The sequence below is a fragment of the Staurois parvus genome, unplaced genomic scaffold (assembly GCF_062004578.1).
Source record: "Staurois parvus isolate SC_StPar_1 unplaced genomic scaffold, SC_StPar_1.0 ptg000155l, whole genome shotgun sequence".
Taxonomy (NCBI): domain Eukaryota; kingdom Metazoa; phylum Chordata; class Amphibia; order Anura; family Ranidae; genus Staurois; species Staurois parvus.
Genome location: NW_028317951.1, coordinates 1 through 113,034, shown reverse-complemented (window position 1 = coordinate 113,034; position 113,034 = coordinate 1). Strand labels below are relative to the sequence as shown.

The 113,034-nt window shown below is 42.0% G+C and overlaps 2 protein-coding genes across 2 annotated transcripts; both read right to left on the bottom strand.

Moving 5' to 3' along the window:
* Nucleotides 1-27,998: 27,998 nt before the first annotated feature.
* On the bottom strand, nt 27,999-67,159 carry LOC149463228 (extracellular calcium-sensing receptor-like). Its single transcript, XM_089675664.1, has 8 exons — nt 67,138-67,159; nt 53,027-53,156; nt 48,198-48,335; nt 41,884-42,184; nt 36,632-37,429; nt 33,697-33,915; nt 30,873-30,996; nt 27,999-29,084 (listed from the first exon to the last, which is right to left on the bottom strand). The coding sequence occupies exons 1-8, from the start codon at nt 67,157-67,159 to the stop codon at nt 28,174-28,176; spliced, it is 2,643 nt and encodes an 880-aa protein (XP_089531790.1). The 3' UTR covers nt 27,999-28,173.
* Nucleotides 67,160-67,885: 726 nt separating this feature from the next.
* Nucleotides 67,886-112,160, bottom strand: GMPS (guanosine monophosphate synthase). Its single transcript, XM_089675663.1, has 14 exons — nt 112,146-112,160; nt 109,187-109,284; nt 105,974-106,077; nt 101,372-101,565; nt 98,847-99,012; nt 96,805-96,956; nt 96,479-96,652; nt 92,522-92,627; nt 91,877-91,992; nt 83,669-83,794; nt 82,026-82,141; nt 80,194-80,324; nt 73,694-73,866; nt 67,886-68,472 (listed from the first exon to the last, which is right to left on the bottom strand). The coding sequence occupies exons 1-14, from the start codon at nt 112,158-112,160 to the stop codon at nt 68,371-68,373; spliced, it is 1,773 nt and encodes a 590-aa protein (XP_089531789.1). The 3' UTR covers nt 67,886-68,370.
* Nucleotides 112,161-113,034: the final 874 nt, after the last annotated feature.

The following is a 113,034-nucleotide window of genomic DNA, read 5'->3' as shown; positions in this document are numbered from 1 at the left end:
ACATGCAGTAATGCACTACTGTGCAATGTGGTGCCCCACACTAACCAAACTTGGTACATGTCTGACTTTGGGTCTGTTGCAGTGCTTTTCAGTCTTAACAAAATGCGATTGTGTTTTTCGGCCCTGAAGGTCTGGACTACCCTTCACATGCATTGTTAGTGAGTGGATTAATACCACTTCATCCCTTTCATTCCCAGCTCAATAGCTTCTATGGACCCCACACACAACTCTCCCTTCCCCAATGTTGCCCAGGCTCTGCTATATCACCTGTGGCCCTGGGACCAGCATGGGAGGTGTCACCAGGTAGAGGCAAGGAAGAACAGTGTTGATCTCTCCTAGCTAGTAAGAACTCAAAAGCAACATGGTTTTTGTCACTTCTGGTTTCTGCTGTCACTTTCCCCATGGCTGGGTGATAAAGGATTGTGCTAATATCATGTGAAAATTGAAATGCCACTATTTTCTTTTCAATGGTCACTGCTTTCAGAAAATATATAGTGTTTGGATGTTTTAACTAATCTTCAGGCCTAAAATTATTTTTTCAACACGTGTGCAATACATATGGTCAGTGGTAGTTGTGGTTTCCTCACTCCCCCCCATCTTCTAAAGTATTCAATGTCAGTGGTATTTTCTTTCCTCCGCTCTAAAGGCATTGTTAGTCAATGGACAGTAGCATTCCCTCCACCAAAAAGGTATTGATGGTCATTGCTACATCAGCACTTTTTTTTCTCAATTTCCCCATTGGTGGTAAGTGGTGTTTTCCCCCGCCCCACTACAGGCATTGGTGGTCAGTGGTGTTTTCTCCCTAATGGGATTGGTTGTTAGTGGGAAATAGCAGAGTACACTTGACTTAAATTATACTCATATGTACAGTGACAGGGTGCTCAGCCCAATAATCTAAATGTTACTGTAAGGCATGTATAGTGCAGCTCAAAGCAGCTTCATAGTAGTTAATGAGTATTGTTGATACCAAACTATTTAAAGAGTAGTCAGGCAATCACAGAGAAAAAGCCCTAAAGAGATACTCATAGTGTACTAGACTTTAGTAAAGGAGTGAAAAAATAAAATAAAAAGACAGCAGACTGGATGTGGCATTGGAGAAGGACCAGAAGTGACATGTGCATCTCAAACCTCAATGCATTTCTAGCGATGCACATCCTGCGCTTTCAGTATCGTTTTTGGGCTTTTTCTCTGAGATTTGTTTGGCAATGGAGGAGATGTAAGAGTGGTTTCATGAGTGGATGGGCTTCAATGATTCTGCATAACGAAGTGGACATCCTGCCTGATACAAACAAGATCTAATTTGTAATGTTTGCTGGCTGCTTTGTTAGCCGATGCAATTTGGTGAGTGCGCAGTTTATCTGAACATGTTGGTGGAACACTGTTGAGTTCTAAAGAAGATTTGGGCACTTTATTTCCACGGTCACAAGAATTTTGTGTTTGGGGACTTTTTATTACTCGCCATTTGGACATCTTAATATATTATCACATTATTGTATATATATGTATTGCTGTATTCTTCACTATATTTAGGTGAAGTCTGTACATGTTTTCTTGGTATTCATGGCCAGCTGCTACTTTCACTGATCTTTCACATATTTAAAGTGTTATTTTGCACTTAAAGGGGCAGCTGCCTTGGTTATTAGTTGCCTTTTATTGGACACATAATTATGGGATGGGGCTTTTTTATTTCTAGCACAGAAAAAGTTCAGGAAAGGATCCCTTAAACACGACTTGGAAAAAACACCAATCCTGTAAATTGCATGCTTGGGAGATGCATTTAAAAGAGAAGTATAAAAACCTTTTTTTGGCCTAAGTTCTCATCTGGGTCACAGGAGTGCAGAAATAAAGCTGATGCCCACTGTTGACTGACTTCACAGAGCCAGTCCAGGCTCTGGAACGATCCAGACTTTAACATAAGAATCCACCCAGATGCCTGACTGGCAATTGGCTCAGCTACTCAGCAAGCCACTGAGAGCTTGAGCTAGCTGTTTCCACCCCCTCTCCAGTCCAGCACTCCAGTGAGCGCTGGAGGGGCAAAACAGAGAGCAGTGACTTCTATGCTCAGAGCAGACTCAGAACTGAGTGATCAGCACTGATGCAATCACTCAGTTCTCTGTCTTAGAGCCAGCGGGGAACACTGCTTGGACCGGTTCTGCAGCCATATATGTGTATGTTTGTTTTTTTATTTTCCACACTTGCCCTTTAAGCTGTATGTGGTGTTATGGAACAGCACTATTTTCACAGACAGCATCACGAGCACCTGATATCATATCACATATTTTGATTGTGTAACTGTTTGTTTCAACTTTTACATTTATCTTGGCTTAAAGACAGCAGCAGTATCCAAATTATGATTAATTTAAATTAATCAGAAAAAAGTTTTTTAAGTAGTTTTGGTTGCAACACCTGATTTTCATTCAAATAACAATAGGCCTGACTAGGCCAGTGGAATTAGCATCCACACCAGGTCTAACAGTTATAGGCTAATTTTACTTTTTACAAAACTTACACAAAGTTTTCAAGAAAGAAAATGTAACCCTTAACTTCATACAAATTGGCCACCTTTGGTAAACTACCAGGACTTTTCTATAGTGAGGGGACTGGCACATAATAATGGCTCTTCTGAGCCAGCAAACCAAGACCAAAGGCCAGACAGTGCATTATGGTTGCAAAGTATTTGGTTTGGTGAATTTCCACATGAATTAGCCTGGACTGTAGATTTCAAACATATTAGAACCTCCATGAATCCTGCTACCTAGAGTTGCCCCCTCATACCTTTAAAACCGAACACATATTAATTACACAGGTTTTGAGGCTAATTTAATGCAGATAAGGCACTAAGTGGGTTTAATTACCACCTTAATCAGCAACAGAACCTGTGTAATTAATATGTGTTTAGTTTTAAAGGAATGATATGGCAGCCTTAGGTAGCAGGGAACCTGAATGTTGTCTCTACTTGTAACATGTCTTGCATGTTCCTAGTGAGGAACCATGCCTATAGCATGCTCATAGTTTCTGACCATCTACTGTCTCATGCCTGCTGATCCTCTACTACAGCAGGTCCAGTCTCAGTACCTGTAGTTAGATGCACACAGTTATGTTCACTCAATGACTGTCAGTTGAGAAAAATATCTCTAGGAGGTCAAATCATTATTTTCTAAATGACCACCATTGCAAATCTTTTACTAGATTTATTTTGGTAGATTATGTTTAACATTTTTGGATTTTTTTTTGTTTCAGTAGCATGTTTCTTTGTGTGACATTTTATTATGTCAGGGCCATTTATGATGATAGATGTACTTGTCACTACTTGTTTGTTTCTTTCCCTTCCAGCAACAGAAACACCTGAACCCACATCAGCAACCTTAATGTCTTGTTTGTCAGGGGACAGAGATAATAGCAGATAAATTATATGTTCCTGGGATTAACTCATACACATACTGAACATGATGCAGTATCTCTTGCATGTGTTCTAAGTGGTTTCCATAGAAATACTGTGACCCATTCATGCAGGTAAACAAACAGCCCTGAGCACAGGTGTCATATAGCTTACAGGTAAGGAGGAAGTACCACCCATACTTGCAAACATATTATGGAAGCAAACTAATGCTATTATCATGCCAAGGTAAATTATAAACAAGTTCAGCAATGTCTGAGTATAAGAATGTACGTATATGCAGGGTTTTCATCTTTAAAATCTATTTATCGCTAAAGCTGGCCATACATTGACTGAAATTTGGCCAGTTCAGCAGGGACCAGCTGAAATTCAATCCATGTATGGGCACCCTGGTTGTACTGAAGTCAATCTACCCATCAATTTCTGTACAAACATCCTGTCAGATGAATGGCGACAGCAGGAGTCCCCATCTAGATATGTGCAATTCATTTAGTTGCGAATCAAAATTAGAACAAAATTTTCGTAACTTGGAGATTCGGATGTATTTGAATCTCCTAATCACAATAGTAACAAATTACAACGAAATAAATTTTAACAAAAACAAATTCATTTGTATTCATTTGTTTCATTCAGATTAAATGATGTTATAGTTTGGGCCTTTTGTGAATGTTTAACCACTTGCCATCCGCCTGCTGTTTATAAACGGCTGGACGGTGGCACTCCAGGGGCGGGTTGCCGTTCATAAACAGCACCTGCCATTTCTAGCTGTGTGCGCTCCCTGAGAGTGCGCAGTACCGCGATCCGGTGCCCGCTGTGTCCCCCGGACACAGTGAAACACCGATCGTCAGACGGGACCTCTGTATGAGGTCCCGATCATGTGATCACTGATTGGCCAATCAGTGATCACATGCAAAGTAGTAAGCAAGATGTCACTTGTGACATCATTGCTTAGTACGTGTGAAATCTGTGAATGATCACAGAGGTCACATGGTACAAGGCTATTCACAACAGCCTTGTACCATGTGACAAGCTGTGACCAATCACAGCTCACTCAGTAGTTCTCAATGGCTGCAAGAATGCAGACAGAGAGAAAGAGAAATGATTGCTTTTACAACCTATATGGGTGTAAAAGCAATCACTGTAGAAAAAAAAAAAACCCCACAAGTAGTACAGTGTCACCATGGTGACACTATAATGCTAGGGTGACAGTATGTAAAAAAAAAAAAAACAAAACCCATAAATAATAACATAAAAAAAAATGGAAAAAAAGTTTAAAAATTATAATTTTTGGTTAAAAACTAATTTGGCTTATTTTTTTTTTTTTACTAAAAAGATAACGGAATACATTTTGGCCAAGATTTATGATGAAATATTATTTATTTGCAAAATTTTATAAGAAAAACACTTTTTTTCAAAATTTTTGGACTTTTTCATTTACATAGCAAAAAAATAAAAATCCCAGCGGTGAATAAATACCACCAAAATAAAGCTTTATCTGTCTCAAAAAAATGGTAAAAAATTCATATGGGTACAGTGTTACATGACCACGCAATTGTCAGTCAAAGTGTGATAGCGCTGAAAGCTGAAAATTGCCCTGGACAGGAAGGGGGTATAAGTGTCCGGACAGGAAGTGGTTAAAGCATCCAAAATAACTTAACAACATAACAAATGATCCAGATTGATTTGGATCCTTTCATTTTATTCAGATGAGTGTGGACTGGTAGTCTGACTACTGGATAATCAGCCAGTTCTTTTTATTTTAACATAAGTAATCTCCTGAAATAACGAATTAACATGTTAAAATGAATATAGGCAGTCTCCTGAAATAACTTCTTAAAACACAAATTGATTCAAAACATGTACAATGTACAAAACAAATCAGAACATACAAAACAAATTTCAAAACGAATCATTCTAACGTAACAAATATGACAAAATGAAATGATTTACTTAACAAATGAATACAAAATAAAACACATGTTTCCATTGTGCACATCTCTACCCCCATAAGCTTAAGACTTATACAGTAAAGACATTAAATGGTCATTTTCCAGTATTTGTGATTTCAGCTAAATTGGATGATAGTTGAGCTGTCTATGGATTAACTACAAATGCAGCAGACACCTTCTGGGGATCTCTGCTGCAAAAAAAATACTATGTACTTTTTTTAGCAAGCAGCCCATTGTTCTTACATAGGTAAATATAGAAGCTACAGGAGCTAGTTCACAAATTAAACTTGAATTTCCCCCTAAACACTGACAAAAAATGTGCTGTTCCAATAAGCCATTATGGCGTTATCTTTAAAAGGAATTTGCCACATTGCCTATTTAGTTCAGGTCATGTGTAAGCTCTGACACTGTCTGACATGGGGCTTCAACAGAGTCTAGATTCAAGGCTTCGATGGACCAGTGAGACTGTGAAGTGCAGGTGAACATCATCGGGTGGAGAGTGTGGGAAGTATCTTGTAGAGATGAGCGAATCGAAGTATCCGAAGTGGAATTCGAGTCGAATATCGGAAAAATTTCGATTCGTGCCGAATCCGAAAAATAGCCTAATTCGGACGCGCGAATCGAAATTTTTCAGAAAATGGCGGCTGACATGTGCGGAGACGGAGCGGGGATGTCTGGGAAGGCGCGCAGACAAGGCGCGCTGACCCATAATGCATTCCTCAACTACATGTGATCGCATCAGCCAATCAGCAGCCAGCCAGCCAGCACTGTGTAATGGTCGAGCTATAAATAGCGGCCATTTTGGAATTCTTCATTTGCCTGCAGTCATTGAACAGAGGCAGACCGCTCTGTACTAGGGACAGGGACAGAGTTAGGGCCACAGAAACGATAATTGGGGACAGAGAAAAGTTACTTAGGGACAGAGAACCATTACTCAGGGACACAGACTTGTTAATGAGGGCCACAGAATCGTTATTTAGGGACAAAGAAACGCTAGTTAGGGCCACAGAATTCATAATCAGGGACAGACAGAATTGTTACTCAGTGCCAGAGAATTGTTACTTAGGGCCACAGAAACGTTATTAGGGCCACAGAATTTTTACTCAGGGACAGACAGAATTGTTACTGAGTGCCAGAGAATTGTTACTCAGGGACAGACAGAATTGTTACTGAGTGCCAGAGAATTGTTACTTAGGGCCACAGAAACTTTAATTAGGGCCACAGAATTTTTACTCAGGGACAGACAGAATTGTTACTGAGTGCCAGAGAATTGTTACTCAGGGACAGACAGAATTGTTACTGAGTGCCAGAGAATTGTTACTTAGGGCCACAGAAACTTTACTTAGGGCCACAGAATTTTTACTCAGGGACAGACAGAATTGTTACTGAGTGCCAGAGAATTGTTACTCAGGGACAGACAGAATTGTTACTGAGTGCCAGATAATTGTTACTCAGGGCCCCAGAAACTTTACTTAGGGCCACAGAATTTTTACTCAGGGAAAGACAGAATTGTTACTGAGTGCCAGAGAATTGTTACTCAGGGACAGACAGAATTGTTACTGAGTGCCAGAGAATTGTTACTTAGGGCCACAGAAACTTTACTTAGGGCCACAGAATTGTTACTCGCACAGACACAGAATTGTTACTCGCACAGACACAGAATTGTTACTGAAGGCCACAGAACTGTTACTTAGGGCCACAGAATTGTTACTCGCACAGACACAGAATTGTTACTCGCACAGACACAGAACTGTTACTGAGGGCCACAGAACTGTTACTTAGGGCCACAGAATTGTTACTCGCACAGACACAGAATTGTTACTCAGGGCCACAGAACTGTTACTTAGGGACAAAGAAACGCTAGTTAGGGCCACAGAATTCATACTCAGGGACAGACAGAATTGTTACGGAGTGCCAGAGAATTGTTACTCTGGGCCACAGAAACTTTACTTAGGGCCACAGAATTTTTACTCAGGGACAGACAGAATTGTTACTGAGTGCCAGAGAATTGTTACTCAGGGACAGACAGAATTGTTACGGAGTGCCAGAGAATTGTTACTCAGGGCCACAGAAACTTTACTTAGGGCCACAGAATTTTTACTCAGGGACAGACAGAATTGTTACTGAGTGCCAGAGAATTGTTACTCAGGGACAGACAGAATTGTTACTGAGTGCCAGAGAATTGTTACTTAGGGCCACAGAAACTTTACTTAGGGCCACAGAATTGTTACTCGCACAGACACAGAATTGTTACTCGCACAGACACAGAACTGTTACTGAGGGCCACAGAAACTTTACTTAGGGCCACAGAATTGTTACTCGCACAGACACAGAATTGTTACTCGCACAGACACAGAACTGTTACTGAGGGCCACAGAACTGTTACTTAGGGCCACAGAATTGTTACTCGCACAGACACAGAATTGTTACTCAGGGCCACAGAACTGTTACTTAGGGACAAAGAAACGCTAGTTAGGGCCACAGAATTCATACTCAGGGACAGACAGAATTGTTACGGAGTGCCAGAGAATTGTTACTCAGGGCCACAGAAACTTTACTTAGGGCCACATAATTTTTACTCAGGGACAGACAGAATTGTTACTGAGTGCCAGAGAATTGTTACTCAGGGACAGACAGAATTGTTACGGAGTGCCAGAGAATTGTTACTCAGGGACAGACAGAATTGTTACTGAGTACCAGAGAATTGTTACTTAGGGCCACAGAAACTTTAATTAGGGCCACAGAATTTTTACTCAGGGACAGACAGAATTGTTACTGAGTGCCAGAGAATTGTTACTCAGGGACAGACAGAATTGTTACGGAGTGCCAGAGAATTGTTACTCAGGGCCACAGAAACTTTACTTAGGGCCACAGAATTTTTACTCAGGGACAGACAGAATTGTTACTGAGTGCCAGAGAATTGTTACTCAGGGACAGACAGAATTGTTACGGAGTGCCAGAGAATTGTTACTCAAGGCCACAGAAACTTTACTTAGGGCCACAGAATTTTTACTCAGGGACAGACAGAATTGTTACTGAGTGCCAGAGAATTGTTACTCAGGGACAGACAGAATTGTTACTGAGTGCCAGAGAATTGTTACTCAGGGCCCCAGAAACTTTACTTAGGGCCACAGAATTTTTACTCAGGGACAGACAGAATTGTTACTGAGTGCCAGAGAATTGTTACTCGGACAGACAGAATTGTTACTGAGTGCCAGAGAATTGTTACTTAGGGCCACAGAAACTTTACTTAGGGCCACAGAATTGTTACTCGCACAGACACAGAATTGTTACTCGCACAGACACAGAACTGTTACTGAGGGCCACAGAAACTTTACTTAGGGCCACAGAATTGTTACTCGCACAGACACAGAATTGTTACTCGCACAGACACAGAACTGTTACTGAGGGCCACAGAACTGTTACTTAGGGCCACAGAATTGTTACTCGCACAGACACAGAATTGTTACTCAGGGCCACAGAACTGTTACTTAGGGACAAAGAAACGCTAGTTAGGGCCACAGAATTCATACTCAGGGACAGACAGAATTGTTACGGAGTGCCAGAGAATTGTTACTCAGGGCCACAGAAACTTTACTTAGGGCCACATAATTTTTACTCAGGGACAGACAGAATTGTTACTGAGTGCCAGAGAATTGTTACTCAGGGACAGACAGAATTGTTACGGAGTGCCAGAGAATTGTTACTCAGGGACAGACAGAATTGTTACTGAGTGCCAGAGAATTGTTACTTAGGGCCACAGAAACTTTAATTAGGGCCACAGAATTTTTACTCAGGGACAGACAGAATTGTTACTGAGTGCCAGAGAATTGTTACTCAGGGACAGACAGAATTGTTACGGAGTGCCAGAGAATTGTTACTCAGGGCCACAGAAACTTTACTTAGGGCCACAGAATTTTTACTCAGGGACAGACAGAATTGTTACTGAGTGCCAGAGAATTGTTACTCAGGGACAGACAGAATTGTTACGGAGTGCCAGAGAATTGTTACTCAGGGCCACAGAAACTTTACTTAGGGCCACAGAATTTTTACTCAGGGACAGACAGAATTGTTACTGAGTGCCAGAGAATTGTTACTCAGGGACAGACAGAATTGTTACGGAGTGCCAGAGAATTGTTACTCACGGCCACAGAAACTTTACTTAGGGCCACAGAATTTTTACTCAGGGACAGACAGAATTGTTACTGAGTGCCAGAGAATTGTTACTCAGGGACAGACAGAATTGTTACTGAGTGCCAGAGAATTGTTACTTAGGGCCACAGAAACTTTAATTAGGGCCACAGAATTTTTACTCAGGGACAGACAGAATTGTTACTGAGTGCCAGAGAATTGTTACTCAGGGACAGACAGAATTGTTACGGAGTGCCAGAGAATTGTTACTCAGGGCCACAGAAACTTTACTTAGGGCCACAGAATTTTTACTCAGGGACAGACAGAATTGTTACTGAGTGCCAGAGAATTGTTACTCAGGGCCACAGAAACTTTACTTAGGGCCACAGAATTTTTACTCAGGGACAGACAGAATTGTTACTGAGTGCCAGAGAATTGTTACTCAGGGACAGACAGAATTGTTACGGAGTGCCAGAGAATTGTTACTCACGGCCACAGAAACTTTACTTAGGGCCACAGAATTTTTACTCAGGGACAGACAGAATTGTTACTGAGTGCCAGAGAATTGTTACTCAGGGACAGACAGAATTGTTACTGAGTGCCAGATAATTGTTACTTAGGGCCACAGAAACGTTATTAGGGCCACAGAATTGTTACTCAGGGACAGACAGAATTGTTACTGAGTGCCAGAGAATTGTTACTTAGGGCCACAGAAACTTTAGTTAGGGCCACAGAATTGTTACTCAGGGACAGACACAGAATTGTTACTGAGGGCCACAGAACTGTTACTTAGGGCCACAGAATTGTTACTCGCACAGACACAGAATTGTTACTCAGGGACACAGAATTGTTACTCAGGGACACATAATCGTTTAATTAAAGAGTATGTCAGACAACATGCAGAGGAGTGGCAGAGGAGGCAATGTTTTAGGAGCGAGCAGACGTGGCAGCAGAGGAAGGGGTCGAGGCAGCACTATTCGCAGCCAGAGGCCAGTGCTCCCGGTGTCATCCAGCGGTCGTGTCTCCACCGACAACCCTGCCGTCATCGATTGGTTGGCTCGGTCGTCTTCCTCTTCCCAGGTCACCTCTGACACCTACAGCCAACGGTCGGTGGGTACGTCAGACACAACCGTTAGTTGGCATGGCCCGGGACCTAGCCCACTGAAATCACGTGTCCTCTACCTGCCCCTGTCCTTTGGTGTTCCCTCACCAAGCGAAGTATCGCATGCTGTGGGCTCAGCCCCACTGTACAGTGAGGAAGAGCTAACAGAGGGCGGTCAGGAACGGGGGGAGACATCCGCCTTTTCAGCAGCTAGGCGAAGAAGTAGTGGCGAGGAGAGTGGCCCGGTAGCCGGTCTAGAGACAGGTCTGTCTCCTGACCCAGACGCAGCCGAGGGGGCTAGTAGTGAGGCGGAGACCCTACTTGATGATGAGGAGGTTGATCGCACTTGGCAGCCTCGTCGTCATCAGGCAATTTCTTCCGCATCATCAGGAGAAGAGGGTGGCAGCTTGGCAGTGAGCGAAACAGTCGGTGGGTTGCCCAGGAGACAGCAGCAGGGTCGCAGCAGTGTCAGTGGAAGCAGTGTCAGTGGAGCCAAACGGCCACGGAGTAGAGCACCAGCTCCACTGCAGCCTACCACCACGGCCAGTAGTGGTGCCGGTGTGCACGGAGGAAGCAGCAGTCAGCCAGTGAGGAGTATCGGGGGCAAAGTTTCCTACTCGGCGGTGTGGCAATTTTTCGTCAAGCCGCCCGAGGAAGTAAACGTAGCCGTATGTCGACTATGTGGCCAGAAAGTCAAGCGTGGCCAGGGGGCCCATGTTGGGACTATTTGGGCCATGTTGGGACAATGGGAGACCTCCCATTGCTGCTGTCTCCATCGCCACACTCTGCCATGTGCCACTTTCAGGTCTCCTCACACACTGCTAGTGTGTTCAGTTTTTTGACATAGGGTGCTGGCAGATTACGGGCCTCCCATAGCTGCTGCCAGGCCCCTAATCTGCCATAGGCCCCTATATACCGCCTCCTCATGCTGCTGCCAGGTCCAGAGTCTCTCATGGGTCCCTGTACGGCCTCCCATTGCTGCTGTCTCCATCGCCACACTCTGCCATGTGCCACTTTCAGGTCTCCTCACACACTGCTGGTGTGTAGAATTTTTTGACATAGGGTGCTGGCAGATTACGGGCCTCCCATAGCTGCTGCCAGGCCCCTAATCTGCCATGGGCCCCTATATACCGCCTCCTCATGCTGCTGCCAGGTCCACAGTGTCTCATGCCATGTGCCACTTTCAGGTCTCCTCACACACTGCTGGTGTGTTGAATTTTTTGACATAGGGTGCTGGCAGATTATGGGCCTCCTATAGCTGCTGCCAGGCCCCTAATCTGCCATAGGCCCCTATATACCGCCTCCTCATGCTGCTGCCAGGTCCAGAGTCTCTCATGGGTCCCTGTACGGCCTCCCATTGCTGCTGTCTCCATCGCCACACTCTGCCATGTGCCACTTTCAGGTCTCCTCACACACTGCTGGTGTGTTCAGTTTTTTGACATAGGGTGCTGGCAGATTACGGGCCTCCCATAGCTGCTGCCAGGCCCCTAATCTGCCATAGGCCCCTATATACCGCCTCCTCATGCTGCTGCCAAGTCCAGAGTCTGTCATGGGTCCCTGTACGGCCTCCCATTGCTGCTGTCTCCATCGCCACACTCTGCCATGTGCCACTTTCAGGTCTCCTCACACACTGCTGGTGTGTAGAATTTTTTGACATAGGGTGCTGGCAGATTACGGGCCTCCCATAGCTGCTGCCAGGCCCCTAATCTGCCATGGGCCCCTATATACCGCCTCCTCATGCTGCTGCCAGGTCCAGAGTCTCTCATGGGTCCCTGTACGGCCTCCCATTGCTGCTGTCTCCATCGCCACACTCTGCCATGTGCCACTTTCAGGTCTCCTCACACACTGCTGGTGTGTAGAATTTTTTGACATAGGGTGCTGGCAGATTATGGGCCTCCTATAGCTGCTGCCAGGCCCCTAATCTGCCATAGGCCCCTATATACCGCCTCCTCATGCTGCTGCCAGGTCCAGAGTCTGTCATGGGTCCCTGTACGGCCTCCCATTGCTGCTGTCTCCATCGCCACACTCTGCCATGTGCCACTTTCAGGTCTCCTCACACACTGCTGGTGTGTTCAGTTTTTTGACATAGGGTGCTGGCAGATTACGGGCCTCCCATAGCTGCTGCCAGGCCCCTAATCTGCCATAGGCCCCTATATACCGCCTCCTCATGCTGCTGCCAAGTCCAGAGTCTGTCATGGGTCCCTGTACGGCCTCCCATTGCTGCTGTCTCCATCGCCACACTCTGCCATGTGCCACTTTCAGGTCTCCTCACACACTGCTGGTGTGTTCAGTTTTTTGACATAGGGTGCTGGCAGATTACGGGCCTCCCATAGCTGCTGCCAGGCCCCTAATCTGCCATAGGCCCCTATATACCGCCTCCTCATGCTGCTGCCAGGTCCAGAGTCTCTCATGGGTCCCTGTACGGCCTCCCATTGCTGCTGTCTCCATCGCCACACTCTGCCATGTGCCACTTTCAGGTCTCCTCACACACTGCTGGTGTGTAGAATTTTTTGACATAGGGTGTTGGCAGATTACGGGCCTCCCATTGCTGCTGCCAGGCCCCTAATCTGCCATGGGCCCCTATATACCGCCTCCTCATGCTGCTGCCAGGTCCAGAGTCTCTCATGGGTCCCTGTACGGCCTCCCATTGCTGCTGTCTCCATCGCCACACTCTGCCATGTGCCACTTTCAGGTCTCCTCACACACTGCTGGTGTGTTGAATTTTTTGACATAGGGTGCTGACAGATTACGGGCCTCCCATAGCTGCTGCCAGGCCCCTAATCTGCCATGGGCCCCTATATACCGCCTCCTCATGCTGCTGCCAGGTCCACAGTGTCTCATGCCATGTGCCACTTTCAGGTCTCCTCACACTGCTGGTGTGTTGAATTTTTTGACATAGGGTGCTGGCAGATTATGGGCCTCCTATAGCTGCTGCCAGGCCCCTAATCTGCCATAGGCCCCTATATACCGCCTCCTCATGCTGCTGCCAGGTCCAGAGTCTGTCATGGGTCCCTGTACGGCCTCCCATTGCTGCTGTCTCCATCGCCACACTCTGCCATGTGCCACTTTCAGGTCTCCTCACACACTGCTGGTGTGTTCAGTTTTTTGACATAGGGTGCTGGCAAATTACGGGCCTCCCATAGCTGCTGCCAGGCCCCTAATCTGCCATAGGCCCCTATATACCGCCTCCTCATGCTGCTGCCAGGTCCAGAGTCTCTCATGGGTCCCTGTACGGCCTCCCATTGCTGCTGTCTCCATCGCCACACTCTGCCATGTGCCACTTTCAGGTCTCCTCACACACTGCTGGTGTGTTCAGTTTTTTGACATAGGGTGCTGGCAGATTACGGGCCTCCCATAGCTGCTGCCAGGCCCCTAATCTGCCATAGGCCCCTATATACCGCCTCCTCATGCTGCTGCCAAGTCCAGAGTCTGTCATGGGTCCCTGTACGGCCTCCCATTGCTGCTGTCTCCATCGCCACACTCTGCCATGTGCCACTTTCAGGTCTCCTCACACACTGCTGGTGTGTTCAGTTTTTTGACATAGGGTGCTGGCAGATTACGGGCCTCCCATAGCTGCTGCCAGGCCCCTAATCTGCCATAGGCCCCTATATACCGCCTCCTCATGCTGCTGCCAGGTCCAGAGTCTCTCATGGGTCCCTGTACGGCCTCCCATTGCTGCTGTCTCCATCGCCACACTCTGCCATGTGCCACTTTCAGGTCTCCTCACACACTGCTGGTGTGTAGAATTTTTTGACATAGGGTGTTGGCAGATTACGGGCCTCTCATTGCTGCTGCCAGGCCCCTAATCTGCCATGGGCCCCTATATACCGCCTCCTCATGCTGCTGCCAGGTCCAGAGTCTCTCATGGGTCCCTGTACGGCCTCCCATTGCTGCTGTCTCCATCGCCACACTCTGCCATGTGCCACTTTCAGGTCTCCTCACACACTGCTGGTGTGTTGAATTTTTTGACATAGGGTGCTGACAGATTACGGGCCTCCCATAGCTGCTGCCAGGCCCCTAATCTGCCATGGGCCCCTATATACCGCCTCCTCATGCTGCTGCCAGGTCCACAGTGTCTCATGCCATGTGCCACTTTCAGGTCTCCTCACACTGCTGGTGTGTTGAATTTTTTGACATAGGGTGCTGGCAGATTATGGGCCTCCTATAGCTGCTGCCAGGCCCCTAATCTGCCATAGGCCCCTATATACCGCCTCCTCATGCTGCTGCCAGGTCCAGAGTCTGTCATGGGTCCCTGTACGGCCTCCCATTGCTGCTGTCTCCATCGCCACACTCTGCCATGTGCCACTTTCAGGTCTCCTCACACACTGCTGGTGTGTTCAGTTTTTTGACATAGGGCGCTGGCAGATTACGGGCCTCCCATAGCTGCTGCCAGGCCCCTAATCTGCCATAGGCCCCTATATACCGCCTCCTCATGCTGCTGCCAAGTCCAGAGTCTGTCATGGGTCCCTGTACGGCCTCCCATTGCTGCTGTCTCCATCGCCACACTCTGCCATGTGCCACTTTCAGGTCTCCTCACACACTGCTGGTGTGTAGAATTTTTTGACATAGGGTGCTGGCAGATTACGGGCCTCCCATAGCTGCTGCCAGACCCCTAATCTGCCATGGGCCCCTATATACCGCCTCCTCATGCTGCTGCCAGGTTCAGAGTCTCTCATGGGTCCCTGTACGGCCTCCCATTGCTGCTGTCTCCATCGCCACACTCTGCCATGTGCCACTTTCAGGTCTCCTCACACACTGCTGGTGTGTAGAATTTTTTGACATAGGGTGCTGGCAGATTACGGGCCTCCCATAGCTGCTGCCAGGCCCCTAATCTGCCATGGGCCCCTATATACCGCCTCCTCATGCTGCTGCCAGGTCCAGAGTCTCTCATGGGTCCCTGTACGGCCTCCCATTGCTGCTGTCTCCATCGCCACACTCTGCCATGTGCCACTTTCAGGTCTCCTCACACACTGCTGGTGTGTAGAATTTTTTGACATAGGGTGCTGGCAGATTACGGGCCTCCCATAGCTGCTGCCAGGCCCCTAATCTGCCATAGGCCCCTATATACCGCCTCCTCATGCTGCTGCCAGGTCCAGAGTCTCTCATGGGTCCCTGTACGGCCTCCCATTGCTGCTGTCTCCATCGCCACACTCTGCCATGTGCCACTTTCAGGTCTCCTCACACACTGCTGGTGTGTAGAATTTTTTGACATAGGGTGCTGGCAGATTACGGGCCTCCCATAGCTGCTGCCAGGCCCCTAATCTGCCATGGGCCCCTATATACCGCCTCCTCATGCTGCTGCCAGGTCCAGAGTCTCTCATGGGTCCCTGTACGGCCTCCCATTGCTGCTGTCTCCATCGCCACACTCTGCCATGTGCCACTTTCAGGTCTCCTCACACACTGCTGGTGTGTAGAATTTTTTGACATAGGGTGTTGGCAGATTACGGGCCTCCCATTGCTGCTGCCAGGCCCCTAATCTGCCATGGGCCCCTATATACCGCCTCCTCATGCTGCTGCCAGGTCCAGAGTCTGTCATGGGTCCCTGTACGGCCTCCCATTGCTGCTGTCTCCATCGCCACACTCTGCCATGTGCCACTTTCAGGTCTCCTCACACACTGCTGGTGTGTTGAATTTTTTGACATAGGGTGCTGGCAGATTACGGGCCTCCCATAGCTGCTGCCAGGCCCCTAATCTGCCATGGGCCCCTATATACCGCCTCCTCATGCTGCTGCCAGGTCCACAGTGTCTCATGCCATGTGCCACTTTCAGGTCTCCTCACACTGCTGGTGTGTTGAATTTTTTGACATAGGGTGCTGGCAGATTATGGGCCTCCTATAGCTGCTGCCAGGCCCCTAATCTGCCATAGGCCCCTATATACCGCCTCCTCATGCTGCTGCCAGGTCCAGAGTCTCTCATGGGTCCCTGTACGGCCTCCCATTGCTGCTGTCTCCATCGCCACACTCTGCCATGTGCCACTTTCAGGTCTCCTCACACACTGCTGGTGTGTTCAGTTTTTTGACATAGGGTGCTGGCAGATTACGGGCCTCCCATAGCTGCTGCCAGGCCCCTAATCTGCCATAGGCCCCTATATACCGCCTCCTCATGCTGCTGCCAAGTCCAGAGTCTGTCATGGGTCCCTGTACGGCCTCCCATTGCTGCTGTCTCCATCGCCACACTCTGCCATGTGCCACTTTCAGGTCTCCTCACACACTGCTGGTGTGTTCAGTTTTTTGACATAGGGTGCTGGCAGATTACGGGCCTCCCATAGCTGCTGCCAGGCCCCTAATCTGCCATAGGCCCCTATATACCGCCTCCTCATGCTGCTGCCAGGTCCAGAGTCTCTCATGGGTCCCTGTACGGCCTCCCATTGCTGCTGTCTCCATCGCCACACTCTGCCATGTGCCACTTTCAGGTCTCCTCACACACTGCTGGTGTGTAGAATTTTTTGAAATAGGGTGTTGGCAGATTACGGGCCTCCCATTGCTGCTTCCAGGCCCCTAATCGCCATGGGCCCCTATATACCGCCTCCTCATGCTGCTGCCAGGTCCAGAGTCTCTCATGGGTCCCTGTACGGCCTCCCATTGCTGCTGTCTCCATCGCCACACTCTGCCATGTGCCACTTTCAGGTCTCCTCACACACTGCTGGTGTGTTGAATTTTTTGACATAGGGTGCTGACAGATTACGGGCCTCCCATAGCTGCTGCCAGGCCCCTAATCTGCCATGGGCCCCTATATACCGCCTCCTCATGCTGCTGCCAGGTCCACAGTGTCTCATGCCATGTGCCACTTTCAGGTCTCCTCACACTGCTGGTGTGTTGAATTTTTTGACATAGGGTGCTGGCAGATTATGGGCCTCCTATAGCTGCTGCCAGGCCCCTAATCTGCCATAGGCCCCTATATACCGCCTCCTCATGCTGCTGCCAGGTTCAGAGTCTGTCATGGGTCCCTGTACGGCCTCCCATTGCTGCTGTCTCCATCGCCACACTCTGCCATGTGCCACTTTCAGGTCTCCTCACACACTGCTGGTGTGTAGAATTTTTTGAAATAGGGTGTTGGCAGATTACGGGCCTCCCATTGCTGCTTCCAGGCCCCTAATCTGCCATGGGCCCCTATATACCGCCTCCTCATGCTGCTGCCAGGTCCAGAGTCTCTCATGGGTCCCTGTACGGCCTCCCATTGCTGCTGTCTCCATCGCCACACTCTGCCATGTGCCACTTTCAGGTCTCCTCACACACTGCTGGTGTGTTGAATTTTTTGACATAGGGTGCTGACAGATTACGGGCCTCCCATAGCTGCTGCCAGGCCCCTAATCTGCCATGGGCCCCTATATACCGCCTCCTCATGCTGCTGCCAGGTCCACAGTGTCTCATGCCATGTGCCACTTTCAGGTCTCCTCACACTGCTGGTGTGTTGAATTTTTTGACATAGGGTGCTGGCAGATTATGGGCCTCCTATAGCTGCTGCCAGGCCCCTAATCTGCCATAGGCCCCTATATACCGCCTCCTCATGCTGCTGCCAGGTTCAGAGTCTGTCATGGGTCCCTGTACGGCCTCCCATTGCTGCTGTCTCCATCGCCACACTCTGCCATGTGCCACTTTCAGGTCTCCTCACACACTGCTGGTGTGTTCCGTTTTTTGACATAGGGTGCTGGCAGATTACGGGCCTCCCATAGCTGCTGCCAGGCCCCTAATCTGCCATGGGCCCCTATATACCGCCTCCTCATGCTGCTGCCAAGTCCAGAGTCTCTCATGGGTCCCTGCACGGCCTCCCATTGCTGCTGTCTCCATCGCCACACTCTGCCATGTGCCACTTTCAGGTCTCCTCACACTGCTGGTGTATTCCATTTTTTGTCATAGGGTGCTGGCAGATTACGGGCCTCCCATAGCTGCTGCCAGGCCCCTAATCTGCCATGGGCCCCTATACCGCCTCCTCATGCTGCTGCCAGGTCCAGAGTCTGTCATGGGTCCCTGTACGGCCTCCCATTGCTGCTGTCTCCATCGCCACACTCTGCCATGTGCCACTTTCAGGTCTCCTCACACTGCTGGTGTGTTCCATTTTTTGTCATAGGGTGCTGGCAGATTACGGGCCTCCCATTGCTGCTGCCAGGCCTGTAATCTGCCATGGGCCCCCGTACCGCCTGGTCACGCTGCTGCTGGGTCCACAGTGTGACATGGGTCCTTGTACCGCCTCCCATTGCTCCCACTGCATGTGCCACTTTCAGGTCTCCTCACACTCCTGCTGGTTTCCATTTTGTCATAGGGTGCTGTATGGCCTCCCATTGCTGCTGCCTCCACCGCCACACTGTGGCTCCACACTCTGGTTTTGGCCCCGTGACTGCCCAAATGAGTGAAGTGTGCGGTGATTCTAAGATCGACGGCACTCATCTGCATGTCATACTGCCTGACAGTATTATTTCTCTTCCCCAGCAGACTCCAAGGGCATTTAAATTAAAGGTACAGTGTTCTGCACTAATATAAAGGCTCTCTGAAGCCTAGAAACACCCTTTTTTAAGTTAAATTCACAGCGAATATATTCGACTCGAATCGAAATTTTTCCACGAATTCGCCGAATCAGTCGAATCGAATTTTTGAATACTTCGCTCATCTCTAGTATCTTGCAAGAGAATTTGTGTCTTCGTTCTGAATGAACAAAGTGAGACTCCCTTAAACACTTCCTAAATGCATAAAATTTCACATTGATGCTTTATTTTGTGCCAAATGTAATGTGAGCGTAAAGGTGGTAAATAAGAGGAAGTGGTAATTATGGTTGTTTATCAGAGAAACATAGAAAGAATACAAAACTTAAAGTGACACTGGCAAAGTGTTTGTTTAAAGAAGCCCCAACACACTGATGTACCTGAGTTGATGGTCTTTTGTTTGCTTACACTGTAAAGGACCTGTTGTAAAGGGGAACTCTGTGAGCTCTGATGTAAGGGAGAACTTTGTGGACTATGATGTAAAGAGGAACTCTGGAGTCTGATGTAAGGGGGAACTCTGTAGACTGTGATGTAAAGGGAAGCTTTGTGGACTCTTGTGTTACCCTTTTACACCAGAATCTGCAGCATATCCCCTTACATCAGACTCCACAGATTTCTCCTTTATGTGAGAGTCCACAGTGTTCCCTTTAACATAAGGGTCTTCTGAGTTTTCCCTTGCACTGTAAAGGGGAACCCTGCAGACCCTGATGTAAGAGGGAACTCAGTGCTTGGTTATATTAACCTGACCTTCATGTAAAATGAGAAATATGTTTTTTGCCTTTTGTTACACCTTAAAAACATTGCTAATTGCTCTAGCTACAAAATAAAAAATTAAACTGCGCAAATTGCATTAAATTACACAAAGCAGCAAACACAAAAGGAGGATATCCTCTCTCATCAACATATACACTGCTCACAAAAATTAAAGGAATACTTTTTAATCAGAGTATAGCATCAAGTCAATTAAACTCCTGGGATAATGATGTGGTCAGTTAAGTAGCAAGAGGGGGTTGTTAATCAGTTTCAGCTGCTTTGGTGTTAATGAAATTAACAACAGGTGCACTAGATGGGCAACAACGAGACGAACCCCAAAACAGGAATGGTTTTACAGGTGGAGGCTACTGACATTTTTTTCCCTACTCATCTTTTCTGACTGTTTTTCACTAGTTTTGCATTTGGCTAGGGTCAGTGTCACTACTGGTAGTATGAGGCAATACCTGGACCTTACAGAGGTTGTACAGGCAGTCCAACTCCTCCAGGATGGCACATCAATATATGCCATTGCCAGAAGGCTTGCTGTGTCTCCCAGCACAGTCTCAAGAGCATGGCGGAGATTCCAGAAGACAGGTAGGTACTCTAGGAGAGCTGGACAGGGCTGTAGAAGGTCCTTAACCCATCAGTAAGACCGTTATTTGCTCCTTTGTGCAAGGAGGAACAGGATGAGCACTGCCAGAGCCCTATAAAATGACCTCCAGCAGGCCACTGGTGTGAATGTCTTTGATCATACAATCAGCAACAGAATTCATGAGGGTTGCCTGAGGGCCTGACATCCTCTAGTGGGCCCTATGCTCACTTACAAGCACCATAGAGCTCGACTGGCATTTGCCATTGAACTCTAGAATTGGCAGCTCCACCACTGGTTCCCTGTGCTTTTCACAGATGAGAGCAGGTTCACCCTGAGCACATGTGATAGACGTGAAAGGGTCTGGAGAAGCCTTAGAGAATGTTAAGCTGCTTGTAACATCGTTCAGCATGAGCGTTTTGGTGGTGGGTCAGTGATGGTCTGGGGAGGCATATCCATGGAAGGACACACAGACCTCTACAGGCTAGACATTGGCACCCTAATTGCCATTAGGTATCGGGATGAAATCCTTGAACCCATTGTCAGACCCTACACTGGTGCAGCAGATCCTGGGTTCCTCCTGATGCACGGCAATGTCCGACCTCATCTGGTAAGAGTATGCAGGGAGTTCCTGGAGAATGAAGGAATTAATACCATTGAATGGTCCCCACACTCGCCTGACCTAAATCCAATAGAACATCTCTGGGATATCATGTTTCAGTCCATCCGATGCTGCCAGGTTGCACCTCAGACTATCCAGGAGCTCAGCGATGCCCTGGTCCAGATCTGGAAGGAAATCCCCCAGGACACCATTCGTTGTCTCATTAGGAGCATGCCCCAGTATTGTCAGGCATGCATACAAGCACGTGGGGGCCATACAAACTACTGAGTACCATTTTGAGTTGCTGCAATGAAATTTCAGCAAAATAGACTAGCCTGCTGCATCAATTTTTCACTTTGATTTTTGGGCGTCTTTGAATTCACTCCTCTGTAGGTTGATAATTTTCATTTCCATCAAATGATGGGGCATCCTTACATTCCTAACACATTACCCAATCCATATCAGTATAGATATTTTTCCCCATTGAGATCTGATGTGTTTTCAAAGTGTTCCTTTAATTTTTTTGAGCAGTGTATGTAAATCTCTGTGAAGAGAGTACCAGAGTACCCTCTCTTAATTTTTGACGAGTTACGGTATATTTTTCATTGTGGGACCTATAAGAAGTACATGAATTTGCACTGATTATACATTATTGTATGTTACAGGGGTAGTATACTCTGTAGCAATTTTATTGTATACATAATTTTTACATCTATGTATGTATAAAAAAGTGATATTCTTTTATTAATCATTGTTGTAGTGCCTATAAAGTCCATAAGAGTGTTTTTTTTCCAATATAATTGCCAAGTTAACTAAACCCAGTGACAATTGATCTCAGTCTGTTGTCACTTAGATTGTGGTTCTGCGAGCTGCAAAATCTTTGTGCAGGGTGTACATGAGAGAGCCATTGTGGTGTAAGGTGGACCAGTTTTTTGCCACAGGTTGATGCAAAGGGCGGTAGTCTGGCACTGCGTTTCCTCACAGCCTGTGCTAGGCAAGAAATTGACTACCAGTAGGAGCATCTTCAAAGAAGTCTACTATGCGAAAGAATGTCCATGATAGCTTATGGGAAGCTGCTGCTGCTGAATGAACATTATATGGAGACCTCACTACTCAGCTTTCAAGGTGTTTGTGACTGGCTGACTGCAGAATCTAGTGTAGCACTACCCCCCTTACGAGTTGTAATAGATTTGGGTCCCCCTATAGTCCTGCACAGCCAGACAACCCACATTTTCCAATCAGACTTGCATCCAGGAGACAGTGACTAGTCCTTAAGCTTGTTTTTTATGTTTTATTAGGGGGATAATAAAACTTGGATGGGGTAAGGGGTATATGGGATGCTCAATGGAACTGGAACTGATGACAAACTTCCTGAAACTATTTACAAGTCTGCACAACAGAAGTTCCTCTTCTCCTGGTGGGACACCCCAGACCACAAACTCTCCTCTATCTGACTGTCTGGAGGAATCCCTGAGCAGGGGATCCAGTGCCTGTCAGTTTTAAAACAATGAGACAGTCCCGGATGGTGGCTAATCTGGTTTCCCACCAGAGTGCTCCTTTCGATTTCTGGCTCAGGGGTGCAGGTCTTCTCACGCAGTCCTTCTCTTGTGCTGCTGGTGGGTCAGTATCTGCTACCAGGCTTTCTAGCTAGGCCGCTCCTTCCCTGCCTCACAGGTGGTCCTCTCTCAGGGGACCAGTGAAGTCCTGAGTTTCTCTCCTTCCAAGGTCCTCTGCCTGCAGGTGAGCCCCTCTACATCTGGATAGGTGACTGCCTTCCAGCCTCACATCCTTCTCTATCTTCCACCCAGACCCTATTGCAGCTGAGCAGACTCAGTTACTCTTAAAGGTTGTTCTGGCCCCTTGCAAAGCCTCATGTTGGAGATTGGCCAGGGTCCTCTAAGAGTACAGACCAGCCACTCCTCAAATCCACCCAGTGCTTCTAGACCTTTCACCTAAGTTCTACAGCAGGGGGGGAAATTCCAGAGGGCTGGTCTGCAGAGCCTCTCAGCTCTGACTACAATTTGACTCTGCTACCTATTGTACCTATTGTACTCAGCCCTCCTGACTAACAATTTAGCTAGAGCTCCCACTAGCAAACTAGGAGGGCGCTACACAAGGGACACCAAGAGAGGAACTGAAATGATCCACTGGGGTTGATCTACTAAAGGCAAAAAGACATTGCACTTTGCAAGTACAGTTGCACTCTGCAAGGGCATTTGCTGGAGAGCTTAGTAAATGAGGGGAAGCTCTGCTGACCTCCATCATCCAATCACGTGCAACTTAAAATGCTGTGTTTTTGTTTTCCTTGCATATGGTTGGGTATTCTTTGCAAAGTGAAGCTTTACCTTATTTACTATGCTCTGTAGCATATTTACTGACACAGCAAATTTCCTGACAGAGCCAATTTTTTACTGCCACAACACAAAAAAATTGCTGAGAGAGCCACATTTTTACTGATAGTATAAAAAGTTAGTCAGTATGACAGTTTTAAGTGCAAATATCAATATTTAAGCTACAAACATGTAGTTAGTGCTATTATATAAATGTACTGGAGTACATTTACTCTCGTGCCATTTTTCTCAATGCCCTTGGACAAAGCTGAGGCTGCCATCCGGGAATACTTGACCTTAAGGCTGGCGCACGTCATGTACATTTGCACAACAACTGTTCTTCATTTAAATCTTGGGACCCCACATAAATGTACATCTTCCCATTGTAGCTTGCAATTAGGCGGACCGTGGCGAACACAGACCACAATCACCTGTCAGCATTTTCCCACTATGGGTCCCGGTAGCAGCATGGAACCCAGCTGTGCACATAACGTGGGCTTCAACATGCACTTGACTTTAACACTTGAATTTCTGTGACTCTGCACAGGATGAGGATCTCCGCAGTGCAGGTCCACTCTGATTGCTATAGGAGACAAAATTGTGGCTAGCGACTGACCGACCTACAACAGGCACAAGTTTCCAACAGGCTGCTTGCTGACAGCATCTCCATTTCTCATGGCAACCACATGTATAACTTGCACTAGAATGACTCTTCACATTCTGGGTCTTCATACCTTGTGTATTGTTGACCCAACCCTTAGACTCTAGGTTCCGGTTACTTGCATTAAACTCCTTTAAAGAACTTTAGACCAGGCATGAGGCAGAGTCTCAACACTTTACTGTATAAAAGGTGGAACAGTACAGAAAAGTCCAAAGATCAGACAAAACAGTCATTTTCCCTAAGTCCCTACTTCCCTACTCCTACTATGTGCTATGTGCTGCCCAGGTGTACCTGCAAAAGGCATAGTCCATGTGAAAAGGAGTCCTCCAGAATCTGGAGTCTTTGGGGGAGACCCCATGTGTGTGGCTCTCATATTCTCAAGGCTAATAAACCTGCAGTAGGACTCCTAGGCTCTTAGGTGATAATGTGACTTCAAAGGATTCTTTGAGATGCTCTTTCTCTTGATTGCTTATCCTTTCAATTAAAGTCTCTCCATTCTTAACCACAATATACAGAAAGTTTTGTATGTACTAGAGCAGTAGTCTCCAAACTGCAGCCTGTGGGTCGAATATGGTCCTTTGCCTTTATCCTGTCCTCAGGGCACTAATCCACCCACTGATACCAACAAAGAGGCACGATTCCTTCCACTGACACCAACAGTGGGAAACTATTCCTCTCACTGACACCAACAGTGGGGCATTTTTCTTTCCACTGACACCAATGATGGGGCATTATTCCTCTCACTGATATAAACAATTAGGCACTTTTCATCCAACGAATACCAATGATGGGGCACTATTCCTCCAAATAATACCAATGATGGGGCACAATTTCTCCAAATAATAGCAATACCAATATCTCTCTTTCTGGAGTCTATACCTCTTTTAATACAAGAGAGGATTTTGCTTTCTTTACAAAACTGCAGCTTGGCATTGCATGCCATTATTAAGCTTGTGATCTACCAGAACCCCCAGATCCTTCTCCACCATTGATTCCCCCAGTTGTACCCCCCCTAGTATGTATGATGCATGCATATTCTTAGCCCCCAAGTGTATAACCTTACATTTATCAACATTAAACCTCATTTGCTACATAGTTGCCCAATTAAACAGTGCATTGAGGTCGGCTTGTAAGTTGGAGACATCCTGTAAGGACGTTATTCCACTGCACAGCTTGGTGTCATCTGCAAAGACTGAAATGGTATTTTTAATACAAAACCCTATATCGTTTATAAATATATTAAAAAGTAAGGGTCCCAACACTGAACCTTGGGGTACACCACTAACAACCCTAGACCATTCAGAGTATGAATCATTAACCACTACTCTCTGAATACGATCTTTTAGCCAGTTTTCTTCCCATTTACATACAGATTTTTCCAAGCCTGTAGACTTTACCTTACACATTAGCCGTGTGTGGTGAACTGTGTCAAACGCTTTTGCAAAATCAAAGTATACCACGTCCACAGCCACCCCTCTGTCCAAGGTTTTGCTCACCTCCTCATAAAAAGAAATCAGATTTGTTTAACAACTTCAGTCTTTCATGGATCCATGCTGTCTGTTGCTTAAAATATTTTTTTCCAGCAAGAACTCATCTATGTGGTTTTTTATTAAACTCTCCAGTATCTTCACTACTATGGAAGTTAAACAAACAGGTCTATAATTACTTGGTAAAGTTTTTGACCCCTTTTTAAATATAGGCACCACATTGGCCTTACGCCAATCCAGTGGTACTATGCCAGTCATTAAAGAGTCCCTAAAAATTAGAAACAATGGCTTTGAAATGACAGAGCTCAATTCTTTAATGACCCGTGGGTGTATGCCATCCGGTCCAGGTGCTTTATTCACCTTTATTCTGTCTAAATATTTCTGGATCATATCAATTGTGACCCAATGCGGATCATCTGGAGCTGTGTCCATGCCATGCCCATTATGGACAATAGCTCTCCCATGTTCCTTTGTATACACAGAGCTGAAGAAGGTATTTGTCCCTAGTCACCCACTCTAGATTATTTTGTAAAGGGGTTTGTCCTGCTATCTTTTGCAATCTGTCGTTTGTTTTCAAATTTTGCAGCCTTTATTTCCTTTTTGCATATTCTGTTATATTCTTTGTAATGTTTAAATTATGATATCGTTCCTTCATTTTTAAACTTCATAAAAGCTCTTTTCTTATTATCTATAGCATTTTTAACTTTGGCCGTAAGCCACATAGGTTTGATTTTTAGCCTTTGAACTTGTTGCCCATGTTCACATGCAGTCTTTTTGAAGAACTCCCATTTCTGTGTTGTGTTCATTGATGCCAATATTCCCTCCCAGTCTAAGTCTTGGAGAGCAGCTCTCAGTCTTTGAAAATTAGCTCTCTAAAAGTTGAGCATTTAATTTTTCCTGTATGTGCTTGATGATTACAGCTAACAATAAATGAAATCATATTATGGTCACTGCTACCCAGATGTTCTTTTATATGGACATTCGTAATAAGCTCTGCATGGTTTGTGTCAGGAATGGACTCACCACTGGTGGTGCTGTGGCTCACTTGCTCTGTGGGCTGCAGTACCAGCTCCTACCAGAGGGTGTTTTCAGCAGCCAGGGTCTTACTCCTGCAATCAAGCCATCACCTGAGGCTGATTGCAGGAGGTCTATTTAAGCAGGATCAGGCCTGCAATCAGTGCCTTGGTGTTTGTTTCCCATGAGCCCCTGTACCTGGTATCCTGTGTTCCTGCATATCTGCCTATCTGATTTGTTGCTGACCCTGCTTTGATCCTGACCTCTGCTGACTTCTCCTGCCCATGATCCCTGGCCTGTCTGACTTCTCTTTTGATACCCTCATTGGATCTGATCTCCTGTTACTGACCCGGCGAGTGACCCGACTATTCTGTGCCTGCTGCCTTGTACCGCGCTGTCCCCACCGTTACCGACCTGGCCTATCTGACCACGCTTCTGCTCAGCCATCCATCCGTCCTGCACGGACCCATCCGCCTCTTCACGTCAGGCTCTCCTCCAGAATATATCTCTGGCGGATCCCTCTACCACGGGTGGGTGTACTCAGGGGCCGCGACCTGTTCTCTGTCTGCTCCAAGTCCATCCCCACCATCAGGGGTCCTGGTGAACAAGCAGACTGGGACTTAGACTCTGCACTCTGGGGAATCCTATTCCGTGGGTTGCTAGAGGTACCGCCAGGCGGTGCATTACAGACCCATACGGCCTGCCTGACCATTCCACCTTTCCAGCCCTGAATACGCCTGTGTTCCCACACATTTCTGTTCATACCCGGATCCCTGACAGTTTGAGATTACCACGTCCAGTAGAGCATCATTTCTAGTTGGGGCCTCTATGAACTGTACCATAATATTGTCCTGTAATAGGTTTATACATTTTTGCCCTTTGACTGTTCCTGCAGTACCATTACTCCAGTCAATTTCCGGGTAGTTAAAATCCCCCATTATTATCACTGTCACAGCCCTTGCAGCCCTTTTGATCTGTGCAAGGAGCTGAGTCTCCTCCTCCCTATTAACACTGGGAGGCTTATAACAAACTCCAATGATTACCTTTGTAGTACGCACCCCCATGTGCAGTTCCACCCATAATGGTTCAGCCTCATCATACTCTCCATTAACTAGGTCCTCTTTCACACTTGCTCTGAGATCACTTTTGACATAGAGACAGACACCACCACCTTTCCTTTTTACCCTGTCTCTCTGAAAGAGAACATAGCCAGGAATATTAATGGCCCAGTCATGTGAAGAATGAAGCCAAGATTCAGCTATACCAATTAAATCATAGTTCTCTTCATGCACCAAAGCTTCCAACTCACCTATTTTGCTTGACAGACTTCTGACATTGGTGAACAAACACTTTAATTCATTGACACCTTGTGCACACGTATTTTGCATAATTTTTATTTTCATACAAATGCTACCAATTCCAATGGTTGTTTGTAACATGGTTTTAGGATTATCTGTCTTTTAATTATTTTGATTTTCTTTTGACTATCCAAATCACTGGGTTGGCAATGTAATAGTAATTTATATAAACATAATCACAATATGCTTATACACTGAAGGCATGTGATAGTCTTTCAAAAATGTGAGTATTTGATGACACAGAAATATGTAAATATTTTATCTGCCACAGCTCTAACATCTATCTATGCTAAAACACGGTATACCAAGTTATGTCAATAAACATTTATCTTTTAATGTAGGAATGTTCAATAAGGTTTTTCTTAGAATTCCTAGATGGTTGTAGCAGTATGATGTAGCACTTAGGGAAGAAAATACACACAAGCAGTCCAGTAGCAGATGAGAGGATAGCAAATATCTCTACAGCAGTGACATATTTCCCGCTCGTACTTAAATAACCTGGTATAAAGCACACCCAAACCATGACAAAGACCAACAAGCTGAATGTAATAAATTTTGCTTCATTAAAATTGTCAGGCAGATTCCTAGCTAGAAAGGCCAGAGCAAAACATACCAGGGCCAGGAGCCCGATATATCCGATAGCCACAAGAAATGCCAGTTCAGATTCCCAGTTGCATTCTAGAATTATCTTTGTTATTACAGCGTCCCTGTTCTTCTTTATATTCAATGATGTAGATGATAAGAACCCAACACAAACTGCAATTTGAATGGAAGTGGTCAGGCCCACCAGTGCCCTCTGATGAGAGGGCTGGAAGAATTTCATCACACTCTGGTTAGGCTTTGCCATTGTGAAGGCAATAATGACAACTAATGTCTTAACTAATATACATGAGATATTCAGAACAAAGCTGATAGCAAATACCATTTGTCTAAGGACACATAAGGTGGTGGAGGGTTCACCAATAAAAGTAAAGGTACCAATAAAAGACAGTAACAGTGAGACAAGAAGAAGGAAGCTCATTTCTATGTTCTGGGCTCTCACTATTGGAGTATGCTTGTATTTGATGAACACCATTGTAACTACAACGGTTTGAAAGATCCCCAAAGAGGCTGCTGTGGAGAATGTGATTGCTAAAGGTTCTCCAAAAGATAGGTAATCCAATTCTTTAGGAATGCAAGCAGTCTTGTTGTTACTGGACCAGTGGTCTTGGTCACATTTTATACATTCAGTGAAATCTGAAAAAAATAAGATATGGGTGCACACAATACCCATGAATTTTGCAAAATCTGTGTATTTTGGATAAAGCATATGTATATTTTTGTAATACAAGTGCTGTTTAATATGATTAAAACAGAAAAGCTGTATGTGCAGAAAAGTAGGAAACTGTAATATAACAGAATATTGACTTAACTTCTATTAGGCAGAATGTAAGATAGATAGATAGATAGATAGATAGATAGATAGATAGATAGATAGATAGCAAGAGAGCCCAGTCTGGGATGACATGTACTTGCCTTTCAGGTTGGGGTAGTTTGTGTGGTTAATGGCTCTAGAAAAAGTTTGCTGTTGAGAAATGTCAGAATTCTAATGGAATGAGTCTAGTTGAATTCTCCGATCCCCACAATTCTCTAGCCCACTCCAGGTTTTATTTCCCTGGAGAAAGTCATTGGTTGTGAAAATAAAAAGAGAAAGGGTGTGTACATAGAGAGGGAACTTCAATGTGTGTACAGGTAAAGAGGTTATTTGCATAGGTAACAGTTGTAATGGATTAACCTGAAACCTAGAAGATCAATCTCTGTCAACCCGCTCCCTACACTAAACATGTTTGGATGGTTTGTTGTCTTCACCCACTTCAACAGAGTACACTCCACCAGAAAGGAACAACATTAAAGACAATGTAGAAATCAGATTTGTGGATAAACATAAATGAAACTCAGTTTGATGCAACTCATAAGCAGCTTGATGCAATCTGGAAGCTACTTGAAGCAACCTCGCAAGCAATTGAAAGGCAACTTAAAGCAGCTCAAATGTGTATCAAAATATCTCAGAAGCATTTGAAAACATACTACTGTTATTTGACCCCCTTCTTAAACCCATCTATACAAGTCCATAAAGTATATGTAAACCCAATAATTAAAGTCTTTTATAAGCGTGAAGGGAAATATTATTTATGGAATATAGACTGGAAAAGAACTGATAAGTTTTTTAAATTCTCTACTCTCCTCAAAAATGAAAAAAAAAAACGTTTTTGCTAGGGATACGCTTTAAAATTAAATGGTGCCAGGGGTTGCCTTTGCTTCTTAATAAAATCATTATACGATCAGACCTCCTCCTTCTAATCACCGTATAATGTTAGTTTAAGAATTATGGATTTTAGTTCATGTATTGTGAGATTTAATGAACATTTTATATTTTATTACTATATATTATCTGTTTTAACATAAATTGTATCTGGCTTTTATATATTTATTATGTTTTTTTCTACTAAATATAAAATGTTGCATATTTAAAATTGTATTCTCAAAATTTAAAAGACACAAAAAAGACCAAATAGTGGAAACAAGCTTACAACAAAAGACTTGCTTGCAGCATCTAACCAGTGCAATCAGAAAGAGTATAAACAGTACCTGTAGGATGCACATACAGGCAGACGTTAATTCAAATCAATTAAAGAAAACGTCATGAGAAGTGAGAGGAAATAAGGTGAACAGAAGAAGGTATAGGAAAAGTCTCCTAACTAATAAAATCTTATTCAGAGATTAGAACCAAGCTTCCAATTCTCTTCACTCAAACCTGTATCTCAAGGTAGAACACAGAGGGGGCATACATAGCCAGCACCCTTATACTTCAAAATGAATCTATAAAAGAGCAAAAATACAAACATTTTTGAAAAATTAGCTATTAGGTAAGTGTGCTGTGCAAACTTGCAAGAGCTTACTCCCACCCAGCAAACTTTAGTTCGGCTTTATGTAATAGTACATGTTTACAGATGTCATTTAAGTTACTGAAATAAAGCAAATTACCTGTTCCATTAGATATTTCTCCATCTGGACATGGGATACAAGAGAAGCAACAAGCTGACTGACCCTGTAAGATGCTCTTCCTGAATCCAGGCTTGCAGCTGGCACTGCACACTGAAACTGGAGGCTGACGGAGATTTAGTTAGTCATGTAAACTTTTTACACTCAGCACACCAAAATCAATACTTTTAGAGTTTAAACCTCAATTTTATCATGTCAAAACCTTACATTGTTAAGATAGTTTCTAATAAAGTGATAGTAAAGTATTTTTTTTTTCAAATAACAAACACGTCATACGTACCTTCTCTGTGTAATGGTTTTGCACAGAGCAGCCCAGATCTTCCTTTTCTCTGGTTCCCCACCGGTGCTCCTGGCCCCTTTCTCTTGTCGGGTGCTCCCACAGAAAGCAGCTTGCTATGGGGGCACCCAACCAGATGCGCTACCAAGCTGCGGCTCTGCATGTCCATTCACACACGGAGCTGCAGCTCGGTCCTGCCCCCTCCCTCTCCTGATTGGCTCACTTGCTGTGATTGACAACAGTGGGAGCTATTGGCTCCCACTGATGCCTCAGCCAATCAGGAGTGAGAGCCCCCGGAGAACTGAGGCTCTCATGGACATCACTGGATCATAAGGGGCCTCAGGTAATTATTGGGGGGGCTGCTACACACAAAGGGTTTTTCACCTTCATGCATAGAATGCATGAAGGTAGAAAAAACCTTAAGCCTTTAGAACCACTTTAAGTTCAGACTAGTGTGATTTTAATGTCGGTCATGCAATGGGAGATATTTTGTGGATAATGGGTTCCTCCTCACTGTATGGTACCAGCAATTTCAAAAGCACCAGGTGATAATCAGTCCCTATCTAGGACATTTCAGTCTGCCTTACATAAACCCAGAAGAAGTCAGTCGAGAGAAAAGTCATTTAGAGATGAATAGATTATTAATCTGTGTGTGAATGCAACATAAGTATATTGGGGTCACTGGTAACAAAATATTTTAGACAATGGTTTACGGACATCCAGGTGCTATGGAATAGACCAAACTAAATGGTACTGTGCAGGGGTGGACTGACAACTAATGGGGCCCCCCAGGCAATAGGGGATCATGGGGCCCCTGTGTCCTTGCCCAAACTCAAAAAAGCCTATGAAAAAGTTACCAGGGGCATCTCATGGGGCCCCCTACTGACCCCGGGCCCTCAGGCAGTGCCCGAGTTTCCAAATGGTCAGTCCACCCCTGGTACTATGTAGGTTCTATGAAAGACAGGTCATGTCTAGTAAACATGATTGACATTTATGAGGAAAAAGTCTGGATGTTGGAGAAACTGTTGATGTAGTATAGTATGTTGGATTCTGAAATAGAATTTGGCCATTGTTCCTAATAAATAGCTAGAACAAAAGTTGAGTTCTCAAGTACTATAGTAAAATGTATGTATACTGGTAAGAAACAGGTTAGAGGGTGGAAGATAAAGTGTGAGGGTCAACTGGACAAACATTCCAAATGGACTAACATTTGCAGTGGTGTTCCACAAAGGTCAGTATATTGCTTGGCTCTTTTCAGTCTATTATTAATTAAAAGATGAAGTAGACAATAAATTGTCCTGTTTTGCAGATGACACACAAATATGTAGCATTATTAAAACTTATCAGGATAGAAACATATTGCAGATGAACCAGTATGGTCTGATAAGTGGGTATAAGGCATGTGAAAATACAATCTTTAGATTTACCAAGACAAAGCTATAAGAGGACCTAAACTATCCAGTCATTTTGTATCCAGTCAGAAGGGCTCTTATACTACACAGTTGTTGGCAGATCCTAAGACGACTCCATAATCAGATTGTAATGTATGTGGTGATCATAACATTATGCATTTAGGCCATGTTAAGGGGATTCCCCCCTATACTTATACATTCAATAAAACTGGAGGACGCAGACTTGTGGAAGGACTTGAAAGTATTGGTCAACAGTAAGCTAAGCAGAAGCACGTAATGCCTGATGGTTAGTTGTTAGTAATACACATGTGCTAAGAAATAAACTTACAGTATGAAAACCTCCATTTTGACAAGTGTCATGTTAAAGTGGTATTAAACCCAAAACCAAAAATATAATATATTGCAGATAACCAAACATTAGATGTGGTGGCTGTGTTAGTTTTCTTTTTTATAGGCTTTTTCCCCTCTGTTTTAATCTGGTGATCTCGCCAATACACCTCCTGTATTAGAGTGCCTTCACTCTGGATGATGGAGCGCAGGGGGCACAGCAGACAGCAGCATTGTCAATCTGGGGGGAGGGGAGTGTTGGATTTACTAGCAGATTTAGACACTCTAACACATTGAAGCTTAACACCAGCTAAACCTTTATAATCAGTTACAGCAAACAGTTTTGTTCCTTTGGACTTAAAAGTTTTACATAAAAAAAATAACAGCTGATTATTATAAACACCCCTGTCAGTAGTAAATGGTTGGTCTCAACACTCTAACTGCTACATTTGCAGGACAGCTTGTTCTTTTGAAAAACAACAGACTTACTGGATGAATCACCAAGTGAAAATAGAAGAAAGCCTAAAAAATGAAACTATTGCAGCCATCACATCTAAGAACAAGTATACTGCAATATAATAAATGTTTGCTTTTGGGTTTAATACCACTTTATATGTCCTTAATAGCAAATGGCAAAAGAGCAAATAGAATATGTTGTAATTCTGCATCTGTTAGAAGGTTTCCATTCTTATTTAGTAAATAGTATAAATTTAATTTTTTATTTAAACTATTTTTAAACCATAATTAGCTAGGCTAGAGATGAATATCATTTGTATTATCTAGCACTAACCTGTGGCTTGCCTCCATTCCATAAGGTGATTTCATGTTCATCCATCAGTAGTTGGTGCCTGCCGCTATAGCTCCCCACCTTCTTATACTGGAGAAGGCCATTGTCTCCCATCTGCCAGTTTAACACGTCATAATTTGGCACTGGATCCCCATTCTGGTCAAAGTAATGCAGATTTCCACTGTGGTCTGTGAAATTCACTCTGTTTAATGCTCTTACTAACTGTAATTTGGAATCAAATTATGAGATCAATACTGCTGAAAATGGAATGCAAACTTTAAAATTGTTCACAATGCTAATCAATATATAAAATTATGCATGTGCTATGTATTTAAATATGAAATACAGTTCGTACAGTATGCAGACCAAATGAATGAAGAAAATTATATGGGTGGTTTTACTTATTGTCATATTTATACATCTCTTATCACAGTATTTTATTTCAATTGTAAAGGCACTTGCAAAGTAACAAAATTACTACAATGCATGGTCATGGTCTTTGCAGCTAAAGATCCATGGTCCTGAAGATGACTTTATAGCCTGGGATGTCTTAGTCTACTACAATATGAAGACCCTTAGCTACAAAGAAAAGTAAACCATTTCAGATACCATAAAAGACTAATTTATGAACACCAGGTACATACCACTATGGGGGAGATTTACTAAAACTGGTGCACTCAGAATCTGGGGCAACTCTGCATGGTAGCCAATCACGTTCTACCTCTGGAGGCACTCGGCAAGGGGGGAGGGGCCAGGAGCACTGGCAGGGGACCCCGGAAGAGGAGGATCAGGGCTGCTCTGTGTAAATCCATTGTACAGAGTAGATAAGTATAACATGTTTGGTATTTTAATAAAAAAAAAAACAAAAAAAAACAAAGCTTTACAAAGACTTTAAGCTTTGGAAATAAAACCTGGAAGCTGATTGATTTTTATGCAGAGTTGCACCAGATTGTGCACTCTCCAGTTTTAGTAAATAACCCCCAATGTCATACAAAGGTGTGCAGTATCCTACGCCAACCAGCCAGAAACTAGCATTCGTTAAACAGACTAAGAGTTGTTATATTGTTAACTATGGCACATTAACTGTTGGTACCATGTTCCAAAACTCCAGGAATTATATTTTGCACACTTACATTGTGCCTGTTTGCCTCAATATAATTATCCATATCTAATATCTGGATATAAATACAAGGCATTCTCTGCTTGAATGAGGTGAAAATTGTGAATTCACCTTCCCTCCTCTCAAAGGGATATTAAAGGCAATATAAACAAAACAACAAATGTTATACGTACCTATTCTGTGCAGTAGTTTTGCACAAAGCAGCCCTGATTCTCCTCTGTTAGGGTCCCCCGCTGGCGCTTCTGACCCCTCCCTCCTGCTAAGTGCCCCCACAGCAAGCAGCCCCCCCCCCCGCTCTCTCCTCATTGGCTGTGATTGTCTCAGCCAATGAGGAGGGAGAGTCCCTGGAGAGCAGAGGCTCTTGTGCACATTGCTGGATCACGATGTGGCTCACGTAAGTATTAGAGGGGCTGCTGCACACAGAAGGTTTTTTACTTTCATGCATAAAATGCATGAAGGTAAAAATCTTGGAGCCTTTACAATCACTTTGAACTTGTTAAATCAGAAAATGCTTTGTATTCATTTAAAAAAAATACAAGGCATTCCATGAATGGTGTAGACACCAAGAAAGCAACCCCTGTGGTTAGTGTGCAGAGGGGAAACCGCTCGCATAGTACCCATAAGATCATTGCTCTCACTGTATGTAGTGCTGAATACAGAGAATTACAATATCCCCAGCAGCCCTCCATGTATCAGATACAGATATGTACACTGAGCCAAGCTGGACCAATGTAAGCATGCAAAAATTATAATTCCTGGAGTTCAGTTTTGAAGCTAAAGTGTATGTAAACCCTCACATTGTAAAATAACCAAAAAAGTAATGAAAGGCAAAACATTTGTGCATAGATATAACAAAATTATAAAAAATGTTTCTCCTTTTTTTGTAAGTGATATAGAACAAGTCTGATGATTACAGGGAAGCAAACTGAGTTCCCAGCACAGCTAGAGAACTGACCAAAGTGTGTTCTCCTGCTTAGTGTGGTCAGATTTGAATAGGAAAGCAGAGGGACTACCAGGATCACCAGCGATTTCACACAAAGGAAGCAATACAAAAGGGATACTTTTTCATACAAGTGCATGGTACATCAGGCACATATCAAGAATATGAAATGCTGGGTTTACATATTCTTTAAAATTTAATTTTGGCTTATAGCCCTGCTTACTTGTCACTTTAATGAATGTTCACTTTGCAAAGTAAATCTTAATGAAAAATGTAAAGCTATGCTCAATTTAAATACCCAATCATGTGCGAGAAAAAAAAAAATCATGTGTTTTTTTTCACCTTGCTCTTGTTGAACTCCAGGCTCCCATTAAGGAGTACTAGTTTCATATCCCTAACAGCATGAATACAACTGTATAATTTCTACAATTATTGTCTTACTTTTGAGAATGTAATATTTTTACTCCTTGTGATGTAATTTCCTTCTTGTTAAAAATCTGCATTTCCCAGACACTAAAGAGAGGGTCTGTGCTAGTGCCACACATCACATTTGATGTGTTTTGCAGAGGGCACTACGTTTTCCATGTATCCGTGGGAATGCACAGATGTGGTGGGCATGTATAGGCAGAGCTCAGGTCTTTCTTTGCTGACTGCTAAATGCTGACATAGGCAGCCACACACCTCAGTTAATGTATGTGGGCTTGTTGTGACTAGGTGCTGTGCATTCATACCCAACCACAGAAGTAGACATGATATAAGTACATCACTGTTCTCCTTCTGTAAAGTACACAGAGGTAATATATGTGTGTGTATTACATGATAAAAGCACCTGTTGGTACTTAACCCAAGCTGGATTTGATCTTGGAAGCTGACATTACCTGCCAGGGCTGTATGTCACGTACTCCATTGCATGGTTCGTTTCTACAATAAATCAAGCTCTGGAGGGCATTAGCAATGGCGTATACAGCATGGTAAACATTACAAGTGATTCTTAATTGTGACACATCTGTATATGTGTTATTCACAGATGACAAGTCCTCATTGCCAGTACAGATATTTGTAATGTTTTGGGATCGAGAAATATCAGGCCAGGAACATCCAAATGTGTTCTCCCAGAACAACTTTATTATAGGATCTTCTGGTTCCCTTAGTGGATTCACTTGAAAAAGAAACTCTTTCAGACCTGGGATAGTTCCTGTGGGTATTGCAAGTCCAAGAGTACCGCTAAAAAAATTGCTTTGATCTTTTGCTAACACAAAAGCAGATGTGCTCCAGCCTTCACTGGCTAGCCATGTTCTGCCACTAATGTTCTGTTTGGCTACTTCCCAAATTAATGGTATCAAGTTAGTGTCTCCAGAGACCACAATTATAACTTTAGCTGAGGAACGTTTTATTGTGGATGCAAGCTGTTCATATTTTGTTTTAGAGTAGGCCAAAGGAATTGTCTCTGAAAATGCGATACAGACACCAAGCCGTACAATCTGTTCAGTGAAAAGCTGCACTCCCAGATGTCCATAGTCATTGTCTTCAGCTAAGGTGCCCACCCACATCCAACCAAAGTGCTCTACCATAGCAGCCAAAGCTGTGGTTTGAAAGGTATCACTTGGTATGGTCCGGAAGAACGAAGGAAATTCATGTTTATTGCTTAAGATGTTGATAGAGGAATAATAACTCACCTTAGAAAGAAACAACTCAGGTAATTACAAGCAGAATAAATGAAGTAACGTGATGTAAAATTCTGTGTAGCTAAGTAGGGTATGGGTCATATAACAATTAGATTTACTGTTGATAAAACTTACTTTTCAGCAATTAACATACAGAACTGAAATATATAAAGGTAATTATACTAAAATATATAATAATATAAAATAATGTCATTATGGCCTGTGGCTAAAAATCACCAAACACTGGAACAGATTCATTAAAACTGAAGAAAAGCAAAGGAGCTTAAAATTGGAGTTGCCCATGGTAGGCAATCATGTTCAAGTGATACCAAAAAAATAATACATTAAGTATGTTTTTTCGTCTAAAAAGTACCTTCTATTGTTCTCGGTCTATTCCAAATCCCTACATTTTTTTTTTTTTTGCTGCTGTGATCCCATGCATGTTGAAACATAGCCACCCTCTCTTGCTCACTCCTGAATTGGACTATGGAATTTGTGGCTTGCACAGAGCAGTGCGCATGACCACAACCAATGAACACTGCTCAGGTGAAAAAGAAAATTAGGGGACCATTAAGTAGTGGATGTGTATGGATTATTTTTGGAGAATAAGGATATTGTTTAGTGTCACTTTTAGCTTTTAATCCGTAGAAAAACTAAACCCAGACTAGTTGCTGTGGACCACCGCTTCAAGTTTGTGCTCATTTTCTTTTCTCCAGCCTTAATGAAGCATCATTCTAGTGGGATTTTGGTCTGTATGATGAGTGTGAAATTTGTGTTTTTTAGTACACCAGTCAACATAAAATCCTCTAAGGCTAGCGTAATGGTATGTGTAAACTTGGGGTAGTGCCAGATAGTACCAATATGTAGTGCCTTTTGAAATTATTTATCAAAACATAACTTCATTCTGACAGCAAACCAGCCTAGCCATCTGTTAAGGGTTAACTTTTCTTGGTTGAAAATTCAAAGGACCCTCCAGTGAAGACATGCAAATAATGGGTGAAGGGAACTTTTCCCAGAGACAATAGACTGTTTGACTATCCACAGGTGGTCTAAGACCTACAATTCTAAGGTTTAAATTGGCGACTATGAGACTAACTAAAAGATACATATATCAACAAATACTGTTTGTATATTGAGGTTGGGGAAAATGCATATACAAAAGTTAATCAGACAGTCAAATAAGACGTTAGACCTCTAAACATTGAGTCATCACACCTAACCAAAAGACAATGATGAGACGGAAACCTAACTGGCTAAAGGTTTACCCAAAACCTTGGAGAGTGTGATGAACAAACAAACTTCTGGAACTGTCACAATATACTATTATCCACTAAGGTTACAAGTATAACTGGTTGTTTACTCTAACTCCTACACAATGGACAGGTAAACAGAGGATCTTTCCTACTCATGGGAATTTTTGTTCTAAAACAAAAAGGTTAAACTTAGGACATATAAGGATAAGAACTGGATATATCTACCCACAGAGATATTATCAAAAAGCATATTATCAATGGGATGTTATAAAGAGTATGTTTCACACACAAAAATATATTCAGCAAAGTTGAGGATGGTATACCACTAAATTGAGTATGAAATGATGAAAAGAAAGATATATTGTGAATTAGCATCAGTTGTATGTTGTATCAGAAAACAAATGCTTTCACACAAGTTTGTATCTCAGGGAAATGAATAACTGAATATACATATATCTTCTATAGTCCTATCCAGAACATTATAGGTATAATCAAATATATATCTGGATAAGACGTATATTTTAATACCTGAAATCACCTTGGGTTCTCCCGAGGTGTGAGTCATCATAAATACTCAAATTGTTCTATGGTACATGACTGCCATCTGGCGGACAGGTGAGAGATAGCTTAGGTACATACACTTCTCGACCGGCCAATCAAAAGCCTGTTGGGAGGGTCTCTTAGAACAATAGTTTAGATGGTATAAAAAGCCATGCACCTCATTTAGAAAAAAAAAAAGCTGGAGAAAACTCATTAAAAAAAAAAGAACCTGACTGAAAACTGACTGAAGAGGCTGAACTCCATCCCTGCTGAATAACCCCTCTTTCATCCTTTCAAACTTTTTAAACTTTCTACTAAACTTCTAAACCTCTGAATCTCTACTATACTACATATCTATCACTTGTCCCTGTGGCCATCATTCTGAAGGCGTTCCATTGCCAGCTGGATCCACTGGGAAGGTGTCATAGTCCAAATTCTGGGTGTGGTGAGACTGTCCATTTAATTTTGTATTGCATATTTCCTCTGTTGTTTAGAGTGATAAGAATTACCTTAGAGTGATAACAACTGCATTGGGTGTTCACATATATATATATAGGGAGATCCTGTATTACTGTAAGATATTGTTGGTGTCATATTGAAAATTTTTCATATTTCATAAATTATTGATTTTTATTAGTTAAGAGTATAATTTATCAGGGAATATCTTCTCCCATTCCTATGGCCACGTGATGTGAGAAAATAACCTCTGAGATACTCTAAATTATTAGTTATCAGTAAATTTAAAGTTTAATAATCATTATCATCTAGAAAAATTGTTATATTATTTTTCATTATTTAGAAATATTGTATCATGTATGATATTGGTATAGTATATCTTTGATCGTGTGTACCAGTATTCATTCATCACCAGTCTTTTGCGTTTTGTGTTAATATATATATAATTTTGTACATAAATACATTTTTATATTTATCTATTATAAGGCAAATTTTGTGTGTATGGTACGAAATCATACTGGCTAAAAGGATTCAAGGTATAATAATAAGTGGTGATCAAATTATCAAGGTGTCCAAATTATTGGTTCATTAAATATTTGCCTTATTTTAACGGCTGGAGGCACTGTAATATTTCATCTAAGGGAAAGGGACACCGCCCTTTATAAGTAGAATAAATCCTTACATAAACCACCACAAATAGTATAGGAATGGTAATGGGATGGAATGTGAAATAATAAACTGTTTTGTTTTATCAGGTTTTATAAAGGAAAAAATAATAGCGTATGTTAAAAATATTAAAATAAAATCACATTATTTCCTATTGTTACATTCAGCTATTTTAAAATTGAGGCTTATACATTATTTTTACCCATAGAACTTGTTAAATATTCTTTACCCACATACAGTATACTGTATAGTTGCTGAATAAAAAAAAATAATAAAGACATACAAAAAGACAGTAAACTCGTAAACACTTGCTTGAAAATTTCGACAAGTACATGAAGGGGTCCATGTATAAAAATGTTCTATGCAGATGTTTGAGCATTCAGAGAGGCACAGAAAATTATTACTGTATTGTTTGTAATATGATTATCTCCTATGATAGTCAGCTCCATCTAGAGGCCCTGATGTCGAATTTTTCTGAAAAAAAATTCACAAGATCAAAACTTACTGCATTCTGGTCACTAGATGAGGCAGATGATTATAGGAGATAGTCATAATACAAAAAATACAGTAATAATTTGTTGTACCTGTGTGAATGAAAAACACATCCACACTGCAACTTTTTTATACTTAGACCCCTTAGTGCTACATGTTTGCTGCCTGAAAAGAAATCTAGGGTACAGCAGTTTTGCACATATTTCCTTTCCTTATTTTTTTTTATACATTTTATTGTGTATCTGAAAACATTGTATTCTTATTTCCAGATGGAGCTCTAAACGCCTCCTTATATGGTCTCAAGTTGTTTACTTATTTTATAGATGTTTTTTCAGGTTTACTGTTATAAAGAAGCCTGGTATATACAGAGCTCAATTGCTCAGTATGAAATTTGCACACACAAATGAATCAATGGGGCAGATTTACTAAAATCGGAGAGTGCAAAATCTGGTGCAGCTGTACATGGTGGCCAACCAGCTTCTAACTTCAGATTGTTCATATAACCTTTGACAAAAAAAATAAAAACCCAGAAGCTGGTTTATATGCGGAGCTGCACCAGATTTTGCACTCTCCAGTTTTAGCAAATCCCCCCAAATGTGACTTATAGTGATTCCTTACCCTCCTTCCATACAAAAGCTGTTATCACCAACACCACATACAACATGTCCATAGAAAATATAGAGCAGACTTTAACAAATAACGTTTTGAAACAGACACAAAAACATGTCGGCTTAACTCAAACGCATGCATTTTATGTGACCTGCCGATACAGCTTCTGTGTGAACCTATTCCTTTTAACAGAGCTCTGATCAGGGTGTTTGCAGTGGTCTATCATGGCTCTAAGACATCCTCAGTATCTTGTTATGTGATTGTGATTAATTTGGGAGGATAATAATGTCTCATTTCCCATGGATTCTGTAGGAAAGACTTCACTGAGGGGAATAAAGGTTATTGGCGCTGTCATTGTTCACATTTATGATGTAAAATATATGTTTTTGGCATCATAAAAAATTGGTTATCATGAGTTATATTACTCCAGCACACACACTAATAAAACACCTGTGGATAATGATATGTGCCCAAAATTCTTGCCATTGCTATTGATATCACAGAGGCTGATTCACCAATAACGGCAGCTAAGATCGATTTCTTTTGACATTGGTAGTTTGGAATATCTCTTGCTTCTTTAGATGGCCCAGAAATCAGCTCAAACATCTCTTTCACTGTTTCAGCCATGTTGTCACAAGTGTCATAGATTGCATAGCCGAGCGTCGTATTAGGGAGGAGGTGTGGATTATTATTAATTTCTTGGACTGTAAAGATCAATGCTCGAAGCCAGCGGAAGCTCCTAAAATCAAAACTGATAGAAGGCTTTTTTGATTATGACAATGGTGGATAACAAGGCATATATTAAAGATATAATTAGTACTGTTGCTATCACTGATAAATGTGATGGCATACCGCCACCTCTCTTTCTGGTGTGCAAAGTAATGTAAATAATGAAGAAAGGTGGTAAAATAAAAATACATACAGTTGTGTAGCAAAGCATATATGACAGAAACAAGACACAAAAAGTCACACAAGCGTACAATGTAGAAGAACAGACGGTAGAAACAAGAGAGAATTAATTGGATAGGTCATACAAAAAGTTATAGTGCATGGTTTTCTACAGTGTTTCTCAACCTTTTTACCTTCGAGGAACCCCTGGCAAAAAGTTTGAGACAACGTTCATATCTAAAGTTCACGGAACATTGGTGTGATCAGCGAGCTGTGATATAACAGCAATTATTTTAAGAAATAGCGTTAAATAATAGAAAAAATATTAAAACTTACCTTTTTTATGCTGTTTTTTTTTCTTCACAGATGCTCAATTCTGGGTTTAAAATGAGATAAGCAGTGTACAGGGGGCAGCAGACAGAGCTCAGGAGGTCAGGAGAACACAATACAGGTGGGACAGCAGAGCACATTGTGGGGTACACCATGACACATTACATGGGGGCGCAGCAGGGCACATTATGGAGCACACAGCAGAATGTGGGGCACATCACAGGGCACAAAGCAGAACATGGGGCACATCATGGGGCACATCATGGGGCTAACAGCAGAACATGGAGCACATCATAGGGCACACAGCAGGAAATAAGGCACACAGCAGAACATGGGGCACCTCATAGGGCATGCACACAACATCAGAACATGGGGCACATCACAGGGTACATAGCAGAACATGGGGTACATCATGGGGCTCACAGCAGAACATGGGGCACAGAGCAGGGCATAGGGTGCACAGCAGGGCATAGGGCACACAGCAGAACATGGGGTATACAGCAGGGCATAGGGTGCACAGCAGGGCATAGGGTGCACAGCAGGGCATAGGGCACACAGCAGAACATGGGGCACACAGCAGAGCTTAGGGTGCACAGCAGGGCATAGGGCACACAGCAGAACATGGGGAACACAGCAGGGAATAGGGTACACAGCAGGGCATAGGGCACACAGCAGAACATGGGGCACCTCACGGGTCACACAGCAGAACATGGGGCACATCACAGGACACACAGCCGAACATGGCACATCATGGGGCACATCATGAGGCACACAGCAGAATATGGGGCACATCATGGGGGAACACAGCAGAACATGAGACACATCAAAGGGCTCACAGCAGGGCATGGGGCACACTGCATAACATGTGACACACATTAGGGTATATCTCAAGGCACAAAGCAGAGCATGGGGAACGCAGCAGGGTACAGGGCACACAGAAGGGTACAGGGCACACAGCAGGGTACACTGTTGTAAGCAGTTCCCTTCAAATGCAGAGCCGCGTGGGAAACGGCTGTAATAAGTCCTCTCTGATAGCGTGATCCACCCTGATGACCCCTCCTTTTCTCCCGTCCACCCCAGGTAATGTCATATACAAGCACCTGGGGGGATGGGAGGAAAGGGGGGGCCTGTGGGAAGGATCGTGTTATGACAGAGGTCTTATTATAGCCGCATTCCGTGCTACTCTGAATGTGTTTGTTGAGACTTGATCTACCCATCAGAAGTCTGTGATTGATGGGTAGATCGACATGGAACCCCTGGGGACTTCTCGTGGAACGCTAGGGTTCTGCAGAACCCCGGTTGAGAAACACTGGTTTACCATAGGAGCAGGGACTGTTTACTTTGCAAAGTGAATTGTTTCTAAGCTTAGTAAATAAAGTGAAGTTGTGTTCATTTAAATCATCCAAACATGCAAGAAAAAAATGTGTTGTTTTAATTTCCCTAGTACGTGACTGAGTATTCTTAGTTACTAATCTAAGCATATATTCTCTACTAGGGATGTGCACAACAAAAAATTGTTTGTTTCGGAGTAAAATAGGATATGTTTGGAGTCATTACTAACCATGTGAGCTTTGCATGCCAGTCATTGAATCTGCACAGTGGGAGTGGTGGTCACAAGCACTTCATGAAGAACAATATTATGTAGATCATATATGGACACTATTGGTGATCTGTAGCATGCACTGATATGGAGGACTTTCTTTGGGACTGCTCTTCATTTTATTCTATATATATTTTTTCTGTGTCATTGTTGTTAACTGAGATTATTTACAATTTATTACAAATTTATCTCATTTGAATCACTACAGGTATGGGAATGGGCAGTGCTACTTAATGTATGTGTATTTTGGTTACAGTTTTAGTCACTAGTTTAATATCTAAAATTTTGATGTCCATGTGAATGTAGACTTGAAGAAGTGAATTCCAGCAAAAAGAAGCATTTGAGAAGTCTTGAAGCAAGAGTGTGTGATGTGGAGGAAAGAGAAAGATTATGAGCAAAGTGGCAGTTGCACTTTGGGGCATACTTAGAACTTAGTGAAGATAAATGTACGAAAGAACCAAGCTCGAGAGAACTTTGAAGCTTAGTGTGTTTTTGTTATTTAAAATTACAGTCAGTGAAACATTGAGAGTGAGGAATGGAACTTGAAGAATGGAAGAGATAAATCAGGCAGTACAACTCAGAGTAGACTAAAGTAGTCCAAGTTGATTCATTGGTAGACCATAGAGTATGAACTTACAAAAACATAATATAATAAAGTCAACTATGGCCTAGCATTTGAATTGTATCATACATGGGGAAAGACATACTGTTTATGGTGAATATTTTAAGCTGGAGATAGCAAAAGGCTGCTGTTTGACATCATTGAGAAAGCAAAACTAAGCTAATGCCAAGCAACAAGCATTGAAGCAATCAATCAATAAGGTGTAAATTTCAGGTTCACCTGGGTAATAAATACCTATCGAGGGGTACTTGGAATAACATGACCCACACCAAAAATTGGCTTTACATATGGTAAGAAATTTGAGAGAGACTGAGTGAAAGCATGTGAAGGGTAGATTGAAAGAAATATAATAAAATTAATCAAGATTTGTAAACTGTCTTCCAGTTTGGAGGATTTGGCCTCAGAAATGTTTATCCTGGAAATGTAAGCAATAGCCAACTAAGTTATAAAATCTTTTATACTGCATTGCATCAAAGTATCAATAATACTTGTAAAACTAAAACAATTTTAGTAACTCGATACATGTATCCTTTCTGACTCTGCTGCTTTCCTTAGTGTACATCTGTGGCCTTGTCATCCCTAACCTTTTGAAGGTGGTCTTTGTGGCAAGCATCAGGGGTACATGTTTTGAACTTGAATATACTGTACATGTAGCAAGTGAGTATATCATGATTTCTTATTGTATTGCAGTTTTCCCATACTGCCTCTTGGTATGCTGTGAGCTTGCAAAGATGAGCAGACTGTAGACTGTATGACCAGTGAGGACATGCATGAACTTGTTTTATCTTATTAAAAAAAATTACAGATGGGCAAGGAACATCTTAAAGTCAGCCAACTTCCTAATACACTTGTTAGCATGGAACAACTACCTAACGACTAGGGAGAAAGAATACTGTGGTCTAACAGTTCCTGACCCTCCAGCAGGGGTTCCTTCCTCAGATCTCACAAGAACCCTAAAAGGTAATTAAAAAAAAACTATAGGGATAGCTATTGTATATTTCCATTTTCTTTTTTGGATGGTCTACTCTTTAGAAAATATATTTCCCATAGAAATACAGTATTTAACCTACAAAACTAAAAAGGGCACAACACAATGCCAGTAACTTCTAATCAGTGCACGTGTTGAAACTCATGCCATTGATGCTGATAATAAACTTCAGCAAAGATAGTTCTAACATAAAAAGAATCTAATAATATGTAAGTCTGCCAGAAAATTTAGCAAATGTGTATTGTTTTTCTTTTGAGGGCTAAATAAGGTTATACACTCACCAGCCACTTTATTAGGTTCACCTTGGTAGTACCAGGTTGGATCCTCTTTTGCCTTCAAAACTGCCTTAATTCTTCATGGCATAGATTCAACAAGGTGTTGGAAACATTCCTCAAAGACCACCACCACCTACAGCCTGAACCACTGATACAAGGCAAAATGGATCCATGCTTTCATGTTGTTAACGCAAAATTCTGACCCTACCATCTGAATGTTGCAATAACCAGTCCGCCCATTCTCCTCTAAGATCAAGAAGGCATTTTCATCCACACAACTGCTGCTCACTGGATATTTTCTCTTTTTTGGACCACTTTTTGCAAACCCTAGAGATGATTGTGCGTGAAAATTCCAGTAGATCAGCAGTTTTTGAAATACTCAGAACAGCCCATTTGGCACCAACAACCACGCCATGTTCAAAGTCACTTAAATCACCTTTATTCCCCATTCTGATGCTCGGTTTGAACTTCAGCAAGTCGTCTTCAGCATATCTAGATGCCTAAATGCATTGAGTTGCTGCCATGTGATTGGCTGATTAGCAATTTACATTACCAAGCAAATGAACAGGTGTACCTAATAAAGTGGCCAGTGAGTGTATATTTCTATGTGCTATGAGATAAACTAAAACACTGAAATTGGAAAACGTGTTTGATTTGCCTAAAGACCTTGTGCAAATTAGGTACATTCTGCATGAGTTCAGATAAGCCTAATGCCAGGACCCATCAGTTTGACAGCTAAGATCCTGATCTATGTAACACAGCTACGCTTTTGGCACTGATCACTGCAACAGTATGCTATAGTAATCAGTACTATCTGCAAGCTAAAAAGTCTGTTGCACTGTGTTTAGCTGCAGCAAACATGAAAAAGTATTTTTAAAAGTTTTCCAATTGCATCCCTGCTTATCCCTTCCTTAACCCTTGCTAACTGGAAATAATTCCCTTTACTCAAGTCTACACCTAAGGGCTCGTTCGCACTTGACTTATTGCTAACTTTTGCCAAACGCCCCTATAGCGTTTGACAGGAGGTAGACAGGCGTTTGGGAAGCGTTTTTAATGCTCCACAAACACCCTATGTATGGTTTTGAGGCGTTTGATAGGCATTTGCCAAGCGATAAAAACCGCACCACAAACGCCTATAATGAAGTTAAATGGTATTAATGCTCTGCAAACGCCTCGAAACCTCCTTGCAAACGCCTGCCAGGCGTTTGAGGAGCGGCACCATAGACTTGAATGGGAGGCTTCAATTCCTCCTGACTCGACATGAGGTATCAGTTTTGCCGCGATGCGACCCTAAAGCAGAATTTTCATAGGCATTTAGGAAGCGTTAAAAATGCCTGCTGACAAAACTTGTGTGAACGTAGCCTTACAATTCTTTTTTGCTATTTAGTAACATTTCTTGAGGCTAGATTCTCACAGCTATTCACACTATACACTGCTAGCTATTCATGTGTTATGGCAATGCATGTTATGTGCATTGTAGCCCTGCAGTACCATTCATATTGAATGGCACCCCAACACACCTGTGTTGCACTGTACCACAACACATGGAAAAGTACTATCAAGTACTGCATTACAAAAAATAGTGCATGCACCCATTTGGTGCATTCTGGTGTGTTAGCAAGCCCATTCAAATGAACGGACTGCCATATCGCAATGCATTTTAGAACATATTAATGCATGTTCATGTGTATGTGCACCACAAAGACATTTTGTTTGTTTACCAGAAATGTAATAAAATTCTTGCAGTAAAAATTATGTAATAAAATATTTACTTTGAATCTACTAAAAACACAAGTTGCTTTAAAACTTTTCAAAATAGAAACATACATATTCTTCTATTTTTTGCCTTTTTTTGTCTTTAAACTAATTAGAAAATAACATAATTCACGAAGGAAATTTCCACCATAAGAAAGCCATGTCTGTCACCAAAAAAAAATTGTACCATTTTGCTGTGGTAAGTAGTGAAAAAGTTTTTGCGGAATCAATACGTCAATAGCTAAAATGCAAAAAAGGCCTCTGGTTTATGGAACATAAACAGATGTGAAGTCTATTAGTACTCACCTGTCATCACATACTTGGGTGGATGGATTATCCGTAAACATGGCATTTGTAAAGCTCTTAGTTCGCTTGATGGGGAACACCCCTCCAATGAGCATATCTCCTCTTTTGAATATTCCTGGGATGACACTCATATCTAGTCTACAAGAGGGAAAAATTATTTCACAGATGCATACCTGAAAAAGCAGAAAATGAAGCAAAGAGCACAACATCTTGATGCAGTTTAGAAGACACCTTCTTAGCTCTTATTTATACCCTCCAGATCGCTTTTCTCTTCAAGTTTAATTGTCCAAAAACTTTGCTGTCAGGTCCTGTGGGATGTTCCAATATGGATGCAGACAATGACATGACTTTAGCCTGTCACTCCTGATTATGTGTGAAATGTGACTATAAACATGTCACCAGAGGGATTAACTTGATACCTTAAACAGAATCTAAGACAATTTTGTACATGTTGAAAGAAACAGCATAAAGTATAAGTATATATAGGGAACATAAACATGTAAAACAAATTTGATTTCATGATGATGAAGCTATCTTCCATAAACTGTGATGCTTATTGCAAGACACTCAATAGGACCAAATATTTGCAACAAAGAGCACAGAAGGCAAGTGGGGGCATTTTTAAGATGAACTACACAAGTGCATTCCCAATTGTAATTCATTGGGTAGCAAGCATAAAAGAACAAAATTTAAATTTATGTAGCTAAATTCTAGTGTAAAAAAAACAAATAAATGAGAAAAAAACAGACCTTTAAAAAGTGCACCGTAGAAAGGACACCCTCGGCATTCTAGATTTATAAGGAATGCAACAAGAAATGTAAGGGAGCAATCAAGGCAGTTAAAAAGGAATATGAGAAATGTATTGCTACAGCAAGTAAAAGAAAATCCCATTTTTCCCAATATATCAATAGTAAAAAGGGTTGTGAAAGAACAGATAGGCTCCATAATGGATGAAGCTGGTTACAAATGACAGGGAAAGGCAGATCTACAGTGGATATAAAAAGTCTACACACCCCCATTAAAATGTCAGGTTTCTCTGATGTAAAAAAAATGAGACAAAGATAAATAATTTCAGAACTTTTTCCACCTTTAATGTGACCTATAAACTGTACAACTCAATTGAAAAACAAACTGAAATCTTTTAGGGGGGGGGGGTAAACATAAAAAAAATAAAATAATGTGGTTGCATAAGTGTGCACACGCTCTTATAACTGGGGATGTAGCTGTGTTCAGAATTAAGCAATCGCATTCAAATCATGTTAAATAGGAGTCAGTACACACTTGCATCATTTAAAGGGCTTCTGATTAACCCCAAATAAAGTTCAGCTGTTCTAGTAGGACTTTCCTGATATTTTCTTAGTCACATTCTACATGGTCCGCAGAGCCATGGTCCGCAGAGAGCTTTCAAAGCAGCAGAGGGATCTCAATGTTAAAAGGTATCAGTAAGGAGAAGGGTACAAAATAATTTCCAAGGCAGTAGATATACCATGGAACACAGTGAAGACAGTCATCATCAAGAGGAGAAAATATGACACAACAGTGACATTTATTTATTACTTATTTCAGGTACCTATATAGCGCCATTCATTTACGCAGCACTTTTACATATATTGTACATTCACATCAGTCCCTAACCCTCAAGGGGTGTACAATCTAAGGTCCTTAACTCACATTCATACATACACATACTAGGGCCAATTTAGACAGGATCCATTTAACCTACCAGCATGTCTTTGGAGTGTTGGAGGAAACCGGAGTACCCAGAGGAAACCCACGCAGGCACTGAGAGAACATGCAAACTCCAGGCAGGAGGTGCCGTGGCTGGGATTTGAACCAATGATCCTAGTACTGCTAGGCAGAAGTGCTAACCATTTAGCCACTGTGCTGCCATTACTGTTCATTACCAAGAACTGGACGCCCCTCCAAAATTGATAAAAAGACAAGAAGAAAACTGGTCTAGGAGGCTGCCAGGAGGCCTATAGCAACATTAAAGGAGCTGTAGGAATATCTGGCAAGTACTGGCTGTGTGGTACATGGAACAACAATCTCCCGTATTCTTCATATATCTGGGCAATGGGGTAGAGTGGCAAGACAGAAGCCTTTTCTTATGAAGAAAAACATCCAAGCCTGGCTAAATTTTGCAAAAACACATCTGAGGTCTCCAAAAAGCATGTGGGAAAATGTGTTATGGTTTGGTGGAACTTTTTGACCATAATTCCAAAAGGTATGTTTGGAGCAAAAACAACACTGCACACCACCAAAAGAACACCATACCCACAGTGAAGCATGGTGGTGGCAGCATCATGCTTTGGGGCTGTTTTTCTTCAACTGGAACTGGGGCCTTAGTCAAGGTAGAGGGAATTATGAACAGCTCCAAATACCAGTCAATAATGGCACAAACCCTTCAGGCTTCTGCTAGAAAGCTGAACATGAGGAGGAACTTCATCTTTCAGCATGACAATGATCCAAAGCATACATCCAAATCAACAAAGGAATGGCTTCACCAGAAGAAGATTAAAGATTAAAATCTGTGGGGTGGTTTGAATAGGGCTGTGCAGAGGAGATGCCATCGCAATCTGATTTGGAGTGTTTTTGCAAGGAAGAGTGGGCAAATATTGCCAAGTCAAGATGTACCATTATGATAGACTCATAGCCAGAAATACTGAGTGCTGTAATAAAATCAAAAGGTGCTTCAACAAAGTATTAGTTTAAGGGTGTGCACACTTATGCAACTATATCATTTTAGTTTTTTAGTTTTACTTCCCTACACCTAAAGGATTTCAGTTTGTTGTTCAACTGAGTTGTACAGTTTATAGGTTACATTAAAGGTGGAAAAAATAGTGAAATGATTTATCTTTGTCTCATTTGTTTACATCACAGAAACCTGACATTTTAACAGGGGTGTGTAGACCTTTTATATCCACTGCAAATAATTTTTCTTTTTAGTTTTTACAGATGAAAAAAAGACATCGATGGTCTTAACAGTAATATTAATGGTGTTTCTTCAAAGATACCCCTGTGTTTGCCTGAAAAATAAGTACAAACAAGACTAGATAAACTTATTGTAAACAAACCACCAGGTCCAGATGGCTTTAACCCTTGAGTTCTTAGGGAACTGAGTTCAGTTATAGCCAATTCACTATTTCTGATTTTTAAAGTTACCTTACTAACTGGTACCAACTGATTGACATAGATCAAAAGTGGTACCAATTTACAAAAAAGGATTGAGATGTATACCAGGAAACTACAGACCAGTCAGTCTAACATCAATAGTATATATGTTATTTGAAGGAATCATAAGGGTCTCTACAGAAATGTGTCTGTGATAAAGGTATCATAAGTGATAACCAGCATGGATTTATGAAAGACCATTCTTGTCAGATCAACCAGTTATCTGAGAAAGTAAATGAGAAATTGGATGGTAGAAGTCCAGTGGACATAGTTTATCTAGATTTTGCTAAAGCATTTGATATTGTACCTCATAAACATTTAACCTATAATATTAGGTCTGTTGGAGTTGATGAAATTGTATGTACATAGATGAGAAACTGGTTACACGAATGGTCCAGAGAGTAGTGATGAATGACTCATTCTCCAAATGGTCTAAAGCTATGAGTTGTGTGCCCCAGGGTTCTGACTTGGGAATAATGCTGTTCAATGTGTTTATTAACAACATAGAGGCTGGAAAACACAGTTTGATTTCAGTGTTTGATGATGATACCAAATTATGCAGGGAAATTTTGACACAGGATATAACATCATATAACAGGAAGATCTTAACAATATAGGGTGTTGAGCAACTACACAGCAGATGAGGTTTAATATAAAGAAACATAAAGTTATGCACTTGAGTGTCAAAAATACTCATACACAAACTGAAATGGGTTGAAATGGCTGGTAATGGTCAAAAAGCATATTACTCAGGCAAACAGCAATAAATAAAAAAACAAAAGTAAAATTCTGTATTCAGAATTAAAAATCATTACATGTATTTTGAGATACTGTAATGTAGCTCCTGCTGGATGCAGCCACAAAGTTCTAGAACTATAAGGACCTCAAATGATAGCTTGTACTTTGCGTGATTACTAAATTGAAAAAACAAAATCCTATTCAGTTTCTATCTGAGGGATGGTCTTTGTGGAAGTTCTGTTCTTCATAGAAGATGTCAGTCTACAGCACGGTATGTTGCCCACTTGGATGGAGTCTGTTTTGTCAATAGGGCTTCTGGATTCTTCAGTCAGGGGCCTTTTGCTACACAACCATTTGCCAGAAGGACTAAAAAATTCATTTTTGGAGATGTCTACATAATAAGGCTCACCATAAACACTTCATCTCTCGTTCTTCTCGTTTCCTCGATTCCTTCATGCTTGTTGTTTTGGGATTGTATTAAAGCAGCCATGACACCCACAGCTGCTTGAATACCCTAACAGTGCCTGCATCTAATAGGATGAAGTCACTGGCTAAAAACTTTCCACCTGAAGGTTCTGATTAGGAAAGTTCAGTAAATGTTATTAAATCCTTATTCAAACATACCAATCTTGTTTTCTTCAATCTTTTTTTATTTACATTCTACATACCAGCACATGTGCATGCTTCTAGTGATAACTGTCACAATTACCAGTGCGCTTATGTCAGGTTTCAACCAGTCTTCCAAGCCATCAAATGCTATGATGGCATCATCCTTTGTGGATAGGCATATAGCAGGTTTTCATTCTGCTATAAAGTGGTAGTAAACCACCAAAATTAATTCACAAAAAATGGTCCCCTATAAAAAAAATGGCATAATGTGCAAGTATGCGTCGCACACTAACATATTGTGAAAGACTTACCTTAGCAAGAAGCCCTGCAGCAGTGCACTGTCACCGTTGACAGGGCTTCCATCTTCACCCGGTCTTCCTTCCAGGTTTGGAGGCTTCAGCTGTTTGACTGGCCGAGCCGTGATGATGGCAGGAGTCACGCCTCTCTCAATGGACAGCACTCCGTCCATTGAGAGCACAGTGCGCATGCGCCAGCTGCTACTATAGTAAATATCTCCTAAACAGTGCATGTTTAGTAGATATTTTATTGTACCTACAGGTAAGCCTTAAGTAAACAAGGTAGGTTTACTACCACTTAAAGTTGTATAGAGATACCAAATGAATTGCACAAAAAGACCTATTTGTATTGTTAGCTGCTCTGTACACCTATTTCTATCAGTATTAGAAAAAATGGATTAAGTTGTATTGCTGAGTGATGCAGATTATTATGATTGATTAAATGTCTGGACTGATAAATCCTTGGAATTAAAAGCAGAAAAGATGCAAAAATTGAGGTGACTGCCAACTTACATACAGAAAGAAGGAGGACCCTGCAAGAAGGATACAACTATGTACCTTATAAGATTTAGTAAGCCAAAAGATTCGGGAAAGGATTGGATACATTTACAGGTAAACCAGAATTTATTTCAAATAATAAGTGTAGTGTTCCTAAAAATTATGAAAAGATAATTCCATATATACAAGTGTATACTCGTACTGTGAGTGTGCTGGAAAAAAAGGGTTCATAGGACTTGTCCTACTGTTGGGTCAGCATTTAATTCAGTTACAGGATTTCCCTAATCTAAATCGGATTGTGGCTCTTTAATTACTGAACTATATCTGTTTCTTCTTTACCCATTTAATCTCCTTGATACCTATAGCCACTTAAAGTAGCGTTAAACTAAGGTTACCAGATTTTCAAAATAAAATCAGGGGACACCCTAGGGACAATGCCCACAAAACCACAGCCTCATTTGTAGCCACACCCAAAAATTCACACCCTCATTTTTTTAACATTCCCTGAAACAATTGGTCAAATACTTTTGGAACAAGAGGCGGGCTTTGGAGGTATAAAAACAAAATACCTTGGGTTCCATGAAGAGGAATAATGCAGGAGATTGGGTAGCAGTGGATTGTGGGTATGGCTAGATTTTGTTAACAGTAGGAGGGGCTGAAAAGGGTATGGTTAAAAAAAGTGATGGGGTCAAGATTAGGTAACACACAGAGTTCAGGGATCAGTATTAAATAACACACAGAGTTTAGGGGTCAAGATTAAGTAACACACAGTGTTCAGGGGTCAGGATAAGGTAAAGCACGGAGTTCAGGGGTCAGATGTAAGTAATGCACAGTGTTCAGGGGTCAGGATTAAGTAACACACAGAGTTTAGGGGTCAAAAATAAGTAACACACAGTGTTTAGGGGTCAGGATAAGGTAAAGCAGAGTTCAGGGGTCAGGTGTAAGTAATGCACAGTGTTCAGGGGTCAGGATTAAGTAACACACAGAGTTTAGGGGTCAAAAATAAGTAACACACAGTGTTTAGGGGTCAGGATAAGGTAAAGCAGAGTTCAGGGGTCAGGTGTAAGTAATGCACAGTGTTCAGGGGTCAGGATTAAGTAACGCACAGAGTTTAGGGGTCCAGATTAAATAATGCACAGTGTTCAGTGGTCAGGATTAAGTAACACACAGTTTCCAGGGGTCAGGATTAAGTAAGGCATAGACTTTGGGGGTCAGGATTTAATAACTCAGTTAAATCCCTGAACCTTATGCATTACTTAATCATGACCTCTGAACTTCAGGGTCTGGTTTAAGTAGCAAAGAGAGTTCAGAAGTCTGGATTAAGAGTTCAAGGACCATGCAGTTACTCACAGATTGTAGTTTGTGTCTGTCATCTCTAGGGCTCAGCATTGTTATGTGGAGCGGAGTAGATTATAATCCCCAGGAGCCACTACTGCAAATTTCTCAATTACCAATCTTCACACTGTGCAAGTGCCAGTTCAAAAATGGCACTGGTATACTAGAGTGCTCTGCTCCTGCCCAGCCATTCATGCCGCCACCCGTGGGTAGACCACTTCAGCCGTCCTGTGCAAAGATTAATTCCAAAATCGTAAGCCTGGAGCAGACTGCACTTTGACAACAGAATGAATAGCAATGCATGTGCAGAGAGCTCTACAGGCGCCCTTTCTGAACTGATCTTTGTGCAATGTGATGAACTGGAGCAGTGCACTGAGAAGTTTATGGTGGGGGCTCCTGGGGGCAAATCCAGAGACATCTGTTTCCCCAACATAGATCCCTCACAACAAGGAATATCCTCAGGAAATGGGGATGATTGGTAACCTTAAATTAAACTAAAAACGGTACTATTTTGCAGTTTACCAATCCTTAAACGTGGTGTCTGCATTAGTTTTCTTTTTTTAGGATTTTTTGTATTTCACCTAATGATACGGCCAGTCACACACTTCGTGTCTTAGGGTGTCTCGACTCTGGATGGAGGAGAAATGGAGCCACCCTTGCATTGCCAGTCAGGGGAGAGGGTAGTGTTAAATGCACAGATTTAGATGGATTTGACTAATAAATTGAAGTTAACACTTTATAAACAGTTACAGCAAACAGTTTATTTTTCTTTTCTTTTTTTTTTTATAAAGACTTTACATAAATGAATAAAACCTGACCATTTTGCGCACCCCTGTCAGCATTAAATGATTTTTCTCAATCCTGAACCTGCCACTTTTGCTGGACATCTTGTTTTGTTAGGGGAAATTAAAAATAACAGAATTACTAGTTAGGTTAACCAGCTTAAAATAGAGAAAAAAAACACTAAAAAAAAAAGGAAATGACCGCAGCCACCACATGTAAGAATTGGTAAGTTGCAATATAATACATTTTTGGTTTAGATTTAATATCACTTTAAGAACTACGATACTTATAAATCATCTTCTGCTTGCCTTAAAATAGAACTTAAACACAGAACCTTTTTTCTAGGTTTGAACAAAGTGGTGAGGGGTTAGAACAAACTGGCAGGTTTAACCCCTTCAGGGTAAAACAAACTTTAATCACCAGACCCAATTTTGCAACTTTGACATGTGCTAGTAAAACTGTACATATAATCACAACTACGTTGTGTATCCAGGTGAAATATCCATTGTCTTTTTCAAGACAAATTGGGTTTTCATTTGGTGGTAAAAGGTAATGGACATCCCCTTACTTTTTTTTAGTATCAAGAGAAAACTGGCTCAAAATAGTAAACAAAATGCTTTTTTAAGATGGCTTTATATTTCTTGCTATTACCATAACTCACCAACAAAGAACAACCCAAAATAAATCCTCCTGCTCCTGGCGATCGCAGGAATACCACATATGTGTATGTTATTTGTTGTTTGTACCCGTGGAAGGACCAAGAAACAATAAGGCACATTTTGCTTTTTTTATCCTACCTAAAACACACTGACACTCATTTTAAAATATATATATATATATTTTTTTTTTTTAAATCCTACTTAAAATACGACGATCCTGACCTTTTACCATGGTCTTGACCCTAACACTAATCCTGACACTGACCTAGAACAAACCTTGATCTAGCTATTTTATTCTTAATTTTTTTCAATGTTTTAAAAACTTTTTATCACACTTTTGTTTGCAAGGAAAGATGCAATGCGGTTTGTAGCAATTGTGCACACAGATATGGACGCAGACAACCATTTTGCTAAGATCCACCATCTTGTGTCATTCTCACTCCAAATCAGGCCCCTCCCTTTTTGTTGAATGGCATGTGGTCTGTGTGTGTGCTGAGTTCAAGAGTGCACAGGGCACAGCTGGATACACTTCATGGTTGTAAACCCAATTAGCTGGTTCCATGAGGTCTGCCAGACCCTTGCTCTGGCCTGATCGTAAAGCTATAAATCCGTCAGTCACTGGACATGAAAAGCATTCCGGAGTAGCAGTAAAACGTACATTCCACTGAAATCCCTTTTTCATACAATTTCATAACTCCCAACAGGAACAAAGTACAATAAAACAAAGCATATATTTAGGTAGGACATTTTAATACAAGTCACCTGATACCTTACACCCCTAGATAACGCCTACCCAAGAGCACAAAGCGATATCTCTTTAACCATCACAGGCAGATATGTCATATCTGGTGTATGGACGTTCAGCGGATGATTCTGCATATTATCATACCAGTGGATAGGATGCTACATGTACCTATGGAAGGTTATTAACCATGGTATAAACTTGTGAGGGATTTGGTCCTAGCCTGGGTCTCCGCCTACACCCCCTTCCCCAAATGAGGCGATTGACCCTTAGCTTCAGTAGACACCCCGTGCTGGGTCACTAGAAAACAGGCTGTCAGGCCTGGAGAGGGAAGACAAAAAGATTCTCCCTTTTAACATCAGGAACCAACTTTGGGAGAAAAAGTACCCTTTTGTTCGGACACTTGAACGCTGCTTAAACCAGGACTTCTGCAAGTATTCTACCTTCTTAAACTTCTTTCAGTTATCTCTCTGTTGTGTTATTGCTCTCTCTATTTATATATATATATTGGCTACATCTTTTTCTGTAAATATTTTTCTTGCACCATTTTGACCTTTTTAGTAATAAATCCTATTTTCTGAAAAGCGCTGAACTGTTTCTAAATCTCTTTAATGCAAACTAAGAATCCCTGTCTCTGAAGAGTGCTACTGTGTGTTTTAAAACCTCTGTATAGATCTGCCTGCGGTGAAAGTGTGTATACAGGCGCTTATTCAAACATCATAGTGTTACTGCTAAGATTTGTGAGTTTCCTCCTTCTCTGTAAAAAGGTGGTGGTGGCAGTGTGAAGGGTTAATTACGTAATTAACCTGATCCAGTAACAATCACTCTCAGGCTGCGGGCACATAGATTGTGGTCCAGTGAGCTGGAAAATCTTTGTGCAGGGTGCAGCTGACCGTGGCACTGTTATGCAAGTGGCAGCGCGGTTTTAGATTGGCTAGTCCTTCGGTCACAAGTTGGTGAGAGGACTGGGGTCTGACGCCGCACCCGTCACAGGGTTTATTTACTAAAGGTAAATATACTATGCACTGCAAGTGCACCTCATGTGGGGAAAACTCTGAAATGAGGCAAATTTCTGCTGATTTCTTTTATCCAATCTTGTGCAAGCAAAAATGCTGTTCCCCTCAGATCTAGAGCAAGCGCCTTTCCAAGCGCACTTGCAGTTCACAAGCTTGTTTGTAGTAAATCAACCCCAATGTACACTATATTGCCAAAAATTGGGAAACTCCTCTAAATGGCTAAATGGTTAGCACTTTCGTCTGGCAGTACTAGGGTTGTTGGTTCGAATCCCAACCATGGCACCACCTGCCTAGAGTTTTCATGTTCTCCCTGTGTCTGTGTGGGTTTCCTCTGTGTACTTCGGTTTCCTCCCACACTCCAAAGACATGCTGGTAGGTGAATTGGATCCTGTCTAAATTGGGCCTAGTATGTATATGTATGAATGTGAGTTAGGAACCTTAGATTGTACGCCCCTTGGGGGTTAGGGACTGATGTGAATGTACAATGTATATATGTAAAGTGCTGCGTAAATTGACGGTGCTATATAAGTACCTGAAATAAATAATAATAAATAAATCATTGGATTCAGGTGTTCCAATCACATCCATGGCTACAGATGTATAAAATCAAACACCTAGGCATGCAGACTGCTTCTACAAACATTTGTGAAAGAATGGGTCGCTTTCAGGAGCTCAGTGAATTCAAGCATGGTACCGTGATAGATTGCCACCTGTGCAATAAGTCCATCCGTGAAATTTCCTTGCTACTAAATATTCCATGGTCAGCTGTTAGTGGTATTATAACAAAGCGGAACAACAGCAACCCAGCCACGAAATGGTAGGCCACGTAAAATGATAGAGCAAGGTTAGTGTGCAGAAGTCGCCAACTGTCTGCAGAGTCAATAGCTAAAGACTTCCAAACTTCATGTGGCCTTCAGATTAGCACAACAACAGTGTGTAGAGAGCTTCATGGAATGGATTTCCATAGCCAAGCAGCTGCATCCAAGCCTTACATCACCAAGTGGTATAAAGCATACCTCCACTGGACTCTAGAGCAGTAGAAACGTGTTCTCTGGAGTGATGAATCATGCTTCTCTGTCTGACAATCCGAAGGATGTATCTGGGTTTGGCAGTTGCCAGGAAAACGGTACTTGCCTTACTGCATTGTGCCAAGTGTGAAGTTTGGGGGAGGGGGGATTATGGTGTGGGGTTGTTTTTCAGGGGTTGGGCTTGGCCCCTTAGTTCCAGTGAAGGGAACTCTTAAGGCGTCAGCATACCAAGACATTTTTGACAATTTTATGCTCCCAACTTTGTAGAAACAATTTGAAGATGGCCCCTTCCTGTTCCAACATGACTGCACACCAGTGTACAATGCAAGGTCCATAAAGACATGGATGAGCGAGTTTGGGGTCGAGGAACTTAACTGGCCTACACGGAGTTCTGACCTCAAGCTGATAGAACACTTTTGCGATTTATTAGAGCGGAGACTGCGAGCCAGGCCTTCTCCGACATCAGTGCCTGACCTCACAAATGTGCTTCTGGAAGAATGGTCAAACATTCCCATAAATACAAAAAAAAACATGCTGGAATTGTACTGCATGGGTATATAATACAGGATTTTCAAATATGGCTCCCACGCCGGAAGTGACATCACTGCGCACCCGGAAATGCCTCCTCGCGTACCGACGCGTTGCATCACAGGACACAAGACTTCATCAGGGTACGCGAGGAGGCATTTCTGGGTGCGCAGTGATGTCACTTCCGGCGTGGGAGCCATATTTGAAAATCCTGTATTATATACCCATGCAGTACAATTCCAGCATGTGGTAGATCTGCAGTGTCAGAGGCGAAGGATTATGTGAGTGGGCATTTTTATTTGTTTATACTCTAATAAAAAGTTTTACACTATGGAGGTTTTCTGTCTATATATGGCCTGGAGAGAACATCATTGACTGGGCTGTGTATGGGAAGATTGGATTACGTTGAAGTGGATTTGGGCTAATAATCCTGATACCATCCTGAGGGGTTTATATCTCTGACCGAGCTGACCCTGTGGGGTCGACATAAGGAGGTGAGGGGGCACTTCAGCCATTCAGGATTTGTACAAGAGCGAACACGTTTTAGCACCTGCATGAGTTTTTTTCTGAGCACCAAGATTGGACCTTTTGATATAAAGTTGTATGAATATTATTATGATGAGCACCAATATTGGACATTTTTATATTTAATATTTGTTGGATATAATTTTCACGAGTGTTGGATTGGACACTGGTCACAAGTACACTTGATTACACGTTTTGCACTGTGTATATTTTACTCCCTGTATGCACTGGGGGGGGGGGGGGGTTGTATTTATCTGTATTCATTTATTAATTTGTGGCGCTGCACTATTTGTATATATATTCAGTCACTTCACTCATTTTGGTAAAGAGGTTAGTGCCAGCAGCTTGAGAATTAGGACCTGTTTTGAGCACAGGAGGATTTTTACCATTTCAAACATTCCCATAGACACTCTCCTAAACCTAGTGGACAGACTTTCCAGAAGAGTTGAAGCTGTTATAGCTGCAAAGGGTGGGCCAACTCAATATTGAACCCTACAGACTAAGACTGGGATGCCACTAAAGTTCATGTGTGTGTAAAGGCAGGTGTCCCAATACTTTTGGCAATATAGTGTGTCTTTCTGTTCATTCAGAAGAGAAAGAAAACACATGGGTGGGCTACACAGTAACCGATCACTGTGATAGCCAATCAGAGGCTATCACAATGATAAGGTGATCGGGAACCAGGAGTCATAAAAGATGCAATGGCACACACCAGGGGCACTCTCTCTCCTTTACCATACATTTTGTAAATGGAGCACCCAGCGGTGGAGTTGCATGACAATCCAAACTTTACAGGGATATGTGTGGGCTCTCATCATTGCAAATCATTTCTCTATGTGGATGATCTCCTTTCTTATGTTATACACCCACACGTATCCATCCTCTGCATGGTAAAGGAATCTGAGACATTCGGGAACGGGAGAAATATTACAGTCAACTAAGATTGAGGCCTCTCTCTTACCTCAGGAAATCTCTTGTACACAATCCAATCTACTTTCTTTCAAATGGCAAAATGGCTTGGTGAAGTACTTGGGTGTACGTAACGCACCTGTTGCAGATAAAAATGTTACTCCCTTGTTACATTTGATACTTTCCAGTTTCAAATCCTATGATAAATCTAACTTCTCATGGTTTGGGCACATAAATGTAAAATTAATATACTACCCAAACTACTTTATGTCTCTCAAATGATCTTAGTTTCCCCACCCATAGGATTTCTCAATCGTCTGATAATCTGACTTTTGGACTTGTACCACAGTAGATCTACAAAATTATGAAGATGACTTAAGTATACCAGATCTTACGTCATTACTGTGGACAATCCCTGAACTTACGCCTCCTAGTCACTCTTAGCATCAGCTACACTTAATACCTGGGATTTGTATGTACATTAGTTGCCTCTCTTCCAGACCCATAATGCCATTGTTTGGCAGTCTCACATTCCCTCCAGCTACAAAAGAGACATGTTTTTTGTCATGAATGAAGTCTCATTGGAATTTGTTACACCAAATCTTACATGACATTAACCCCTCCCCCCTCTCAGAGCTTTTACCATTGTGCCATTCTATATCACAAGCCTGGATGGAATATTCCAAGCTATGACATCAACTTCAGAACTTATCGACACCAACCTAACGGGACTGCATACAGACTTTGAGACAATGATTACACAGCAAGGCAAACCAGAGCACTCCTTGTCTCGATTGTATCAGCTTCTTCTGAGGGAGTCCCTCCCTTTGGCTCTACACTTTATTTCCAAATGGGTAGAGGAACTTGGCAGTACACCAGATTAGATGGAATAAATTTTTAACGTTCACCCATAAGACTTCTATCGCAACGAGAGTACAAGAGCAAACTTAAAAAATACTTTCTAGATGGTATAGGAACCCTACTGTGCTCCACAATATTGATCCCTCTATAGGATATCCCCCTCATCTTCAGATATATAATATGGCTACGGTCAGTGTCTGGACCGTAGACATTTTTTCTTTAGTCTCTTTGTTTCTCTGTTTATATATGGTAGTTGAGTGTTCTCTACATATGTAATCCTCATAACGTGTTCGCTTAGCTGGTACCCTGCAGACTACACCATGTGGGCTATGCCCCATCTCATACAAGTAGGTATATAAAGATACAGCCTATATATCTTTGAACCCCTCTCTCATATAACATTGTATTTTATCTGATATAATGCTTTAGTTTTTTAATGTGATACTCTTTTGTACATGTCACAGACCCAACTTGGACAGGGGCTTTTGGAGGGGACTGCAGGCTAGCCTATTGCCTACTGATAATGGCCCTGGCATCTGCAGGGGCTCTATTCTTTGTACTGTGACTGGGGGGGGGACCTTTGGAGTAGTTTACTTCACATTCAAGTCCATGTCTCCCCAAAACACACAGACTCTGAGAACTGGAGGACCAAAATACCGATTTGGGGTCTCTGTGCCCAAACTAGTATTGACTGCTTCAACCCCCCTCCTTCCTAGACTAAGAGACTCTAAGAAAATGTTGACGTAATCAGCAAAACAACCTCATGCTGAGGACTCTTGCTCTAATCTGTTTATTAAGGATATATGTTTACTATCATCTCCCATTGCGTGCCTCTTAGGTGTGCATTCCCATCATTAATTGAGTCACTTATTGCTTGTTGGCAAGTCCTTTTAGAGATGCTTACATAATAGGATTAGACTGATTTCAGCTTCACCTCGCTATCCAATCAGTGTGGGATGTTTATCCCAAAGTGTAATATTTGTTCATGAGGAGATGGGCCCTATTTCCAGAGTGTATAAAAACCTGTGTTTTCTGTTCAACAAAGAGTTCCAGTTTGGCATCTAAGCTAGTCTCGTCTAGTCTTGGGTACAGTGCTCATCTATAATACCTTGGTCCTGTGTCCCAGTGGCGAGGAAGCGGTTCTCTGACGGAGCACCCAATCAGGGTGACAGCCATTCCATCACAGTACATCTCTACTTGACCATTATATAGTATGGGGTTGATTTTCTAAAGGTAAATATACTGTGCAGTGCAAGTGCAGTTGCTTTAGATCCGAGGGGAAGCTCTGAAATGAGGCAAAGCTCTGCCGATTTCTTTCATCCAATCATCTGCAAGTAAAAATGCTGTTTTTCTAATTTTCCTTGCATGGTCCCCTCAGATCTAGAGCAATTGCACTTTCAGTGCACTTGCAGTGTACAGCCTATTTGCCTTTAGTAAATCAACCCCTATGTCTGTGTATTTCTGCAGCACTGGACTTGTCTAATTATTTTCTACCCTTCTGGACATTGTATGTTTATTTTCCTGTACTCATGAAACTTTTCCAAAAAAAAAAAAAATTACACAAACTCTATACCGCATCTGCACAGACGTCTATAGGTGGCCTGTACATTAAATCAGAAACAAACACACATAAAAATAAAAACACATGAATGGCACCTAAGGAATAACATTGCATTAAAATAAAACAAAAGAACATTAAATGTAGTATACAATTGGGTAAATTAATAAAGTGTTATTTTTTCCTTCAGAAACCATCCGCTAGTTAATAATTTCTTCTCAATGTTGTAATCCACAGGGTTTAATGTTGTCAAATTTATTCAGAGCTTTCTTCTCCTATTAGTGAGAATTCTTCTGTCCGGAAGAAATAAGCCATCTGATCTGTTTCTTTAGACTCCCAACGCCGAAATCCTAGGGGAGTTTGAGTATCTGGGGAAGGCTGCCCAAGCATTCATATGTGTCATGTGCATTAGTACTCTCTGAGGATATGGCATCTGATTGTTTTCAAAACCAAACAAGACTGATTAATGAATTTGAGGTTATAGGAAAGTATGGCCTATGTCAACCGAGCTCAATATTTTCACAGTTCAAAGAAACGCTTTTCTTTTTAATGTTTACAGTAGTTTAACCTGCATAATTTAGATGGGATTCAATGTTAATATAATAATGTGAAGATTTCCAGTTTAAAGGAGAAGTATGACTAAAGCTTTTTTGGCCATACTTCTCTTCTGGATCACAGGAAGTGCACGCAGTTCTGCACTCCTGTGACCCAGATTTAGCCGACCATTGGCTAAAGACCGCTGTCGGCTGATGTCATTGCCAGTCCAGGCTCTGCAAGGATCCCGACTTTACTGTCAGGATCCATCCAGATGTTTGAACAGCAGCTGGGTCAGCCTCTCAGAGTGCTGCTGACAGTGGGAGACAGTTGCTCCTGCTCCCTCCACAGCCTGGTGCTCTAGTGAGCACTAGAGGAGCAGAACAGAGAGCTTCAAGTTAGCCTCTTTTTGATCTGTATAAGCATTATTAAATATTTTGCTTGTAAATATGCAACATTAATATTCTTTATTAAAATCTTTAACACTGGGTAAAGATTTAGAACACCCCCAAAAGTGCCGGATGTTATTTATTATTCTTTTAATGGCAACCCTAGAATCTGCATATTTCAGCTGCAGAAAACAGATAAATACTGCATTTATTAATGTTATCTGTACATAAAGTTCAAGGATCTTACGTAGCCCCGAAATGAAGAACTGCCCAGCAGCATGGACCGGATTGTTAGCAATATACTGCTGCTGCTGGCTCTGCCTCCTCCGCTATTTCTCCCTCCATCTTCATCCACCAACAATGAGAGCAGTGGCTGTGCAGAGAGGGGAGAGAGAGACTGAGCGCTGGACATATTGCAGGCTTAATGAGCAGACTGAAAGCCAGAGGATCTACCACAGCAAGAAAAGCAGAGGAATCTGTAAATGGAATGCAGGGCACCCTGGGAGAGTTCCCTGCTGCTTCTAAAATTGAGAACTCAGCAAACAAATAGCTGATCGCTCAGTTCTCAGCCTTCATCCGGCTCTCAGCAGCTCGCTGGATCCCAGCCAAACTTTTGGGATCTTTTCAGAGCCTGGACCGGCCCTGTGACAGCCAACAGCGGGCTAAAGCCTGTCTACTGAAAATGGGTCACTGCACTCCTGTGAGCAATAGACTCCATAAAGCCTTGGCTGTACTCCTTTAAAACGGGTTATCAGTTTAGTGGTAACCATGAATTATGCACAGTATTCATTTGAATTGGCCTTTTAAGAGACGGTATCCTCTTATATACTTGCAACTTTGTGACTTCAGTTGATTGGGGATTTGCGCGCTTTGATCTTACATACATTATTAACCATGAATTATGGCCCCAGAATTGATGCTCTCACTCTATTTGTGATGATACCTCACGGGTTGCACAATTTATGTTTACACACACAAGCTTGCCCTACACCACAAGCTTAAATAGCAGTGCTTTTTTTTTTAAATTGAGACTTTTTTTGCCCCCCCCCCCTTAAAGCGATTGTAAACCCTCACCTTGTAAAACAACCCATTCAGTTTAAAATAAAAAAAGGGGAGGGGATGTATTTTAAATGTTTTGCCTTTTATTTTTATTTTTCCTTTAAATGTGATCATATTCCCTCTGTTTTCAGCTGCATAAGAGCCAGGGGAGGAGAAACAGCAGGACACTGATCCTCCTAGTGAATGGCTGTGCAGGGGTGTGTGTCAGAAAATGTCTGATCATTGGAGGAGAGCACAATGAGTTCTCAGCATAGCTAGAGAACTGACCACACAGTGCTCTCCTGCCTAGTGTGGTCAGTTTTTTTTTTATAGGAAAGCAGAGGGATTGGTAGGAACACCAGAGATTTCACACAAAGAAACAAAACAAAGAACAGGATACACATTCATACAAATACATGGTATAGGAAGCACATATCAGAATATGAAATGTTGGGTTAACATATTCTTTAACTTTATTTTTGTATCACAAAATGACTAACAACCCCCATGTGATAGCACTGGGCGGGTGACAGGTCCTCTTTATGGAGGCTATTAGAACCCCAAAGTCTCCCCTGACCTCCAATAATCAGCTAATCACAGATCATGCTTGGTTAGATGCATCCTCAGCTACAGTTTAGTAGAGGAATGACCGCTTTGAATCCAAAAGTGGCGTAATACATGTTGCTGTCAGGTTCATTAGTCACGGGAGGTCAGAGTTGGATGTTCACAAATCAGTTCCTGCACCAATTGTATGAGCAGTTTCTTGCCATCCCAAGCTCCCTGGAGAAACAGGAGAGCCTGGAAACCACTGCCAGGATTGATAAGCCAATCACAACCAATCATGGCCCCACTACCTACTCCTCGCAATGGCCTTTAGCAGCCATTCCCTTACCAGCATAAACGGTTTCTGCTGAAGCTACCTGTGACAAGCATAGCAGAGACACCAATGTTGCCAACCATCAGTATTTTTACTGGCAGCCAGTAGAAAATGTGCACTTTTGTCCTGTCAGTAAAAGCCAGTGACAGGAAAAGGTTGCCAGTTAAAAAATATGGCTGTGGCGCCAGTCTTGAAACTGCCCATGAGCAGTTCCGGTCCAGAGCAGGCCAAGACCATCTGAGTGCCTGCTAGTGTGTTGTTCGAGCGGCATGGGCGGGTCTGTTGGAGGCAGTGCCAACGTGTCATGTGATGTCATGGTGCAAGGGAGATGAGCGAAGCATCGGCGCCTCGTGTGTGCGTCTGCAGGATCGGAACAAAGCAAGCCAGGTGCGGGACTATTAGTGCTATTTTGACTGGAGTGGACTGAAGGGACCACCTGGTGTGGAGAGAGACTGTCACTGTGACTCAGGAGGGGACATGTCACGTCAGTGAGGTGCCATCATCTATGCTGTTGCACACTGCTGTCAGTGTCACTGTGAAAGTCAATTTCATGTGTATGTGCCTGCCCATTCTATTTTCTTGCCCTCCTGAGTCCTGTCCCTGAGCTACTTACTATATTGAAGATTAATTAAGAAATATGTTTTTCCTTAATATCTGCCTTAAATCGCATTGCTAATTGCATATTGTACTTGTTTGTAGCCTAAATACTGAAATTTGCACTTTAAAACTGTAATTTTTTTTTTACTTTTGGAAATGCCAAAAAAATTTAAAATTTGGGTGTTGTGTCAGTGAATTTCAATCTGGTAGGCAGGCAACACAGAGACACCTAAAAGAGGATAAACTTACCTCTCTCCAAGGTCTTCACCATACTGCAGCTCCAGCTCTTCTTTCTCCTATTCCCTGGTCCAGTAGGAAGGGTATAATTAGCTGTAATTTAGCCATGCCAACTGGACCAGGGAATAGGAAAAAGGGGAAGAAGAGCTGGCGCTTTAGTACCCCGAGTACTGTAAAGAGGTCAGGAACAAGGAAAAATAGAGGTAAGCAGTACAGAAAAAGGCTGTTTGTACTGTGAGACAGAGGGTCACTTACAACTGCACTCTGTCACTACAGACCTCTGAATTTTGCATCACTTTTGATTCCTAAACTCTATAGTAAGTGACGCACAGTTAAGTAGTAAGCAATGCAGTAGTAAATGAAACAATGTTCAGGGGTCAGCAGGAGGATCCTTAGATACCTAGGACATTTGAACAGTACCCGATGAACAGGAAAAGATCTACAGTTATGTTCTCGTAAACCTCTATACCAGCCTATCAACCCTTTCAAGAGGATGGAACCCAAGTGGGCAGCGGGGTACCGGAAGTCTCAAATGCCAAAGAGACCAACTTTGGCTGCATCTCTGGAAGAGGGAAAGTAAAAGACATGGGCTGCTGGAGAGACAAATATAAGGACTCTTCTTTTGCATGACACCGTCATCTTAATTTTTTTTTTTTTTGTAACCGACAGGATCATTTTAATAAGTGATCCTAACCTACAAAAATTATGAAATGTTAAGTGTAAAAACGTGAATTCCCAACAACTGGCACACATATGCAACTCCATTTGGCAAAATATTTATTTATAATAAATCTGTTCAAAAGCTGTTGGTCACATCAGTTATTCATTTTACATTGTTGGGCTATTACAATGGTTTTGATAAATGTATATAAATGAACTGCTTTTTTACATTTTACAAAAGAAAACAAAAAAGAACAAAGAAATTTAGGAAAGAAGAAAAAAAATGCAACAACAGAAACACGTGAAAACAGGCGGATTCCGTAAGACAAAAGGCAAAGCAGGATGAGTTGTTTGCCCTCAGGCAACTGCTGCCATTATTGTTACCCGTACAAGTCCTCTGCCCCAATAAAGTATGACCCAACATAAGTTTACTTTAGGTGCAGGCTCTGCAAACGGAATCAGATGTCACGTACAGTAGCAGCTCCAGTCAACTGAACAACAGTACTGCATGTCAACACTGGGAATGGTTTCTGATAAACGTCAAGCTGCACACAGTACTTTTACACCAGATTAACACACATTTTATTACTCCCACTCAGTAGTTCCTGGTGGCTTAGAAGTTAAATCGTACATTACTCGAGAGATTCCTGGGATCTTCTTAATTTCTGTCACCATTTTCAATACAACCTGCAGCAAGAAAAAAAAAAAATATGTGAAAATATTCCAAATCAATAGCATGTTCTTGAATCCACAATCAATGCATATTTTAAGCACACAAGGTCTTATGGTTAAAATGGATTTGAGTGAATCATGTATGTTGTCCTCCAACATGGGAGAATACTGCAAATAAATATCACAATTTGCAATACAAACTGGTGCTGAAAATAGAACTTGGGCCCTTTCACATAGGTGTATAAAATCATACACCCCTGCGAAGGGCTGTCTTCATAGGTGATACACAGGTGTTGTGTAGGCAGCCTGTTAAAATCAATCTCAAGTGGCCAGCTGCATGGACCTGCACAGATCTCCAAATGCATCCTGGAGCTTATGTTCGTGTGAGTCCAATGCATGGATCAGAAAACTGCATTCTGAACCACGCATCAGACCTGCATGAATGTGCTTTAGGGGATGTGCTTGGAGATCTGTGCAGTCAGTAGCCTGTCATTGATTTGAACAGGCTGTCTGCATGGAACACCTGTGCATCCCACGCATGCCCTTCACACAGGTATATGGACTGGTATGCCCGTGTGAATGAGGCATTAAAAGTAATTCAATTTCACACATGGTCTAATACCCAGCCAAACAGGAAAAGGGCAGCTGAAGGACACCAAGTCTACTACTCCTACTCAGGACCAATCCTGAGACAGTCTGGGGCATCTCTTTCGGAGCCACACCACTGTCCAAGGAGATTTTCCTGCCTCTTGGACTTTCACTTAGCATAGCTGTCATACTGCTCACATTCCCCTTTTGGCATTTGGGTGCAACATTTTATGTTAGCAACAAAGCATAATCTTCGGCAATGCATAAGGCCATGTGCCATCCTATGAGTGTTTCCCATGCACAGAAAGTCTGCTATATCTATGTTCTGCACAAACCACCAGGGTCCCATATCTCACTACTTTTAGTTTTTAACATCAGCATTGTAATTACAATACAAACTTTTTTTTTGACAATCCAGTAGGAGCTTGGTTGAAAAATCTCCTTCCATCTTGTGAGTGCCTCCTGTCTGCTGGCCATCTCTTTCCACAATCTTCCTGGTTTCCCTGCATGCTTTTCAGTTTTTCCTCTGCTGTTTACTTTCAATATCTAATCACTATATATCCCGTGGTACTTTGCTGCCCCCGTCACCTAAAACAACTCCACTCAGCAACTCTGTAGTTAAGAAAAACAGGCTCTGTGAAATGTGTGACACAGTCGTGCCTACTCACGGGGCACAGTGAATATGTATCACAGAATTCAAAGGAAGTGAAGAGGACCTTCACAAAGTTTACAAACTTCAAGATTATTCAGAATAAAAGGAGTAGGCTAGAAATAATTGAACTACAAAGTGGAAATTAATATTTGAGGTAACATTTTAATTTTAGATACGCTATAAAATGTACGTTTTAGCATGGAAGGAAATATTGCTTTTGCAACTCATTCTGACTAGTTTGAAACACCTTTTCTCATGCACAGAGTCAGTGCAGAGAACAAATGATGACAGAGTTCAGGTGTAGACTACAGTACAGCCACAATGCAGTACTTAATATCTACCAACAGATGGCACAAACATACACATCAGCAGGGAATGCTTACACAAATCAGAAAGACAATGTAAAGGGGGAGATGAGGGAACAATTTGTCCAAGTATTGCAAAAGGTAAGAATATGTTAGCGGGCAGCTACAAAAAGAACAAAACTAAGCTTGAGGGTTTTTTTTTTTTAATTCTTTATTTTAAAATGCATGCATCATAACAGACACATTTAAATTCATATATGTTAGATCACTAGCCATCGTGTATAATATAGACCAAAGTGCAAACATCTCCAGAAAATTAGATGACAATCGGTGTTCATATAAAAAGAAAGTGACTGCATGGGTGATACAGAAGGTCATAAATAATAGTATGATGCTTCCCAACATTTCTGCAGTATTGAAATACAGAGATAGGACAAGCAAACAGTGTCCGAGGGGACACCCCGGAATGAAGGCAAATGGGAAGAAAGCCGTGTACCTCCTTTTTTTTTTTTTTTCTTCTCAATTATATTCCTAAGGGAAAATCGGCAATAATGGGAGGAGGGGAAAAAATACAATAGCAGAAGGACAACAATGTCAGAAACATTTCGCAGGTTATCATTCCAGCCCAATCCTGATGTGTTACAAGGCCAGAAGCCAAGGCTTCAACCCACTGTCTCAAACCAATTTTAGCCAATTAATTGTTGGTATCTAGAGGGGAATTTAAAGTTGTTCCAATATTACCATTTTTTTGTTTTGGTCAAAGATCTTGTCTTTGAGAACTGCTGTAAGGGTCTCCATCTCTTGAATATCATTCCTTCAAAAAACCCATGGCTCAGAAATGGTGGGTATGGATTCTTCAGGAAATAGGGATACATGCTTTAGCCGCATTTAGCAGCTGGAGCAGCATGGACTTTTGTATCTCTTGCAGGACACAGGGGTTAGATGGAGAAGTATTGCCGCTGGGTTATCATCCAAGGTATAATTTGATGAATGATGTCCAGAACTAGGCGCCATAAAGATTGAAGCATAGGTGCAGCAGTGTTCCTTTGTGGGAGCCACACCTCTAACAAAGATCACTGCCATGGCAATAGTCTAGTCAGCTCTAAAGGCATCCTCTGTACCATCGAGTAACTATCTTGTAAGATAATTTCTGATACTTGCCTTCCCCCTCCTCTCTTCCTACAGTATTTGGAGATCAACCAGGCAATGTCAGTGGTGTTAGCCATTAGTGGAGTTTGACAGATGTCAAACTCACTCCTTTGCTATGGGCTGAGGGTTTTAAATGATCAACCACTTCAAACACTTGGAATTGCTTCTATGTAGCAATCTGCAACAGAAATGTTTGTTAAGAGTTACATTGTATGGAGATCCGGGAGGCAGTGACATGGGAGTTTGACAGCTGTCAAACTCACTCCTCCTTTTTCCAGCTGAGGGATTCTGAATAATTATCTACTTGGAATTGCTTTGCGATCTGCACCAGAGCTGTTTGACAAGAATTTTACACGAGTGTACTATTTTTTTTAATTGTTTAATAAAACTACATGTATTGCTGACGGAGATCCCGTGCTGCTGTTCTTTTGTTTCTTCTCATACAGAGTAGGCTCCTGAGTCAAATATTTCAGGGCCTTAAGGAATGCAAGAAGTGCAACAACTGCAATTTACACCAAGGGTCTGACAGAGGTGGGACTTCGGTGTTTGCTGAAAGTTAAAGAGAAGTCACACCAAATGGCTTGAGTGAAATCGCGAGCTCTATTAGTTGTCCAGACTCGAAAGAGTTTGTCTGACCCACCAGGGATAAAAGCCAGGTATCCCAGTATGGGAGTCAGAGGTGATGGAAGACTTTGGCAACTGGACAAAATAAAATACTTCTGCATTTCTTTTATTGTTGGGCCTATTGTGAGATGTTTCAGTAGGGAGCTGGGGATCTCCAGGCCTGCCCAAGGGAGGCCTGAACAGGGAACTGGGGAGCAGTCTTCTTCCAAAGATACCCATAGCTTAAATGCTCTGTGTTTGAACCAGCCTATAAAACTTGGGCCATGCATGTAGCTGTGTAGTGTTTTTGTGGGTCAGGTAGCCCCACCCCACCCGTGTTTAGGTCTCCTCAAGAGTCTTTGCTAAAACTAGGCAATCTGTTGTGCTAAATGTATCTGGTAAAATCCGGTTGTAGGTTGCAAAAGAAGGTTCTAGGGATAGGAATCGACACTGGAGAAGATAATACGAGGCATCAGATTCATCTTCATAACATTGCATTCTCCAAACCAAGTAAGCGCTAAATTATTCCATGTAGTCAGGTCTCTGCGGAATGTTTGCATGACTGGGAGAAAGTTCAAGACGAAGATCTTCATGGGATCTGCCAGAATATGTGTTTCCAGGTATTTAGTGGATTGAGTAGTCCAACGGAAAGGGAAGCTAGGGTGAATCATGGATTCTGATAGGGATATATTCAAAGCCTATGACTTTTGAAAACTGATTTTAAAGTTGGATAAAGTTCCAAAGATTCTAAAATCTGTGTATGCGACAACTTTATGGTAGCAACTCCAGAGTTTGCACCCTGGTAATGTCTACGTTATTATTAATGTGTTGTAAAAATGGTTTCAAAATAAGGACACAAATTAAAGGACAAAGGGGACATCCCTGCCTGGTTCCATTCCGTATGTTGAATGGGGACGAGTCAACCTCACTGACACGAACCATGGCCGAAGAGTTGGAGTAGTTTTCCAATTCATCAACGCATAGGGGTCAGGATACCAATCTGCTGTAGAACCCTATGCATGATGAAGACTTAATTTGTTGCCAGGCCTGGAGATAATATTGAGCATACAAACTGTTATCGCGAGCTTCCAAAGATGTAATAAAACCCACTTGGTCAAGTGCTATTATTCGCTGTAAGATCGGGCTGAGCTTTTTTTTTTAAGATTTTTGGAGAATAATTTTAAATTGCAGTTAAAGAAAATTATCCTATAGCTGGCACACTGTAGCAGATCTTTATCTGGTTTTGGTATCACTGAAATTTGAGCTCTGGTCATATCAGGGGGTATAGCATGTCATTGCAAAATGACATTAAATGCCTCTAAGAAATAGGGACAAAGTTGTGAAAAGAAGAATTTGTAAGGCATCGAAAGGCCACCAGGACCCGGAGCCTTGCCGCTGGGAATAGAGTATTCCACTACCGCCAGTTCCTCTTAAAGTATGGGTTTAGCTAAATCGTCTTGCTCATCGACAGTTAAAGTGGGGAAAGCCACAGACAAAAGATGTGCATTTATACCCTCTACTCTGAGACAGAGGAAGGATGAGAAGGTGTGTTTAAGTTATACAGATCCATATAATACACCTGGAAAGCATCTGCAATTTCTGAGGTCTTGTTTAATTTAACCCGCCAGGGACATAAGCTTGATATTTTAAAAGAACCTGAAAGAGGTTCCAATGGTGTTCTAAGCAAATTTTTAAGAGCCCAAGCCATTATTGTGAATATCAGCAGGAATATTTTGTGTTAACAGCAGTAGTATGTTACCCTACATAAAATGTCAAAGTTAAGCTAAATGCAATAATTAAATAAAGGGATCCCACCAAGTAGTACTTGCTCTCCCTTCCTTTCACTGACTGATCTGCAGTGCTTCGATACAGGAAAATAGCTTCTTTATAGAATGAGTTTTGTTAAAATAAGACATAGAAGTGGAATAAAAAGAATTACCTCTTCCGGGATTTCATTGCCTGGTGTAGCAGCAATGCCCGTCATAAAATCACTTGTGATAAATGTCCGGATGACAACAGATCTCTGACATGATGGCTGTTTTTGTAAAGGATCACGATCAAAGTGCAATGGTGTCAAAATGATCGGCATCTGACTTATTTTGCCAGCATAACCTGTGTAGGAAAAAAAAAAAAACAATCAGAAAACCCCAGTTGCCAGCAAGCAGCACAAAGATCTACATGTATTTGCAAAATAAATGTGTATTGAATGCTGCATATAAAACAGAAAAATGATTATGTGCAAAAAAAAAGTGTAAAGAAAGGAAGTCAGAATCTTGCTTTTTCTTATTTTGTGACTACAAAACCATATGGGCATTCTCAGTAGGAAGCAAAACTGCAATGATGAAGGCACATATGCAGCACATTAAATTTTAATATGCTAAGATCTGTTAAGAAATGTATCTAGTTGGTTGATTTAATATCTCTCTCTCTCTCTCTCTCTCTCTCTCTCTCTCTCTCTCTATATATCTATATATGTGATTCTGCATTTCCGGGTAGGGGCGCACCCTACCCGCAAGCAACTCCGACAAAACAGTTCTCCTCCCGGTCAGCTCAGGCACATTGCTTTGCAAAGCTGTGTGATTACAGTGAAGCACAAATGCACAGTCCCATAGTAAAACACACGCAGCACAGTTAACCCTTTGATCGCCCCTCATGTTGACCCCTTCCCTGCCCAGTGCCATTAGTACAGTGTCAGTGTTTTTTTTTTCTCTTTTTAGGCACTGATCACTCTGTATTGGTGTCACTGGGGATGTCAGTGACACCAAGTCAGTTCCCCCCAATGTTAGAATGCCTGTCGCAGTCCTGCTATAAGTCACTGATCGCCGCCATTACTAGTAAAAATTAATAAAAATTCTAGTATGTATACCGCCATTTGTAAACGCTATAACTTTCCCGTAAACCAAATAATTTACATATATTGGGATATTTTTTTTTTTTTTTTTTTTTTTTTAGCAAAGACGCAACAGAATACATTTTGGCCTAAATTTATGACTAAATTTGATTTTTTAACTGAACATGTTTAACCACTTGAGCTCCTGAGGATTTACCCCCCTTAATGACCAGGCCTCTTTTTGCTACTCGGCGCTGCACTAATTCAACTAATTGTGCGGTCATGCAACGCTGCACCTAAACGAAATTTACGTCTTTTTTTTCACACAAATAGAGCTTTCTTTCTGTGGTATTTGATCACCTGTGCGCTTTTTATTTTTCACGCTATAAACAAAAAAAGACCAAATATTTTGAAGAAAAACTATATTTACTACTTTCAGCTATAAAAAATATATAGTAAACTCAAAGTTAGTTATAAATTTAGGCCAAAATGTATTCTGCTACATGTTTTTGGTAAAAAAAAAATCCCAATAAGTGTATATTGATTGCTTTGTGTGGAAGTTATAGTGTCTACAAACTATGGTATAGATACTGCAATTTACGACATTTTTTTGCTATACAGCGCTGCACTAGTTTAACGGACAATTGTGCGATCATGCAATACTGTATATAAATGAAATTTATGTCCTTTTTTAAACACAAATAGAGCATTCTTTTGGTGGTATTTGATCACCTGTGCACTTTTTATTTTTGGCGCTATAACCAGAAAATATTTGAAGAAAAAAAAAATATTTTTTTAAAAAAAATCTCATTTTGGTCATAAAAAAAATATCTAAAAAAACTAAAATTTCATCATAAATTTATGCCAAAATGTATTCTGCTACATGTTTTTGGTTAAAAAAATCCCAATAAGTGTATATTGATTGCTTTTTGTGAAAGTTATAGTGTCTACAAACTATGGTATAGATAATGGAATTTACATAGCTTTTACTTTCTGACTGCCCATCACATTTCTTGAGGTGCTAAAATACCAGGATAGTACAAACACCCTCAAATGACCCCTTTTCGGAAATTAGACAACCTAAGCTATCTGCTGAGAGGAATATTGAGTCCATAGATGATTTATTTATTTTTTCCACAAGTTTCTGGAAAATGACAAAAACCTTTTTTTTTTTTTTTTTTTACACGAAGTCGTCATTTAAATGATTTCTCGCACAAGCCATGGGTATATGTGGAATTACACCCCAAAATACATTCTGCTACTTCTACTGAGTATGAGGATACCACATGTGTGAAACTTTTTAGGAGCCTAGCCACATACAGGAGCCTGATATCCAATGACCATTTTGAAAGCCTGAAGGTGCGTAACTTCCTCATTACACTTCCTCAATACCTATCACAGTTTCGAAGGCCCTGACATGCCAGGATAGCCCCAAACCCCCCCAAATGACCCCTTTCTGGAAAGTAGACACCCCAAGGAATTTAAAAAGAGGCATCGTGAGTATTTTGCAGATCTCATTTTTTCTCATAAGGTTTTGAAATATAAAAAAAATAGAAAAAATATGTTTTTGTTTTTTTCATTTTCCAAAAACTTGTGGCAACAAATCTGCAAAATACTTACCGTGCTTTTTATCAAATTCCTTGGTGGTCTACTTTCCAAAAAGGGGTAATTTGGGGGGGTTAGGTTCTATCCTGGCATTTCAGGGCCTCCGAAACTGTGATAGGTAGTCTGGAAGTGTAATGATGAAATAAAGTCCTTCAGAAGCCTGAAGGTGCTTCTTGGATTTTGGGGTCCTGTTCTTGGCTAGACTGCCAAAAAGTCTCTCACATGCGGTACCCCCATACTCGGGAAAAGTAGCAAAATATATTTTGGGGAGTAATTCCACATATACCCATGGCATGTGTGAGCAGTAAATCATTTAAGTGACAATTTTGTGTAAAAAAAATATATATTTATTTTTGTCATTTTCCAAAAACTAGTGGTAAAAAAAATAAATTCTTCTATTGATTCAACATTCCTCTCAGCAAATAATTTGGGGTGACTACTTTCCAAAATGGGCATTGTCATATATTCTTTTTTGAGAAATCTGGGGTCTATCAGACTCTAGATATCTCCTCTGCCCTTACATTATCTAATCAAACCAAAATCGGTGTGATCAGATGCTTTCCCAATTTACAAATGGCGCTGTTTATATCCTGCGAAACTGAAGTGATGAAATGCTTGTAGCTTCCAAATTCTTAGACTATAGAGATGATTGGCACCATTCTGGTCTTCAATCAGCTCTATGGTCAGCTGGCAGAAACACCGGCTGCATTCTCAGGTTCCCCTGATGGCACGGGATTGCCCGAGAAGGCCGTGGAAGGCAGCTGCTTGTAAAAGCAATCTTGCAGCTAATTAGCCACTAGGATTGCTTTTACATGAAAGCCGATCGCCGGATAAAAAAAACGATACAAGGATGATGCCTGCAGCTGTAGGCATCATCCTAGTACAATCATTCAAATCCAGTGATGTACCAGTACATCGCTGATCCTTGTTGGGTATATATGCTATGTTCTTTTTTTTTTTTTTTTTTTTTGTATGCAGCCTGTGCAATGAATGAAAAAATGAGAAGAAATCTCTGCCAGAAAAAGTGTGTGGTATGCCCACCATTAGAATATACCGCCCTGCATCCACCCACTTCTAATGGTGGGCACACATTAGGTCACACTTTGCCACAAGTGCCAGTTCCAAGATTGAATAAATGTCTAAATAGTGGTACGCTTGAATAAAAATTGTCCACGTATAAGTGGTACCCCATATGGAGAAATGATGACACCAAGTCCCAAACTATCTTGCCACTGCTCCCCATGTAGTCTGGGCATCCGGGGGGCTCCACGTGACTATCTTTTCCCCCGTAAATCCAAAACTTATAAGTATAGCCTGTTGTCCTCTCACAGGTCTTTTACATCTTGACCCCATATCTGGCACGCTTGCAGGGGGGAAATTGTTTGAATGCAAGGCGGCCAGAAAAATTAATGAGGGACTCCTCAACGCAGATGTTTTGCTGGGGAGTATAGACATCTGCAAATTTTAGGTTAAGGTGATTTGCAAGGGGCTAAATTTTGTGGAGCCGGTCAAATTCAGGGTTACCCCGAGGATGACAGAGTGTATTGTCGCTGAAATGCATAAAACACATTATACTCTCATATCTAAGCCTGGCCATGGCAGCAGAGAACACGGTATATGATGAATCGGGTCTGCGGACCAATACAACCGCAATTCATTTCTTTTAGTAATGCCCATGTTGAGGGTTAGGCCCAAAAAAAATGTAAATTTGAAAACCGTAATGAGTTTCCATGCGGATAGTCTGGCAAGGTTTAAATTTGGGTTGGCGGCGATAAATTGTTGTTCATATAAATTGCTTTGATCCACAATCAACACATACAGATATTCCATGAAAAACAGCTCCAAAAATCAAGGAGATATGTGAAAGACCAGGATGTACTAGACCGCTGGTACTCGCCAGTTCACCAAAAGGTAGAGCGGCACTAGTACTGGCACTCTGCTGCATATGAGAGTCATCAAAATTTACCGGCAAGTGCTAACAGAGATCAGGCCTGATTCTGCGAACACTGCGGTTTTGTGTGCAATGTATCGAGTGACAGAGACCTACTGACACTGCACTTGCTGGGGGAGAAAGGGGGGGTAAGCGTATGGGCTAAACGCAGGTGCTGGCAGGTGCCGGGGCTGATCCCGTAACGCTGCGTTTTTGGGGATGCTATATTAATGTGAACGTTGGTATAGTGCTGACCTGATCAAAGATATTGACCAGTTCAGACGCTATACTAGCAATGGAGGATTATTGTACATGAGCGTGCTCCTGGCAATCAAGGGGACTGGTGTACTGACGGGCAATCTGAAGCTATCTGGGAGGGGTGTGAAAACCACGGGAGGGCGAATCACGCACACACACACACACACATATATTTATTTATTTATATGTGATTTTGCGTACCCATGCCGCCCTGTAGCAGTATTTCTGCTGTAGGGTGGTCAGGAAGCGGTTACAGAAGAGGTTTGTGTTACGTTGCTGCGTTACTTTAACTGACAATTGCACGGTCATGCAACACTGCACCCAAATTAAATTTACATCCTTTTTTTCCCACAAATTGAGCTTTCTTTCGGTGGTATTTGATCGCCTCTGCGTTTTTAATTTTTTGCGCTAAAAAAAAAAAAAAAAAAAAAAGGCTGACAATTTTGAGAAAAATAAAAACAATATTTTGGACTTTTTGCTATAAAAACATGTCCAGTAAAAAAATTAAAAAATCTAATTTTGTCACAAATTTCATCCAAAATGCATTCTGTGACATGTCTTTGCTAAAAAAAAAATCCCAATACATGTAAATTAATTCGTTTACATGAAAGTTATAGCGTTTACAAATGGCGGGAAAGATACTGGGATTTTACATTTTTTTTTATACTAATAATGGTGGCGATCAGCGACATATGGCGGTGATCAGCAACTTATGGCAGGACTGCGGCGGACATTTTGACACTGGGGGGGAACTGACTTGGGGTCACTGACATCCCCAGTGACCCCAATACAGTGATCAGTGAAGAAAAAAAAAAAAAACACTGACACTGTACTAATGGCACTGGGGAGGAAGGGGTTAACATTTTTATTCACTGAAAGGATTAACTGTGTGAGGGGAGTGTTTTACTAGGGGGCGGGGGTGTGTGCTGGACGGGGACAGGCTGATCGGGAGAGATAAACTCTTCTCTCCGGTTCAGCTTGTCAGGAGCTGACAGGCAACTGACAGAGCAGGGCTGTGTGTAAACAATGCAGCCCTGCTCTCTGTCAGCGATTGTCGCTAATCGCCGGGAAATGGCCCGTAATGACCGGCTATGACCCGGCAGCTGAGACCTGCTGCTGACACCCGCGGGACAGGTAGGGTGGGCGCGTGCCCTCTACCTGTTTTGCAAAACCACGTTTTAAAACGTGGTTTTGCGCAGCTGTGCCGCCCTGCAAACATTTTAATGCAGTGACTGGGGCTCAAGTGGTTAATAGTCAAAAATATTGCTTTTTTTCTCAAAATTTGAGGTCTTTATTTTTTATAGCGCAAAAAAAAAAAAAAAAAAACGCATAGGTGATCAAACATCACCGAACAAAAGCTCAATTAGCGGGGGAAAAAAAAAGGACGTAAATTTAATTTGGGTGCAGCGTTGCATGACCGGGCTATTGTCAGATAAAGTAATGCAGCGCCGCAACGCAAAAAATGGCCTGGTCAGGAAGGGGGTAAATCCTCAGGAGGACAAGTAGTTAAAGAGTAAAATGGCACATAGCAGCACAGAATTGATGCAGATCTCACCGGGGCAGTTGCTTTAAAGGCTTCATATGTCTAAGCATCCTACACCATATGCATTTCCACATACTGAGAAAGCAATATGCTGCACTGTATTAAACCGATGTGCCTAAGCAGAATGCAGAGCCCTAATTATCAGGGGATTCTAAATAAATAACAAATGAGTCACTGCAATTATACAACATGTTTGCTGAACCCACGCACAGAAAGTAAAGTGATAAGCGGATAACACTAGAAAAAGCCAATTACACAATGTCAGTAACTTACCAGACTCTCTTAAAATATTATGTGCCTCAAAATCAGCTTGCCGTAACGTACTAAGCACTCCTGTCGTTAAAAAGGTAGGGGTAACATCAGTGGGGGGTTCTTTCACGGGTGGACCGAAAACATATACCACTCTAAAAGAAATAAACAACAAATCGGCATTCAATAGCCACTTTTTTATAAGTGATCAATGTATGACTTGCACATTAATAGCCCCGTCAGAAAGATGCATCCCCCCAACTTGGGTTATTGTAAAGGAAACTTGTCACAATAAAATATGTAAGCTGCTATTGCTGACTCATCCTTCTGAAAATGCAAGATTTCTGGCTGTCATTCTGAACCTCTCATGGCAACACTTTGAAAGAGCAGCCTAGAAAAAATATGCAAATAAGGGCATCTGACCTTACTGATCTGCATGCTTGTTCTGGGTTACTACCAATCACTCAGACAGCATTTTCAACAAGTCAACAATGGCAGACTAGAAAGGGACTTTGACTGTTTTTTTGGTTTATGTCAGAACTGCTTCTCTCCCAATACAAGTCTGTAGGAATGCAATATTTATTTATTTCTATTTATTTCAGGTACTTATATATAGCGCTGTCAATTTACACAGCGCTTTACACATATATAATGAACATTCACATCAGTCCTTAACCCTGTGCAATCTAAGGTCTCTAACTTACATTCATACATACACATATTAGCGCCAATTTAGACACGATCCAATTAACCTACCAGCATGTCTTTGGAGCGTGGGAGGAAACCGGAGTACCTGGAGGAAACCCACGCAAGCACAGGGAGAACATGCAAACTCCATGCAGGAGGTGCCATGGTCGGGAATCGAACCCATGACCCATTTACTGCAAGGCAAACCTGCTAACCACTAAGCCACTGTGCCGCTAAAAGTAGGTCAGAAGGCCAAACATACCCGTAATGAATTCTGAATGGTCTCAGAAGTGTCTCAAACTAATCAAAACCAAATTGCATATGCCCATCAATACAAGTCCTAAGTCAGGTTTATTTTATAGGAAACATTTTTAGAAGAGAAAAAAATGCCACACCTGATTTATTCAACTGTTAGTTCCTTGGCTTTCATGTGGACCTTCCTCCATAGTCACTATGGGGTAGATTTACTAAAGCTGGTTCACTCAGAATACGGTGCATGGCAGCCAATCAGCTTTTAACCTCAGCTTGTTCAATTAAGCTTTGGAAATAAAACTTGTAAGCTGAATAGTTTCCATGCAGAGGTGCAAGAGATTCTGCGTGAACCAGCTTTAGTAAATAAACACCTATGGGCTGGTTCACACCATAGAAATGCAGTTCATATACATTTCTGTACGTGTTTTATGCATTCCAGGGCATTTTTTTCCCCTCTTTTCCTTCAACTTAAATAAGGACATGTGTGTTCCGGTGCGTTTTACTGTGTACTAGTACAATTAAGTGCGTAAATAAAATGCAGCATGTTCTACTTTTTTTCTGGAATTGGAATACACTGGAACTGATAACCTACTATCAATGCGTTTTTGATACAGAAAACCCCCCCCCAAAAAAATGCACTGGACTGCATGTGGTGTGAACTGGTACTCTGAGTCACCAACCCAGAACAGGTATGAACATAAGGAATTCTTTCCTTTAATACAGGTCACTGGCAAAATACTGTAAGTAATGAAGCCAATGAATCTGGAAAACTCCAAGGTAACTAGCATTTTCAGAAGGTCAGCAATGAAGCTCCAATATTTATTGTGGGAAAGGTTTAGGGCCAGTTCACACCACAGAAACGCAGTCCAAAAGCGTTTTTAAAATAAACATATTAAACAACAATCAAAGATATATACCTGTTGATATTGTGGCACATTCGTGGTATTAGCCTGGCTAAGTACATAAGTGATTCCCAATGTGGAGCATCCTTACTTGAAATTCCACATACATAGCTGTATGAGCGACAGTCGCCCTACAAAAACAAAACAGATCAAAAATATTTTGGTAAGGTTAGAAGAATTTATTTCGACAAATTTTTAAAGTAAACAAATCACGAAAAATAATAATAGGAGGCACTGCAGACTTCCTGAAATGACTAATTTCCTGGCTGTAATACTGACTTAATTGCAGAATCTGGTGCAGCTCTGCATGGAAACCAATCAACGTCCAAGTTTTAGGCTAGGTTCACATCTGTGTGGGTGGTGCCGCTGCAGATCCGCAAGAAAATCCATGCAGCCGCACCACCCGCACAGAGAAATGCGAACCCACGGGCAGGTGCCATTAGTTCTAATGGCACGCCGCCCGCACTGTAAAACGCAATCGTGCTGGGACAGAGGTTCCTGTGCAGGCTGCGTTTTCAGAAGAAGTGCAGGGATGTCTTCTCTGCGTGTCACGGGGCACGGGAGTGCATTCAAATGAATGGGCTCTCATGCCCGCGCAAAACGCGGTCTGCACGGCCGCATATATGTGAAACAGGTCTTATTGTCAAAGCTTAGCTGAAGTTAGAAGCTGATTGGCTACTATGCACAGCTGCACCAAATTCTGAGTACACCAGTTATAGTAAATCTCCCCCACAATCGTTAAAATTGCAGCTGTAGATATTCAGTTACTGCTAATATCTCAGTTTAAAAGGTCTGTAAATATTACCCACTTGATAAAGGCAGACCATACGCTTCAAAGTTTAAAGTGAACATTAGGAGAAATCGGAGCTATGCTTTAAGAGTAAACCTGTCAAATACCATAAGGGTGTTAAAACAGGCTGCAGCTGTACAATGCAGGCACCTAGCTATTCAGCTCCCTGGTAATAGGTCAGTTTTAATACTGTCTGGTAGTGTCAAGAGTTGACCTAACCCCTCCAATGCAGGAGTTTAGGCCATTCCTAATAAATTAATAATGGACAGGAACATGTAGGCAGTGGTGTCCCAGATCTCTAAACTACCAGGAAGTATAAACAAGCATAATCATGATACAGCAACCTGGGATTCACAGCACCTGCATAGCTTAACCTGTCCAGTGCCTTAAAGCAGTAGCAAAACAAAAAACAAAAAAAATATATATAATCCTTCAAAATGTCATAATGTGCTAGTAAGCATCACATACTAGCACGTTATGAAAGACTTCTCTTAGAACAAAGCCCTCCAGCAGCAAGCTGACAGGGCTTCCATCTTCACCTGACCTTCCTTCCAAGATCGCAGGCACAGAGCTCTGAAGGAACGGCGTGCCGTTCCTTCAGGGCACAACCGTTGGTGACATCAGCTGCAGGGACATGGAATATCTCCTAAAAGGTGCATGTTTAGGAGATATTCCGTGTACCTACAGGTGAGCTTTATTATAAGCCAACCTGTAGGTACAAGTGTCCAGTGGGAGTTTACTTCCACTTTAACACTCAAACCAATCGACTGGTGGGATAAAATAAGGAAAACCAAAACTTTTTTTTGTTTTTTAATTTTTTTCAGTCAAAGGCATAGGAATATTAGACATAAAATGAAGGAATGCTCACCTGCACTCCTACAGTTTTAATAGGCAATAAGAAGGCATTCAGTGAATGTAGACTAGTGATGTGCATCAGTTTCTCCTGTTCCTCTTCTGATGTACATGCTTTGACTCTTTGCAGCAGGGTGTGTGGCTGTAAAGAACAATTCAAACAAAGCTTTACACATTCATAATATTAGTTTAAATTTAAGGCTTAAGTCCACACTCCATAACGGAAAAAAGGATTTCAACGCATGCACATTGGACTTTCAAGTACAAAAATCATAGGGGGGTGTAAGGCAGTCAAAGATTGTTGTATCAATCTTTTTTTAAATTAAAAGGCAAAAAAGCAATTCTTATAAAATATTTAAATCATTCTACTTAACATAAATTACATATTGTTTTGAATTCACATTTACTATATAACAAACATGCTACATGTTTCCTTAATGTAACAAATTCAGAGATTAGCCCAAAGCAATGAACCAAAATTCAAGCTGAGTGTATGCAAGCATTCGAAAACAAAAGCCAATGTTTCCCTGACTGCTATGGAAATGAGTGGCACCCTTACAATAACATAGAAGGAACAGCTAGCATTTGCTCTGACTGTGAGAAATAAGGAGGAACCTCCATTCTCCTTGAGAGATAAAAAATAAAAAAAGGAATGTATTAGAGAATCCACAGTGTCTGCCTTTTAAGAGAGTGGAGAACTGATGCCAGGAGGGCAAAACAAGATGGAGCTCTATTGTCAATCAATGGTAATATACATTCCACTGGAATGGCACGCTATTGGTCTATATCAGTGGTCGGCAAGCCGCGGCTCTTTACACGCTTTAATGTGGCTCTTGTGTGCCGGGCGCCCGCTCCCCTCCCTCCTCTCGGGCGGCAGGGACTCTGCAGCGTGATCCAAAAAAAAAACAGCCAGGGCAGCGCGCTCAAATGCAATGATTGGCCAGTCTCGCTGCCACTCGCATCCTGATAGCCAGTGATTGGCTGTCAGGATGTGTGTAGGCGGGGCAGCGTGACGACCGTGAGAGGAGCTAGGCTCCTCTCACAGTCCGCCCTGAAGACCGGAACGGCGCGGGAACACGGCGAGAGGAACGCGCGGAGCAAAGGTAAGTGAATTGACACAGGGGGGACTTGGCTTACTACTTGCTACTTACTTACTACTACTATATGAGGGATGAATTACTATAGGGGGGATGAATTACTATAGGGGGGATGAATTACTATAGGGGGGATGAATTACTATAAAAACTTATTGAAACTAAAAACAGTGTACCATCCTATGTATTTTCAGTTTTAAAAATGTGGCTCTCAAAATAAATTTCAATCGTGGTTTTGGCGAGATTTGGCTCAGTTAAAAAAAAAGGTTGCCCACCACTGGTCTATATTCATCTAGGTACAGTGGATATAAAAAGTCTACACGCCCCTGTTAAAATGTAAGGTTTCTGTGATGTAAAAAAAAAAAAAAAAAAAAAGAAAAAAAAAAAAAGGAAGAAGAAGGACAAAGATAAATCATTTCAGAACTTTTTCCAACTTCAACGTGACCTATAAGTACCACTCAATTCAAAAACAAACTTAAATCTTTCAGAGGGGGGAGTAAACATAAAAAACTAAAATAATGTGGTTGCACAGGTGTGCACACACTCTTATACAGTGAGGAACAGAAGTATTTGAACACTCTGCGATTTTGCAAGTTCTCCCACTTAGAAATCATGGAGGGGTCTGAAATTCACATTGTAGGTGCATTCCCACTCAGAGATAAAATTAAAAAAAAAAAAATCAGGAAATCACATTGTATGATTTTTAAAGAATTTATTTGTCTTGCACTGCTGAACATACAGTTGCAAGAAAAAGTATGTGAACCCCTTGGGATTACATGGAGTTTTGCATTAATTGGGCATAAAATGTGCTCTAAACGTCATCTAAGTCACAACAATAGAAGAACACAGTCTGCTGAACATAATAATACACAAACATTAGATGTTGCCATGGTTTAATTGCACATAACATGTAAAAATTCACAGTGCAGGGAGGAAAAAGTATGTGAACCTTTGGACTTAACTGGTTGACCCTCCTTTGGCAGCAATAACCTCAACCAAACGTTTCCTGTAGTTGCAGATCAGACCTGCACAACGATCTGGAGTAATTTTGGACCACTCCTCATCACAAAACTGTTTCAGTGTAGCAATATTCTTGGGATGTCTGGTGTGAATCGCTCTCTTAAGGTCATGCCACAGCATTTCAATCGGGTTGAGGTCAGGACTCTGACTGGGCCACTCCAGAAGGCGTATTCTGTGCTGTTGCAGCCATTGTTTTGTTGAATTATTTGTATGCTTTGGGTCATTGTCCTGTTGCATCACCCATCCTCTGCGGAGCTTCAGTTGGCGGACAGATGGTCGTACGTTTTCCTGCAAAATGTCTTTGCAGGATAAACTCTGGAATTCATTTTCCCATCAATGACAACAATCCGTCCAGGCCCTGAGGCAGCAAAGCAGCCCCAAACCATGATGCTCCCTCCGCCATGTTTTACAGTGGGGATGAGGTTTTGATGTTGGTGTGCTGTGCCTTTTTTTCTCCACACAGTGTTGTGTGTTCTTCCCAAACAACTCAATTTTGGTTTCATCTGTCCACAGTATATTTTGCCAGTAGTGCTGTGGAACATCCAGGTGCTCTTTTGCAAAAACTTCAAACGTGCTGCAAAATTCTTTTTGGACAGCAATGGCTTCCTCCGTGGTGTCCTCCCATGTACTCCATTCTTGTTTAATGTTTTCCTTATTGTAGATGTGTCAACAAAAATGTTAGCATGTGCCAGAGATTTCTGTAGGTCTTTAGCTGACACTCTGGGATTCTTCTTTACCTCATGCAGCATTCTGCGCTGTGCTCTTGCAGTCATTTTTACAGGACGACCATGCCTAGGGAGAGTAGCAACAGTGCTAAACTTTCTCCATTTGTAGACAGTCTGTCTTACCGTGGACACATGAACATCAAGGCTTTTGGAGATACTTTTGTAACCCTTTCCAGCTTCATGCAAATCAAAAAATCTTGATCGTAGGTCTTCTGAGAGCTCTTTTCTGCGACGCATGGTTCACATCAGACAGTGCTTCTTGAAACCAGTAAACCCAAAACAGGTGTGTGTTTTTTAAGGGCAGGACAGCTGTCAGCAACACATCCAATATCATCACACTCATTGGAGTCAAGGTTGGCTCACTCCTGGCTCCAATTAGCTCTGGGAGAAGTCATTAAGCTAGGGCCTCACATACTTTTTCCTCCCTGCACTGTGAATGTTTACATGTTATGTGCAATTAAACCATGGCAACATCTAATGTTTGTGTAGTATTATGTTCAGCAGACTGTGTTCTTCTATTGTTGTGACTTAGAACGACGTTCAGAGCACATTTTATGCCCAATTCATGCAAAACTCCACGTAATCCCAAGGGGTTCACATACTTTTTCTTGCAACTGTAAGTATTTGAACACCTGAGAAAATCAGTGTTAATATTTGGTAGAGAAGCCTTTGTTTGTGCAAACCTGGTCAAGAACTACAGGAAACGTTTGTAATTGCACACTGCAACAGGGATTTTGGCCCACTCCTCCACACAGATCTCCTCTAGATCTGTCAGGTTTCGGAGCTGTAGCTGAGCAACACGGAGTTTCAGCTCCCTCCAAAGATGTTCTATTGGATTTAGGTCTGGAGACTGGCTAGGCCACTCCAGAACCTTAATATGCTTCTTACGGAGCCACTCCTTGGGTATCCTGGCTGTGTGCTTCGGGTCGTGTCATGTTGGAAAACCCAGCCACGACCCATCTTCAATGCTCTGACTGAGGGAAGGAGATTGTTGCTCAAAATCTCACAATAAATGGCCCCATTCATCCTCTCCTTAATACAGTGCAGTCGTCCTGTCCCCTTCGCAGAAAAGCACCCCCAAAGCATGATGTTACCACCCCCATGCTTCACAGTAGGGATGGTGTTCTTGGGATGCAACTCATCCTTTTTCCTCCAAACACGACGAGTGAAGTTTAGACCAAAAAGTTCTACTTTGGTCTCATCTGACCACATGACTTTCTCCCATGCCTCCTCTGGATCATCCGGATGGTCATTGGCCAACTTCAGACAGGCCTGGACATGTGATGACTTGAGCAGCGGAACCTTCCGTGCAATGCATGATTTGAAACCATGATGGTGTAGTGTTCTGCCGACAGTGACCTTCGAAACTGTGGTCCCAGCTCTCTTCATGTCATTGACCAGCTCCTCCCTTGTAGTTCTGGGCTGATTCCTCACCTTTCTTATCATCAGTGATACCCCACGAGGTGAGATCTTGCATGGAGCCCCAGTCTGAGGGAGACTGACAGTCATCTTTAGCCTCTTCCATTTTCTAACAATTGCTCCAACAGTTGATCTATTCTCACCAAGCTGCTTGGCAATTGCCCCGTAGCCCTTTCCAGCCTTGTGGAGGTCCACAATTTTTTCTTTGGTGTCTTTTGACAGATCTTTAGTCTTGCCCATGGTAGTAGTTGGTGTCTGACTGACTGTGGGGTGGACAGGTGTCTTTAAAGGGCTCAGACAGGTGCTACTAAGTTAGATTAATGAGTGGAGTAGAGGTGGACTTTTTAAAGGCACAGTAACAGGTCTTTGAGAGCCAGAATTCTTGCTGTTTCTTAGGTGTTCAAATACTTATGTTCAGCAGTGCAAGACAAATAAATTCATAAAAAATCATACAATGTGATTTCCTGATTTTTTTTAAATTCTGTCTCTCAGAGTGGGAATGCACCTACAATGTGAATTTCAGACCCCTCCATGATTTCTAAGTGGGAGAACTTGCAAAATCGCAGGATGTTCAAATACTTCTGTTCCTCACTGTAACTGGGGATGTAGCTGTGTTCAGAATTAAACAATCACATTCAAAATCATATTAAATAGGAGTCAGTACACACCTGCCATCATTTAAAGTGCCTCTGATTAACCCCAAATAAAGTTCAGCTGTTATAGTAGGTCTTTCCTGACATTTTCTTAGTCGCATCCTACAGCAAAAGCCATGGTCCACAGAGAGCTTCCAAAGCATCAGAGGGATCTCATTGTTAAAAGGTATCAGTCAGGAGAAGGGTACAAAAGAATTTCCAAGGCATTAGTAATGCACCATATTTTCTCGACTTGATGACAACTGTCTTCACTGTGTTCCATGGTATATCTAAGAACTGGACGTCCCTCCAAAATTGATGAAAAGACGAGAAGAAAACTGGTCTGGAAGACTGCCAAGAGGTCTACAGCAACATTAAAGGAGCTGCAGGAATATCTGGCTAGTACTGGCTGTGTGGTATGTGTGACAACAATCTCCCGTATTCTTCATATGTCTAGGCTATGGGATAGAATGGCAAGACGGAAGCCTTTTCTTACAAAGAAAAACATCCAAGCCTGGCTAAATTTTGCAAAACACATCTGAAGTCTTCCAAAAGCATGTGAGAAAACGTGTTATGGTCTGATGAAACCAAGGAACGTTTTAGCCATAATTCCAATTATATGTTTGGCGCAAAAACAACACTGCACATCACCAAAAAAACACCATACCCACAGTGAAACATGGTGGTGGCAGTATCATGCTTTGGGGCTGTTTATCTTCAACTGGAACTGAGGCCTTAGTCAAGGTAGAGAGAATTATGAACAGCTCCAAATACCAGTCAGTCAATATTGGTACAATACATTCAGGCTTCTGCTAGAAAGCGGAAGAGTAACTTCATCTTTCAGCATGACAACGACCCAAAACATACGTTCAAATCAACAAAGTAATGGCTTCACCAGAAGACGATTAAAGATTTGGAATGGCCCAGCCAGAGCACAGACCTGAATCTGATCGAAAATCTGTGGGGTGATCTGAAAAGGGCTGTGCACAGGAGATGCCCTCGCAATCTGACCGATTTGGAGTGTTTTTGCAAGGAAGAGTGGGCAAATATTGCAAAGTTAAGATGTTCCATGCTGATAGACTCATACCCAAAAAGACTGAGTGCTGGAATAAAATCAAAAGGTGCTTCAACAAAGTATTAGTTTAAGGGTGTGCACACTTATGCAACCATATTATTTTAGTTTTTTATTTTTACTTCCCTACACCTGAAAGGTTTCAGTTTGTTGTTCAACTGACTTATACAGTTTAAAGGTCACATTTAAAAGGTGGAAAAAGTTCTGTAATGATTTGTCTTGGTCTCATCTTTTACATCACAGAAACCTGACATTTTAACAGAGTGTGTAGACTTTTTATATCCACTGTGTATTACCAATACACTTACTAAAATGCCTATTCATGTGGAGTACTATCTTACCATTTCAATTAATCTGATGAATTTGAGGCATTCAAGAAGTCTCTATGTCTAGCCTTAGCGTTGATATCTCTTTTAAACCTATGCAAATATTTAGCTTAAGCTGGCCATACATGGATTAAAGTTTGGCTGGTTCAGGAAGATACAGCCAAATTTCAATCCATGTATGGGCACTGTAGCTGACCAGAAGAAAATCTACAAATGTACAACCACCCTGTCAGATTTTAGCCTGCAGTGCTGATCAGTGTATTCGGATGTCAAAGAAGTCTCCCCACTGTCAGAATACAAGAGCTTGGTGGGGAGTATACCCCCCACCATCCACCTCAAAATGTCTGGATGGGGGTATCAGGGGAGGGTTTTTTTTTTTTTCATTCAACCCGCTCGCTGAATTAAAAAAAAAACAAAACAAACAAACAAAAAAGACAAACCAACTGACCAATGTATGGGAAGCTTTAGGGTGTGCCATTTGTTTTGTTAACCACATGCCGCCCAGCCACTGTAGAAATACGGCGGCACGGCTGGGCAAAACCACAGTTTAAAACGTGTGTTTTTAAAAACCTGTCCCAGCGATAACAACCGCGGATGTCAGTCGCCGGGTCACAGCCGGTCGTTACCGGCTATGTCCTGGCGATTGGCAGCAATCGCTGACAGAGAGCACAGGTGCAGTAGCTGCGCTTTCTGTCAGTTCCCTGACAGCTCCAGGACACGCTGATCGGGACAGAAGAGTTTCTCTCTCCCGATCAATGGTGTTCCCTGCAGTACACACCCCCACCCCCTAGTAAAACACTCCCCTCACACAGTTAACCTTTTCCCTGAACAATAAACTTAACCCCTTCCTCCCCAGTGCCATTAGTACAGTGTCAAGTGTTTTTTTTTTTTTTGCACTGATCACTGTATTGGTGTCACTGGGGATGTCAGTGACCCCAAGTCAGTACCCCCCAATGTCAGACTGTCCGCCGCAGTCCCGCCATAAGTCACTGATCGCCACCATTATTAATATAAAAAAAATAAAAATCCCAGTTGCTTTCCCACCATTTGTAAACGCTATAACTTTCATGTAAACCAATTAATTTACACGTATTGGGTTTTTTTTTAGCAAAGACATGTTGCAGAATGAATTTTGGCAGAAATTTATGACTAAATTTGATTTTTAAATTTTTTTTTACTGGACATGTTTTATAGCAAAGTCCAAAATATTGTTTTTTTTTCCTCAAAATTGTCAGCCATTTTTTTTTATAGCGCAAAAAATAAAAACTGCACAGGCGATCAAATACCACCGAAAGAAAGCTCAATTTGTGGGGAAAAAAAAGGATGGAAGTTCCATTTACGTACCGCTTTGCATAACCACGCAATTGTCCGTTAAACTAGCGCAGCGCTGTATAGCAAAAAAATGGCATAAAATTGCAGTATCTATACCATAGTTTGTAGATGCTATAACTTTCACACAAAGCAATCAATATACACTTATTGGGATTTTTTTTTACCAAAAACATGTAACAGAATACATTTTGGCCTAAATTTATAACTAACTTTGAGTTTACTATATATTTTTTATAGCTGAAAGTAAAAAACATCGTTTTTCTTCAAAATTTTTGGCCTTTTTTGGTTTATAGCGTGAAAAATAAAAAGCGCACAGGTGATCAAATACCACCGAAAGAAAGTTCTATTTGTGTGAAAAAAAGGACGTAAATTTCGTTTGGGTGCAGCATTGCATGACCGCGCAATTATCAGTTGAATTAGTACAGTGCCAAGTAGCAAAAAGAGGCCTGGTCATTAAGGGGGGTAAATCCTCTGGAGGTCAAGTGGTTAATTATCCAATTCCAAAATAAGATAGACTATCTGTATAAACGAGCCCTAGAGACAAAATTGTTTATAATTTCTAGAAATAATAATCAGCCCAGCACAATTAGAAATGATTATATACCTTTTTAACACTTGCGGAATAATCTGCAACTATTTTCAATATATTGTTTGTCTCGGGGAAATCTTTACAGATATAAGGCTCTTCGGCACATATTACTCGAATTGCTAATCCTGGACCTGTCAGAAAAGAAACCAAAAGAGAAAGAATGTTTTAAAATGGGAAAATAAAATATTTTTTCTCCATTAAAGATGCACTTTTAGAATAAAAGAACAGTCTTTAGTGATCCAATATAAATGCCCTTCTTGGATTACAAAATGTGAGATTAAAAAAAAAAAAAAAAAAAATCCAGCATGGCGTGCCTAGAACATTTCTCTTACCATGTAGATTACAAATTCTACACCCGCTATATTTTCCTCAAGATGCTCAGGCTTGCCACTAACATCTAAAAGATATTGTACTAAGATAACTCCACACCAAACATGTGTGTATAATATATATATATATATATATCTCTATCTATCTATATATATATATATCTCTATCTATCTATATATCTCTATCTATCTATCAAAAATCATTAACTCATAAGCAACATTTTTAGAGCTTTTAAAGATGTGGTTTAAAGAAGATCCTAAACCACATCTATAAAATATCAGTCACAATTATGCAGTGAATGCAACAAATACACAGAACAAAGTCACATACCTGGGAAGGGATGTCGACTGACCAATTCTTCGGGCAGCCCAAGCTCTCTTCCTAAGACTCTAACTTCATCCTTGTGAAAATCTTTTAAGGGTTCTATTACTTTACCCTAAGGGGAAAAAAGTAGCTTTATAATAAAATAGAAATGCCATGATGAGTACATCAATAGTCAAGAGCGTTTCTTTTCACAACCCTTAAAAAAGCCTTAGACAGGCCAATTTGCAAAGAATTTGTTGTAGAACTGGATGATAATCTGCATATTTACATCATCCTCAGGGTTTATCTAATATAGATATAACAATTTAACACGACCAGCAAAACAACAAACCAAAGCTAGCCACAGATGGATTAAAAAAACCCAAACAAAGCCACAACAGAGTCCCCCCATCCATACATTCGAGGTGGATGAAGAAATTCTCCCTGTTGTGGTATTGTATTCCGACAGCAGGAACTTCTCCCCTGTCAGAATACAATAACTGCATGAAAATTTTTCAACATTCCAGTTTGAGAGCAGCTGATTGCTAAATCGACTCTTCTCTATATGGAACAGGCATAGGTGGACTGAAATGTGTCCAATTTCTACATAAAATGGGCAAATTTCAATGCATCTATGGCCAGCTTAACTACCTGCCGACCGCAGATAGCCGAATGACGGCTTCACTGCGGCCGGTCTGTTCTGGGTGGACGTCATATGACGTCCCCCCAGAACGCGCTCTCCTGCGCGCCCCAGGGGGCGCGCACCCGGCGTTCTCCGTGATCGCTGTGTCCTACAGACACAGCTGATCACGTGATGTGGTAAAAGGCCAATCACAGCGGCCTTTTACCACGTGATCAGCGGTGTCCAATGACACGCTGATCAGAGGGAAATGCAAGTGCCGGTTCTCGGCTGCACTTTCCTCACGCTGTCAGATCGTGAGGAAAGTACTGCCGAGAACCGGCAGTTGTCAGAGCAGGGATCGGCACCGATCATCAGGGCACTGATGATCAGTGCCCTGATGATCGGTGCCCAGCAGTGCCACCCGCAAGTTCCGCCCACCTGTGCCCAGCAGTGCGCCCACTAGCTCCGCCCACCTGTGCCCAGCAGTGCACCCACCTGTGCCCAGCAGTGCACCCACCTGTGCCACTCTGCAGTGCCACCTACATGTGCCCAGCAGTGCCACCCACCTGTGCCCACCAGTGCCATCCACCTGTGCCCACCCACCAGTGCCACCCACCAGTGCTGCCAGTCAGTGCCCAGGGATTGTGCCAGTCAGTGCCGCCAGTCAGTGCCCAGCAGTGATGCCAGTCAGTGCCGTCTATCAGTACCCATCATCAGTGTCACCTATCAGTGCTGCATATTAGTGCCGCCTATCCGTGACACCTCATTAGTGCTGCCTATCAGTGCCCTTTAGTGCTGCCTATCAGTGCCCATCAGTGCCGCCTATCAGTGCCCATCAGTGCTGCCTCATCAACGCACATCAGTGAAGGAGAAAAAATGCCTGTTTGAAAAATTTTATAATAGAAACAAAAACTTTTTTTTTTTTCAAATTTTTTGCACTTTTTTATTTATAGCGCAAAAAGTAAAGCGCCCAGTGGCGATTAAATACCACCAAAAGAAAGCTCCATTTGTGAGAAAAAAATTATCAAAATTTCATATGGGTACAATGTTGCATGACCGCGCAATTTTCAATCAAAGTGCGGCAGCGCTGAAAGCTGAAAATTGGCCTGGTAAATAAGGGGGTATAAGTGCCTGGTAGGCAAGTGGTTAAGAGAATGGTTGATTATTAAGTGTTCTTGCATGGCAAGACCACTTAGGGCTCGCTCACACTTGACTGTTTTACCAACGCTTGCCAAACGCCCCTATAGCGTTTGGCAAGCGTTGGTCCGGCGTTTGGGGAGTGTTTAACACTTGGCAAACGCTGCATGCGCGGTTTAGCGGAGTTTGCCAAGCGTTAAAAACGCCCCACAAACACCTATAATAAAGTTTAAATGGTGTTACCGCTCCGCAAACGCCCCGCAACCGCAGCCGCAAACACCGGCCGGGCGTTTGCGGAACGGCACCATAGACTAGAATAGGAGGCTTTAACGCCTCCTGACTCGACCAGAGGCGTCCGTTTTGCCGTGACGCAACGCTAACGCTCCCGTTAGAACAGCACCATGTGCTGTAATGTGCAGAATTGGCAGAGGCGTTTGGTAAGCGTTTTTACCGCTTCCCAAACGCCTCTCTGCCGCCTGCACAGTGCTAGTGTGAACGTAGCCTGTTATCTCACATATATATTCTTATTATTATAGCCAAATTTACCACCCTAACTCCTCCCACAGTTTTTACACTACATAGACAGTAATACACCGAAATGTGTGGATTGTTCCCGATTGGTGTGCTATTACTTTGTGGAACATTTCGCCGAATGGTTCACGAAATATCGGCATTTTTGTGGTGAAATTGGTCCCATAGGAATGAATGGCGGAATGTTCAAAACTAGAGTGGGAGCTGACAAAAGCTAGAGTGTGAGCTGAAAAATCAGAACATGATTTCTAAACTGCCACCACTCCCTCATTTGCAAGCCCACCTACACAAATCTTATATCAAAACGTTCAGCTATCCCTGCTGCCACTAAAAACGGCTAAGCCATAGTCCTGATAGTTTTCACAATATGACCATTTGTTTGCAACTCACACAGCCCATTGATATTCATTGAAACTCCACTCTAGCCACCTCAAATTTGAAGGACAATTTCTAAATTGCGACTCTGCCTTCATTTTTAATATTTCAGAGATATACTATGCATCAAAATGTAGGTCTCAGTGTTGTGATTCTCACAATATAAAGCTCTTCGCTGTAGGATTTATAGTTTTTAAAACTATAAATAATTAAAAGTTGAAATGCATTTCTCACTCTATCAATGTCAGGAATGGACTTGCCAATAATGGTGGGACTCACCTGCCTTGTGGGCTGCAGTACCAGGGCTGGCCAGCGGGTGCTCTCAGCAATCAGAGACTCACCCCTGCAGTCAGCCAAACACCTGAAGCTGATTTCAGGGGTTGTATTTAAGGAATGGCCAGACTCAGAGTCAGGGCCTTGGTGTGTGTTTTTCCATGGGCCCCTGTATCTTGTATCCTCTGTTCCTGTTCCTGCCTGACTTGTTGCCGACCCTGCCTGATCCTGACCTCTGCTGACTTCTCCTGTTTGATCCCTGGCTTGTGACCCTGACCATTCTCTGCCTGACCCTCTGCACCACACTGCCCGTGAGTTAATGAACCCAGCTTGTGACCCCGACCACTCTCCTGCCTGTTCCTGGTACTCCGTTTGCTACTGACCCGGCCTGCCTGACTACTCTTTGTATTGTATGTATTGTTATCGGTGGGTGGTTTGGTTTGTTTGCACTGTGTTTATGTTTAGTTTTGCACTGCGTTTTGTATTGTTAGTCTTAATAAATTATATTGTTTATACCATATCTGAAGCCTGCGTTTCCCTGTGTCAGTCCACACACCTCTGGTCATACCTGGAACCCTGACAATCAAGCTTGCCATGTGCACTTTTTACATTTGATCAATCAATTGGTTAGTGTAATGTTTACTATCTTTACTCACTCCAAACACTCCACACAGTTACTCTGCCCAGTCCAACCTTTTCAGTTACTCCAGCCACTCCAACCACACAACAGTTACTCAAGCCACTCCACCCAGTTACTCCGCCCACTCCAGTTGTAGACTACTGGTGGAGGCAAGAACACTTCACACAATTTCCCCAGAAATTGTAGCTTTTCTAGTGTTATTACAGCTAGCCAGTTTGTCTGTGCAGAATTGCTATCCACATGGCAGTAGTTTCAACACGTCTATCAAAGTAAAAACATGTGATAACAAATTTCTTCTTATACACGCCATATGTAATGTTTTTTTTATCCAAACAAGTAAACCAGCAAAAAATGCATATTCCTTCTACAAGCTGAATGAGATGCTTTTCAAAACAAGAACAATTACCTCTTCCCTCAGTTTTCTTATAAGTTCTGTATCATTGTGATGCGTTTTTATAACTTCAGCTTTAACACTGGCAATAAGAGATGCACTTTCTATCAGATCCGGTCGTAATGTGCCTTGTGCAAGAAAGACCTCCTCAGGATTAAGATTCATTTCACCTATAACCTCATTGGCAATCTGGAAAAGAACAAGCAAACCGGTATGGAATGAGTTAACACTTGCAGACAAACCTCCCGTTATCCAACACAAGTTCAGACACTAACCGCATCATCCCAAAAGCTCATCCACTCAGCACCTGTGCAGTCTATCAATACTCACTACCAAAATACCTTCACAAAGGTGTCACCAATGATTTTCCTCTTCTCTTCTGGGTTCGTTGTCATATTAAGGGTTTTGCTGATTCTTTTACGTGGTGTTCTGTCCTCATCAGATATTGGCAATGTTGTTGTACCATTATAAAAAGAATGTGCTGCATTGACAACTGTTAAAACACAAAGTCCAAAATAACGAACATTTCTAAACAGCTAATAATGCACCAGGCTATGTAATGCTACTATATCAAAGAACAATACTATCAAAAACAGGTTTCACTATGCAGGGTGCTATGGGGCACTGATAACACACCATTTTTTGGTACTCGTTCACACGCACTGCAACGCACTGTAAATCAGCTCAACCCATGAAAATGTGCATGAAGGTGTATGCTTTATTTTTCTGCTGTACACTGCAACACGCACATGGTGCGTTACAGCACACTATCGCTATGCTCACAAGTGAACAAGCCCTTACGTCTGTTTGGGACCTTGGTGGAGAGAATGTCAATAACCATCAACATGTCCATTCCTAGTGTCAGTGAACTCAACAAATCATGCATACATACTCATGGAATATCCACTAATGGGCAAACACAGTATTGTTTCTTCTGATGGTTTCTCCATAAGAATATACCAAACCTTAGACCTGATGGTCAAGATTTAACCAAAGTGCTTGCAACCTGTCCCACCTATCTGAAAGCTGAACTTCAGGAAAAATCCATAACTACCCTTGCCCCTTTACTTATCTCTCCCCTCACTTTCCTCCAGCGCTCCGGGTTGTGGGTGGGACCATTGGCGTCCTCACTTACAATGGTCCTACAGTATACCGAATGACAGAGTATGATGAGCGGACTACGTGCGGAAGAGGCTTTGGGGACCAATCACATGAAAAGGAGAAAGTCTGTGGCAGTGAGAGATTTGGCAAGAAAAATTGCATCTAAAAAAGGTACCCTACTCAAAAACAAGCATTTAAACCTTACAGTGCAGGGTAGCCCCTATGCAAGGGTACTTTTGAATTTTTCACAGAGGTCAGCTTAAAAACAGAACTCCAGTGTTAAATTAAAAAAAAGGACCTTAGGTGACTGAACATCACTGCCAACATGAAAAAAAAAATATTTTGGTACAGCAAGCCTTTGTTCTGTCAGTTCCCCTATCCTATGTAGCAACAACTGTGCTAAAAGCAGTATTTAAACTCAAAAGCAAACATACTGCAGCTTACCAATTCTTAGATGTGATGGCTGCATTAGTTTTCTTTATTATACCTTCTTTCTTCCATTTTCATCTAGTAAATCATCCAGTAAGTGTGTTTTTCAAAAGAACAAGCTCTCTTGCAGCAATAGGGATAAGGCAAACCATTTATACTGGCAGCAGGGCTTACAATGATCAGCTTTTATGTGAAACTGTTATCCCAAAAGGAACAAAAAACTGTTGTTGTAACTGCTTATAAAGTATTAGCTGGAGTTTGGCTTCGATTTGTTAAAAGTATTTAAATCTGCTTGTGCATCTAATGCTCCCGCCCCACTAGACTGGCAATGCAGCTGCCCAAAAGTGCTTGCTTTGTTCCTTCATCCAGAATAGGAACACTAAGGCTGGCCATACATTATACAATTTTCCTGAGATTTTTGCTTTAGATTTACCAAAAACCATATAATAGGTCAAACCTAAACAACACTTTCAACTGTATCCAATTAGGCAGGCTCTTGCACTACATAGTTGAAGGTAAATCTAAAGAAAATTGTATAGTGTATGGCCAGACTTATACAGGATGTGCGTTCATGGCCTAGATCACCAGGTGAAAACAGGAAAAAAAGACCAATAAAAAAAAAAAAAAAAAAAGAATGCAGCCACAATATATGATTGGTTACCTGCAGCATATTACATTGTTGATTTTTAATACCACTTTAATTTATAATAGACGGTTAATTCTGCTTTCACAAAAATACTGAAAACATGCACTGCATGCAGTGGCACTTGCGTGCTTTTACACTTGTTGAAGTGGAAGGCATTCCCAAAGAGACCATTGCACTGTACTGGAAATGACAGCATGCAAAACCCACCTTTGACTTGAATTCCCAGTTTCTTCAGAGCCTCTTCCACAGACTGGCTCTCTCGTTTTCGCATAAAGCCATTGTCTATATGCACTGCAATCACTTGGTCTTTGTTTAAGGCTTTGTTTAATAGAGCTGTGCAGACAGTAGAATCTACTCCACCACTCAATAGCACCTGCAGAGCACAGAAACATGCAATGTATTTCACATAAGAGTTTCATATACAAATTTATTCTATTCACATCAGTGACAAAAAAATGCTTAAAATACTGTATGTTTAACAAATATGTGAGTAAGCTTGACTAAAAAAAAAATAAAAAAAAGTGTTTGAGATGAAAATTACACTCAAAACATATCCAGACCCAACTGTGGACAGCTCACATGTATGAAATACCTAAATTATTTTGTGCTTCAACTTTGTGTAGTAAAAAGGTATCATATTCAATTGTTTTTAGATAAACATGAAAAGGATCTGCTTGCTATAGTTCATTTCTGCCATGTCTGTTAATATCTTAGAAAATTTTATTCTATGTGATATCTGAAATTATAAAATTAAAACTGCTATACAGGGGGCACTAACATTTACTCATTACATATGCAGGTTCACCTTTTTTTTTTTTTTTTGCAGTGCTCCAAAATGGTTGTGGCACTCTCAAAGCAAGTCTATATTGTATAGTAGCCAACTCACTAAAACAATGCCTATGTCTACTTGTTAAAAAATAAAACCACCACAAAAACAAAACCACACACACACACACTTATGCAGTAGGTATCTTACCTCTGTTCGGCTAATTTACACCAGACACAATCCCTTGAACCCCTCCCCCACCGCGTAAAAGCAAATCCTCAGTGAATAGCTTTTCAGAGGATGGTTAACAGGCGGCTGGGAGGTGATATGTCACCTCAACACCTGTTTTAACCCTGAAAAGACCACGTCACTGGCCCCATTTACTCCATACAGCCTGTCAAATGACATGGGGTAGAATTTATTTAAATTTAATGAGGAGCAAAATATCACCGCATGTATACAGCCCTCTCCAGCTGCTGTGTAAGGAGTGGCAGTAAAACCACAGCTCAGCAGCCTATTTTTTTTAACATTCCCCAGCCGCAAGTGTGAATAAGCCCTTAGGCAATTTGTCAGAGTCATTCCAGTAGATAATATGGACTGCCTCCATTTGACAATTTACAGGTCTTGACACTTAATACTGAAAACGTAAATTAAAATAATTTTGTGCTCACTAAAATATAGTGAAAAAGATGGATCACGTACACGTATGTGATCCAGCCTGGCTCTGCTGCCTGCCCGCAGTACATGTATTGTGGGTAGGCAGAAAGCATTTAATTCAATGCACATTAACATGCAAAACGAGTGTTCATTAACACACATTAATGCAGTGCATAGGCATTTGGGCCTCTTTCACACTACCCGTCTGCAGTTTGGCTGCAGTCTGAGTGCAGTGCAGTGAGGTTTTGTGTGGGTTACCCACGGTTTCCCATCGAGCTCTATTAGATTGTGTTTTTTTTTGTGTGCTTTCTAAAAGCACACCAAAAGTCCTGCATGCTGGATCTTCAGTGTGCTTTCAGAAAACCCACCAAAAACATGCAATCTAACAAAGCATTCAGTAAAGCGGAGATCACCTGCACAAACACCACGGGTACACTGCACCACCTCTTGGGCTGCGGCCAAACTGCAGCATGGCGATGTGAAACCACCCCTAAGCTGCTGACCACAATAAAGGTACTGCAGGAATATGCAGTCAACGTATAATTCACTCAGGGTGCAAGCAGACTCGCACACTTAAAGTGTTACTAAACCCACAACAGTAAAATCAGTCTGTATATGTAGTAAAGCATGCTTGTTATACTCAGTGTGGAACCAGAGGGGTTAATCCTCTGCCCTGTGTAAAAAGAATGTTTGATCCTCTCTTCTCTGATACTCCCCTTCTACTGTCCCCAATATATCTCCTGATAGAACAGAGGCTTGGAGGCAAGCTGCAAATGCTCAGTTTGGTGAGTATTGCTAGAGTTTTTTTTTTTCTTTAGACAGTGCATGTGATCAGCATAAGACCAATCAGCACTGTGAAGACAGAGGGTCAGGGGTCCTGCAGCCTCATGGGGGAGAGTGAAAATTCCTCCTACAAGCTTTAACCAGTGCTCTGCTGGACACTGATAGAAGTCACAAGACTGCTCTACACTGCTGATGAGAAAAGGTATTTAGCAGTTTATATTTATTAAAATAATTGCATTTCCAAGTTCTGTGTACTGTGGGAGACCAGATATAGTGATTGCAGGGTCCTGGGTTTAGTAACACTTTAAATAATATATCACCAGCACATCAGGAATCTTTGAAATAGCATCCAGAAGTATTATTGAAGAAATCACATCACAGCATAAAGTTGAGATGTTTCAGAGCCATGCATGACCCCTTCATCAGGCATGTTTATGGTCACAGAATTTTCTAATAAATAGAAGCAATCACTGAGAACTGTGGCCAACAGATCGGTGCCATACAATCATCCATGCATAATACTTACCAGAACTTTTGATGATCCCACTTTCTCCTTAATTTCTCGTATACATTCAATCTCTCGGTTTTGTACAGTAAAGGTCCCACTACATCCCGCAACATCATATAAGAAGTTTTTCAACATCACTTTGCCATTCTCTGTGAGACCAACCTCAGGATGGAACTGAACTCCATAAAGTTTTTTGGACTCATTAGCAATGCCTTTGAAGAATAAATTACATGTTTAAAAACCAACCACAGAATTTTATATTACAACACATACAAGATTTCTATTGCTCGTTTACATATTTGCCACTGTAAAATGAATAGTACAAACAGAAATTAGAACTAGAGTACTGGTTAGTTTACTGATCAAATAATCATATCCTTAAAACCTGTACTTTATTATTCCCCGTTCCATTATGTTCAGCAGTAGGTTTATTGCTGGCTCCACACAGGCAAATTATGTTTCAGATTTATCTACCAGACTGACAAGCTTTACTGAAAACTATGTGATGTGAGGGTCTACCTGACAAAATAAAATTTTAAGTAACATATCCTTTAGTCCTGCTCCACCACACAGCCCTTCTGGACCCAGCATAGGGACCTAGCTCAAAAATTCACAGATTAACCACTTCCCTATGACCTAGTCTTTTTTCTCCTGCATCTCTCTACCTTACCCACAAAGACGTATCAAAAAATATTTTACCACCTCTGATAAACACTGCCAAATCATGTATTTCTAACCATTGGAAAAGCTCCACCCCTCCACCATGACTATGGACACGCAAAATAGAAGAAATCTGGCAAATAAAGGACCTGATCCTATCAGGAAAAAACCAACACAAGACATACAAGTCCACTTGGTTCCATTGGATTCTTTTACATTTGCAAATGAAGGACAGGCTCTAATGTTTGGAGGCAACTGTCCTGTTATCTTGACTGTAGGGCCCCCATCCACATCCCTAACCTTCCCTTTTTATCCCATTGTTCTCCCCCCCCCCCTTTTCTCTAAACAACCTCTTGACACATTGTAAGTTGATCCCTGTGTAGTAACACTTGAAGCTGCAACATTAAATTTCAGGTCAGATATCTCCTAACCCACTCTCACTTCAGTTATTCTCAGGTACTCTAGTCTTCTTAAACTGGCGCTACCTTTATATAATAGGTGGTGTTTGTTAGTAAATCAATATCATACAGAGATGAATATGTTTCACTCAATGTATCATGACCACTACTTGTTATATATGTTGCAAATGCCTGTTCAACTTGTATATTTTAAACTTAAAAGAATTTATAAAAAAAAACAAAAAACAAAAACATTGAATGGATTGTAGGACAGACACACTATATTGCTGCTAAAAAATTATGTGTATCTGATATATCAAATATGAAAAAAAATTTGATTTTGTGCACATTTTAGAAACTAATTACATTAATATGTTTGTACTTACTGTAACATCTTTTTTAGAATCATTAATGGACACAGGAATTGAGAAGGTTGGATTTACGGTATATAGGAGGTTGGGACGCTGGCAAACAAAAAACATAAGCCAGCCCCTCCTCTACCCAGCATGTTTCAGTTTTAAGCAAAAGAGGTACCAAGGGCAAGAGCAAAAAGCACACAGATGCAACCATGTCCTTCAAAGGACACGAAGAAAAACATTTTACAGCAAGTACAATTTTCTTTTCTCATCCATTGCAGGATCCAGGAATTTCAGGATGTCCAAAAGCAGTCCCAACTGAGGGGTGGGAAATCAGCCAGTGACAGATTCAAGACACAAGGAGCAATCTGGAAAACAAGGTACCTGAAGGACCAATGCAGGAGTCTAAACCCAGGGAGGAGAAGCCTAGTAAGACAAGTAAACTGGGATCCATGTGGTGCCCCAGACCAAGTCAGAGAAAAATTACCGAGGGGAACGTTGAGCCTAAATCAGTGCAAAACTGCGCAAGCCCACCAGCAATCCCTCAAAACAGGTGGAACAACTAGTAACCTGAACATAGTAAACTTGACCCAGAAAATGTGAACAGAAAAATTATAATCACTGGGAGAAGTCTCAAAATGACAATACCCATACCGGAATATGGACAGCCAAAAAAGGTCCACAGAAAAGATGAACCACTCTACAAGAGAAGGTCCACCGCCCCTTGAGGACGTCGATGGATGAACCGTATAGGGCAGGGCCAGGACGTGATGTCACCACGTACATTGAGAACGCTTGTGGTAGAGTAATACGGCTGGAGCGGGTCTTGATACAAACAGATGCTGTTTATACCAGTGTCAGTGGCGACACTGTAAAATGTCAGCGTTTCTTAACCCACGGAATTCAGGGAAAAGAGGATCTATGATAGGAGCAAAAAATGCCAACCAGGCGAACAACCTCACAGTGAGAAGTCAATGAAAATTGAAAGACGTCAGAGTATGATATCCTTATAGATAGCCAACCAGCTCTAGAGGCTGGTAGTAAAAAGAATCGGGGGAAGGGGGGCAGGGTAAAGGAAGAATGCATGCGCATACAGACCGGTAGATGGAAGAACATGGTGGGACTATTCCACCCATTTTACAGATGTCCTGCATTTAGGCAGCATGTTCCGGCCACTCATGATGTTGCTAATGAAAGTGTCAACAGCAGATCTGAAGAGACTACATCCCTGGAGGGGTAACCAAATTCTGACTTGGTCTGGATTATTAAAGCTATCGCCAACACAGGTTACAGAGCAACACCAGTTAGTTCGAACTGATATTTTAGGAGGCACGGTTTGTGAAAGCTCTAGAAAGTGAACACACCCTCCACCCGCCTGGTACTTTGCCTGTTAGGGTGAATTACCAGTGGAACTATATTGCGTAAAGACCACCGATTAATAATTTACTTCTCAAAGAAAAAAAAGTTCCAACACATTTTCAGGCAAAGCCCAGGAACCTCCAGGGTGTCTACAGTGCTCAGAATGGAAGGAGTCAAGTCGATGTAGTGGGAAATTCTTTGCAGCTGTAGGAGCTCTAAAAAGATCCAAGACTTGAGTAAACAGGCTGATCCCCCGGGTGCAGGGTAGTAACACTCCATCTATAAGGTTTGAAACAAATTCTTGTAAATCTGGGTCCACTTCAGGAGACTGTCTCACAGCCTCACCACAGGTAGACATTTGCCAATCTGAATCAGAGAAAGAAATAGGGTCTGGTTAGGCTCGGGACATTCAGAACCAGATACTGCAGGGGAAGGTCGCTAACAACTGTAAAGAGACAAGCAACAGAGGGCGCACCAGCCTTGTACATTATCCCAGGGGTACTTGATTATTTAGAAATAAAAACATACTCACAAACAATGAAGAAAATACAGCATACCAAGCCAGTGGATAGTGGGACCCAGAAAGAACCAACGCCAAGTGAATGCCGTCCGGGATCCAAAAACATCATACGTTTTTCAAGTGTAACCCCTCTTCATCAGAACCTAATGTGCATAGCCTAACCCTCATGGTGAGGGTTAGGCTATACAGATTTGGCTCTGATGAAAGAGCGGTTACACTCGAAAAACATAAGATGTTTTTGGATCCCGGATGGCGTCCACTTGGAGATGGTTCCTTCGGGAATGGTGGTAAGGAGAACATGCAGAGCACCACCCAACAGATGGCATCAGCGACTGACCCCTCAGCTTTATCCATTACGGTTGTGAAAAGGCAGCGGTGGGAAATTTACCTGGTGCTTACTGGATTACACACCAAATGAGTCTTCGGAGACAGGGCAACACCTGGAGCTATTTCAAAGCTTTAGACATGGAAAATAGTCTGCAGCTAACTAACAGTACAGTCTGGCAAGTGCCACAATTTAGAGCCCAGTGCCTAACGGTCCCATATTCCAGGCTAACCTTGCAATGACCAGTCCAGTGGGCTCAGGGCATGGCCTCCAAAAGCTAGTGCTGAGGAGCAGCAGAACCAGATAGATTCTATGTAGAGACCAGCCTAAAGTGGAGCTCCACTTTATTATATGCTTACCTATAGGTACAAGTTTCCAGTGGGAGTTTACTTCCACTTTAAAAGTCAGCAGCTACCAGGGGAGCCTGGAATTCCTCTTAATGCAACAATGTAGTAATAAGAATCTTTATTAAGTCACTGACTTTAAAAGCACCAGCACTTTAGTAGGAATCTTCTTAGCAGCCAAAGAAAAGGCAGAGCTGAGGAAAAGGCAGCCAAACCCCTAGACATGCTGGGTAGAGGAGGGCTTACTATTTGCCAGTTTCCCAATCTCCTGAAGGCGACAGTTTAGCCTGTTTCCTAAGTCTTTCAATGGACAAGAAAGAAAATACTATTCAAAGACTCCTCAATAACTGTGATCGTGGCTGTTTGTCATCCTTCATTTTAATTCATTTATTGACCACAGAGATTTTCACTCAGTCCAGAATAAATACACATTCGATTTTCAGATACTGTCAAAACTTTAATAAAAACTCATATGTATCAAATTTAATATCACATATTATCTGATCTAACACAGAATGACAAGCTGCCCACATGATGGAGGAAGGGTTATAGAGTGGAGAGAAGTGACAGAAAGCAATCTATATATAGTTATCTGTCAGGGTCATATTAAGGATACCAGACAGTCATATGACTGCAAATAGATATTTAAGATGCATACCTGCAACTATGTTTCCAGATCGTGCCACAACTTTAAATCCATCAGCTACCTTGTCTACGCTGTCACCGTGTGTCAACAGTACAACCTCCTCTTTTTGCAGTCCCCTGAAAGCAAACATTAAACCATTAAGGAAGGAAAACCAATACAAGGGAAAAAACATTCAGCTTGCATAAACAAGAGGAGCTCAGGCTCTTGTACACTTTACACATACACTTCTTCACAGCAGGGAAGATCATAGAGATCTTTAATGTTTGCCAGGTTAATGTCTTGACTTAGAAGGCTGTACTACTTGTACCCCTTAAAACTGCTTAGCAGTCTTGAGGCCATCAGATGCTCAGCTGCTGTCCAGCCATGAAAACCTACTAAAAGTATACAGGTTTCTGAAGCTTGTTTATTGGAAAAGGAAAACAAGTACAGTAAAAAGATTGCCACGAGCAGTACGTGTGTGTGTACGTACGTGTGTGTGTACGTACGTACGTGTGTGTGTGTGTGTGTGTGTGTGTGTGTGTGTGTGTGTACGTACGTGTGTGTGTGTGTGTGTGTACGTACGCGTGCGTGTGCGTGTAATGGGGACCCACAGATTCTCTACTGAGGAAGTAGATGTTATCTAGGTATCTAATGTGTTGCCCATAGGTGGCTTGTTTTTTCTTTTCACTTCTGGCAGCAGATGAATGAATGGCAGAAGGCAGGCAGAATGGACTTCTATACTTTTTCCCCCCCATGCAGAATAAAGCTGAAAATGCTGATATGCGCAAGTCGAAAAAGCTCCAGAATGACTAGAATCCTAGAAAAAGTGTACCTGTTAATTCAATAGGTTGAAATTCATGTGTCCTAGATATTTGGTGAGCTTCCTACCTACCCATAGCATTGAACTGAGAGGTGGTGGTCGTTTGCTTTGTCATTAGATAATTGTGAGTGATATATGGCTGTCTGGTGCATGCTACACTATGAAGTGGTTTCTGTTTTACCACTCTTTATGAAGAGAAGAATGAGGCAGCAATATACAGCAACCAAAAGTCGAGACTAGTATAGTGACAGATTCTGTAAATGCATCAAAATAATACACGTGCCACAGGCAGACAATAAAAGTGACAAAACCCCTACAATACCATAAGGATAAATACAAGTGACGAAAGGAGTCATGACATGAGCAAACCACGATCACGTGTCATCTTCCACATCACAGGTAGAAGTGGAGTCAGTCATTTATCCCAATTTTGTAATATTTAGCGGGACATCCTCTATGCGTGTAGATACCCTTTTTATATGGTAATATACTATTTAATCGCAGCCACCCCCAGTGTGGCATAGTAGGTGGCAGCGCCCAGAGCCAAGTCCGGGCAATTAACAACCTGGCGATAAAGAGAGTTTCATGTAAAAAGATAATCTGAAATTTGGAAAATTTCTGAGACGGGGAATAGACCCAATAAGCACTGTTTGGGGCATAAGGTAAGGAGTAAACCCATTTTGTTGTGGAGGAATCAGACAAGTTGTTTCTGTTTTGATGTAAGTACTACACTGAGCTGAAGTCCATGAAAAGAACCAGATCCAGTTCTATTGGTCAGGGAACCTTGGATACTCCGCTATATACAATTCTGTTGTGGAAAGAGTTTATAACTCATAAGGGGGTCATAATTATCTGGTAAGCCTCTCGCCTATCTAGGAAGTTGTGAACACAGAGGTGGAAACACTGCTGCATATAGACTTTATAATATGCTGAGGACAATTTAGCACAAATACTGTATTTACACTGGAATCACTACAGTATGTTTTATGGACAACCTATCACAGATTTTCATATTAGACTCACTGTATATTTTTGCTGGTTATTTTGCATAAATATATTTTGGTCACTTTTTATGTACATATTTTGCACTAGTTAGTTGTGGTGTATTTTGTTTTAAGGGCTGGGTGTTTAGAACATTTTTTCATTTTTAACCAACGGCGAGTTATTGTATCACCAGCAGCTGGGGTTATGTGGTTTTCTTTTTTGGGTTAAGAGCAAGAGATAAGATACAATTCTAAGCCCAGCAAAGTGCAGAGTGGAATGGAGACATGGAGTTTACAGCAAGCTGTACACTAAACTCTGTTATGAGAGAGGGAGTGGGTGAGGCTAGTCATTTTCTCAGAGACTGGTATGAGAATGAAACAAAAGTGAAGTTGCTGCCCATAAGAATAGTGTTTTAAATAAATTGTACAGTAAAATCAGACATTAAATCTAATTCTGTCTGAAGCTTGGTTTACATTAGCCCGCATGGTAAAACACAGCATTTGGACACGAAGGCAGCTGTCAATGTGATCTCCAACAAGAGGCAATGTGACACTCGTTTTAGTGCATCACACTGCTTACTTTTTTTTTTTTTAACTTTATTCGAAGTTATTAGTTCAAGTCTACACATTGAAGGTCAGTGTGCTGCGCTGTAGTGTGGTGACACAGCCCCATCCAGTGTGCATTTTTCTGCACTGCACATCACACCAAGATTGTGGTGTGACAAGGGCACATTTAACTAATTACGGCAAATATGGACAACATAGCTAACTTTTGCACCGACAATTTAATCCATCTGTGCCACTATGACTAGAAGCACATAGGCAGAGTAAACACAGAATGGAGTAGTTTTAAAATAGGAATTGTTATAAGCACAGATTCTGTTCTTCTTGCCATTAAGTCTGCTACCAAGTAGTGTTTCTATCTGCAACTTGCATTACAAACAGCCAAACCAAATGTATAAAACAAAACTGAGATCAATACCATGATATGAGCATGTTCTGATCCAGCGAATATCACCTGCTAGTGCTACATTCAGACAGCACAGGTCAACCCTTCAGCAGGTGATGGGATTAATCAGACAGGACATTAAGCCTTGCCAATTGCCTCTATTTTCTGGGATAAATCAGTACCAGAGACCAGCCCTGCAACTCCTTTATCTACCCCCTCCTTCAGTGTAAGCGTATCCAATCAGTGCAGCTCCTTCCCCCCCCCCCCCCCCCCCCCTTTCACCTGAGGGCAGTTAGATAGTGCCTGTATGTATAACTGCCTTATTATGTCTATCAATGCTTCTACGATATTTAGAATTGATCTTTTTTGACATGTTCTGCAAATACAATTAGGTCTTATTTGTGCTGGATATATTAACAAACAGATATATTACATTTTCATGCCCAATAGCTTGTTCTTTCAGCTAAACATATATCTGAAAGGCAATCTTTTACCTGAACAGAGAACATGTATTATCAATGCTGATATTGAAGACACCATCTTCTCTCACATTTTTCTTATGGACCGTTCCACCGAAAACTTTGTTCATCATCTGCAATAATATACTTTCATAGTTAAAATTTACCAGTGCATAATCCGCTATCAATTTTATTTCATTTAATTCCTTCTACAATGAAATGTGCAAGAGCTCATATGTAAAATCTACTTCAGATTAAAGTGGAAGTGTTACTCAACTGATCCCTCGGCAGCTTTATGTATTTCACTCTTACTAGGTTTAAATAAGTACTGTACAATATAAAAGGCCTTTGGCTCTGAGCCCTACATTAAAAAAGTAAACATCAATACTTCATCCTCTCCTGCTTGTAGGAATGGCACATCAGTACCATATACATAGAGAGCTCAGAAAAAAAATTGTTTATTTTGTTATTCACCGTAAAATCCCTCTCTCAGAGTTCAATGATGGACACAGCGTGTTCCATTCTCGACCATAAGTTTATACCGCCACCTACAGGAGAAGGACACGAGGCAGAAAAAAAGAAACTGCATTGCCTATGGGCAGTCCTGGCTGATATAAACCACCTTCTCTGCATAGGCAATCCAGTTAGTAGCAAGCAGTGTCAGCAAATAAGAAAATAATTCATAGAGGGGTGGGTGTTGTGTCCGTCAATGAACTCAAAGAAAGTGCTCAAAGTTGAGCATAAAAAAAAAAAAAAATCCTGTTCTCTTTTTTTCATCGTCGGACACAGCATCTTCCATTCTCAACCACAGGAATGTCCCAGAGCAGTACCTAACAGTGAGGGGTGGGAAAAACCAAGGCCAAAAACCAAGGCAACAGGTGCTCAACAGAAACACAGGAGCCCAACCAGAAAACAACCCCCTCAAAGAGAGAACAAAAACCTCAAACAGCTGCCTGCAATACTTTGTGGCCAAAACATGCATCTTCAGATGCCAAGACATCCACCTTGTAAAATTTTGTAAAGGTGTGCAGAGATGACCAGACAGCCGCCTTGCAGATTTTAAACACAGACGCCTGATGACGGAAGGCCCAAGAGGCACTAAGCACCTGAGTAGAGTGTGCAGTTATGGGAAAGGGAGGAACCTGACCCTTAATGACGCAAGCTTGAACCACACCCACTGTCTGCCGAATCCATCTAGAAACAGTAGCAGAAGAAGCTGCCACACCTTTCCTTGGCCCATCCATGATCACAAAAAGGGAATCCGACCTCAGAACAGACTCTGTAACAGACAAATACACTCAAATTGCTCGAACCACATCCAAGGCATGCAGAGCGAACTCCTTAGGATGCGATGGGTGAGGACATAAAGGACAGTAGAACAATGTCCTCATTTAAATGAAAGTCAGAGACCACCTTTGGGAACAATGAAGGACATGGACGGAGAACAACCTTATCTTTGTGCACCACCAAATAAGGAGACCTACAAGACAAGGCAGGACAAGGCTACCAACTCCAACACTCTGCAGGCAGAAGAAATAGCCACTGAAAAGGCCACCTTTTGAGACAAGTTAGCAAGGGAATCTCCCTGATATTTTTAAAGGAAGGCTTCTGGAGAACAGCGAGAACCAGATTCACATCCCATGGCAGTAACAGGGAGCGCACAGGAGGTGCCACATGCCTGTTTGAACGAAAGAGTGCGAGGCTAGAGGACCTGGCCCTTAAATGGTATTTAGTGCCAGCTTCTATTCAACACCCTGTTGCAGAAAAGACAAAATTCTAGCCATCAAAAAAAAAAAAACAAAAAAAAAAAACAAAAAACGAGGATGAACACAAGCAGCCTCACACCAGGAAAAATATGCCTTCCAGGTACGATTGTAGATTTTCATAGAAGTAGACTTCCGTGCCTTCAGCATGGTAGAAATCACCAACTCTGGCTATTGAAACCCTGTCTCTCAGACCCTGGCTTTCAATAGCCAAGCCGTTAAAGAGAGTGGCCATAAAGTAGGGATAAAGACTGGACCTTGAGACAGAAGATCTGCTCTGAGCAGTAGAAGCCAAGGAACCAGTTGCGCGACGTCAGAATACGAAGGGTGGCAAGGCCAATCCGGAGCCACCAAGTCGAGCAGAATGCCTTCCGCCTCTATCCACTGCAGCAGCCGGGATCGAAGCTTGAGGGGAGGAAACTCAGAGGAGCCAATACTAGCTTTATGATGCCACCAAAGCATCCATTGCACCCGCAAGCGGATCCCTCATCCTGGCCATGAAGCTCGGCACCTTCCTGTTAAACTGAGATGCCAGGAGATCCATGTCTGGAGTGCCTCAGTGGAGGAACACCTGATGAAACACGTCTGGATGCAGGGACCACTCGCCTTGGTCCAACATTTGACGGCTGAGGTAGTCCGCCTGCCAATTTTCCACGGCAAGAATGTGCACGGAAGAGAGCCGATACACGACACTCTGCCCACCTGAGAATGCGGGAGGCCACTGATGCGGCCACATTCTGTGTTTCCCCCTGGTGGTTGACATAGGGCACTGCCGTGGCATTCTCCAACAAGTTCCAGACCGGGCGCCCACAAAGATGTTCCATCCACTGTTCCAGGCAGAGCCCCCAAAAGATGTTCCAGCCTGAGGTTCCAAGACATTGATAAAATTGGGACACCTCCGACGTCCATCAACCCTGGGCCGAGCTTGCCAAATGCAAGGGAAGAAATGATTTCCCCTCCTGAAGGACAGGAGGCTGAAACCTCCAAAGCAGAGACGTCCTTGTCTTTTGACCCAGACAAACCTGAGTGTCCAAGGAGTCGGGGGGACTTGTTCCACTTGGGACAGGATTTCCCTCTGAAGTGTCCTTGTATGGAAAGGAGCGTACTGAACTGAAGGCAGAGACCATCATTCCCAAGGCTTGCATGCAACAGGGAAGGGAGGGCCACCGGCAAGACAGCAACAAGCAAACCACCGACTGAAGTTTCTAAAGCTTTGCCAGCGGAATGAATACCTTGGCCAACGCCATGTTGAGAGTCAGACCCAGATACTCCAGCTTCCTTTCCTGGTTTGGGCCACAGTGGATTTCTGGATGTTCAGGATCCACCTGAACTCTTGCAAGGTGCTGATTGTGATCACCACATCGTCCCTCAAGGTCGAGTGAGACTCCGCGCTCAGTAGGTCACCCAGATAACCAATCCCCTGTTGCCTGAGCAAGGCCAGGACCAGAGCTAGCACCTTGGTGAAAACCCGAAGAGCGGAGGCGAGACCAAAGAGCAGTGACACAAACTGATAATGCTCTTCTCTCACTGCAAATGAAGGAAACGTTGGTGTCCCATAGAGATGGGATGTGTAGGTAGACATCCTTGATGTGGATAGATGACAAAAAAATTTCCCTGATGAAGGAAGGACACCACAGACCGAATGGGCTCCATCTTGAACTTCTGCACAAAACAAAGCAGTTCAGGGCCTTGAGATCCAGGATCGGGTGAAACCGTCCTTTTTTCGGAACTGTAAACAGGTTAGAGTAGAACCCCTGAAACCATTCTGAATCTGGGACTAGAACAATCACCCCTGGACTCAGCAAATCCTGCACTGGTCAATAGGGCGGCAAAGTAGCGAAGACAAACCCCCACCCTGGGCAGACCTTCATGCTGGGGAGGACTTGTCCGTCTGCTTCACTGGCTTGGAAGTCCAGGGTCACTTGGTACCCCCATAGGGGTCCTTGAACAGCTTGGAACCCTTATCAGCAGATCTGGGGGGGCGAAAAAGCTCCTTGCGTGCATAAAAAGAAGGGACCGTGCTTGTGACGTGGTTCTTTCCCCCGCTTGGACTGCGGAAGAAAAGCAAGATTTTTTTATGTCATCCAGGGTGGCCCTGGAGAGGCGTTCACCCTGGAAGGG

Excerpts from the sequence above, each read along its gene's own strand:
- LOC149463228 (XM_089675664.1), bottom strand. The coding sequence starts at position 67,159 with ATGGTGAAGACCTTGGAGAGAG. Across the intron at positions 48,336-53,026 it reads CTGCAGGGCTTCTTGCTAAG|ACTAGATATGAGTGTCATCC; the intron begins GTAAGTCTTTCA and ends TCCCTCTTGTAG. Across the intron at positions 30,997-33,696 it reads GGAATGGAGGCAAGCCACAG|CCTCCAGTTTCAGTGTGCAG; the intron begins GTTAGTGCTAGA and ends AATCTCCGTCAG.
- GMPS (XM_089675663.1), bottom strand. Across the intron at positions 73,867-80,193 it reads TAATATTTTAAGAGAGTCTG|GTTATGCTGGCAAAATAAGT; the intron begins GTAAGTTACTGA and ends TTTCCTACACAG. Across the intron at positions 68,473-73,693 it reads GCAATGAAATCCCGGAAGAG|GTTGTATTGAAAATGGTGAC; the intron begins GTAATTCTTTTT and ends TTCTTGCTGCAG.